Here is a 144,179-nt window from a genome sequence, read left to right on the forward strand (position 1 = left end):
ATATGGCCCTCCAGATACTTCATATTCTAGCCTCTACCTACCCCTACAAGTCATCCAGCATCTTGTTCTCTTTCAGGCACCATGCTTCAGCCCCATTTCTATCCACTGAACTACCTCCCAATGTAGAGCATTTGCATATGTTGTTCTCTCCACCTGAAAAGTTCTTCACTCAGTTAAGCCCCATTTCTCCTTCAAATACCAGCTGAAGATCTTTTCTCCAGGGGAGTTTTGCAAGACCTTGCTCAGTAGCTTGGTTCCCCCATTTGAGGCACTCAACGTTTATATGTCTTTCTTTTCTGACCTGTGTGTAGTTGCATATTTACATTGATTTATGTGCTGTATTACTCTTTGTCTCCCTCACCACTGGAAGCTACAATGTTAGACATTTAGTGACTAAACTCTTTTCATAACATATGAGAAAACTTAGATACATCAAGTAACAAGAACAAGGACACACAGCTTAATAAACAGTGAAGGGGAGGCTTAAATATAAGTTTTCCATCATTAACTGCTACATATTTTAACTCTAAAAGGATGGTTTTTTGTATTTGTTTAAGCCTGTAGATTTTTACTCAAAGTAAATCCTTTGTGGAAACAGTGCATAAAACAGATTAAAAGAGATTAAAGCAGATCACTGCTGTGATTAGAGACAGCTCAATTCAACCTCGTCTAAGAAGATCTTTTATGTCCCTACACAGACCCCTCCTTACCACTTGACATAAGGAACTTATTCTAAGGAACTTGCCACAGAATCACTTGGATTTGAAGGTCGAGGCTTAGGAACAGGTCTACTGCTTCATGTGTTGACTGGCTCTGGGGTCTTTTACCACCTCAGTATATGATGCACCCTTGGTGTTTGTGAATTTGAAGTTGAGAATACCAATATAGCAGAAGTTAGTGTCATCACTGGCTGAGATATTTGCTTCAACCACTTCATCAAATTATATATTTCCGTATGAAACAGAAAGGTGATTTTTTCATGTCATCAATCGAGTCCATGGACTATATTTAGCATTCCATCTTTGGTCAAAACAAAAATTTTCTGAACAGGAGTCACTACTTTTAGGCATCTTCATTTTCTCTTTATTTATCTTATTTTATTTTTGCTAATGCTAGGAGTTGGGTTAAATTGCTAAAACAAAAGCAGATGGATACTGTAACCATTTCTTAGCAATCACTTTACATGACAGCAGGAGAGGATACCAGAATGAACTAGGTGAGGACTCTGCATGTTCGCTAGCTAAGCTTAGAGTTCATACTCATGCCATGCACGTCTGCAATTGTGTTTCAACAGCATAAACATCACTACAGTTAGGAACCTTTGGGTTTTTTATAATAGTTGAAAGCACAAATGTTAAGGGCAATGCCCTGAAATAAAGGAAACTCCTTTTTCCCTGTTTTTCTCCTGTGAATGTTTTTAGTTCCAGTTTAGGTTCACAGTAATGAAGATAGTATGCATCATATATTTGGGAGGTATTTGAAGATGAGATGATTAAATGCATACCACTATTGTCTAATTATACATTGATATATATATATATATATATATATATATATATTTGATTTGATAATATATATGTAAGTGGGTATGAAAATGAAAAAAACATAAGCATGCTAAGAGGTTCTTTCCAAAACCCTTGCCTTTTCATTCATATCATAGACATAGAAAATGTATCTACTCTAAGAAATGTTCTAGAGTTTTTAGCTGTTTCTCAAACTTATTCTTTCAGTGTATTTTAAAAGTAAAAAAAAGTGAAGAGCAATTCAGCACATCATTATTTGTATTGCTGCTGTTTAGAAAATATAACTTCAGGGGCACCTGGGTGACTCAGTCAGTTAAGCATCTGACATCAGCTCAGGTCATGATCTCGCGGTCTGGTCTGTTGAGTTCAAGCCCCTCATTGGGCTCTGTGCTGACAGCTCAGAACCTAGAGCCTGCTTCTGATTCTGTGTCTCCCACTCTCTCTGCCCCTCCCCAACCCACATTGTCTCATTCACTCTCAAAAAATGAATAAATGTTAAAATTTAAAAAGAAATATATAACTTCATATACAAAAATATAAAACGTATGAGTAGATATTGAGACAATTTTCAGTATATTACTTGATTTTTTAATATATATATATATATATATATATATATATATATACTTTTGCTTCTTGAGCTGTCTTAGATCATTTATTAGCTTTTTACCATTTTTATGCAAAATGGTCTGATTGACTTGGTTTTATATTATATTACTTAATCCATAAAATAAGGAACACTAGCTTCCTGTATTTGAAATACACTTTATCCTTTTTCCTTTGTGAAATGTTTCTCTCTTTGATGTTAAATTACTATCTCAAAGAAGTAATTTCACAATCTTTATGAATTGCCAAACTGTACTTACTATATGGTGGCTAAATGGGTTGGTAATTTGGGAGCTCTGTAATTACTAAGATTATCATTACAGGGTGAGCATGACATTAAAAAAAACTCATTTCCTTCTGTCTTAAGCATATAAAGTCAATATTTTGCTATTTTTTTTGAAGTCCCTCATGGACATTTCTCATGACTTAGAAAGTTGCATCTATTAACATATATTACATTGTATTGTGACCCTTATTTCCACTTTCTGTCTTTTATGAGAGAAAAAAAAAGCTACATGAAAGGAAAGCTAATTCAGAAGTGGAACTAGTGGCAGGAAAGTAAACTATGTGTCAGATATATGTTTGCAGTTCTTGGCTAAGTTATCAAAATTTTACCCGGAGCATATTAGAAAACATCACTCATAGGAACACCCCTCCTCTCTCATCATTGCCTTCTAAACCCCCTGAAAACCACATCTGTTTCCCACTGATAGCTTTTAACATGTATCCCTTTAATGTCTTCTAACAGGAAGTGGAAATTGAGAGAAGTTTATGTTCACCAAAATTTAAGAGTCACCCTGGGAGCCAGTCCGATGATTCTGTGAATGATTCAGACAAGAAAGGCGAGGAAACATCTTTTGACAAGATGTCACCTGAAAGCAGTCACAGCCACATCTTGGAAGGTTAGCACAATATTTTGATGTGATTACTTGGGATCATATATTGTACAACGTAAGTGTTAATAAGAATATATAAAAGCTTCGTTTTAAAAATTAATAAGAAAAAAATGACAGAATATAGCTCAAGAAACACAATTTAGGAAAAATGGTAGTATAATTAAATGCTTCTATCTCTATTTGCTTTAATTTTTAAAACTAAATAGATTTAATTGATTTTAAACCAGTACAAAAAGCATTTTCAGTATTAGGCTTTTTGAACAATGCATTTGACCATCATCTGACTTCTCCTTTTGTGAAAGAAAGGAAACATATTTGTGTCTCTGTCTGTGGGATAATAAAAGGATAAAATATAAGTTACTGTCAGTGGCAAAATTAAAGAAAAATAAAAATGCCTTCAGCATCTCTTTTTTCAGGCAATTAAACTAAATGTGCTTAATGAATTTGGAATACAAAGTGACATGAGAGTGTCATAATTTAGGAGAAAACCTCATAAATTTGATTAATGTTTTACAAATGTCATTAAAAAGTTAATAGCTCATATGTTAGAAATTGCACTATTAATATAATTTTCAACTATGACAGAAGTGCAAAGTATAAATAATTTATTGGAAAATACAGATACCATTTATCATTTCTGATTAGTAACATTCTGGATTTTTCCATTTTAGCCAAGTAATGCATATTATACTATTTGTGATATTTGTTAAAGATCATGATTAGTATAGCTTTTAGAATGTCATTTCACGTGTGTGTGTGTGTGTGTGTGTGTGTGTGTGCATACACATATGTATATACATAACTGTCAAATTTCCAGTCAACATCAGCAGTGTGGAATATAATAGGCAGTTCACAATTTGGGAAAGCCAATAATGCTCTCCTTTAAAACCTTGCTATTAGGATGCCTGGGTGGCAGTCAGTTAAGTGTCCTACTCTTGATTTTGGCTCAGGTCATGATCTCACTGTACGTGAGATTGAGCCCTAAGTCAGTCTCTGTGCTGACTATGCAGAGTCTGCTTGGGAATTTTTCTCTCTGTCTGCCCTTCCCCTGTGGTTGTGTGCTTTCTCTCTCTCTCTCTCTCTCCCTCCCTCCCTCTCTCTCTCTCTCTCTCTCTCTCTCTTTCAAAATAAATAAACTTAAAAAAAAACTTTGCTATTCAAAGTGTCCTCTGTGAATCAGAATATCAGCATCATCTGAAGGCATATTAGAAATGCAGAACTTTGGGCCCCACACCAGCCCTATCAAACAATAATCTGCATTTTAACAAGATCCTCAGATGATTCATGTGCACATTAAAATTTAAGGAACTTTAAGCTAGGCCCCTCTGGATAACTTACATATGATTCAGCCCATTCTGATCCCAATTGGTTAAGTATTGTAATTTGGAGTGGGAGGTGAGTGTGGGAAGAATAAAGGGGAGTTTGCTAATGATGAACTGGATGGACATGGATTTCTAAATACAGGTAATTTGGGATCTCAATTTCTAGTTTTCATTTGCAGTTCATTTTTGTATGCCCAGTCGATATCCTCATATGATTAGTATCAATCTTAAGGAATTTATTCCATGTATTTCAGGCTTGTGATTAAACTTTAGGAGCACTCGGCTGAATGCAAAAGAATTAGATTAGCAGAGGCCAGAAAAGGGAATTTTTAGGGATGATTTATGTTCGGATGATGTTGACCTGCCGAGATCTTGCCATAGGGAGGCAAATATGAGGTTGGCAAACTGACCGGTGTTACATGAGACAAAAACCTTCACTCAACCTGCCTCGCTTCTGTCCTGTGTTTTCTTAGGTTCTCATGCAGAGATTTTCAAAGCCTCTTTATTTTACACACTTAAAAAGATATTCTGGAAGGTAATCATTATTGAGTATCAAGATATGACTTAAATTTAAGAGTGACCTCAGATTTAAATTTCCCAGTATGTTGAAAGTATCAAGAGCTAACCTGAAAAACACAGGTTGTGAGTACTGTACTAGGGATGAACACAGCCGCTAACTTTACTTTTATCTGTACAAGGCACAAGAACTATATTTCTATGTGTCACTACTTGTAAAAGAAAGAAATTTCTTTCATTATGGGACCCTGTTAATTCTTCCATGGTGCCCAAAATTTCTACCTTAGATGGGACGATTATGAACCCTTTGAATGCAGACAGTTAGCTTCAGCAGGCTTTATAATAAGCTTGACAAAACCTACACAACTAAAAAGTGTATCGATGTTGCTCTTCTATTGCAAAGAGAATTTATTCCAAGAAGACAAACTTGTGCATCTGAATAAAATGTGGTAACAAATATGTCAGAGTATGTGATTATACGAGTAATTGTGATGGCCTCAAATACTAAACATCTTAAGGAGCCTCAAGAGTTTCATACTTGAAGGCAATATTTATTTAGAGCTCTTTCATAAACAGTAGAATCTTAAAATGAAACTTAAAAAAATCATTACAGTGTAGCTACCTAATGTCCTGCCTTCCTAGAGTTTAGTAAAATCCACATAAATTGATCAAAGGATGCATCTCGGGACTCAAGAATAGCAATGGCTGTGGATTAGTTCCTGCCCCTTATCCTCAGCTGCAGGTCCTGGGTATCTGCACAGAAAGGCACTGGGATTCCCCCAGATTTCTTTCTACACTTTCCTTACCAATATATTTGTGTCAAATAAATCATAGTGCTTCATGTGCATGTTGGTTCATTCCATTCACATTTTCTCTGGGATGTATTCTCATTGTTAGCTGTTCCAATGATGCTAGGAAGACTTGGCTCATTTGAAATTAAATGTCAAGCATGAAAAATCCAGAATTTGACAAATCTGGGTGATGTAATAGATACAAGAGAAAAAATAAATTAATATAAATGGTTTTGATTAATGCTACCACAGTGATATAAAATGTCTGTGAAATTTCCTTTAGATATCTAAAAACCAGTTAAACTGAAAAGTGATTATTGGGAGTCTTCGATACTGATTTACATGGTTTGATCTACTTAGGTTTGATCCACCTGTATGTAAAGTAAAAATTTATTTTTTCTGCAGAAAACTTCTGAAACAAAGGATGCTTCACATAGAACAGGTGATTGGTTAATGTTCATCAAGTCTAAATGTTTTAATGGGACAATTACCTACTTTTCACTTTTATTCCCTAAATCATAAGTTTAGTATTAATCTTCTTAGCCATCAACATGTAAAATGCTGACAGATAAAATATACATTAAAGTCATTCTTTCAAGGCTTTTGTAATAAACTATAGAAATTACCTGCTATTTTCTCTTTTTATTCTATTCCACTAAAGCAGATTCATTCTTTATTCTTGTAATGGCCATTCATCTTCCTTGGTAGATTTTACATATCAAACTGAGGGTCCTGTTTTGTTTTGTTTTGTTTTAATTTTCTACTACTCTCTGAGTAGTGGGATCTTTTCAGCTATTAATGTTTCTGAAATACTGATGGATGTGCAGTATATGTATTTGTGTGTCAACTATTGTTGTTTATATACCTTATTTTCTTCATTTAAAATCAGACATTTTAGAGAAATATTTTCTGTATTATAAAAGTGTTCCATATGCCCAATGTGCTGAGCACTAGCCACTAACCACTGCTGGCTATTAAGCACTTGAAAAATAGCCAGTGCAACTAAGCAACTTGTTAATTTTATTGAATCCTAATTAATTTAAATGTAAATAGTCACCATTTTGGACAGCCCAAATTTAGCAGATGTCATTTCTCCAAATAATTTATCTACCCTTTTCATAGGAAGAAGTTCAGATGCTGGTTGTTCATTTTAAGTTAACCTTTCTCTGCAAATTTATCGTAATTAAAATGTATGTGGGGGCGCCTGGGTGGCGCAGTCGGTTAAGCGTCCGACTTCAGCCAGGTCACGATCTCGCGGTCTGTGAGTTCGAGCCCCGCGTCAGGCTCTGGGCTGATGGCTCAGAGCCTGGAGCCTGTTTCAGATTCTGTGTCTCCCTCTCTCTCTGCCCCTCCCCCGTTCATGCTCTGTCTCTCTCTGTCCCAAAAATAAATAAACGTTGAAAAAAAAATTAAAAAAAAAAATAAAATGTATGTGAGTTGGTGTAAAGATAATCCATGTTTGTAAAATAAACAAATCAGTAGCAATAATCCACATATTAAAAAGATTGCCTTCAAGAGGTGGTGCTAGTCTCCTTTCTATGGTATTTCCTAGTGATAAAGAAAAAAATAGTTTCGCCTGTGTTCCCTTTTCAGCATATTGAAAAACAATGCTACTATCATAGGAACAGATATATCTATGCATTTTTCTATAACATCTTTTTTTAAAAAATGTTTATTTATTTTTGACAGAGAGAGACAGAACATGAGCAGGGAGGGGCAGAGAGAGAGGGAGACACAGAATCTGAAGCAGGCTCCAGGCTCTGAACTGTCAGCACAGAGCCCCATGCGGGACTCAAACTCCCAAGCCATGAGATCATGACCTGAGACGAAGTCGGTTGCTCAACTGACTGGGCCACCCAGGCGCCCCTCCATAACATCTTTTGTAGGGCTTAATTTTCTTGGGAATATGAATCCTTACAGGTGAGGAAGCACACCATTTTCTTAATACCTAAGTCAACACAGTTAAATGAAATGCAGTAAGTGGATACTTTAAAATTAACAGAACTGTTCCTTTAATAAAAAGCGGCTTTGTTTGAAAACCTGTAAATAAATCAGACATTTAGTCACAAAGCCACCCTGGTGAAGGCCATCAGCACCACTTGTTCAGCTCTGACTGATTGTTCTTTCTAATGAGACTCAGACAACAGGCTTTGGACTTAGTCTCTGGACAAACACCACCATGGACCCAAGACTCCCAACCCAGTCTTCTGCTTCCAGACTTGCTTCCTTACCCATCCATACCTTCCTTCATGCCCCAGACAATCTCCTGTAAAAACAAGCCATGTTATTTTCATTCACATAGGAGACTTTTCATTAGTAGAAATGTTGTCAGTGAAGTAGAGTTTAAAATAATTCTGAGGAAATGCCCTTTACAAAGTGAAGAATCCTTTTGTCATACTGTATGATATGATTGATATGATATGATATGATATGATATGTTTCATCTGTTTACTCAGTTTGGGGGTGTTTCTCTCTCTTAAAGTGGGTTTTACCTGCAGTTTACAATGACTCCCACATGTTCCTGTTAGTTGCTTTTATAGTCAGTGAGTCAAAACAAATTCCAGAGTTAAATCATGGGTTCCACTGGAAGGGGTTTGCTATTCTGAGGAAATTGTAGTGAAAGGTCTATTCATGAGGTCTTTCACATGGAAGCTATAAATCAGCACCTTGGAATGCTGGAAAATTTCTGTTGATTAATAATAAAAATCCCAGGAACTCATTTTGAGCTTATGTATGGTCATACCTAATTTTAAAGCACGATGCCATCAAAGAAAGAGAGCAACAAATATAAATGTCCCTCTTGAAACTCATTCATTCATTTTCCTTCCTTGCAACTGGAAAGAACTGTTATTTTTTAAATATTCTGATTATAGAATCAGAATGTATATCTATTCGTAGAGAATATTTTTGTTTAATTTTTTTTCAACGTTTGTTTATTTTTGGGACAGAGAGAGACAGAGCATGAACGGGGGAGGGGCAGAGAGAGAGGGAGACACAGAATCGGAAACAGGCTCCAGGCTCTGAGCCATCAGCCCAGAGCCTGATGCGGGGCTCGAACTCACGGACCGTGAGATCGTGACCTGGCTGAAGTCGGACGCCTAACCGACTGCGCCACCCAGGCGCCCCCGTAGAGAATATTTTTGATGTGGTATTTTTATTTGTCCATTTATTCATTCAGTAAATATTTATCGAGTGCCTAAGTCTTCCAGGTACTAGTCTAAGTGCTTGGGGACATCAAAGAATAAAACAGACAAAAAAAAAAAAAGAGAAAAAATAAGAAAAGCTCTGCTCTTGTGTAGCTTGTACTATAACAGACAGAAACACACCATGAACAATAAAAATAGTTCAGAAGTAAATTACTTACCAGAAAGTAATAAGTACCATAGAAACTACAGACTGTGATAGGGTGGGGCATGGTGGAGGTTTGCATTTTCAATTAGAATAGCCATGATCAGACACAACAAAAATGTGACATTTAAACTAAGACTTACATAAAGTATTTTCCCTTTTCCTTCATTCCTAAAAGCACACAGAGCCATATTTTTGATGTGCTCAAGACAAATATATTTGGGAAAATTGGGGGCAGAATCCTCCCTAGGTGATCTTCTTCCTCATAATTGGAACAACTGTATTGTTAGTTTCTATGCAGTTCCTTGAAGCAGAGGAAGGATATACATCAATAAACCCCTGATACCTTACCACTGTCTCCAATGCCAAGTTATGAAACTATTCCTCCTTTTGTTCCTCAATATGTGCCTTGCACATTTGGGGCATATTTATTGCTCTATTCTGTCTCCAGAGGACAGACCCAGACAGGAGGCAAGGAGTTCAGGGAGAATGACAGGGCTGGCTGAAGAGCTGGGAGTCTATACATGGGAGCCAAACAAGGAATTGGTTATTCTAGGGCAAGGGACTTGAGAATTACCTAATAGGTTTGAAATTAGAATGTTAGTACAAAGGTGAAACACAAGAACCCTGCATCTTAAACTGAGTTTATGATTCAATGTGTTTATCCAGGTTGGCACAGCTCATATGACCATCAGTGTTCCAAAATAAAGACAACGTTACAGGTTCACGAATGCAGTAGGTCCATACTGGACAAGTTTAATGACAGGTGTTGGTGATGCAATCCTAGCTGAGTTTAAGGATAAAACACCCTGTCACTAAGGATTAGCACGTGACTAAGAGAACACATTACTTTGAGGCAATGATTTTGATGGAAAGGGAAGAAGGAAATAAGGAAGCAAGAGTGAGAGAGAGAGAGAGAGAGAGGAAGAGAGAAGGAGGAAGGAAGTGAAAGGGACAGAGAGAGACAGAAACAGGAATGGAGGAAGAAATGCAAGAAGAGAATGAAAAAAAGAATAAAGCAGTTCTATGAAGATTTTGAGAGGTAGCTAGAATATGAAAGAGCTGTTTTTTTTTGGTGTCAGAAACAAACACAGAGTAGAAGCAGTAACAACATCCATAAATTCAGCAAATATTTACTGAGAAGGAAGGGTGAAAATTCCAGGTAGATCTAACAAAATCATGAGGAGGCATTGAAAGGAAGGAATCTGGGGTGGGGTAAGGGGAATAGGAGTGCTTTCATATGTTTGATGCTTAGCAATTCAATAAATGTCAATAAATTCAATAAAAAATTGAATAAATTCAATTCAATATCTCCATGAGATGGGATAAGAGAAAGTACTAGATTCTAAACTGGGAGTAAAACAATTCAGATTAATTACACTCAGCTGCCAGATTAAGAAAGATGTCAGGTTTATATGAAAAGGGAACACTTGAGTTTTATTCTTTCAGAGTTGATTAAAATGTTCATTGACATGTTGTAACAATGTTTACAAAACTGAAGGAATGAAATATTTGGCTATTTTTCACCAGGATAGAAAATTAACATTCTAGGGGCAATCCTCTGCTCTAGATATCCCCAGATATGGGAAGAGGGGGAAATACCACTAAGTGTATTGTCTAATTAACAATTTTTGTAAATCCAATTTTCAAGGTAGATGAAATTTGTAATGTTTTTGTATTTTTAGGTTTTGAGCCAAATACCTTTATTAAAAATGTGTATTTTCTCTGTATAATTTTTATGGATATTTAATATTAAAAATACCTGTTTACTTGAAATCAAAATTAAGTATACTTAACTTATAATCATAACTTCTTAATCCTGATTAATGCAGCTCCACATGCCCTTTAAAATATATAGTGTCCATGATGAATTGTAAGAATAACAACCTATTAATAATAAATGTGAAACACAAATAATAATAGCACATGAAACGTCCTCTTTGTGAAGAGCTACATGTTTCTATATTTGACTTTTTATCCACATCTATAAATATGGGGATGGGGCTAAAATAATATTCTATGAATAAATTCTGCATGTCACAGTTAGGATTCTTTATTTGCAACTTCCAAATTGATGAAATACTATACGACGCCTCAATTAGAAGAGTACACAAAGTCCTAGCCAGAGGGTCTCAGGAATCTTAAAGACTACCAAAACGTTGTATTGCCTAAGACAAAGGACCAGTTGTAAAAAAAAAAATCCATTCTTACCAAACTCATTCTGTTTAATAGTTTATTTGTTATAATATTTCAGCACTTAACATTCTAGATACTTCCAGATTATTAGTGTATATATAATCATTCTCTGGGGACTTGGTTAGAACATTACTTTTCATATACATCAGAGAAGAATTCAATACAGCACCTCCAACTATTTTATACCATCAGGTCACAATACTTTTGACTCACTGATTAAATTTCTTTATTCTCCCTTCCTAATGCTGACATACTGCACTGTGGGAGATGGTATCAGAACATTTGGTTCATTACTTTTATTTATATTACAGATATTAACATTTAATGTTAATTTATAGTGGATCCAAGTTGGTAAATGACTAGTAGAAGCAAAATATAAATCCTCTCTGGAGGCATATAACTTCAACTGGGGCCTCAATAAAATCCCAAAGAGAAAGTTCCAGTGAACATGAGCTTACAATCAAAATCACAAATAGATAAGAAATAAGGTTACATAAGAGCCAGCAAGTATAATAAAGCAGGACTATACTTACATAGATATCAGGTATGAATTGGAGATTCCAGAAAGGGAAATCTGTAACCTATGGAATTTAGTTTGTAAAACATATAGCATTTAAGTTAGTTGAAAATGTATAGACTAGGGGCACCTGGGTGATTCAGTCTGGTAAGCATCTGACTTCTGCTCAGGTCATGGTCTCATGATTTGTGAGCTTGAGCCTCATTTCAGGATTCTTTCTCTCTCCCTTTCTCTTTGCCCCTTGTGGGATTCTCCGTCTCTCTCTCGCTCTCTCTCTCTCTCTCTCTCTCCCTCTCTCTCTCTCTCTGCCCCTTGCTCACTCATGCTCTCTCTCTCAAAGAAAGAAAGAAAGAAAGAAAGAAAAATTTATAGTCAGTAAACTAGTACTTGGATAATAGTCTGTCAAAATAAATAAATAAATAAATCCTGTGTTTCATTATACACAAAATCTTTTCCAGATTTTATAAAGTGCCAAACATAAAACTCAAAATTCTAGGAAAATTATAGAAGTATATATTTATACTTTCAGAGAGAGAAAGGAATTCATAAGGAACACTAAAAACAGAAACCAACAAGAGAAAATATGAGATCAATATCATAAAAATACTTCTGTTCTATGAACAATATATTAGAAAATACTTTAGCATATATAACCAACAAAACATTAATTCCAGGATAGGAAGCATCTACCAAAGAAGAGACAACTAAATTTCAAATTGGGCAAAGCGTGTGAACGAAAGCAAAACTATAAATGGATAATAATCATTTGAAAATGTGAAGAGCACTACAAATAAGAAAATAAAATTAACATAATAATTAAGGATCCTATTTTTCATCAAAATGAAGAAAAAAAGTTGTGTAACAATTTGCATTTTATGATATATAAAGAAATAGACCCTCTCACGGCGCCTGGGTGGCTTAGTTGATTGGGCTTCTAGCTCTTGATTTCAGATCAGGTCATGATCTCAGGTTTCGTGAGATAAAGCCCAAGTCCGGCTCTGCACTGACAGCAAGGAGCCTGCTTGGGATTCTCTCTCTCCCACTCTCTACCCATACCCCCTATGTACTTGCATATGTGTTCAGGCATGCTCTGTCTCTCAAAATAAATAAATGAACATTAAAAAAGAAAGAAATAGACCCTCTCATATGTTGTTGGTGATAGTACAGAAATGGTATCATCTCTTGGAGAGACAATTTAATGGTGTTAATTAAAATTCAAAATGTCAACCAAAAAATTCTATGTCAACTTTTATCTATTTATGTAAAAGAAACACTGAGTATGACTATAACGATCAATGATGGAGGAAATTTATTGAAGTACTGATTTTATAAGAGAAAAATTGGGAGTGCCTGGGTGGCTCAGTTGGCTAAGCACCTGACTCTTGATTTCAGCTGAAGTCATGGTCTCACAAATTCAAGCCCCGTGCCAGGCTCTGCACTGGCAGCACAGGAGCCTGCTTGAGATTCTCTGTCTCCTCTTTCTCTGCCCCTCCCCCACTCATGCTCTCTCTGTCTCTTTCTCAAAATAATAAATAAACTTAATTAAAAATTTTTTTAATTAAAAAAGAGAGAAAATAGATACAACTTACATGTCTATCAATAGGGGAATGATTAAATAAATTATGGTTTACCCATACCACAAAATATTACACAGAATTGATAAAAATGGGATAGTTCAGTTGGTACCACATAAAAAGCTTTGTAAGATGTAATTAGATTGTTGTGCTATTATGATGTTTTACAGCAAGAAAACATTGTTCATGTATTCTAAAATAGTTTTTTAAGTTTATTTTTGAGAGAGAGAGAGAGAGAGAAAGCGTGCGCACGAGTGGGGGAGGGGCAGAGACAGAGGTGGGGGAGAGAGAGAATTCCATGCAGGCTCCACACTGTCAGCACTGAGCCTGATGTGGGGCTTGGACCCATGAAGCTGGGAGTTTATGACCTGAGCCAAAACCAAGAGTTAGTGGGGTGCCCCACTAACATAATTTTTTTAAAAAGAAAAATCCTTAAGAGTGTGGCAACTTTCTGATGAAGAAAATTAAGATATTAAAATTTCTATAGTACTATGATACTAAAATTTTTATAGTCTACATACATATGTGCTTAAGAACTATAAAAACCTGTAAAAAAGTTAAGTTTATATTTTATAATGGCAACATAAACAAAAACTATTATATTAAAATATGTTCATTTGGGCAGTGAAACTGGCTTTTGTTGTTTTATTCCACATATTTTTATTTTTAGTTTTGAGAGAGAGAAAGGGCATGAATGAGTGAGGAGCAGAGAGAGAGGAAGAGAGAGAGAATCCCACACAGGCAGGGCTCGAGCTCACCCAAACAGGGCTCCAACTCACGAACCATGACATCATGACCTGAGCCAAAGTCGGATGCTTAACTAACTCAGACACCCAGGCACCCCTCCACTTATTTTTAGAGACCACCGTTGTTTCAATTTCTGTTCAGTTTTGTGGCAGATTTTTAGAGATTTCTCATTTTAAAATAATAGTGAATAAAGTATTTTAGGAGAGGTAATAAAAAATCATATAGCTTGAAATAAAATTTATTTTTGAACACAACTCAATTTATGACTTTGAGTAATCTGAAGGACAAAATCTAGATTCTTTATTTATTTGTAAATGAGTGGATTCAGTGTTTATTCATTTACCACTAAGCAACTTGGATTGGGTCCCAGTGGCTATAGGACTTTGTCTAATTTTTTTGTGTTTCAACTGGCTTCTTAATAAGCAATTCAGATATATTAAGTGATATTGGAAGTTGCTAATGGCATAAAGAAGACTCTTATTAAATATAAGCCAATAGACTGAATTTCTATTGAGGCCAAGCCAAAGCATAGGATAAGAAACACTAGAAAATGAATTCTGAGGCAGAAAAAGTTTAACAAAAGAAAATATGTCACCAAAAACAGATTCTCTAGGGAGCATAGACATCTATATTTTGAGGGAGAATGTAAACACCAATTATGTGTCAGGCATAGGTACTGACAATGCAAGGATGCATAAAACATCGTCTTTGAACTCTTAGGTCTTATGATCTGGTCCAGAGTTTCTCAAATCACCCTTCTAGCAGGATTACTAAAATTCAGATTTCTCTGTGCAACCTACAGTATAAAGCAAAAATGTAGCTTACTCTCATTGATTTACACTGTCTGCATATCAGTGCATTTTAATAAACTTTCCAAGTGCTTTCTTTGCACTCTGATCTAGTCTGGTAAACAGTATCATCTTGGATTTTTGTTTGCTAAGGGAAATGCCACTGAATTCTAGCATCTCATCTGTACCAAGATCTATCCTGTTTTTGGAGAGAGGCTGGAGTTGGGCTGGAGTGGGATCAAAGTTTCAAGTTTTGGATACAGGCCAGTCAACATGGAAATAACTAACAATATAAGGCACATAAACATGAAAAAGTAATGTAAAAATTCAAATGAACAAAAAATTTCTTTAGACAGAAATAGGAAAAACTATTCTCAAGTAAGTCCTGGGATCCTCCCTCTTTCTCCATTATAGTCATTCGAGGACACTCCCATTTTATGCTGGAGTGTTTGTGTCAGTGAAACAATGTTGCAGCATCTGGGTGGAATTAATTCACTTAGCACTAAATAGTTGAATATCACTTTTTTCCCCAAATTTTTATTTAAATTCTAGTTCTATTGAAATTCTATTCTATACATATAGTATAATATTTGTTTCAAGAGTAGAATTTAATGATTAATCACTTACATATAACACCCAGAGCTCATGACAAGTGCCGTCCTTTTTTTTTAAATTTTTTTTAATGTTTATTTTTGAGAGAGACAGTGTGAGTGGGGGAGGGGCAGAGACAGAGGGAGACGCAGAATGTGAAACAGGCTTCTGGCTCTGAGCTGTGACGCGGGGCCCAAACTCATGAACCATGAGATCATGACCTGAGCCGAAGTCAGATGCCCAACCAACTGAGCCACCCAGGCGCCCTTGACAAGTGCCCTCCTTAATGCCCAACCCATTTAGCCCATTCCCCCCACCCAACTCCCTCCATCAAACCTCAGTTTGTTCTCTATAGTTAAGAGTCCCTTACAGTTTGCCTCCCTCTCTGGTTTTTTTTTCTCTTCCTCTATGTTCATCTGTTTTGTTTCTTAAATTACAGCTGTGAGTGAAATCATATGGTATTTGGCTTTCTCTGACTGACTTATTTCACTTAGCATAATACACTCTAGTTCCATCCATATCGTTACAAATTTCAATTATACATTCCTTTTTTCTTCTTTCTTTTTTTTTCTCTCTCTCTTTGTTTTATTTAGACCGAGAGAGAGAGCTAGGGAGAGGGGCAGAGGAGGGGAGAGAGAGAGAATCTTAAGCAGACTCCGCGCTTGGCACAGAGCCTGACACAGGGTTCGATCCCATGATCCTGGGATCATGACCTGAGCCAAATTCAAGAGCCAGATGATCAACCGACTAAGCCACCCAGGTGCCCCAAGTATTCATGATTATGTGTATGTGTATGTGTATGTATGTGTATATATATATATATATATATATATATATATATATATATTTCATCAAATATATATCAAAATAGAGTAGTTCTATTTTTAACTTTTGAGGAATTTTTGAGAAATCTCCATACTGTTTTCCAGAGTGGTTGCACCAGTTTCCATTCCCACCAGCAGTGTAAGAGGGTTCCCCTTTCTCCACATTCTCACCAACATCTGTTGTTTCCTGTGTTGTTAATTTTAGCCAGTCTGAAACATGAGAGGTGATATCTTATTGTAGTTTTGATTTGTACTTCCCTGATGATAAGTGATATTAAGCATCTTTTCATGTGTCTGTTGGGCCATCTGGATGTCTTCTCTGGAAAAGTGTCTATTCATGTCTTCTGCCCATTTCTTCACTGGATTTTTTGTTTTTTGGGTGTTAAATTTGATAAGTTCTGTATAGATTTTGGATACTCACCCTGTATCCGATATGTCATTTGCACATATCTTCTCCCATCCCATAGGCTGCCTTTTAGTTTTGTTGATTGTTTCCTTAGTTGTGCAGCTTTTTGGTTGAGTATCTCTTTAGATTAGACTCAGAAGACACAAATACAAGATTATAATCTTGCTTTCGAGGAGCTCCTCTTTAGGAGAAGAGAGATATGTATACAAAAATATTGACATAAATGCTAATAGAGCTACAAAATCACTATTCATTTATTCAAGCAACCAATTCATGTAATAACTACTGGGTACCAGGCATCAGCTACACCATGGTGAACAAAAACATGGTTCTTGCCCATATGGGATTTCCATTCTGGTGGAGAAGCCAGACAGTAAATACGTAATCCCATAACAAATAGGCAATTGTAAACTGTGGGAGTAAAGGAAGAAAATTGGGTGCCTGGGTGGCTCTGGGATTACTAGGGACAAAAGAATCATTTAAATATAGTATTAAAATTCAATTTTGAACTGGATTTCAATAGGATTAGCTCTTGAATCTGGCAAGATATTTTCTGTATTGTTTATGTGTTAGTAAGCTGTCAGATGATTGTAGAGATGATATGAACTCTCTTTTTCTGCTGTCATATTTGTAAATCAATTTACAGCAATTCCTGAAGGAAGCTCCTATGCTGACACTTCTTGCTGTGAGAGGAATGTTTCGACCATGTACTGTCATTTCATTCAGCTCAAGCTTGCTTTTTTAGATCAGCTGGGTATTATTGCTTATGGTTTTTATACCACTAATTTATATATTTATAATTGTTTACTTCCTCACAGCAATAGATTTGATATGTCTTCTATGCCCAACATATATACTCTGGACATGAATAATAAGAAGACAAGTCAAGCTATAGTTAATCAGGACTGGATAGACAGTATAATAGAAACCTCAGCTCTCGATATGTGAACAGCTATTTCAATAAGAGAAAGTAGTCAGTGGAAAATTGTTCACCTCTTTGATGTCCCCCTATGTAATCACTTTATGAAGTACAGGATTCTACAAAATAGAAAATGCTGAATGGCTTAAAGGAAGATTGGTGTTCTGAGCCACTGGCATTTGAGTGACAGATAAAATGATCCCAGAATGTCTTCTTCTGATGTTCCCTCAAATGCAACCCCTCCCTCAAATGTACAACCTCTACTTAATCTATATGATGATTCTGACATGTTATACACAGTGTTATGATTTGTCTTTTCACAATTATGTATCAATATGTGCCCTATACGTGGAGGATATATTCAAAATACTTATTGAATGAATATATTACTTAATTTTGAAATACTTAGAATCATCAAACACAGCTGTAATTTGTGCACATAGGAGAGTATGCTTTTTCACATGCAGACTCATGTGATAAAATTGTTGAAAATGTAATTTGGTGATGGGCAAATTAAGCACAAGTTAAATCATGTATTTGGCACATTAAAAATTGTGCAACCTTAAGAAGGTTACTTAACTACTATAGCCTTTAGTTTTCTACTTTTTAATACAATAAAGGTAATAATAGTATTTCTTGGTCATGTTGTGGGTATTACCTGGAATATTACATGAAAAGGATGCTGCATAGCACTCAAAATGGCACTAGTTTCAATGGGAAATTTAGAACACAGATTTTTTTTGCCAGCTAGGGAACATGCCTTCTATAAAGCTTCCATAAGATATGTTTATAATTGGAGTGAACTATTTTAAAGCAGCTCTGTAAGACGTTGGTTTCCATGTTCTTTGAATCAATAAACAACTGTAAGTTAATCAAGTGCAGGGCAAGTTGTGTTTGCCTACTCAGTGCCTAGTAGACGCACAAGGAATGTTGTTTGTGTAAGTACATGATTTCCCACTTTGGGGCAAGGTAATCAGCTATGGACTGTGCTTCTGAAACATAAACTTAGATGATAAGCTCAGAAAAAATTTTGTGTCAAATAGCCACAATATCCCATATTTCTCCAACCTATACAATACTATAAAATAGTAGAATAAAATTTTTGGGTTTTGGGGAGAGGGGATTAATAAATCTATTAAAAAAACTGAGTTGTTTCTTATGTATATAGACAACAGAAAAATAAGACATAAAAATATCTGGCCACAAAAGTTCATATACTTGTAAATATGTATTGTCTGATGGCAAATGACAGCATGTATTTGAAAAAATTTAAAGAGGGTTTATTGCTTTATTCTTGTTATAAATCCAGTATTTGATTTTTAGGAGACAGAGAAAGTTAAAAAAAAAAATGACTGATATTCCTACTTAGAGTGAAACGGGGGTACTTCCTCCTAGTTTTTTTCTCTATGCGTGTACATGCATATACGCATATAGAAATATTCATTTTTAAAAACGTGCTCTACTAAATGTGTTGTGGTATTCTATATTCTAGATGCGTTGTGGTATTTGATTATGCTTCTATAGTTACAGTAATTTTTTTAGTTTTTCAAATGTATAGTCTTGTGATCTGTGAATGATGATAGTTGTATTTCTTCCTTTCTGATCATTATGTCTCATGTTTATTTTTATTGTCCTATTACACTGGTAAGACTCTCCAGTATGATGCCAAAATAAAAGAGGAGACACCTTTGGGTTTTTTTTGTTTGTTTGTTTGAGTAAGCTCTGCACCCAGTGTGGGAATTGAACTCATGACCCTGCCATCAAGAGTACATGCTCTACCAGCTGAGCCAGCCAGGTGCCCCCGTATCATTCCTAATACAGACAGAGCAATCGCTTTTTTGTCATTAAATGTGCTATTACCTATAGGTTTATCTGTATGTGCTATTTGTGAAATTTAAAAAATTTCCCTTTATTTATTTTTTTTGTACACAAATGTTCTTAGCTACTTTATTCAGAATAGCCAGCCCACACTGGAAATAACCCAAATGTTCCTCAACAGCTTAATGGATAAGCAAATGGTAGCACATTCATGCAATGGAATACTACCTAGATAGAAAAGAATAAACTGCTTTTCTTAAAATGAATTAGAGACTTTTACAAATCAAACTTTTGTACTTGGTAGTTGGACAACAAGTTACCTCAAACATAGCAGCTTAAAACAATACCCATTTATTAACTCAGAGTTCTGTAGGTCATGAATGGGTATTGACTAGTGTTAAGTATGTTTCTTCAGTTATTGAAATGATAAATAACTTTAATTTTTTTAATTTTTAATTATGGTGAATGACTTTATTTGCTTTGGTTATGGAAATAGATTTGCATCTTAAGTAAAAAAACAAAACAAAACAAATGTGGATATTGGGTATATAATACTCCTATTTGTATAAAAATGAAAAGCATATCATTTTATATATAGCTTGTATTTATGCATATTATAAACACATATGTATGCTTTTATATACAGAGAACATTTCAGAATACATGAAAATTTTAACAGTAGTCTATTGTGTGTATGAAAAAGCATTGTGTGTCTGAGCTAGGAGAAAGGGTTTATTTTATGCTTAATCTTATGCTGTGTGAAATGTTGACTATATATAACCTTGAAAAAATACCTACTTCTATTTCTTGTTGTTATTTATTGCATTTACACTTAAGTGTTTTATTGGTTTGGAATATATTTTGAGTTAGAAGGTGAGACTTTGAAATAATTTTTTCCCCAATTATTTAGTTGAGTTTCCAAATTCTGTTCAGGAAATATCTTCCTTTTTGTTACACTTACTGAGCTATGTTGTTTGATTCAGAATGGTTATTTTTATTCTAATAAAAGGGATGTTGATTTTAATGCTAATTTTACTGCACTTATTAATATATCTTTGTAAATTGTAATTTTTGTTGGAGCTAGTATGCCATATTCATTTATCAAGGTTTTTTTTTCACCTCATTCTTTTGTTTTTCTATTTGTATTTATTCTTCTGATGAAATTTAAAACTTGGTCAACACCTTAAGGTGCTTACCCTGACCACTCAAATTAAAGTGTTTACTTTTCTTTTTCATACCACTGATTTCTTCTCCTTCATAAACATATCCTACTTTATATGTATTTGTATATTTACTTTGTCCCATGGATGTTTTTTTTATCTTATTAACACTATATCTAGCACAGAACTTGACATACAAGTGCTCCATAAATATTTGATGACTTATTCACTCAACAAATGAATGCATGAATGTTTAAGTTCCTCAAACTCAAAAAAAAATTCAACTCAATTTTATTTCCCTTGCTTCTCTTCACTTTCTTTTTTTTAATTTTTTTTAACGTTTATTTATTTTTGAGAGACAGAGACAGCGCAAAAGCAGGGGAGGAGCAGAGAGAGGGGGAGACACAGAATCTGAAGCAGGCTCCAGGCTCTGAGCTGTCAGCACAGAGCCTGTTGCAGGACTTGAACTCACAAACAGTGAGATCATGACCTAAGCCAAAGTTGGCCACTTAACCAACTGAGCCACCCAGGTGCCCCTTCACTTTCGACATTTACAGAATCTATTTTAATCTGTGCTTAGAACCCTGAATTATTACATTCTTAAGATAAATGTCACAAATATAAAAATATATTCTTTATACATTTTTTCAAAGATTTTTTTTGCAATTATATTCAGTTTTGTAACTGCATTTACAATATTTGTTTGGTTTTAATTCAAATAATAAGTACTTTTATACAATAAATTTTCTATTCTTCTATTCTTAACTTTGAATCATCTTTGGAGGCTTGCAGATATGTCTTAGTTTCTTCCCCAGTGAGGATAATATTAAGTATTTCCTTTATCTCAGAATTTTTTTATAATTTGGAAAATATCTCTATTTCCCTCATACATAAATAACAGAATCTTGTCTATGAGGAGAACTCTTCATTCAGATTTATGTCCATAATAAAAACAAAAGCAAAACACCTTATACACAATTATCTACTCTATCACAGTATGTAATGTCTTGGTGAAGAACTTTGAGACTAGCTTGTCTTTTTCTCAATTGTTATTTTTATCTTTAAAATTCAAAAATTTATAAGGGCATATCCAGGTGTCTTCATGAGCCTTTGGTTTTTGTCCTCTCAGATCCTTCTTCAGCTTGAAAACTTTTTAGGTTTAATTGTATATGTCCTTGCTATTTTTCCCCTTCTTCCTTTGAAACAGTTATGTTCCTTTGATCATGTCTCTGTCCTTCATATCCATCATTATCTAGGTCATCATTTTTCATCTTTTGATTTTGCTCCTGAATACAGGAATATTTCTCAAGTCTTTCTCCACTTCAGTGATTGAACTTATTTTTTTCATAAGTGCTCTTTATTCTCTCAAATGCTATTTTAACTTTTCTCTTAAATTTTGCATTTTTTGCAACCTATTTTAGCCTTCATTTTTTCCCCATTCTTTTGTTTAATCCTATTCTTTCTTTAATAACACCCTGTAACAGCTTTGTAGAAGCTTCTCCTCCTGAATCTTTTTGAGCACATCAAGAATATAACACATAAATTCTTCAGCCATTTCAAAAATGAACTAATTTTAAAAGCTGTGTTATCAGTTTACCTCATCAGGTCAGTGCCCCTTATTATCCCCCAGCAGGGCCTCTTTATGATATCTTGACCTACTAATTTTACTTGCATTGTGTTAAGATTGATTCAAGCTTGGTATTTCTTTCAGATAGATCAGGCAACATTTTTCTACCATCACTGAACACTTGGCCCTTATAATTTCTTCCTTTTTTTTAAACTTTTTTTCTTCTGAACTGTGTCTGAACTCTTTAATTTTTGGTCCTATCCAAACTTGCTGAGTAGTGGTTGAAATTTCTACCCCGTTCCTTACAAGACTAACAGGTTGTCAGATAACAATGTGTAAACTTTCTTCTGTATAGCAAAAAGTGTGAAAAATAATACAAAGTTCCACCATGTACTTTCTAAAGTGCTTCCTTAAGAACCTGAGGACCCACTTCATCTTCTCCCTTCTATTCAGAGACACGTGGTACATGTCTAGATACATACCGAGAAGGGTAAGAGTGGAAATGAGTTAGGACTATAGCTTGGGTTGGTCCAGAAGATCTCTCACATGGTACTGAGGGAAGAACTCATAGTTTTGGTCAGAGCAACATGAGTCAAAGTCATTCTCTGTTATTTGGGAAATCTATGTGTCCTTCTGATTCAGAGGGGGCTCTATGCAATGTGTCATCTAAAACTGAGAGTCATGTTCATTCTCAATGATAACCAATATTAAAAATTCTGTAAAAACTTCAGCATATTATCCCCCCTCCCTTTCTCCTCCTTTTCCTTCCTTCCTCTTCATCATTTTCTTTTTGTGTTCATCTTCTGTCTTACACAAACACAAAAACTTACAAATACTCTCTCTCATTATTAGCAATTCATACTATTTTGTGCTTTTTCTTTTTTACTATTTTAATTAAAATTTAATAAGAAGTCTATCAGAAATATCTGGTATCCTATCATTTTTTAACCAGGTAGTTCCCTAATTATAACATCCTTTTTTTTCTGAATCAAATTTTATAGATTCCCTGGAGTTCTGTAATTCATTCCAGTCTCTGTTTAATTTAAATTATATTTAAAACATAACAGTGATCCACATGCCAAAATACCTAGGAAAGAACTTTTTTCCCTTTTATGCTGAAAGCCAGGTCACTAGAAATCTCCCTGCATGTGTACTCCAGTGGTGAGTCAAGAGAGCCCACATATGGCTTATTGTTGGGTGATTCCATGTCTGTGTTTTCCTTGAACTGTCCCAGATTGTGCTGTTGTGCTAGCATGATTATTAATAGTGCTCCACTCTCAAAAGCACCCTGGTTTGCATGATAAATCATATGATCACCCTACATAAGACTATGAGATATGATTTAAATATGAGTCATACATGCCGAAAGGCCTTATTCATGGGTCCTTAATGACGTAATTTTAAGAGGATTAAAATTGAACAGGTGAAAATTACAGTTAATTAAATTCAGCTACAATTCAGTTACTAATACCCTAATTCCGTTTTCATGACAACTGAATGGGGCATGTCACCAACGGTATCCAAAGAAAATTGCTCAACCCTAACTGATGGTCTTAGATAATAATGCACAATTTGAAATATATATATATATATTTCTTTAACTCTAAAAACTCCAGTATTTTTGTTCTTCAATTCTAAAAATCTTAGATTGATCCCCCCCCATTTATCCGGGGATTACATCTCAGATTACTGAAGTAGAGTTGTCCCAACTTTAAAGCCTTCACTCACCCATTCTTCTGGTCTCTAGAGTGTCCACTCATAGTTCACTTTGCTACCATGCACAGTGAAGGCCTTGCCAGAGCCTACCCTAGGTCCACTGCAGACCTACCCTATGCCTAATCACAGTATTTATTAGTATGTGAAAGAGGTGATTTAAAGTATATCATCCAACATACATAATAGTGATTGGATAGAACTTTTAGATTAAGGTCAGGATAAATAACATATCCCAAATAATCCAGATATTTAGAATCAACAGAATTGAGTCCAGTCCCCACTTTTGCTGATCTTTAACTTTAATCTTTGGAGGAGTTACCAAACTTCACTCATCCTCAATTTCCTTATGTGAAATGGAGATAACACCAATATCTTGGGGTTGCTGTGACCATAAAAGAAAATAAATGTAAATCACCTACTTAAGTTCCTGGCAGAATTCCTTTATTAAATGTAGATGTTATTGTTAAGGGAGAATTAAAGGAAAAAGAAAGATTCACAAGCTTTCCTTGGAAAACTTTAATATTAATGAACAAGAAAAGAAAGTGAACTGAATGAATTCCTAGATGATGTCTTTTTTTTTTATGTCAAAGAGAATAGGCTTTCAGCCACAGATGGTAGTACCAGCAAAAGTAGAAAGGGGAACAAATTCAACATGAGTGATGAGCACATAGAATTTTGAAATCCCTTAACCAGATATATCTTATTTCAGGGTATCAAGAATACCTGAAAATGCAGAAATATAAGTCGACCTAAACTCACATATGAGTTTCCCCTGAGAGGAAGGTCTTTAGTAGTAGTATGACTTTATATATTAGTGGCTCTGTTCTGTTCAATATCCTTTATCATAGACTAAGATAAGACATATATTGCAACTATAAAGAGACAACTGTACTGGATGACAGAAGCAAGCAGAGATAAGAGAGTGGTACTATTGCCATCCACTTAGGCATAAACTAAAAAATACAAGAAACTGTAGATGTGGCTTATCACTAACATATGCAAAAAAGAAAAAAAGATTTTAAGGGACTGTAGCTGTATGACTCAACAATCTCATATTGCTGTAGAAAATCTAGTAAGCACTTTTTGTTTTCAATATAAAATATACAGACCAAAGCTTTCTATTCCTTACCCATCTGTCTTTTACATTACTAATCTTGTCATTTGCTGCCTCCAATCTGTTAAACTTTCCACTGAGTTATTAATTTCTCTTAATTGTATTTTTAAATTCCAGAATGGCCATTTCTATATTATTTTGTAATTTAAATCTTATTATAAAATTTTCCACCTCTTCATATACTTTGTATGTTATTTCCTATAGTTTCTGAAATATGTCTGTCATTATTATTTTAAAGTTCTTATCTGCTAACTCAAGTAGCTACAACATCTTTTCCCTGGTTTGTTCTCTCGGGTACTGGTGGCAATGTTCTGTCTTTTCACATGCCTAGTATTTTTTTTAATTGAAAATCAGTCATTGTGTTTTCAAAAACAAAGATGAAAAAGTTCCAGATGATATTATTTTCATCTGAGAGGTTCCGCCTTTCCTCTGCTAGGTAGACAGAGTGGAGGAGGAAAAGAGGCTGACTACCTTAATTTAGGATTTCATTGAGAATCTGTCACATCCTATATTTGTTCTACTTTTCAAAAGTCTTCAGCCTGGATATTTAGCCTCACACCCTGTGAAGCTTCAAAATTTGATAAATGTCTTGAGGGGGAGACTGGCAGTGTTTGAGTGTAGTCAAGCCACCAATTTTATCACCCGAAGCCTGATCAGGTTCCAAAATCTTTTCTGTTTCATCTGTCTCCTGTCTTCTAGGGTGGAAACAGGATCCTCATTCCATCTCTAGCTAAGTCCATGCTATTAAGCACTTTCAGGGACAAAGAAGTTATTGCAGATTATTTAGAGTCATTTCTTCTTTCCTTTGAGGACTTTCAACTGTCTTGTTCTAGAAAATCTTGTTTCCAAAGTATCATGAAAATGTAGCCTATTCCACTTTACTTCTCTGTATTTGGGCTTATGATGGTAACTTCTATCTTGTAAAATGTTGGAACTTAGCAAATGTCTTGGGGAGAAAACTGAATTTGAGGTCCCACTACTCTCCAGTTTTGTCATTCCAGTCCGGTGTGACTGCCAAAAGTTGTGTTTTCCTGCCCCCCAGCAGCAGTGCTTTTCCTGGGCTGAGCATGGATTCTGAGCCTCTAGCTGCATCCAGAATCAACAAATAACCTCCAGGGGTAGCCTCCTACCCTCAGCTCACATTTGAAAGGTTCTTGCCTTTCTTGAATTGTACTCCCTCGGGTTCTTATTGTTTGGCTGATTCCTGATGCCTTACACATATACATATTTTTTTTTGTAATTGATCCAGCTTTTTAAATCGTTCTCAGTGGGGGCACTGGTCTTATGCTAATTACTCCATCTCACTAGGAGCAACATTCTTATGTAGGTTTCAGTTAAGTACAACACAGGTTTTAATAGGTATAGGTATCTAGGCAGTGTGAAGATAATTTAAAGTGTGTTTGTGTATTGCAGAGGCAGGAAAATTTTCCACTTCAACTTTTTAAGATTTATGAGACAAGGAATCACCTTATGAATCTTTCTACCTGTCTATCTACATCTCATCTATCTACCTATATATCTATCTCATCATCCCTGTTTGTCCCCATTTGTTCATCTGTCTACCCACATGTTCATCCATCTTACTTTCATAGTAATTTCATAATAATTGATTAGATTGCTATCAAAGAATTAAAATCGGTGTCTGAAACAACTAAAATAATAAATAGTAAGAATCTAAGTGCTTAGGGGTACCTGGGTGGCTCAGTTGGTTGGGTGTCCAACTTGGGCTCAGGTCATTATCTTGTGGTTCACGAGTTCGAGCCCCACATTGGGCTCTGTGCTGACAGCTCAGAGCCTGAAGCCTGCTTTGGCTTCTGTGTCTCCCTCTCTCTCTGACCCTCCCCCTGTTCATGCTCTCTCTCTGTCTCAAAAATAAATAAACATTAAAAACATTAAAAAAAAAGAATCTAAGTGCTTATATTTTCATTGTCTTCATGACTAAAATGAATAAACCAAATTGCATGATAGCTACTTAGTTCTGTAACTGCAAATTTTTGCTTGATCTTAGGTTAATTAGTTTATGCATGCTACTATAGATCTTTTTTTCAATTTATTTATTTTGAGGAAGAGAGAGAGACCACACATGCAAGCAGGGGAGGGGCAGAGAGAGAGAGAGAGAGAGAGAGAGAATCCCAAGGAGGCTCAGAGCTGTCAGCACAGAGCCTGATGTGGGGTTTGATCCCATAACCCATGAGATCATGACCAGAGCCAAGATCAAGAGTTGGACGATGAACTTACTGAGCCACCCAGGCACCCCCAGATCTGACATTTATTGCTCTTATCCCATTACCAACTATTTTATGATGTTCCACCAAGTTTTCTTTTCTTATCCATTATTTTTTTTTCTTTTAACAATGTATAATCATTGTGTTTTGGGATGATTATAAGCATTAGAAAATTATAATGAGAAAAATATGAAAAAATAATTTTATTTATGTGCATGCATTTAAATCAAATATATTCCTTTGCTGAAAGGATTAAAAGAGGAAATTTGAAGAAAGGTTATCTTAAGTGAAATATAAAGAACAATTGAAAAAAATACATCACTCAGTGGAATGAGAAAGCAGGTACTTTGGAATAAGCAGGGAAAATGAAGAAGCTATAAGTCACATCTTTGCAGAATTAACAGCATTTGGAAAGAATAAAACCACCATAAGCATCACTAGCATCTATATGCAAATATAAGAGTAAAGTTGACTGTATACACATTGGAGGATCCATCTCCTCATCACTTAAGTCGAACTATTGTGATTTTAGATCTAGTGCCGTTTTAAGTATATAGTGAGATAAAGTAATAAGAATCACTTTAAAATAAATATTTTGTCCTAGATTTAGACTGAGGTAAATATTTTATATATGTTATTTAATCTCCACAGCAACCATTTAAAGTAAATAAACTTAGTCATGTTTAATCACAGATAAGTGAAGTGAAGCTTACACAACATAGGAAACTTGCCAGGTCAAGAGTTTGGTGAACACCAAAGCTGTGTTGAAATCCTCTGTTCTAAAAATTTTTTTTTAACGTTTATTTATTTTTGAGACAGAGAGAGACAGAGCATGAACAGGGGAGGATCAGAAAGAGGGAGACACAGAATCTGAAACAGGCTCCAGGCTCTGAGCTGTCAGCACAGAGCCCGGCGCGGGGCTCGAACTCACAGACCGTGAGATCATGACCTGAGCCGAAGTCGGACGCTTAACCAACTGAGCCACCCAGGCACCCCTGAAATCCTGTGTTCTAAATCAGCATTGTCTGTAGGATTTTCTGTAATAATGGAAATGTGCTGTATCTGTACTAATGCATAGTCACTAACCACATGTGGCAACTGAGTACTTAAAATGTGGCTAGTGCGAGGGTGCTTGGGTGGCTCAGACAGCTCAGCGTCGGACTCTTGATTTGATTTCGGCTCAGGTCGTGATCTTGCCATTTGTGGGTTCAGGCTCTGCATCGGGCTCTGCATTGACAGTGCTGAGCCTGCTTAGGATTCTCTCTCTCTCCCTCTCTCTCTGCCCCTCCCCTGCACTCTCTCTCTCTCAAAATAAATAAATAAACATTTTAAAAATGCCACAATGAGAAACTGAATTTTAGATTTTATTTAATTTTAATCAGTTAAAATTTAAATGGCCACATGCGCCTAATGGCCACTGTACTGGACAGCACAACTCTAAAATAATTGGACTATACTGGCTCCTGGCCCTGAAGGATCTTGTGGAGCATACAGGGATACCATTTTAGAAGGCTTTTCTTAGAGTTAATTAGCTGGGATATCACTCCTTGACTTTTAATAGAAATCAATATTGCACATGGAAAAATGTATATACTGGTTTTTCTTAGTAAATAATATGAGAAATAGCTCACTTGTAAACATTTTGTACAAAATAAACAGCATATAACTGTTTTCCTTAAGTCAAAGGGAAACATCCTCTCTTTTTGGGTTTGCTGTGATGCCATTAATATCCCACTTAACACTGCACTAGGAAAATAATAGAAGAGAGATAGGGGAAGCTGGTTATTTTATATTTACTTAGGAAGTATTAGGTATTGGCATTATGGAACCAAATAGCAATGCTTGGTGACTTCTACTTTCTTCCAGGTCAGGTCATGCTGAGTAAGTAAGGCGGCAGCAAAGGACATTCAATATTATTATCTCAGGAGCATGTGAGGTGACTCCTTCCCCTGACTGTTCTTCCTCATGCCAAGTGATTGTAAGCTAGAATGTCTTCTTACCCCTTCTTTCCTCACTTTTTTAACCAAGAGAGCACTTTCTTTATTTATACAAACACTACAATATCGTTTTGCCTTGCATATGAGACCTCAAAAGGCAAACACTTTCCATATCGAAAAACATTTTCTAAATAAAAGTAATGCTTCCTCTTCCCGAGGACACTAATTCCACCAGAATACACTGGAACTTTTTCTACATGGTTTATTTTCATATTCTTGCCTCTTGAAAGATTAAAATTATTTAAACCAATGGGAGTAATTCAAGGCCTTTAGTCCCTCCTTTTCCTCATTGGTGCTGATTATTGTTTAGGCTTTGTTTCAAAGTTGAGAATTGGCTTGATGGCCTTGGCTGCGGAAGCGGGTTTGATTGACTGCACATGTGTTAAAACCATGCATACATTACCGAGGACACTGCGAGCCAGAGTGCCCTCAGAGACACACTTCTGAAAAGAGTAGTTGACTCAGGCCCCACCTAGACAGAGCTCAGTTCCTAAAAATAGGCGCCAAGTTGCATCCTTTAGACACGGGGCTAAAATAAATTCAGCCGTCCCATCTACTTGCTTGATAGACCCTTCAGTGGAGCCGGCCTCCACTCCACCGACCGCTTTCAGGGGACTGGGAAATTTGCTGTATGTGAAACAAGGGAGGAAACTCATCTGTGAAGATACATTACATTTTCACGAACTCGGGGTTAAGTCTATTACCAAAGGTATGTGCAATATAGTTGTTGATACATACCCACTTCCTGGGTTGGAATATGTTACAGATCAGTGAAGACCACAGGTCAAATTGAACTTGTTATAAAAGAAAATATTCAGTTGTATTTTGTTTTTATGACAATATTTAACATTACTTTATATTGTTAAATTTAAGGCTTCATATATTACTCTCTGCCAGAGAGTTAGCATGTTTCATATGTAGTGTTGAGGAATAATGAGCCAAACTTGAAACTAAAAAGTCATGAGTGAAAACTATAATTTATAGCTAAAAAAGAAAACTGAAAAATTAGTGTATCTTCTATGACTGTAAATTAGTAAAATACACAATGAATATACCAAAAAATATAAACTGTATTTCTTGGAATTTGGTGAGGGGAAGGGAGAATTTAAAATATCTTCGACTGTTGCAGCTTGCTCAGAGGAATGGGTTGAAAATTATTCTTTCTCCAGCATTAGTTTGATTTTGTACTTCATGCCCCAGCTAGTCTCATCTCCTTTGGGAGCATTACTAGGAGTAAGGATTAAAGAATCAGGTTCTTCGATGTTTTGCAGAATTAAGGAAAGCACTGCCAGTTGGATCTGCCAGCCCTAATTATAGTAACTACAAACTTAAAGAGAGAAGACTGAGATTTTACTTTAAAGGCATCATGGCCTATATACTGTTTCAGATGGATTTTTTCTGTCTTCGATTGCCTGTGAACACTTTAATTTGGTCCTGTTGCGCCTTAAGTGTTTAGATGTTAGAGATTGAAGTGATTTGGGACAGGCATTATAACAGAATATCTTAAGACACCAACTACAAGCAAGGACACTTTAAGATTACATAATACAGGGTTTAAATATAGCCAGCTGGTGCTGAACTGAAAGATATTTATTTTTACCAGAGCTCCATTTGGTCACTGACAAGCTGTAGGTTGTTTAAATTATTGGAAAATTTCATGTGCAGAATGCCAAAGGAGTAAAATATTTACCTCAGCTACATTCAAAGCCATGATTTTTAATATGAAAGAGCACCTGTTTTGAGTGTTTTTTTTTTTTAATGTTTATTTTTGAGAGAGAGAGGTTGCAGGCTGGAGAGGGGCAGAGAGAGGGGAACAGAGGCTCTGAAGCAGGTTCTGTGCTAACAGCAAAGAGCCCAATGTGGGACTCGAACTCACAAACTGTGAGATCATGACCTGAGCCGAATCGGACACTTACCACCTGAGCCACCCAGGAACTCCCTGGAGTTTTAAAGATATCACCATTGAGTAGCAAAAATATTGGATCAGAAATAAGGAAGTCTTGAGTTCTATGCTTAAATATTCCTCTACTTCTCTGCCTCATCTCTGAGTATTTGGCCTTCTTAGTATTAACATGTAAATGAACAACAAGTCCCATTTTTGAGAGTCAGCATTTTGGATGTCTGCAAATTTGGCAGAGTGCCAGCCATTTGGGAAAACTGTAGTCCGGAGTTTGGAGTAAATGTTTCTGCTTTCATCTGATGTTGGGCATCTTTAAGATACAGCCTCCTTCACCAATCTGAAAATTAAAACTAGGCATTCATTCTCCAGTGAACAGAGAGAGGTTTGCTTCAAAAGATGTTCATGCAAAAATGTCATCCCAGGCCTCAAGTCTTCTATAATTACAGAGGAAGAAAGGGTCGGTTGCCTTTCCTCTGGTTTATTTTTGGTAAAAAGCCCACAAATTTCATAGGTCATTTACAGTTGTCTACTACTGATAGCTGTCACTATTCAGTCAGCTTCCCTGCTCTGTCTCTCATATTTACCACAATCGAACAATTTATGCACATCAGTATTCTTTTTACTTGTTTGGTAAAATATAACTTATGATGAGATGATTTGGGGTTAGACTCTCCTAGTAAGCTTGGTACTGGGAACGATTTCCTCTCCTCTCTCTCTCTCTCTTTCTCTCTGTCTTTCCCTCATACAGATACACAACTCTGGGCACTAAGAGACCATTTTGTAAGACCTGTTTCCTAGCTGGGAGTCATGTCTAGATTCAGTAATTTATAGAGCAGGGCAGACACTTAATAAGTTCCTGGCATTGTAATGCCAAAATTTTGATTGAACAATCTGTGGGGGACAGAACTTAATTGACATGACATGGTCCTTTTTATTTGCTTCCCACCTCCTATCTGAAAGCATTCAAAAGTTACACTTTGAAACTTAATTAAGTTGTAATTTGTTTATTGTTTGTTTTGCTTCTGAAACAGACACTTCCTCATTCAAATTACAGGCTCATCCCTTGCAGAGTGGTGGGTAACTTCAGCTTGTTCTGATTCAGAAACGACTTTTGCAGAACACTGATTTATTCCATATAGATGCATGGTCTTTATAGGACTGTGTAGATATTGTACTGGTTTTTTTCCTGACAACAAATATGTGGTGTTTTCTGACACCAACCAATTCTCCAATTCTCTAAAACCAACTCAGTATACAATTTAAATCAGTTTTCATACTAACTTGCAGAGTTAGAGCAGACCCCAGATTGCCCCTCACTTTTTCCACTAACCCAGGAACAGCCAAATAGAAGCGATGCATAGGGCAAAGTGGGGCAGCAGACAGTGGCATAGAGCACCACACTCTCTCTGGGCTCCATACCTGTCAACACATTCACACACTTGGAAGCTCACCAAACCCTGTTGTTTAGGGATTTTATTAAGATGTCATTGTGTAGGATGATTAACTAAATAATTGGCTATTGGTTATTAAATTCGATTTCTAGCCCTTCTCCCCTTCTCAAAGGTGGGAAGTGGGGTTGAATGTTCCAACTCTCTGATCACTAGGTTGTTTTTCTGGCAATCAGCTCCTATCCAGAACTCATTTCTTTTTTTTTTTTTTTTAATTTTTTTTTTTCAACGTTTATTTATTTTTGGGACAGAGAGAGACAGAGCATGAATGGGGGAGGGGCAGAGAGAGAGGGAGACACAGAATCGGAAACAGGCTCCAGGCTCTGAGCCATCAGCCCAGAGCCTGACGCGGGGCTCGAACTCACGGACCGCGAGATCGTGACCTGGCTGAAGTCGGACGCTTAACCGACTGCGCCACCCAGGCGCCCCCAGAACTCATTTCTACTTTCCCCCAACCCCCACAGAAGACCCAGAATCATCTCATTAGCATACCAAAGACACTGCCAACCAAGAGATTCCAAGAGTTGTAGGATCTGTGTGCTAGAAGCCAGGGACAAAGACTAAACATTTATTTTTTATTATGTCACATATGTCTACAAAATCTCTTCTCCTTTGAAATGCTACTTATGAACTCCAGAGTAAAACTTTTATCCTATATACTTTCCTAATCATTGGAATCCATCACTTGTAAATTTAACTAACCTGAGTATTTTTTATTTGTACAGTATAATCAGTAAAAGCACAAAGGACAACAATTAGACAAGGAAAAAAGCAAAGATTTTATTTTCTTGAAAACATTGAAAGTCAGCAAATGCAATGATTACTTGTATCTCTTTAGATAAAACAGATGATGATGTAGCTATATTTAATGACTCTTTATGAGCCTAAATGATGGCATAAAAATAATCTGCCAGTGAGCAGTACAGTAGATAATCCAAATTCCTGGTAGAGTAGCTGTACTTCTTAAAATATTGTCAAGAATAAAATGAATTTATTACACAGAGGACACAAAGAACCTCAGTGACTATTGGTTTAACACTTTTAAGTTCTAGATAAGAAAACTGAGGCAAAGGAACATTAATTAGTAAACTCTTCTTAAGCACAGAGAACTAGAAACCAACTCTTTTGACTTTTATTTCATGCTGTATGTCATTCCACAAAGCTTTATGCCATTAACATCAACCCAATCCCACTCCACGCCCATGACGTGGGATATCTTTCCAGGTATACCTCGATAAAGTCCTTTTTTTTCCAACAGTACGTTTTTGTTGCTTTTTATTTTGCATTTCCAATTCTCAGAAAATTATAAAAAATTGTGTAAAAGGAGACCTGGTCCACATATTTAGTTAAAATTCAAAATATGATGATGGCTTTATTTTTTAATTTTACTAAGCATTTAAGTTTGCTCATCCTCTGTGTTAGAAGAACTCTTCCCCCACCCCCACTGTCTTGCCATTGGCACATGATTTTTCACTGCTCTTTTTGGCAGACCTTCAAGTAGATCTGTCTTCTACATTCTTATAATTGTATGCAGGATATATCCTGCTGCCTGGTGAATTGAACACTTTAGATATATCTGACGGTTCAAAAGTAAGTAATTGCCAAATTGCTCTAGACATACACATGATTTAAGATAAATGTAATATTAAAAGAATTTATTTTGGGAAATATCTCTGTTTGTACAAAATCCAATAGCATCTTCCTAAAGAATCTGAATAGATCAGCATGTATTTCTAAATGTGTCAACGTGGTAGTTACCAACATTGAAGAGCTAAAAAAAAAAAAAATTCATATCACCATTAATTTTACAAGCAAAATCCAGCATTATAAATGATTTCCAAACATGTTCTCAGTGTTCTTCATTGAAAGTTCAATGAATGTGACTTAACGTAAACTAATGTTTGATTATCATTTAATGTAATTTTTAATTCATAGGAAGTTAATTGCATTGAAATAAAACGTAGGTAGAATTCACATTATAAAGTGGCTGGGTTTTTTTAGCTATGTATGTTACATTTTGATAAGTAGAGTCCCATTTCCCGATGAATTACATTATAACCTCCTAGGTGCTTTATCACTGTCTATGTTGTTTATGGTAATTTTGTTTGTTTGTTTTTAGTCAGTACTGTCATAATAAGAACTCAGCTTTACCTTATCTAGCCAGGAAGACTTTTTGTCAAATAATTCGAGGTTCATAGGGAATGGTAAATAAGAGCTTGAAGGAGACAATGAAAAAACTTTTTGTAAAGCTAAGGGTCACCTTTTAATGTATCTGTATTTTAAGTTAGAATTTTTGACTCTCCACACAAGGGTTGTACTGCTAAGTTGGAATATTTCTGGGAAGGGACAAGAATAAAGTGAGTTTTTTCACGTGATTAAAGGTTGTCAATTACAGCTACAAGCTCTTTATAAAATTCACTGCCTCTGCTTCTGTTGGATCCCAAGATATTTCCCTGCTACAGGGAGGAAGTCTGCTGGTTTGCTATGAGGGTAAAGCCCAGCAGCAGTTTTCAGGTAGAATACAGGGGCTAGAGGTAGGGATGCTAAAGGAACAAGTGACAGCCATCAGCAGCCAGCTTAGTTCCTTCTGTCCTATGAACCCTTCCAGATGTTCAGAGTGGGAACAGAACCTCATTACAGCCCCACCTTCTTCAGGAGAAACTATGCTAGCCCTCTGAGTCCCAGAGCACTCAAAATCATATATTTTTAGGAATGTAACTGTATTAGTGCATTCCTGCTTCAGTCACTGACTCATTCTGGAGTGGGAATAATTTCAGGATGCATCATCATCCATCTGTCATCCAGAACTGGACAACAGCCCCAGCTTTGACTCTGTAAAATATCAGAGAAATGAAATATGAAAGGAAGGCATGTATTTGTATTTAAGTTACATTTTTTTCCTGAAAAGATCTAGTCCGGCTATTGCAGTTATCAACCCCAAACTACTATTTATACTTTCTAATAGTCCACCCTTTAAATAGAAGCAATAAATTACCTCAGGCTTCAGTGTTCACCTCGTTTCATTTACCTCACCATTTCAACCCAACTGGCCCCAGTTTCTTGACTGTGTCATTATAGTACGTTATTACCATTTCTTTCCATTATGTTCCATTATGCTCATTATTTATCTCTATATATTATTTTTTATGAAGTGTGGTGTTACTGGTGTCTCCATATTTGTCTTCCATTTCTTTCATATTCTTGAAGTGCATTTGGATGTTCAAATAAAGAAGAGTAGTCTTCAGACAAGAACCAATAACCACAATATCATCCAAAATGACATTTCTTTTTAGTCTTTGCATAACATTGAACCTGACACAAAATTTTGTAAACATTTGTATCAAGAAAGTGTCAAACATCCTTACGACAACAACAACAACAATAATAATAATAAACATAAACGTTTTCTACAGGATTCTTCTCCCCTGGATAGATTTATGTTAAAAGTTCCAGGAGCTGATATGTGAAACTTCATTTTTGATATCATCTTTACATTTTAATCAATCTGAATAGTTCTTGAAATCAGAAAGATTTCTCAAGTGAAGCAATATCTTCTCTCTCTTTGCCTTTCCTCTTCCTTCTTTTTTAATCTCATTTCCATTAAAGACCTCTGGAATATATTCCTTAGTATATTATCCTTAAGATGTATGCAGTGCCCTCAGTTTACCAGAATCACAAAAACACCATCTCTGAGGGCCAAAAGAGGTTCCAAATTAACCCCAGATAACACTTTATTGGGAAATCAGAAAATGCTGTCAGGTGAACCCTAATTAGTTGAACACAGACCTTGGAACCAGACTGCCTGGGTTTGAATTCTGGCTCTTATACTTACCACCTGGATGGCTTTGGGCAAATTATTTAATATCTTTGTGCTTATTTCCTCATCTGAAAATAGAGACACTATTAATATCTATTTCATAGGGTTGTTTTAAGGATTAAATAAATTAATATTTGTAAAATGACTACAATAGTGCCTGGTACATGGTAAGTGTTGTATAAGCCTTTGCTGTTACTGTTGTTTTTGTTATTATTATTATTATTATTATTATTATTATTATTATTGTTATTATTTAATATATGAGGCTAGTATAACATAACCATTATCTCTTTCCCAGAGAGCAAGATAAGAAAATAAGGTACCAAGTTTTCCTAGATGCTGAACATTCAGAAAAACACCACACTAAAAACTGTTTCAGAGAGAAAATCATCTACCTGATTTAATAGGTTGTTCTGTTGTTAAAGTCATCCTTACCTTTCAGAGATGCACTTTTCAGCTCAAATTAAATTTCTGTCTTCTCTGGAGTTGTAGAAAGCTATTAAGTGCCCTCTTTCTATTATAATAATTCCAACACTTGAAACTAATAACCTTCCTATTGTTCTTGATGTCAACATCACATTACTTCAAGAAATCGAACTCTTCAACTACCTCAACCCTAATGACTCTGTCTCCTTTCTGACATAGCTGCTCACAGCCACTTACTGGACCTTTTCATTACTTTGACTTAGTTCTTGGACTCTCAAAGTATTCTCTTAGACCACAGTTTTCTCTGTTTTCAACTAAAACTGATCTTGGCCCTCAGCATAATCTTCCTGTCTTCAACACATCCTGCCCCTCAGCTTCTCTACTTTTCTTTGCCTCATCTCTCTATAACTTGGATCCACTTGCAGTGTCTGAGTAAAGATGGAAGGAGAACACTCATTGAGGGAGAAGGCACTGAAAGATGGGGCTGTAGGGACCAGACTGTTTACAAAGGGAATCTGAAGCAGCAAAGGCCAACAAGAATCCAATAGCTGAAAAGAAAGCAAAAGATCATGAGCCAATGAAAGGTGCAATGCATCAGATTTGAGGAATGTAGCTAAGCTATAAATAGGAAAAGAAATGGCAAGGTCAGAAGTAAGGAGGACTAGAAACAAGGTGGGATTGGAGCCTGTGATGGACATCATGCCTGCATTTCAAACTAAGGCCTGGAACAACTCAGGAGTGTTGGATACCTGGAATTAAGGGCTCCTGAATCCAGGCTTCAGGGATAGGTCTAAGAGCTTAAAGAAACATGCTTTAGACCTGATGCCTACTCAACTGGGGCCCCATTGTCAGCTGCAACAGTAGAGTTTTCATTGACCCCTCTCTGTTTCATTTGTCCCCACATTCTTGAGCTAAATTTATCTCACCAGAAACCAATTCAACATTTTCCCCTGATGTATTATTTGTACTCCCATTCCCAGGATGCCTCTCTCATTATATAATATATAATACATAATATATAATATATAAATATTGACTCCTTATCACATTTACCATTATTCCCGAGAACCCCAGATGTTCTCTATTCTAATATACATCTGGAAAATTTGAGAATAGAAACAGGTTTGTGAGTAGTGCTTTTTAGAAAAGGGCTATGTTGAATTTTAAAATGTTTAACAACATAAAATTAGGGCTTAGATAGTCACCAGAGATATGCCCTGGGTGTAACAGAGATGAAGCCGAGAGCTGATGGAGTGTGTGTGGTGAGACAAAAACAGAAGACTGGGGATGGAGCCCAGGAAACTAGATATGGTTGGGTGTCGGGAATTTTTCAGGAGACTGAAAATGATAGAGCAGATGCGTCTGGTCTAAGCTACTCACCAACTCCATGCTCAGTTTATAAAGAATAAGGCAGAGCGTGCTGCAAAGCATCAACATTTTTAATTCTTCCTTCTGAGATACTTTCTGTAATGGCAAGTGTCAGGCTTGGTGAGGTTTATGACGTTTTCCTCAGGCCCTGCACTGCTGGTGAATGGGATGTAGGGCTTTCTGTCACATCTGCTTTTCTTGGCAACCTTCCATCTCAGAAGTGCACTGGGACACCCTGAATACCTACTGAGGTCCTTCTCCTAGATCTCAGAAAGCAAATAGGATACCACTTGTGATTAGATGTTCCTCCAAGGAAAAATGTGAGTGTGCATCAGTGTCTGCGTGTTCTGTCTGTAATCCTGCTCTTAGCCCTCTGGCCTGAGAAGGCTAGTTCTTTTCTTCTGGACTGAACTGCAATGGAGACATAAATATATCTGGAATTTTTTAGCTATAAAATTTTTCTAATTGCTTTCTGCAGATATGTAATAACAGAAGAATTCCTGGCAGAAATTGAATTTGGCAGAAAGCCCAAAGTTGACTGGTTTTACTTTCCAAGCAAACATTCTTGTGCAGTTCTAATTTTCACTTGCTCATGCGGTGTCCTGTGGAGCAGTTTTGGTGATGAGCTGGATTTCATTGTGGGAGACTCACGGGTTCACAGGCAAGAAGTTTATTTTTGCTCCCTCCTGGAAGCTGTAATCCCAACTTTCACATCTCCAGGCTGCTTAAATATCTTCTGTTGCAGAATTGGGAACTTGTTTTCTACTCTTTAAAAAGAAGTAAAAGAGAGAAAGTAACAAAATCTGTCAACAGGAACTATCGAAAGATGGGCACTTGATCTTGCACTATTATTTCAAGACAAATTCATTTGATAAATGCTTAATGGTCATCCACTGTGTATACGTTGTGATGTCAAACGTTAAAACAAACAGCTGTTTTCATTTCGACTGTCCATTTATGTCTTGGGAATCTAGGAATTTTAGTTCCGAATAATAATAAAAATGCAATAACCACTTCTGCAAGAATGTTAGGAAAGGCTGTGCCACTCATCGTTACGGAAAGCACGAGCAGATCATTCTTAGAAATGCTTTAGACTCCTCCTACTCCCAAATAGGGCACATAAAGAGCATTTCTGGCCACTTTGTGATGGCCATTTTGTAAACTGATGAAGCTAAGAGAGACTTTGACTGAAATCATGGTAGATACGGTTATGCAGGCAAACAAAAGACTTAAGAGATGGAAACCGGTGCTGAGCTCCTGGCCATCGTTGATGGCCTACAGTTGTGGTTACATGTCTAAAATTTTTAAAATAGTAATTGCTGACAAACAAGGAGTTGCTTAAGTTTACAGTCTGAGTTCTTCCCTATCAGGTGAGGTGTCCTAATACAGTGGCAGGTCACACTAAGCTGAAATGACTTGTCCATCTGCCCAAGACTTTTGGTGTCTAAAAGAAATAGTCTGGGGAACTTAATCCAATTTAAAGCTTCATATGGAATTTTACAATGAGGCCCAATATATAATTTTAAAATTGCTTCTTACAATTCACTCCCCCCAACTTCCCACCTCTCACCTTCTCTTACACTTGATCTAAAATACCATTGGCCTAGGAAATCTTTTGTTTGCAAGTTTTAATTAAATTCTTTGTTGTTCACAGATGTTACTGTCTTTTTTTTTTTTTTGTTACTGTTTTAATGTGCATAGAAAAGAGCAAGTTTTAATCTGGATAACATTTAAAGAGTGATTTTTACACTTCACCCTTTAAAAACAAGAGTGAAATAAGCAGCATAAACTAAGTTACTCCACGTATGGTGCACTTAGAGGATTAGGTTTTGACTCTAAGGGAAAAGAAACAAATGCCAATGCCAAATTTTTAAAGATAAATAAGTATAAATAAATTAAGGGATGATGAGACTGACTAACTATGTACTTCATGTGTATCTTAAGCAGGGCAGACTATTAAATTACTTCCCCTCTTTGGACTGTCCCTAGTACCTGCATATCATTAGGAAACTGACATCATCTTTTTCTTTTGAAGTTACAGTCCACATTTATATGCAAAGGGCATGTAGGGCACGTTAATTGTTGGTGACAGAATAACCCAGGACCCGACTGATTCAAAGTTTTGATACATTAAAATTATTACACTTTATAAACATCCCTGTTCTGTATTTAAAAGACTGTTCAAAATATATGTATGTCCCCTACAATTATAGGGACAGTAATGAGAAAGTAGTTGTTACGATACAAACATTTGAACAAGATGCAAATTACCTTTCAATTTAGAGCACATTAGTAGAACCTATAGCTTTTGTAAGAAAAACATGGATTCATAACATTTCTTTTTTTTTTTAATGTTTATTTTTGAGAGAGAGAGAGAGACAGAGCACAAGTGGGGGATGGGCAGAGAGAGACAGAGACACAGAATCCAAAGCAGGCTCCAGGCTCTGAGCTGTCATCACAGAGCCTGATGTGAGTCTCGAACTCAAGTTGTGAGATGATGACCTGAGCCGAAGTTGCACACTTAACCTACTGAGCCACCCAGGTGCCCCAGATTCATAACATTTCTGCTGAACATTAGCATTTTTGTCATCTTACCCAAGGTTAAATGATTAAAGCCCACATCGTTTTGAAAGTATTCATTTTCTTAGAAAGTGGAATTTTTCTAAGAACATCACTGCTCTGAAAGACAGAATTTATTTCCAGAGGAGTCAGTTATTCACCAAGCAGTATGTTACATTATTGAAGCATTTTCTCTTTTCCCTCGACTGCTTAGCTTTTCCAAATAATGTTCAGTAAAGAAAGTACGTAGAATTAGTGTGGTTTCCCTTTTTTGATCAAGCCTATCGGCCATTAGTTTTAAAAGAAAAAATAACATATCAAAGGATACTGTAGTTTGTAGACTTAGGCAGAGAAAGCACTTTTAAACAAACACTTCCTTAAGGTCATTGAAAAGAGTTGGTATAAATTTGGAGACTAAATTTCTCTAAGACAAAGGCTTAAATATATTTTATTACTCAAAGGAAAAGGGTGATTAGTAGGAGAAAAGCTGCCACAGCATCAGTTGTCTAAATTGGTGAGAGTCAGAATTTGATGATTTGGGCTTTCTTTTAATATCCTTTGTCACATGCTAACCTTAGAAGAGAGGTGAGAGTTAGAAAGAGGGCGAAGTATCGGGGAATTCCTAAAAACAGATCCAGAAACCTCTGGCTGTTCCAGAATGCAACTAGCACAGAAATGATTTAAAGTCATAGTCGGGAAGTAATTAACTTCCCTACCTCTGCCTCCTACAAACAAACCACTTAAAGATGGGCACACCACGGGATGTTTCTCAAAGCTGCAAATTAGTAAAGGTTCAGCATCTCCATTATATTACTGTGGCTCATTTTTTGACCTGTTGAGTGCCCTCAGCATACTTGGAACTCAACAAAACAGTTCAGTATACATGAACTAGCTTCATATGGATTTTTACAAAACCAATGAGAGAAAAAAGTGGACCATTTTAGGGAAGACAGATTCTAAGCTAGTATGCATGACTCATCTCCATCTACCAACAAATTGCTCTGACCTCAGAATGAAGTCACTTTGTGTAATCTGGAGGTCCTGACAGTTTTAGAGGTGCTGATGGACATGTTAACTAGTCTGTTCCTGCACTGCCTTTCAGAGGCACACACATTTGCTGCTAATCACAGACTGACTTTGATGACTATCTCTCTGTGGTTAAGAAGTGATTACATTTGCTTGCCATTTTTCAAGTTCTAGCCTAACTAAAAGAAACAAACAAACCAACAAACAAAAAACAACCAGAAAGAAGATGGAAGATATTCTCTTCACAAAGGTACTGCCCACTAGTAAACGAGCCACACGTAAAGGAGATTTGGAGATGGGCAATCACAGGGAGTTTGTGAAAAGGGGAAGCAGTAATGAAGCAGTGGGAATAAAAAAGGAGTACTTTAGAAAATAGTGAGGAAAAGTTGTATCAAAAAGGTAGCAACTCAAGCAGACATGGAATAATGTAGAATGACATGAAATTTGGGGATTTTCTGCAATAGAGACTTTCGGAAGAAAAGGATGGAATTCAATTTAAATAAAAGGAATACTCAAGTAGGAAGAATACCTACATTCAGATTAAATGAATATAGCAACACCTCTATTTAGGGATTATTTAACACCTAAATAAAGGTACTTAGTAGAGACATTTAGTAGAGGTACATAGCAAGGCAAAGTTACCTAGCAGAGCAACAGTGTAATGGATCACAGGTGAGAAAAATCCAAGACCCTTCTCCTTGCCTGTAGCAGGCAGCCACAGGGCAGCAGGGACTGAGGGAGTGGCTGCATCCTCACCACCTGGCTGGTCCAGACCATGGCTCACTGCACCATGCAAACCGTTCAGAAGTTGCATAGGGAAATGGAAAATGTTAAATAACTGACTGATGGTTTCATGACTTTACCTAAATTACGTAGAAGAGGGGAAAATGTGGGGAATGTTTTTTTGGGAGGAAACAGTTGATCTGTACACAAGGGTGGTTTTCATGAGCTTTATGTTTTCGGAGGACTGCCTTGTTGCTTGCTGGTGACCCAGTTCATGAGCTAGTGTCAAGATACAGTTTGAATATCATATTCATTGAGTTAGTAATTTCTTCTCCTTTACATATTTTCTCCATGCCTGTGGCCATATGAGTAGGGCTATGCCATCTTCTTTGCTTGAATCTCATCGTGTAGTTCCATTCCTTCATGATTTACTGTGCTCTCTTTGTTTCAGGAAACGTGGTAGATACCAGGTTTATAAAGAGGAATGGAATATCCTTACAGAAGGCTTTAGATTTAGGTGGATCAAAGTCCTATCCTTTCTCCTTATAGCTTTGATCCTTGGGAAATTTCATAACTTTTATTATTCTTAGACTTGTATCAGCTCAGATTACCTGCATAATTACATGCAGGAGATATAATAACACCTAGGGTGACTGGCAGCTAGTGACCATTTATTATTTACTGTGTGCAAGATATTATGTAAACTGCTTTATAAGATCTCCTTCAGTCCTCACAGGCAATCACTAGGTTCTGTTATCATTCCCATGATAGAGGGAAGAAGAAAGAGGCTTAGAAAAGTTAAGCAATTTGCTTAAAGTCAAAAGTGAATGTCAGAGATAGAATAATATTGGGCCTTCTGGGTCCAGAGTGGATGGTTGATCTGCGTGTGGGTCTGCCTCCTGATGGATAAGAGCCCAAGACAGAACCTGGAGTAAAACAGGTTTACAAAATTAACTTAGCTCTGTCCTGTGCTGGGGGAACTTGCATGTTGGGGGAAGGTGACAGAAGCCCAGTGGGAGGTGGGAGGGTGGGCGGGGATATGGCAGGCGGAGGAACTTCAAAGATACACTAAAATGTAATGTCATGCAAATCGAAGTGTAATTTTTAAGTGGTGGGAGAGCACAGTGGAGGGAGCTACTCACTGCCCAGGTTAAGTGGGGGAAATCTAAAGGGAAATTGAGCCTGTGGTGGGCTACAAGTGGCTCTTTAACCCCATCAAATCGGATTGAGCTTGATCCATCTTATGTCATCTCCATATAAACAAATATGGTTTTGGGGGTGGGGTGTGGAGTGTGTGCCACCAAGTTCCTCAAGATTCCCCACCTAAAGAGAACTACATTTGGTGTGTCTTCAGTCAAGCCAGCTTCCTTAGCAGGCTGAGCCATCTGGGAGCTGGTTTTATTCAGAAGTCAGCATGTTGAAATGATGCAACCTGTTGTATTGCTGTTTTTAGAGATAAGGCCAAATCAACACTTCTTAGAATACTGTATTTCCTGAGAAGCTCTCTGGTTTTTTTCTTTTCTTCTCTCTTCAAGTAGAGCAGGACTGAATATAATGGTGATTAGGTCATGCCCAGCCTTGAGCACTGTGCTTGGCTCATGGTAGATGGGTGGTAGATGTTTACTAAATGCATGACTAAAGCCTTAGGAAGAGAGTTGATCAGATACTTTTATTGTATACTTGGGATGCAGATTCAAACAAGAGGACACTGTGGTGGAAGCAGGACACCACCTGCCATGCCCTGGAGCAGAATTGATCTAGAGAAAATTAGAGCAGTGGCCCTTGCTTTGCATTTCTCTTCCCTTGTAGTCAAGTCTGTCATTTCCCTGTTTGCGTGGATCGATACCTAACCCCATCTCAAGTTTGATCTCTGTACTGACCAAAGAAATATAATTGAGGAATTCACTTCGATTTCTAATTCTAAACTCAAGCTTATAAGGATGAAAAAAGAACCAATTAGAGTCATAGAAATTCAACTTTATTGGTTTCCCCTTGACTTATCCCTACATGCACTAAAATAAATGTTTAGAAAGGATTTGTGTATAGATGTTTAGGAAGCAGAAAGGATTCATAGCCTTAATTAAAATGTATTTTATAATAAAATGTTATATTTTAATTAAAAATATTTACATGAGAGACTGTGTAGAGTTGAACAGGTAGTTCAGAAATACTTGAACTCAATTCCAGGCTCAGCCACTTACTAGATGATTTCATCTTTTAAATGTTACTTTCTTCATCAGTTGAATGGAAATAATACCACCGATCAGATATGGTCGCTGTAAGAATTAGATGTAAAATGTAGGTGTATAAGAATACGTGCAAAATGCTTAACACATAATCAATACTCACTAACAGGCAGTTATCATTGTTATAAGGCAATATACGTTTGATTATGCTAGGGAAATGTCTAACATGAGACATAAGTTGTAAAACTATGCACCATTGATAGGCATTTAATGGTTCTAATTTATTTGACCATTTCAAAGAAATTTAAGTCATTTTATTCAATTATTGATTTTTTAACTGGGCAATTCTTTAACTACACTAAGCAATTAATTTGAAATATTTAATAGCAATATGATTAAATGTCCAAATATACCCCAAACTGGCAATATTACTGTACTAATAATTATCTAATTTCTGACTAAATTCTATTTGTTCTTAACTGCTTTAGTACCAGAAGTACTTCTTGTGAGACACTAGGAGCTGCACAAAACAGGACAAGTCTATATGGTAATACATTACTACAATTAGAAAGGGCAGTTCTTTTACTCAGAGAGATTAAAATCTAAATGGACATTTAAACTTAGTCTTATCTATAAGTAGATGGGCATTTCTTCTTTGGGGCATGAAGAATAACTTCAAAGATGTTTCTATCACAAGGTGGTTTGTGTATATAAATCTGTGTGATTTGGGGGACCTGGAACTAATATATGACTTAAAAAGGATCTACTGGAGTGCCTGGGTGGCTCAGTTGGTTGAGCATCTGACTCTTGATTTAGCTCAGGTCATGATGCCAGGGGTGTGGGATTGAGCCCTGCGTTGGGCTCCACACTGAACGTGGAGCCTGCTTGGGATTCTCCCTCTCCCTCTGCACTCTCCCCCATTCATGTGCACTCGCTCTCTCTCTCTCTCTCTCTCTCTCTCTCTCTCTCTCAAATTAAAAAAATAAATAAATAAATAAAGATGTTTAGAAAGAATCTACCATGTAGTAAATTCTGACATGGACAGGTGTGTGTACGGGTAGAGTGGATGCTTGCATTAGCTTCCTATTGCTGCTGTAACAAATTACCACAAAAGTAGTAATTTACAATGGCACAAATTTGTTATATTATTGTTCTGGAGCTCCAAAATCCAAAATGGGTTTCACTGGGCCAAAGTGAAGGTGTTGGCTGGGGCAAGCTCCTCCCAAAAGGTCCAGGGGGGTGGAGGGATCTGTTTTCTTGCCTTTTCCAGCCTCTAGAAGCTGCCGACATTCATTAACGCATGTCCTCTGCTTTCAAAGCCAGTAATGTACAATCTGCACTGCCCCCCTCACCCCCTCTCTCTCAACCCTACCTCTGCTTCTGTCATCACCTTTCCTTTCTGACTGACTTTGTTGTGTCTCTCTTTAACTTATGAGAACCCTTGGGACTATGTGGAACCCATCTGGATAATCCAGGATAATCTCCCCATCTCAAAACTCTTAACTTAATCACATCTACAAAGTCCCCTTTGCCATGTAGAATAACACATTCACAGATTCTGGGGATTAGTATGTGAACATTGTTGGAGGACCAATATTTTGCTTTACAACATTGCTGAATCTTGTCTTCTTCCTCTCACAGGCAACTGGATGTACAGGATCTCTTCCAGTATCTGGTGAACTGGGAGAGTACTGGTTAGGGAAGGGTGGAAGGGTTAGTAAGGAGGCAAAAACTAATTCTTTTTCTTACCCTGAGAGATTATCTGTTTTTGTTAATGTATAAAGCATGGTAATCAAATGAACTCGAATGAATGAAAAACTTGGGGGAAGGTGACAAGTGTATACACAACAACACAGTGCATTTGGAGGGAATAGGACCATACGGAGGCTAGTTTTAAAAATGGAATCTGGTTCACTCTGCTCATATACTGGATGGATGCCACAGTACAGTTTTTGTGCTGTCATGGCACACACTTTCACTCGTTTTACTCCTTGCCCTTCCTCTCCATGTATTTTTTTAAGAACTATAAATTAATGCAAGATTGTGCTGTACATTTGCTCTTTCATTTTATTCTCCATCTACTTCTTGGTTTTATAATATTCAAATGAGGGTAAAATATATAAAACTCAAATTGATTACAAATTTGACTTGGCAGCAGCAATATGAATGTTTAAAAGAGATGAATTTTATTATTAGCTGAGGGATATGCAAATATTGAGAATTACAGAAAACTTATTCATGCTAATGGCTGTGAGCCTGTGCTGTGTCCATCAGTATGATATCCTGTACACGAGTCTGAGCTGGATTATAGATCATATGTTTAGATTTGATAGAAGTTAGTTCATCACTCTCCCAATTTAGTTCTAAATCAATTTTCCAAGTACTAAACAGTTGACTTCTTTATAACGCATCCAAAATACAGCAGGAAGGCTATTGATGCATCACTGAAAGTGTGTTTGCCTTATTGAAGCTGATATCTGTGTTTGCACCAGCTTTGTGGGCTTTTTTGTGGCCCACCAGCTCACTTTCTTCCTGGCTCTTAGTTTGGACTAAATAAAGATTTATTGGATTGACTTTAGACAATTGCAAAGAAAAAAAAAATTAACTTCTTGTTTATTTGCTTAAGAGTTCAAATTACTATTAAAACTTGGAATTTCTTCTGAGTCATAATTATATACTGGGTTAGCTCTCTGGGACTAGTTTCTATATGTTTTTATTATATTCGCAATAGGAGTCAGTTCATGACAGAACAGTCTCCTTGTTGTTTGAAGTTCGCTTCATCTGTTTACTGGGAAGGTGAGTGTTTGGGTTTGGTTTTGGTTTTTGGACACATGTATTCCTTGAGAAGTAGCACAGATTGTAAAGTCACAGAACCTAGAGCCAGACTGCCTGGCTTCCCCTTCCAGCTCTGAAATTCACCAGCCACCTATCTTGAGCAAGTTTTGCAAGCTTCCTGTGTCTCTGTTTCCTTATCTGTAAAACGGAGATAAAAAATAAAAATAGTCTCTACCTCATAGGGTGGTTGAGAGCACTAAATGGATTAATGTCTGACACGTAGAAACCATTTCATACATATTTGCTATCATTTTTTATTTGTGAATCATTCTTTTGAGGCCTTTATTTTCAGTCATGTCTACAATTTTGTTTCTGACTTGTCAGTGTACTTTATTGAAAAAGCAACACTTTTAGCTTATTTATTACAATTGCCCCTCCACTTTTCCTTTTGTCTTATAATTATTTTTGTTTAAAAGATTTTTTTTGTTTATTTATTTATTTTGAGAGAGAAAGAGCGTGTGGAAGCCAGGGAGGGTCAGAGAGAGAGGGAGAGAATCCCAAGCAGGCTTCACGTTGTCAGTGCAGAGCCCCATGGGGACTTGATCCCACAAACCATGAGTTGGTGACCTGAGCTAAATCAAGAGTCAGATGCCTAACCGACTGAGCCACTAAAAGATGTTTTACTTTAAATTTTTTATGCTTAGAAAGTCCAACTGAAATCATTTGCTACTTCTCTAAAGATTTTTTATCATTTTAAAAACCATCTAACTCTTAACTCCATCTAATACTCTGTAACATGCTGTGACATGAGGAACTGTTTGATGCTTTCCACAAAATCATTACCCAGTTTCCCCAACATGATTCATTGGTAATGCTGCTGTCTCCTCCCTTTTGTTCTTCCACATAGTCACATGGCCAGCTCCTTCATGTTTCAGGGCAGATGTCCCCCTTCTGAGGATGCTTGCCCTGACACCTGCTTATTGATACACCCGAGTGGATTATGTCCTCTCCCGTAGGCTCCCAACTTAGCTGGTACAAACCTATTAACTCTTGGGTTATAATTCCCTGCCTTTCTTTCCAACTAGATTGAAAGGTGCATTGTGAATGTATCGTATGCTTACTGTAGATAACCGATAGTTGTTTAATGATAATGAGTAAATATATTAAAATAAGCCTTCCTAATTATATAATGCAAATCATTTCCTTTTGAAATTTCATATGGCAAAGATGGGGGGAGATATGTGAATGTCACCCACAGCAATTAGATTCCCATAAAGCTCTCCTTTTTCTTATTACTGATGGTGTTTATATGTTGTTGTACTATGCTAGTCAGCATGTAGAGGCCTACAGGGTTACAGCTTCACAGTGGGATTAGTATCTTCTATCTGTTGAATGGCCCTCTATCTCATTTAGTACACTTTGTCTTTAATGTTATTTTGCACGAAAGGAATATAGCCATGATGACTGTTCTTCATTTTATATTTGCCTGTTACATTTTTGCGCAATATTTTCTTTTTAAATGTTGTGTCTTGTTTTAGGTTTATTTCCTGTGAGCGGCATATGGTTGGATTTATTTGTTTGTCTTTTGGTATGGCGTTTGACCTGTGTTTATTTTCATGACTGTTATATCTGATCTTATTTCTACCTTCTTGTTTAGGTATTATATGGTAAAACCCTTTCTTTCTGACTGACTTTTGTCACATGGACTGTGTTTGACTATGTGTTGATGCCTCACATGAGTACCAAAGTGGATTCATATAGACTTGAGCTCACAGAACTAAAATTTCAGTAACCAGTATCCAATTTTCTAACTGATTTTAGTGTTTAGTGTTATAAAGGGGGCATCTAAGGATGTCTGAATTTTGTTTTTTCATCACAGAAACTCTTCACATGTCTAGATAATTGTAGAACTTTTCTCTCTCCTTGTAAAACATTCAAGTTTTACAAGGATTTATTGTTATATTGGTGTTTTAAACTTAATTTTATTTCTGGATTATGGTAAATAATTTAAATCTATGCCCAAATTTTTATTTTCAGCAATTTTTCCTCAAATATATATGATATGTTCTGCTTACTCCACCAGCCTCTCACTGCAATGCTGTAATTGTAAGGTTTGGATTTTGCTCTCTGTTCTCTGGCATCTCCTTTCACATTGCTATAGCATATATTATTCTATTTACTGCCTTCAGTGTGTGTTTTAATTCTTCTAAACACTTTAATACCTCTGGTTCTTTTCTCATCTCTGACAGCTTTCTTTTCTTTTGATTTTACCTCAGCCAGGTGCCTCCTTTAAATCAGACACAGCTAATATGAGTTTCATAACACCAGCAACTGGTCTGTCAGTGAAATACAGAGGTCAAAGTATCTTAAACTTTATTCTACAGACTTCCACGTAACCCATATTGGGTAGGCAAAAGGGAAAAGAAATAAGGTGACTCACAAAAATTTAAACGGTATTTGTGCAAGCCAGTTTTGAAGCATCTGGTGTTTATATCTATCTTTTATCCAATTATATCCATTGTAGTATCATAACATGGTCATCCTTTCCATAAAACTTGATCCACCGCTACAGTTTAGGAATGTACCTCTCATATTTTGACAGGAAGAAGAAACATTACATTTAGAAAATGTGCTGAGATGGAATCTTGCTTTAGAAATAAGATCATGACAAAGCACTTGGCTTTGCGAACTGTGCCACATTGGGTATTTCTGAATAGACATTTTTCTGACTTTGACCATATTTTTGAGCAACACACTGATCCCAGCACTATGTTTCAAACCATTGACCTTTATCTCCAAGTTCTTACTCTTTGAAGATTTTAGGTTTATATATATAACTTGTTACTTCAGATTTTAGACAATTATTTGTTTAATGGGAAATGAAGAAAGATTTGTTATTTGTTAATGTTGTAAGAGCAAGCATATCCTTTTATAAACCACAGAATTCCAAATTTAAAATTTCCTGAACAGCTGGTTAGAAGAATGGTTTATAATAAGTGTAACAATGGCCCTTTTGAAATGTCTGTTAATACTAGCCTGTGCATATTTCTAAGAATTCTTTCACTAATAATAGAAGCTGTGAAATTAGAAGAAAATCCAAGATTGTATTAATTACATTGACTATTTCTCATTGTTTTCTACATCTGACTTCTTAAAGCTATTATTTTACTCCAAGGAAACACAGGATGCATAGGATGCCAAGGATGCATAGTCATCCTTCTGTGACTGACTACAGGCGTGTGAATAATTGGTCAAGAAAAGAAGAGCATTCTATCTTATATTGTACTACTTTGCTTTTTTTTTAGTGCTTTAAACACGGACTTACCATATAAAGTAGAATTCAAGAAGACATAACACGTTCTGTAACTGGGCAAATTTTATTGGTTGATTGATTTAGTCACTTTGTTTTTAAAAACTGCAGAGGAAAAGTGCATGTTTGGAGAGCGAGAAAATAGATCTGTAGCCACATGATTTAAGTCTCATGACTTAAGAAAATAGAAAGTGGATCTATCTGTAGTATATTACAAAAAATAATAACATAAGTATTTTTCCTAAGAACCTCAGAATTCTTATAAAAGACATTCTTATCCTTGGTGTGTTATAGTTTTCATGGTAACACCTCATAATTTTTTGTGTTTTGTTTTCTTCCAAAGTGCTTACTTATTATATGTTCTTTCTGCTTTATAGGATTTATTCTATTATGCAAAGAATGAATATTTGGGGTAGATTAGCAATTATTTTCTCATCAGCAAACAAAAGAAAACATTCAATATTTAGGGTGCAATGGAGTCTATGTCCAGCTATGCCATTAACTCTGGAGATTTGGGAGAATTCACTGAACTTCTTTGGATTTTCATACTCATCTGCACAATGAATTACCACTAAGCCCCAGAGACAAGTCACTTCTAGTACAATGATTTTGTGATCTTAATATTTATAATGCCTTCTAACAGAAATAGTCATTTGAAAAGTTTGTTTTTTCCCTTCCTTTTTCACAGACCACTTTAGCCTTATGGCATGTTCTTACATAGTCTGATTTACATACTTACAGGTGTGCAAATTTCCCCCTATATTTCCATAGGTGTTTTGTGACAAGAGCATCTTTATTTGTTCTTCTTTGTCACCTCTCTCTTTAAAGGTTCCCTAAACTCATTTTACACTGTTCTCCAATCTCAATTGCATTCAAGCCTTCTGAAATAGCACAGTAGGAGATCAGGGGACAAATGTCCCTGTTTTTTTCCTCACTTATCCCTAGGAAAGAAGCTGTCTTTTCAACCTTAAAAAGTTACATCCACTGTCATCAGTTTCAAGATAGGAGCAGACGGAAACACTGCCTTATAGTACACTGGGCAGGAAGCATCACCTTGTTTTTCAGATGAAGAAATTGATAGGTATTAACTTAGAAGGTTAGGAAACAATATGGACACGGTTTGTTAACTCAAGTAAGTTTTCTACTCCATGACTACCTGTGTGGGCAAAGTTACAGATAGGAAGGAGAAATGGAGAGATTAAAATGTAGTGTCTTGTCTGTGATCAAAATGAAAGGCCATAAGGCAATGGAATACAAATTTCTTAATAATCAGGTCACTGATTTCCTGACCATTAGTCTTGGGCATTTCGCAGTAGGATGAAAAATGATAAAACTCAAATATTTGAAAAGTAAATACCATCTGTAAATTTTAGCAAAAATAAACTGTGACTTTCTGTTAAGATAAATAAAAGAATGACATCTTTTATGAATAATACACAAAATGAAATTTGGGTGTTAATGTGGAAAAACTTTAGGGAGTCATGTTGAATAAAATCTATATAGTAATCATTCACAACAAAGTAATAGTACAGTTGAATATAAACTGAATTCGTCTGTGCAGATAGATAATCCACAGGGGAAAATAGAGATGTATTTTCTTTATCATGTGAAAGACTTTCAGTGGTATGGGAGAATGTCTTATCGGAATCAACTGAAGGAATATACTTTTGTATGAATGTGAGGTTTTGAATGACAGGTGAATTTCAAAAATAACTGACATTTGTTATGAACAAATCAGTGTTGTACAATCATAGCATTCATAATCACAACTTTGTATTCCTGTATATTTTGTATTTTTGAAAGCATTTTAAGTAAAACATATTTATAATTTTAACTGAAATATATGAAAATGTTTATTTGAGTAAGAAGTCTCTGTGGAAAACCAGATACTCAGGGAGCCAAAACACAAATGATTTTTAATTTTTTCTGATCACATAGGTTGCTCTCAACTGCTATTGTATACATAAACCTTAACCAAAAGGATTCTATAAGATGGTTCAATGTGGGAGCTGGGGGAGGAGGTATGAAGAATAGAAAAGAAACAGCTTGGTTATCTGTTACCTGGGATTGTTTGGGCCATGGTTTACAGTGATGAAATCAAACCAATCCAAATAAAGTATACCAATGAGCCCTGTTCTACGAGCTCCAGAAAATACCAGCCCTAAGATGAAAGGCAGGGGGTGCATGAATGAGTAATGAATATATATGCATCCATGCATATGCATGTGTATATATGTGTACGTATATATACACTGATTGGTCCCAGAAAAAACCCTTGCAATGATTTTGGAATTAGAGTTCTTTAGCAGTGAATAGTAAACCATCAAACAAAGGACAGTAGATTAAATACGAAAATCTAGTTTTGAGACCAGCTCTGGCACATATAACTAAAAAACTGTGGAGAATCACATAACCACGGAGAGCCCTTGTCTTCCTTTCACATAAGGAAACATTTAGACATGTTTTCCTATGCCAAAAAGGAGCTTGTTAGATTAGGTAAGACTATATGATATTTAGGACCTTTCTGTTTCTGACAACTGTTATTCTGTGATCATGCAATCAGTCTTTTGCTCTGTTTCCAAATATGTAATTCCTGTTACCCTGTATTTTTGTCAAGTAGATGGCTTAAATGGGGAAATATCAGGCCATCTGAAATGGGTGACTGACAAAGCTTTTTCTAACAGTACTATTATTTCTTTCTCATGTATTACAGGTCTCTATGAATAAAGGAAATAAATCCACAGTCTATAATTCTCATGGCAATTGCTTATTTTGGCTAGATCCATCTCCTGAGTGTTAGGGGTGGGGAGACAAGCAAAGAGCAATTTTTAGACATTCTAAAGATTTGGTCCACCCATCACATCTGCCTCTAAGTAATTGTGTGATCATGGGAAAGTTTTTTAACCACTGTGACTCTCCATTTTCTTATCTATAAATTTTAGAAACTAATAGCACCTACCTCATGAGGTTGTTAAGCAAGAGAAGCAAATGAGAAAATGCTCTTACTGCATTTAACCTAAATTCAACCCACGGTGCCTCAGGAATGTTCATTATTAACATCATGAAGCTCTTAATAAATCACTGTCTTTCATCAGAATAATCACAGGAGTAGGAGGAGAGACAATATTTTTGTTTGATGTTCTCATAAGCATATGCTTCTGTAGAGGCATTTTGTAGCTTTGCTTGAAAGCCTGAAGAAAAGAGGGAGACTGTGGAACATTGCAAATACAGTGTTGTGAAATGATGCAGTCTGTTTTATGAGAGCAGATATTTTAAATGCCTTTACTGTTCATAAGGTGATGGTATTTTCTTTTCAAAGCCTGAAACACATATCTGAGCGTGCTACATTTGTTTGCAGTGACCGTTGGCCCTAATAAGCCTGCCAGTGGGTTTGTAGAAGACAGTGCTGCACAGAGCGAGGGTGTGTCAGACCTCCAGGAGGTGGTGTCCTTGAAGGAGCGGATGGCGAGGTACCAGGCTGCTGTTTCCAGGGGTGACTGCCGCAGCTTCTCTGCCAATGTAAGCTGCTCCTGGTGGTTTTGCATTAGGCAATGTGCTTTTTGTCTGCCCTTCGCACACGCTCCTTACACTGTAATGCAAGAATACCACTGGGTGGTGGGATAAAGCAGAGAAAGCACATAGTGTGAATCAAAGGCAAGGATGTGAATTGAAGCTTCAGTGCTGCTACTTACTAGTTGTGTGAATTTGGGCTACTATCTTAACCCCTCCCTGAGCTTCAGTTTCCTTAACTGAAAAATGGGAATAGCCATCTACCACAGAGGATCTTAGAGAGAAGTCAAAGAGATAATTTACGTGTAAGCCATAAGGCAGAGTATAAATGTGTTATTATTGCCATCATTATCATTTAACCTATAGCTATTCTCCTCAGGAAGGTTGGGAATTAATTTCAAATTTTAATAATGTGGGTCTGCATGCCGCCCTCCTTGGTCTCATGTATAGTTCATTTAAATTCACTGGCAGTATAAATTTTTTTTTGCTTTTCTCATTTCTCTGTATGCACTAAATCCATTAGGAGTAGCTTAATCAACATAGAAATGAGGGAGATTAGCAATGTAGGCACTCTGCTAAACCAATTATGATTATAGGAAACAGCAGGATTCAGTAGGACCACCAATTTTAGAGCCAAAGCATAATAAAGTCATATTCAAAAGAATTTGTTGGGTTCTATCATCTGTGGCCTTCAATCCACAGGGTTTGATGAGTCATTTTATTAGTAGCAGCTTTATAGCTTAATGGAATATAAGGTTACTCTTTTATAATTATAATCTCCAAATTAGCAAAGTTGTTCATTTAACCAAAAGAGAAAGAGAGAGAAAGAATAGCCAAGAAGGGTGGCGTTCTAAAATAGCTACTCTTAACATTCTTCTTTACAAATTATTTAGAGACAAGGCTGACTGTGCCAAACTCATTAACAATATTGTAATTCTAAATGACATTTAAGTTTTTACATAGTCATTAAAATCCATTTTAGATGCAGCACGGATTTTGAATGAATGCACAGAAATCACAGAAGTAGCTAGATCTCTTCCAAAATAAATAGTATCACTCCAGTGCCTCCTGCCAGTCCTCTTAGATAGCACCCCCTGCTGGATCATTAGGGAAATTTACTACAAATTAGTGTTCTAAATTGGAGAAAAGATTCTTGGGGAAACAGACTGATTTTGAAAGTACCTAGTGAGAGAGGGGTTATTTAGTGAACAATTTTTTTTTATTTTGGAAGACTTTTATCTTACAGGCACTGGGAGAATACACCATAAGACAAATTTGTATTTATACTGTCCTAAAAAACAGAATATTTAAATCGGGCACTAAGAAAACTAAATTATCCCACTATTTAATACAAACACACAAAAAAATGTTAATGCTATTATGAAGGTAGCCTACATATAAAGAATTTAATAACGCTTCTCTGCTTGTTTTGGCTCAGGTCATGATCAGGGTTGTGAGATTGAGCCCTGCATTGGGCTCTGCACTGGGCATGGAGCCTGCTTAAAATTCTCTCTCTCCCTCTTCTTTGCCCCTCCCCCTGCTCTCTGTCCAAAAAAAAAAAAAAAATCATGGAAACTGCCATTAACATTTCTGTCTACACAAAAAAACCCATTAGTTTATGTGCATAATCTGGAAGTCTCTGATTCAGCCCCAAACTGAATCCATTATATTTCAGTCACGTTGAGATCAGTTTTTGATGATCCTAGCCTCAGCCAGATGGCATTTGGTTGAACCTAAATAAAAGTCATGCCCATGGAAAGGCAATGGTGTGCAGAAGCACCCTAGAAGAGAAGGGAGAGGTAACATTTGCTAAGCAATGAATTAAAATGCCAGATTCTGTGCTATGCAGTTTTACTTCCTTTATCTTTTTTAGCACTCACAAGAAATATGTGGAAAATACATTGTTTTCCCAGTTTATAAGAAATAAAACCGAGGTTCACAAATTCTGGTCTAAGATTTTAAGTGTCAGAACCAGGATTAGAATTACTATTTGTCCAATTCCCCAATTATGTTATTTCTACTATACCCTAGAACCCAAGGCCAGTTCTTCGCAAAGAAAATAGATGATTGTGTAATGTATTCACCTAGGTAAGTGTTAGGTAGCTAAACTACTTTATTATTAAAATAACTTAATTAGGTTCTGTGTTAGGTATTTAAATCAGTTTGTCAATAAAATGGCTTAATTATTATGAGCATACCCATTAGATTCCAAATCTTATTTCTGAGTCTGAGATTAAGAAACATTGAATAAGGATCAACATAAAAATGTTTAATACAGGGGCGCCTGGGTGGCGCAGTCGGTTAAGCGTCCGACTTCACCCAGGTCACGATCTCGCGGTCCGTGAGTTCGAGCCCTGCGTCGGGCTCTGGGCTGATGGCTCAGAGCCTGGAGCCTGTTTCCGATTCTGTGTCTCCTCTCTCTCTGCCCCTCCCCCGTTCATGCTCTGTCTCTCTCTGTCCCAAAAATAAATAAATGTTGAAAAAAAATGTTTAATACAAACAATCTAAGTTATGTGGTCATTGACAATAACACGGGTTAGTTGAAATGTACAGTGCATGGGGCCAAACAAGGCAAAGGCACAGGGATGCTCTCTCCACCTGAGCAAGGAAACATCACTCTAGCTCGTGACCACAGACCGCTCCTTGAGCAGGTCCTGCCATCTCACATATGTAAACCTTCATTTACAAGCTGACCTGAATAAAGAAACCATATCACCACCACTGAACTACAGCTCAATGGACTTCCTCACTTAGGTGGGTGAGTGGCAACAACAGTGTATAATAGTTGTACTCCTGGCAAAAATAACCAACTGTATGCACTTTTGCACATGTAACATGGTCTGATTCCAAAGCGCAATGCTAAAGGAAAGGAATGGGTATATTTGGGGTTTTATAATCCATTTGGTAGATGAGAAGCAACATGTTCAGTATCAGAACTGATATTTTTGTTGAAAATGCACTTACTAGGAAAGTATTCAGTCATTAACATAATTACTGAGGCTTATTAGATTAATTTGCACATGATTTGGACATTGTTTATAGTTGTTGGAAAGAGTGGGTTTTTTCTTAACAATAATTGCCTTAATTTCCATATTTTAATGCTCTTATATTATCTATGTCTGATCAATCAAGGAAGGCCACTTATGTACATTAGATGGCAACGGGGAAAGGTACAAGAAATATCATGGCCTTAAATCACCCTTTCCCTTCTTTATCTTAAATTTCAAAATAGATGCTATACTTTCTCATGACCTTAACATGTATCAAATGGCTGTAACTGGCCGGGATTTATATTTGAAGTTTGTTGCAGAATTTGATAGAATATATATCTAAAACATATAAATATACATTTTTATCCCTTCTTTCCATACAGCAAATATGCATATTCTTAAATATTGGATAGTTCACAGAATGAGGGCAAGGTTATGAACTTGCTAAAGCAACCACTTGAAATTGCTAGTAATTCAGATAATCCTGAGTACTAACTCACTCTCCAATATTTTGGAATTTAGGAAAACCCACGATAATAGTTGTATTTTTAGTATCAGTTTGAGAAACTACATATTTGGGTAGAGATTCCAGGATCCCTGGAGTCCACAGTCCATGTTATGGGAGCCTCAGCTCACAGGTATCCAGTTACTTTCAGGTCTCAAGGCTTCAAGGTTATGTCAGGACTGGGCCAGTCCTCAGGAGACCTCCCTGTAGTTTGAAGGGTTGCTGAATCTCTTCCCAGTTTTAAGCAGCCCTCCAAGCTTCCTAGAGGAGGGCTGGTTGGCATGGGGCCTGTTTGCTTGAGAGTTATCATCCCATCTGGGTTAGAGTGCCTGCTAGGCTGAGGAGTGTGTTGAATCATCAAAACCAAAGCCCTTAAGTTTCTACACTTCCCACAGGGGCATGAGATCTGACAAGGCTCCTCAGTGTTTTTCAAGTTGTTCCAAATGATGCCTGTTGAATTAGGCTTTCTATTCTGCAAAATGTCAATGATAGCCTAGAATTTTTCTGATGTTAAACCTTCTGATTCTCACACAATACTAAAAGCTGAGTCCTGGGGTATGCCAGTCCTGGAGGAGTTGTTTTTCTGCCTGCCCTTTAGTACTAGTGATTAAGACAAACAGCAGTCATTAAAACAGACAGATAGGGCTTCAGATTTCAGCTCCTACACACACCCCAGCTATGAGAACTTAACAAGTTGTCTTACTTCCCCAAATATCAATTTCCTCATCTTAAAATGAAGCTAAATGCCCGTATCTCACAGGAGTTGGAGAAACATCAAATGACAAGATATATGCAAACACATAGAAATCACTCAGCACTAATATTAAGTAGTTGTTATTATTACTGATATTGACATTTTTGCATAAGAGAAAATCATTTTGTTCGTGTTTAGTGATTTAAATACATTTTGGAATGAGTCAAATGTTTTAAATATTCTGAATAATGTGTTGCCTATGTAGATGTTTAGGATTTTAATGACAACCTTACTGTGGGTTAAAATTGAATCCATTATTCTAATTTCTACTAGTCTGAGTATTATTAGAGAAATACATTCTACAGGTTTAATCTCCAGATATCAAAATCTATCTGAGATGAGGAGAATTAACTCAATATTTTTAAGTTCCCTCTGACTTTATCAAAAGACTGATAAATGAGAAAACAACACGGAGAGATTATTTTTATTAAAGTTTTCCATAAGGGCCTACTGAAATAACTGTGTATTGTTATATTTTTTAATATACCACCCATCAATAATTGTCAGCTATAAAAAATAATAGCTTGCAAATCCCATCTTGAGCAGATCTAAAACTGAATCTTCTCTTTTCTTAAATCATCTTAGATGATGGAGGAATCCGGAATGTGCACAGTGCCTGGTGGTTTGGCCAGAGTGAAGAAACAATTTGAGAAGGACAAAATTGCTTCTTCTTGTAATACCTTGTCTCAGTACCAATACCAGCACCAGAAAAGATCTGAGCAGGTAATACTACTACAGGTAACGGATAAATCACATAGGGTTGAAGTCCTCTCTTCCAGGGCCAATGTAGAAAGCCCCCTCTTTAGTGGCACATTTATTTTCATTACTCATTAACAAATATTGTAATTTTAAAATGCTTCAGAAAATCATCTTTAAAGCATACCACTGTACTGATTTCCTTACTTGGAGCATTTTTCTAGGGAACCATGCTGGAATATTTTTCTTCTCAGCCTCTAATGTTTCCTGGGTTAGTCAACAGGTAAATAGAAATGTTGAGAGCAAATGTTTATATTGAGCCTCTGCTTCTAGGTTATAATTCATGATAAACTATCTGCTGGTTGTTTGGACAGATTAAATTTGAAGCATTATTTAGCTGATTATTGTGATGAGTTTTCTGTTTTCCTTAAAATCATCAAGAATTGAGTAGTAGAACCCAGATGTTATATAAAACTGCATAATGCAACTTCTACATTTTATCTGATATAAAAGATTTTTTTTCCCATTTCATTCCTCCATTATCATATATCACCAAATATTGTCATGGGTTATGATGATTTTTGAATGGGAGAATCCCAGTAATAAAACCCATTAGACTTAGCTCAGCACTTTGAAAAACAGTAATTGCACTGTGAACAGCCGTATTTAGGCCCATGTTTTCCACGAGGAAGAGAGTAACTGGGGTACTTCTAAAATTTTGTGGTGGAAGATAAAAGGTTGTTTTTTGTTTGTCTATCTGTTTGTGTGTTTGTTTGTTTGAAGAAAAATCCCTAGGATATTTGGAGTTACCTAAGTTTTCAAAATGAAGGCAATTGTGTGTGTATCATATGTGTGTGGGGGAGGGTGGAAGAGGTAGGGGGGAATATAACAATAGAATGATTACAAATCTGATATGTAAAATAGTATTTGTTTTCTTTTTCTGGCTCTGTCTGAAAAGTAAAAAAAAAAAATGTGCAGTCTAAATAGCTCAATAAATTTATGGTACGATTTATTTTAACTTTGCCTAATAGAAACAAAATGTAAATAAGAAATTAAGATTGGATATACTTGTGGTCCAGTATGTAGGCATTGCAACATAGGAGTCTTTAAGTGAGTCAATTGTGTGTTTACCTGAAACTGATCAACGATACAAGGTGTAGTTATAATTAACAACTTAAGTAACAAATTCCAGATAGAAATGAATTATGTACAGATCCTTTATTTTGCAGGGAAATATTGTGATTGAGTGTAAGGGCTATGGGACTTAAAGATCTCAGTTTAGAGGCCGCCAGACCAGCTAAGTGACACAGACCTACAGCCACCTTCATGGTGCATGGCCGTAGGTGATTACTCACGGCCCCATTCTCAGAAGGCCCCTGCACTTAGCTTAACATTCTGCTGTCATCATCTTGAAATTCTTAATAATTTTTGAACAAGGGACCCAATTCTGGCATTCTCATTTTGCACCAGTTCTGGCAAATTATGTAGTCCATGCTACACAAATGAAATTCATCACCTCGCCATTCTCAGTTTCTGATCAATTAAGATGGGACAACTGATGAGTGATTTGTCCATCTCATGAGGTTACTGTGGAGGTCTCATATGACAAAGAGCAGCTTCCATGAAAGTATTTCAGTATCCGTGAAACTTGAAATCAGATAGGACTCCTTCATACTGCAAGAGACACAAAGCCCAACCCAAAGTGTCATACACCAAAAGGAACATCACAGATTCACAAAAATGCAGTCTTGTGGAAGGGAGATTTGGTGTCAGCTCCGGTAGCTTACTAGAGCAGCTGGCTTGCACCAACTCTCTGGTTATTAAATTTTTAGGAATGTTGCAAACCAGATGATATCACGTAAATAGCTTCAAATCAGCCATAGTGAGAATACTTATACTAGAGAAATTGGCAAATGCAACAAATTAGGGGTATACAGTCTTTCATTCTCTCTTCCTTCTTTTCTCTCTTTTTTTTCTTGAGAACCCATTGTTAAGTATGTATTTCCTTACCATTAATGTAAGGGCCCAACATATGTCCATAGCATGGTAGCTAAGAGTGGGTCCAAATCCTTACTCCTTCATCTATTAGTTGCATAACATTAGGCAAGTTCCTTGATTATAATGTCAAGATTATAAATGTACCTACCTCATAAGAGGATTAAATGAATTATATTTGTAAAGTGTTTAAGACTGTGCCTGGCCCACTGTAAGCACTACACAGTGTATCACCTTGATTATATTTCTTTTTTTTTTTTTTAACCTCACCTCCTCTGAGTTAGCCTCATTCTCACCCAGGTTTCCCTCAGATAATAGTAAAAAAGATGCAGAGAAAAAGTAAGATCCTTTTCCCAGAAGTTTCAGGAACAAATCTTACTGCATCTAATTGGCTCTAAATGAACACTCATGCTTTTCCTAGAACTAATTGCTGTAGCCAGGGGATGGTGATTGGTGGAAGCCTCTGTACCTGTTTACCTAAATGGAAGTTCTCAGCATTCAGTTATCAAGGGAGAATACGTGGATACTGAGTAAAAGCAAAACCAAACAGCAGCAACATATAAATGTTTTATGGATATATAGATACACACACACACACACACACACACACACACACATACACAAGCTCCTTGCAAATGTAATCTATTATTATAAACTGTAGTCTGGGCTCTGGCACATGAAATATTAATGCATGTGAGTCTAATAAAAAATATACACTAAAAGGCTGAATATCTGCAGGACTCTGGGCCTATCGTGACCTCTCTGAACTTCAGTTTCATTATCTACTTTGAGACACGCTAATTATCCCCAATAATTCCATGAGGAATGACTACACCTAGGTCATAATGCGACGTAATATAAATAGCATAAAGGAAACATGTTAGAATAAATGAGTAAATGTCTTTTATTGTAATGTATGCAAGTCTGTAGGAGGATGAAAGAAAAAAGTCATCTGTACCTCAGAAAATGAAATAATTTATAATCCTTATTATGTGGATCCTGAGAAACTTAACAGAAGACCATGGGGGAGGGGAAGGGGAAAAAAAGTTAGAGAGGGAGGGAGCCAAACCATAAGAGACTCTTAAAAACTGAGAATACACTGAGGGTTGATGGGGGGGGGGAGGGCGGGGAAAGTGGGTGATGGGCATTGAGGAGGGCACCTGTTGGGATGAACACTGGGTGTTGTATGGAAACCAATTTGACAATAAATTTCATATTAAAAAAAAGAAATTTGAGATACATGTCAATTTTGATTAGAGAGAGGAAAATGTAGAAAAATCATGTATTAGATACTCACTTAAACTTTTAAAGCCATCAAATGCATTCTAAAACCTGCTTCTCTTATCAGCAGGGATAGAGGACATTCACAGGGAGAGGCAGATTGTTGATTCGGTTTTACCTAAGCTGTTGTCCACCCAGATGTTTTCAGTCTTTGCTTGTTGAAAGTACTTGACATTTATCTCTCTGCAAAATCTGTTCCTGGCCAAAAAAAAAAAAATATTTTTAGCATGTAAAAATTAATATTAATTTGAAAATTAAGTTTGATTAGAGTTAAAAGAAAGAACATTTGTTTTGGATTTCTGACAGTAGTCAGGGTCACAATTAGTAATCCTATAAGGTGTAATAATTAAGTTCAATCTGCCTTTTTCCTTTCTAATGTACTGAAGTCAGATGTTTCAGGGTAATTAGCTATTTGGTAACCGTGTGTCTGAGAAATCAGCAAAGGGGCTAAACAAGTTTAGAAAATTAAAGTGTCTCTCCAATTAAAGATCCCTTCTGTCTGCTGATTGATCAGACTATTTTATCAACCACCCTTTATTCAAAAGGGGTTCTGGAGGCACCTGGGTGGCTCCGTTGGTTGAGTGTCCAACTTTGGCTCAGGTCAGAATTTCATGGTTCATGGGTTCGAGCCCCACACAGGGCTCTGTGCTGACAGTTCAGAGCCTGGAGCCTGCTTCAGATTCTGTGTCTCCTCTCTCTCTGCCCCTCCCCTGCTCATTCTCTCTCTCTCTCTCTCACTCTCTCTCTCCCTCCCTCTGTCAAAAATAAATAAATTTAAAAAATTTAAATGGGGTTCTGAAATAGAAAAAAAGGAGGTATAAAATATAGGAACATTCATTTCTGCCAGACATTTAAAATTTGAGATAATGTCATATTTAGATATGCTAGATTTGTCATGCTTTATGGTTCTACCTGTTTAAGTTAGCAGCATCACTGCTAGCCTATGGAGTATCCTTATGTAAATTAGAAAAGGGAGCCACTCTGGACAATCAGACCCGCTGAGTGAGGGAAGCATGGGACAAGGGTTCAGCTTCTCAAAAGAATGTGTTGGGGAAACTTTGTGTAATCCATTCCCATATTCTTAAAAGGGTGCCTTGAAATATGCTGGAGAAGGTATTAGAATACATGTGTTATTGGAATGAAACTGCCATCATCTCTTTCTGAGTTCATTTTCACTTGCCCATTCTGTGGTTTCTGTCTTTTCAGGACTTTCTTTTTCTTCTTTTTTTCCCCTTTTTTAACAGCTTTATTGAAATACAGTTTGCATACCATAAAATTCACCCACTTTGTGTGTACAATTCAATGGCTATTTAGTATATTTACAAAGCTATGCATTATCACCGCAGTCTAATTTTACAACATTCCCGTCTGCCCCCCAAATAAACCTTGGGCCTATTAGCAGTCTAAGACATCCCCTTTTGTGACATATTTTCACACTCAAGGTTTGACCTTCATCTTCTCATATGAATTTCTTCTTTGTTTTCTGTCCCCTATACTTATGCAGTACTGAGTAACTCTGTGCTTATTAATTTTGAAATCCTGGAAGCCTTTACTTTTCTGGGGTTGCTTGGTTTGCTTCAGTTTTGTTTTCTAAGTGGCTTAAGTAGGAAAGAGCAGATGGAGCTCCAAAAATTTTGGAAGTAATCGGTGTAATACAGTGCTTAGGTAATTGCTTTTATGTGAAAATGGCTGCACTAAAATCCATGTCAAGAGTGTGAAGTATTCCTGACCTTTGCTCTCTATGGCCAAGTCTCATGTGGACAGGAGGAAGCTGCAACACAGTGTGTGTCTTTCTACATATATCTGCTGTTTCAAATATCCTAACAAACATTAGCACTCGGTAAAATTATGTGGATTTGGAACAATCCCTAGACAGTTTTAGGCTAACAGAAAACATTTTTGACAGCTTGTGACAGATATAATCTGACATCTGTGTGTTTTAGACTCTTTAAAGGTGACCCATAATTATTTTCTAGCAGACTAAACATATTTTTTATCAGCAAAATGTCCACATTGCAAAGCATTTCTCATATAAGTGCTTTAAAACTACCTTTAGCTTTCTGCCACGTAATAATTTTTCAAGGTCATGGATTTCTATCATCAGTACCAACCTAACCTAGATCTCTATCAACACATAAGGTTGTGATCAAAAGCATGTCTTATATTGTCTTTTAATTGGGTATGCTATTTTTTAAATAACCATTACAACTTAAAGTAATCTCACTTAAACTGAGAAAGCTTGAGTAATGCTTCAGCCTGCTGGTTCTAGAGCCAGACAGCCCACGTTATCATCCTCAGAGTTAGACATCTGATCTCTTCTATAAAATGAGGATGAAGTAACAGGTGTGTTTTAAGAATAAAATAAGTTGGTCCTTGTAAAATTCTTCCTAAAATGTCTGGCATATATGAATCGTTCAATAAACATCAGCTATTATCATCAGCAATATTGCCACTAAAGCCCAGAAAGCATAATCAAGTGGTAATTATTCTCAAAGGAGAATATGATTCGTAAACATTTTATGTGCATGTAAAGAGACAAAGGAGAATGACATTGTTCTTTGCCTCACACCTCACACGCCTCAGCTTTTTTTTTGTTTTTTCTTCAGTTATTTGGCCCTTGGAGACAGAATCATTTCCCAGGAGCTCATTAATAGTAATTAAAGATTAGTTTAAAATTAACATCCCTCTGAATGCTTTGGGCATATGTTGCTCTGGAGTAGTCAGTAACTTTAGTGCATATTTTAAAAATTGTAATAGCAGGTCTCCTTTTGAGGAAAAGTGCTCAACCCCCACTATAGGAAACGACAAGAGGAGGGGATGTCCTGGAGAGCGAGGAGAGGAGTGTGTGTAGAGCGTATGTTGCACAGGTCCGCTGCAGCCTGGGTTGCCATTATGAATAAAGCCTGTGTTTCAAATGGGAACAAATGAAGAACATAACATTTGCTTTGGAAGACTGCTTTATTCGCAGTATTGTGACACGATGTACTGAGAGGAAAATATAATTAATATACGAATTGAATCGGAAAAAACAAACAAAAAGACTATCCTGCTTGAATAAATGAGGAAAGAGTGGGGGCCGTGTTGAGTTGTTCTGCTTCCACGAGGGCTGTGATTTCTCAGCTTGTTCTAGCTAATGTGTGGAAGGGAGAGGGAAATATTTGGAAGGGGTGGAGCCTACTGTGTGACATTTTCTGGTTTGTGCACTTGAAACACTCCTCCAATTGTCTGAATGAAGGAAGTATAGCAAGTATTTTTTTTTTTTTTTCACGATACAGTGCTAAGATCTACAAATACTAAGAAATAAGGGCTCCTATTTGCCAGAAAACTGTTTCTTTCCCTTTGACACCAGCCAGGGAATCATCCTGACCTTTCTCCAAATAGGCCAACCAATACACATAAATTTCCCACAGGCAAACCATTTAAACTATCTTCTACAACTCTTTCTCAGGGCCTAGTGCTGAGTGAGCTTTGATAATGAAAAGAACACAATGAGATTAATTTTTGAATGCTGACTCAGAATCAGAAGACTAAGTGTTTGCTAAATAAAGCAAACAATAAAATAATGGCCTCAACCAAGTGAGGTCTGTAACCCACTAGCAGCCAGACCTGCAGAAGCTGGTTTATGCAGAATTCAGTTCACTGGAGTACTTTATTAACCAAAACATTCCAATTCCTGACACCATACAGCAAACCAGCTTTGCTCTACACTAATTACTCAGTTTCCTTTTCAATTCAGCAAGAAGTAGAAATTCAATCTCTGATCCACTTGTGGGTTTGGAATGCATACTTCATAAATGGATTTTTTTTACCTCTTCTTTTGCATTCAAAACCCTCTCTGTTATGCTCAAGATTGCCCGTTTTATTACTGCTTTTCGCACCTGTGCCCTGGCCTCTGCTGCCTTGCCACCTTGCCACTGGTGGCCTTCCCATTAACTCCGTCTCCATCTGCGTCTCTTCTCTTCCTATCCATGTCTTGGGGGAATCCCATTGTTTTTTTCCTCAGAAATTGAAGAAAAAAGAATTATATTTTGTAAAAAAAATTCCTTGCTCAAGTTGCAAAGTAAATTAACTGCAGTGAGTACTGCTTGCACCAACTCTAATGAAAACAAAAGCAAAAACACAAACTAAACTCCAGAAGAATTTGTATTTCTCAGGATGAAAGAAAGAAAGGCTTTCCTACAGGCTCCAACCAACCCTGCTTCCATAAGGCCTACATGAGTGTGACTTGTCCAGAAGTGCATCCCACACTCCTTATGAAGCTGCTACTATCCCCGGCTTCCCTCTTTGGGGAAACAGGGATGTAGTGGTGGTGGGTTTCAATGAGTCCTCTGTCTACTGCTTTCTACATTACCCAGAACCAGAAGCAGGGCATCTTTTCAGAGCCCTTGACTTGTTTCCTCCTACCTCTTCTCTGACTAGATAAGGATTTAGAATCACATCATTCTCGCTATTAGGCTGGGCCATGGAACCTCTGAGGGAACTCAGGTTACCTAAGTCACCTCAGTAAGGTTAGTACACTGGAACTCCCCAGGCAGCCCAGGTAATTCTGATTAAATTGTTCTGGTGTGTGGTCAGGGATCAGGGAATGGTATAGTTCTAAAAGTGATTCTTTCCTTTTTTTTTTTAATTTTATTTATTTTGAAAGAGAGAGAGAGAGAGCACGGAAGGGGCAGAGAGAAAGACGAGAGAGAGAATCCCAATCAGGCTCCGCACTGTCAGCACAGAGCCTGATGTGGAGCTCAAACTCATGAACCATGAGATCATCACCTGAGCTGAAACCAAGAGTCAAATGCTTAATTAACTGAGCCACCCAGGCACACCCACCCACCGTGGGTGAATCTGATGTGCAGCAAAGAACATGGTAGTACAAACCTGGGCCAGGATTTGTTATCCCAGAGATGACTACTCCCCTCTTTGTTTCTCATCGGAGGCTTCTTCTCTGCCCACCTCACTCTTCTGCAATCTGATAGCAGGACCCTCCTATTTATATTGACATTTCTCTTGAGATGCCTACATCTCAAGTCAAAGAACAGAGCAGGGACTGTGGAGAACAGAGAAAGCAAGGGCTGAAGGAAATCATGGTGAATATAATAAATGTCAGCCAAACAACCAATTTACTCATACCGCCAAGTCCCATTAGCTCCTTCGTTAATGGCAGACAATATTGAAATGCCATTATTTGTGTATATACAAAGATATATTTGAATATTTAAAATAACCTAAATAATTTAATGATATAAATGAACTATGGAAAGATATATCAAAACTTTTAAAATAAAATGAATGAATTTATTAGCTTAGACCACATTAACGTACCAATAATTAAAACTGAGACTTAACTCATTACTGTCATCTTTTATCAGAAAATTTTAATTTTATAGGATTATACGCAATCTGTACACCTAATATCTCTTCAGTTTGTGCCTTTGCTATTTCTATACAAATATTATTTTCTGAAAGACACAGGATTTAATTATAAAGTGATAAACTGTGTTAAATAATGCAGTGAACCTACTCATAGTCAGTTTGGCTCCTTACAAAACTAAACCAATGTGTGTTCTTTCCTGAAGACACAAGGAGTGCCCATAAAGTACAATAAGACTATTGTTTGTGATCTACTGACATGAATTGCATTACTTTGGAGCCATACACTATAACTCTCAACCTCTGCTGTCCCTAAATGAAGTTGATGGCAATTGCTAACTGTGCTGAGGCATGACCATAAAGTCTTAGTCATGGTCCCTTTGCACTTCCAATTTCAGCCTCTTTCTGCAGAATCTGTTGGTCTATGAGTTCTCCTTGTAGCACAGAGAGGGATTCACTTCTCCCTCCCCTGTGGCAGAATTGCAGGACACGGAAGTGCATCATTATAAAGGGAAGCTCATTCTAATCCCACACTGTGAAGACATTGGCAAAATGTTTGCCTGGGTCCTTTGTAGAAACTGTCTTCTTGGTGAAATAGTGCATCTGTCCAGTGTGTGCATTCAGCCTGGGATCCTTTATTACACTGTTAAATAACTAAATGAGCTAATCCCCCTGGCGACGTGGAGGGGTTTAGCAATTTTATCATACGGAGGGGTCCCTGGCACTACTTCTTGGGCTGTCAGAGCCTCAGTGGTGAGTAAAAAAACCCATAAGTAAGACTGAGTTGCAAGCACAGATTCAAGTGCTTTAAAAAAATCCTGACTTGGTTGCTTTTCTTTCTACGATTCATCTTACTCATTCTCCAAAATAGAATTTGTAGGAGCAGTGTTTACCCCTATTATTGGAGTACCATTTCCACAGCTCCTCTTCTTCTTAATGGTTCTGTGGGTTTTCTGTTGCTGTAAAGCTATTTGTTCTTATAGAACCCATTTTCAATTTCATTTGCAGAAGACAAGTGCACTTACAGATACACCCTTCACTCCTTTCAAATAAAATGAATTGGGATTGCTTTAGGGAAAAGGAGTGGTATTGTTCTTATCTCCGGGCCCAGGGTTGTTGAGGGAGTGTCACCTGGCCCCTTGTCCACAAAACACAAAATCACAGCCCAGAGTTTCATGTTCCCAGTGATCCCCAAAAGTATGTGATGTTGATGAAGATGTAAAACACAGACATGTTGACACAGAGGAATTTTATGTTGTCTTGTATGGGAGGTGGTGGACAAGGAGGGAAAGCTGGAAGAAGGAATGCAGTTATGTGGCCCCTCCTTCAATTTGAAGTCTCATATTAGTTTAAAGATAGAAATGTACTCTTTGTATAATTACACTTAACAGAATTCTCAAATATAGAAACAATATATTATACTAGTTAAATTTGCTTTATTTTTAAATTGTTAGAATGGCAAGCTACAGAATTTTAAGTTCATAGATTTTGCTATTTTTTGAGGAGCAAGGAAAATTATAACAAAAGAAACCTTTAACATTATAGAACCATCATGCTTGTAGAACTTTGTAGAAGCTGCAAAATGTTTTTTCCACATAGTCACTTGTATGAAAATGGGTGCTTTCTGTAAGTACTTGGCATAAGGTATTATTAGCTCTTTCTACTTCTGGGTCTAATATTTCTCAAAATAAACCCATCCTCATGAATCTTTGAAAGTGATTAGATTGAGTCAAGCTTGTCTATTCTTTTGCATGTTCATTTATTAGTTTGAAAATTACAAATTATCATAACCCCCACCGAAAAAAAAAACCTGGGAAAATACAAGCCTGAGAAAAGGAAGAGACATTAAAACATTCTGTTCTGAGTACCATGCTCTTGCAGAGGTACTATCTGGGATATTGCTTGGGAAATTTATTTTTTCTAGCTTCCATGCAGATCTCAAGATCACAGCACATGGAGTAAGATTACATCTTATTCTTACAGCCTTTTTGTGTGTGCTTATTCTTTATCCCTCTCTGTCCATAGTCATCTACCATGGATTCATCTCTTTAGGAATCAGCTGAGGCTACTTCATTTCTGACCCAACCAGGAGGAAAGGGCGCATTATATACCAGCCACCAGATTGATACCAACAGGGGGAGCCAAGCGCTCAATCTATCTTCTTTACCCTGGTGGAAATACCAGGAGTGCTAAAGACATTATCCTGCTACGGCTTTTGAAATTCATTGTCTTCAGAGTACAAATAGGAAAAATTGAATACTAAAATTCATCATATCACACGATGTTTAGAAATACTTGGGGGAGATTTGGAGGAACTTCGATGAAGTCAGTACTTTAGGCTGGGGTTCAGTTTGTGGGACTTTATCATAAATATTTTGTGCTATTATTCTAAAAATAACAACAGTCCCCCCAAATTATATTGTCTTTGTTTTTTTCTTTTGGAGGATCAAACACAGGAATTTTCCCTTTTTTCCCCTCAACTCCTTTTCCTCCAATGTCCTTATTTTTCTGGGCCTTTTTCATTACTGTGGAGGGAAAGATGGATATTGACAAAGTATACCATCTGAGTAGAGAAAATAGACAAAGAAAAGTAGCAATAATTTGTGGGGAGGAGGGAGTATAAAAAAGTTATCCATGAGAAACTTATAGACACACACAAAACTACTTTTTCTATATTAGAACCAAATGTAAGTATGTAGATTTGTTCCTCTAAAAAGAGTGGTGAGACAGACAATATCATTTCTCACAAAATGCTCGTTAAATCATTTAATAATCACGGCTCTGTGTTTGGCACTTACACTCAGTATAATCTCTCTTCTTATAATCTTGAGATATGTGGTCAAGTATTTATCTTCCAGTATTTCATAGACCACTATACTTGAAATGTTTTAAAGACCTGTCATTCGTTTTTATCAATGAATGTTTGCATCTCATATGCCCTGATCCATCCTTACAGAACAAACCTAATCTGCAGTTATGAGCCTCCAGCAAGTGGATAGGTTTTCTGTCCTTTGCAGTGCACTGGTATTGATAAGTTTAATTGGGAGGAAATCCATTACAGATCAAAGAGTATGTCCTTAAATTTCATTTCATCCGATTTTTTTTCTATAAATCTATAGGAGTTAAGTGGCTCAATTTTTATTAGTTGTTGATATTTTTTATGTAAAATGAAACTACTTAAGCATATACTTAAAGCAAATAGTCTGTGGTCCTTTTTAATAAGAACCTCTTTTCAATTTTGAGACCCCTCAAACTTCTGGCATTGATTTTTTTATTTGTTGAGTCTTGGCACTTGATGACCAATATTATACTAATAGAAAAGATAGTTCACTGAATCACCAACCCTAAAAGAAAGGAAAATGTGTAGTTACCTGCTATAGTAGCGAAAAGGAAGTATATTTTTGTGAAAGACCCAGTGGTTTTTTTTTAAGAATTAATGCACAATACAAATTACTGCAGTTGATTATTAATTTTTGGATTCTTTGAAGACATCTCAGAATTGTGCAGTTCTTCAGCATAGTTAACTGGTTGAAGATAATGCCTCTCCTTTCTTCTTATCCCTACTTCAAACGCACTCTAAGCACATAATATAAGCGAGTTGAATACATCACTTACTGCTTTTAGGTGTTAAAAACATTGGTTCAAAATAGCTGGCTGATGAAATTCTTACAAAAACACTATATTCATGGTATATGTTTATTGTCTTTAAAATTTTGCATAGCGTTCTTCCTTCAATCTCTTTTATTACGTTCATGTGTAATCATCATGTAGAATTAGGAATGGTAGAATTTTAAATGACTTAGACATTATACAAGTGTGAAGAGCCTTGCACATTTCCTTTGTGTACAACACTCAATCAATGGTAGCCCTTCATATCTGTCTCCTTCCATGGTTCCCCACTCTCTGTCCAAGCAGACTACAAATGAGGCTTCTAAGTGAGTCTGAAATTAGTTGTGACTTATTTACCTGATTTGTCACTTGAACTGATGACAAACACCAGCCATAATGTAATATTCCTATCTGCCATTTCAATCTCTTTCCATTCCCCATATTGCTAGTAGATATATTTACCAGTAAAGTTGCAACTAGTTATCCTTTTATTTTTCCCCATTTTTCCTTATTTTGAAGAAAACCCAAATGATCAGAATAATTCATTTGTAACCATAATTAATAATTAACCGACTTTGGGGCACCTGGGTAGCTCCGTTAGTTAGTGTCCAACTCTGGATTTTGTCTTGAAAGTGAAGCCCCATGTCAGGCAGAGCCTGCTTAGGATTCTCTCTTTCTCTCTCTCTCTCTCTCTCTCTCTCTCTCTCTCTCTGCCCCTCCCCCACTTTTGCTCTCTCTCTCTCTCACTCTCTCTCAAAATAAATAAACATTTAAAAAAATAAGAATTACACTGCTTTGTTTGCACAGAAATGCAAACAGAAATGCTTGCATCAGAGCCAAATCTGTTTTATTGGGCTTCTTCCTTTTATTTGGAATTTATATAAAAATTTGAAATGTCATTACTCCCAATGAACAAGACTGATGGCCATAGAGACTCAGAGAGATAGTAAAAGAAGGAGGCAGGTTTGTATACCATGAACTCTTTATGACCTCTTAGCAGGCAAATTGTACTGTCTCAAAGTCATCCTACATGTACTTGTAATGTCATATGGAACATACATTGCCAAGAAACAGGCCCAGTTCTATTCCATTATAAGACATAGTGTTTTCTGTGTTATCTGTTGTCAAAAGTAAATACCTATACTTGTGTTTTTAACTGGTTTCCATTTGGTTAAGAAGACCTCAGTATTCATAAATAATACTTTTTTTAGCAGAGGTAATGGGCACTTTTCATTCTTTTTGACATCTGAAATTGCTTCTATACTTGGGAACTCCTCTACCCAGTGAGGCAGAAGTGGCCTCCACTAGAGAAGCTGCAAATACCATACACTTATTCTCCTAGACTGGCCAGATTCTGGGACCTATGAACTAGACTGCACCAATCAGATACTCCAACTGAGACTTTGCATAAAGAAGTAATGAAATGACATCAGAAGCAGGGACTGTGTTGGAATTAATTTTAATTATGGCTGGTGGCAGGAGATTAGCTACATCCAATTTCAAGAAATAACTATTCTAGAAGCAGCATCCATTATATAGTATTGATAGCTTTGGCAATGAACGTGCCTGGTGTTCAGTGTCAGCAGCATGGGTGCATTCACCAGACGGTTCTGCAGCATTACTCAGCTCTGTTACCATCTATAAAATCTCCAAGTCTTATTTTTGGATATCTTGGAAATTCTATAAATTCCACTCCCCACTTCTGCCACCCAATGTCTCTTTACCAAATTACCTTTCCTGTTTCAATCAGTCAGACTCTGATGGTTGAAACTGAGAGTTGTGATGAGATAAAAAGATATGTAATCTACAAATATTAACTTTTCTTAATTTATTGTCTACATGAGAGTCATACAACAGGACTTTTAGGAAAGAGTTAAGTGTAGTAAGAAATGAGTAATTGTAGATGAAATCACTATGAACTGACTGTTCACTGGGTATCAGTTCATGAAGATGAACCATAGAAAAACTGAATAGGTGATCACAAAGGCAGTCTCTGGCCATGTCTCTGTAGAGTATTTCCATGTCCTAGCAGCCAGAATGATTTGGCAGAGTCATAATATGCACAGGCACTTTTTGCTTATCTCTCTTTTAATAAACCATCCAAATCCACTATTTCTCTGGTGGGGAAAAAAAAAACAAACGTATGTGTTAGAACCTGTTTCTTCTTTAGTTTCTGGGCTTTGTTCTGTAATGAAAAATTCATGGTGAAGTTCGATGGTAAAATTCACAGAAAAGCCATAGACAACCTACTTTCATCCCGTACTTTTTTTTTTTTTTTTTGCCTTGTTTACTGTGTAAATAGCTGACACAAAGTAAGTGTTCAATGAATGTCTGTTAGGTAAATATAGCACACACTAATGTAGCACTCATGAGCCAGGTGTTCACATATATTAACTTACTTCCTCCTCACAATAACCTTCTGAGACAGGCACTGTTATTATTCCCTTATTAGTCCTTTGTATTTGGGGGTAGGGGGAAGAGAACAAGAAATGGACACACTGAAGATCTAACTAACTTGCCCAAAGAAAGTGAGCAAACATGGTCCTAACTCAAGAAGAATGACTCTGGAGTCTGTGCTGTGTGTGTGTGTGTGTGTGTGTGTGTGTGTGTGTGTGTGTGTTTGTATGTTTTATTCAGCTCATAGTCATTAAGCACCCACCATATGTCAGGCACAAAAATTCAATGATGAGTATATTATTTTGCCCTCAAGGAGCTCACTATATCAGAGAAATAGACATATAACAAAAATTAAAGTACAATTATTCTGTGATAGAAAATATAAATGAGGTTTGTTGGGACACAAGGAGGTGACAGAAATTACTCTGAATGAAAGATGGTCAAGGAGGACATGTGAGAACAAAGAATGCTCCTTCTGAGATTTGAAATAATTTTTTCATGAATATAGAATTGCATTCTAGGCAAAAGGAAGATCTTACACAAAAGGTAAAAAGAGTATGATATATTTGTGAATACAGTGAGGCATAACTGAGGCGTGAAGTTGGAGATGCAGGCGAAGCCCAGATAATAAAGAAATTCTAAGTTATGTTAAAGAACTGTTACATTTTTCTAAGACAATCAAGAGCCATTGAAGAAACTTAAATAGGAGAGTAAAATGAATAGATATGCACTGATGAAACATGTTTCTGGCTAACTAAGACTGAAATAAAGGGGGTCAAGTATAGATGGAAGAAGAAAAGTTGGGAGACTACTGAAATAGATTAAATATAAGGAACTTAAATGGGTCAAAAGCTTAGGCTAAAGAGGGCATGGACTCAAGAGATCATTAAACATAGAATTGGCAGGGCTTATAAATCTCTTGGATATTGTTGAGGGAGGGTTGGTAGTGAAGAGGTAGAATTCTTCTGTTTCTTTATTTTGGTTTGCATTAATTAACAGATACATGTAACCTCCGGTTTTCTTTTTTCTTTAAAATATTTTCATTCTTTTTGCAAGTTTTTTTATTTATAATTTCACTGTTCCTTGAGACTCTAAGATTTAGCCTCTTTTATCATACTTTTGTGTTTATTTATATCCTAGTGCTTCTTTGGTTTTAAGATGCTTTATGTCTATGTTGATCTGAAATATTGTATACGTACATATATCTTTAACATACATCTACATAAAACTTCTAGAGGGCATCCTTTACAGTAAATTGAATGTTTATATGTATCCTGCTTTTTGAGTTTGTCAAATAAATACTGTTATTTATATAACTAATATGTTTGATGGCCCAGTTGAGAGTGTATCTTTTATATTTTCTTTTTATGAATCTTCAGCATTTTTGGAAACAGGAATATGGCTCTATAAATAATATTTTTGGAAAGAAGAGGCAGTCAGAGTTCTTGCAGTTAAAGCTGGCATTGCTTATTCAGAAACTTCTTTTTGAAGTCAAATATTTCTACTTTTAAGTGTTTTTTTATTTAAAAAGTTAGGTTTTGCTCTTGGTAGCTAAATAAGACAAAAGCATAATTATTTTCAGTGAAAAAAAGGTGAAATTAATTGAATGATAATACTTCTCCCAGATATTTGTGTAATAAAACTACATAATTCATGCACCTGTATATATTACAAACCTTGCCTCAAGAGAATTTCAAGCTGAGACTTTTTACTCTAATATATGAATATATTTTTATATATTGTACAGATACAGCGATAGATGGATAGATGATTGATAGACATTTAAGTACACTGAGATATAATTATAGAAACTTTTATTAAAACAATGCTGACAATGCCTAGCACACTGTGATGGAGATCATTGGTACTCAAGGGCTGTTGGTTGAATAAATGCATAGGTGAAGCTATATAAAATCAAACATGCTTAGGGATGCAATGATCTCCAAGGAGAAAGTCACTACCTTATCTTAAAAGATTTTTTTTAGTATTTTGCATTAGGATAAAGTATTGTCTTTCATTGATCATAAATATCTCAGCTTGCTTTCTTCATGTCATAGCAATTCTGCTCAATGTATTCTGTTTCTAGATGATGCCTGACAACACTTCAATTTCATCAACTCAGTGAATACTAATTCACTAAAAATAAATACATCCGTCCATCCATCCATCCATCCATCCATCCATCCATACATACAAACTAGTCTATTTAGCACCATGAAGATCATTTTATAAAAAGGCTATCTGAGAATATATTTTTCTGTTTTGAAAGGTTCTTTCCCTTTCTGTATGTTTGTTGCCTTTGTGCATTCTTTGTTTTCTTGGTACAGGCTTCTCCTCCTAAGATGCCAAATACTCCTTATGGCATCACAGCACTGCCATGTTCATCCATAAATGTTCTGATCACTTGCAGTGTTACCAAGGGGCCTCTTTCTGAGAACACTTTGTAAAGTGATTGACACGTTATTGTTATACACATCAGCTTCAGTAATTCTACCAATTATGAAATGTTCAGTATCAAAGACTGTCAGCCAAAATACTAAAAAATAAAATCAGAGGATTATGTGGAAAAAGCTTAGAATCTCAATTTTTAAACTAGATTTAAAATTATAAAATTTTCACACTCTTGGGAAAAAATGTGACTATTTGCCTATGCACTTACTCCTTGATATTTCAGGGCAAGGGGGGAGGGATCATCTACTGTCTGCCAGATGCTAAACATTGAGATTTGAGGATACAGGAGTTTAGTTAAAGGAGAGATTCATATTATAAAATAATGGCTATAAAATGTGATAGGCAGGTAATAAAGATATCTACAGAGAGGATGGAAATACAACAAAAAAAAAGAAGCAGGAATACGTAACTCTCTATAGAAGTTTTCGAACAGAAAATAATTTTTGAGTCGTGATTTCAAAACTGTATAGTGAATGTGGAAAAGCCTTAACCTGAAGCTCAAACCCTAGGGAAATCAAATTTTATATTGTAAATTTTTAAAGCAAATTTTTATTAAAAAAAAAGAAAAACTCATGGCAGAAGAAACACATCTGAATTTGAATATATCCAAATCTAGAGAAACAAAATATATCAATAGAAATTGTTATGCTCATCACTTAAAAGGAAGAACTGATTATTCTTTCAAACCTTGAATCCATTGACATTTTTGCTAACATAAATAGCACATTTTTGGTATTATGTCTGACAAAGATACAAACAGCATTAAAACATCATAACTATTTCTAGATTTATTAAAAATGAGATTAGTGGTGGGTAAAATAGCTAAATTATTGGCATTGAGCATGAACTTTTTTTCCCACCATAGTGAGGCAGTTACTATGCACTATTTTGCCAAACTTTCATCACATTTTGTTTTATTGGGTATACTCCTAAAAGTCAAAATAATAATGAGTCACCATAAAAAAGTTGGTCCTACTCTTTCTTTACTCATTGCACTAGAATGAGTTTGAATTTTTAAATTTTTTTTAATGTGTATTTATTTTTGAGAGAGGGAACGCAAGCAGGGGAGGGGCAGAGAGACAGGGAGACAGAACCTGAAGCAGGCTCTAGGCTCTGAGCTGTCAGCACAGAGCCCAACATGCAACTCAAACCCATGAGCCATAAGATCATGACCTGAGCCGAAGTCAGAGGCTTAACTGCCTGAGCCACCCAGGCTCCTGAGTTTGAATTTTTATTGGTACAAATGTACGACGTTTTTTCCGATAATGATAGTAAGTTGGGTAGGCAGGATGTGATGTCTTTCCTGTGCTGGAGAAATCTCCTTAGAAGAAGTATATATATATCAAGGGTAGCTTTTTGTAAGATACTTGTCTAATATGTGAGCCAACATCAGATTGGTATGAGCTATGCAAACATCATATTATTTTGTGGTTGTGCCACATTCTCTTCTTTAAATTCCAGTATTAGAAGATATCATTCCTTTTTCTATAAATGGAGGGATGAAATGAAAAAAAAAATTAAGTATAATTTAGTGACTTACCCAATATTATGACATACCCAGTAGAGGAGGGAGTTAGTACAAAGTCCCCATTTCTGATTCCTGGTTAATCCATCTGTGAACAACTGCATTTTTGTCTCTTGCAGCCTGAGCTATATTTGAATTTAATATTCAGGAACAAATTTTATTAATTGTTTTGTGTGAATTTATGTATGGTGTTCTTGCCAGAATTCTTTATTACACTTTATTTGTGTAATTTGATTTCTCCTGAGCATCATGATGACCCATCATTTTACCTAACCCTGTATTTTGTAGACACGGCAACTGAGAAGAATGGAAGGCATATTTAAAATCCAAACTTAACTAGCTGCAAAATATGAAGCACAGTAATGATAGAAATAAAATCTTGGCATATTTTAAGATAGATTGGATATGAATTATAGCAACCTGGGGGCAGTAAAATTGATATATGGACAGTAACATACCAAACTAATGTAGCAATTACAGTTCTATTTAGTAATAGCACATAAGTAGAAACTTCCAGCTCTAAACAAAATTTATGTACCCTTGTACTCTTTATGTTGTGTCATCTCCTACAAGAAAACATACTTAGATATGATAGGCATGGATTGTTTTTACTCAAGTAGATACACATTAAGTATAAAGTGCCCAGAAAATGGTAACTTTCAAAATATTTCAAAATTACATCTATTTACTGTTTTTTACTCCCAGTGCTTGCATTTGTCTTAACACACAGATTCAAATCACCAACTCTACTCATTCAACCTGATGATTAGCAGCAAGTATAAGAAGCTAACATTTCTATAGGTTCCAGGCAGGGTTGTCGTTGTTGTTGTTGTTGTTGTTGTTGTTGTTGTTGTTTTAATGTCAACTTGGTGTCACCTATTAGTGAATAATGTGAACAGTGACCAACTCAAAAGTGCATGTCCCAACTAAAAAGGTTGACCACTACTTACTTTGTTCCAGCAAGTAACTCCCATGTTGAAATGTGAACCCAGTGTTGCTGGATCTTCAAAGTTTTCAAAAGCAGGCAGAAATTTTGATTTTTGTAGGGATTAACTAATTCCAATTTTAAAACACCAATAAGCATGTCTGTGGTCCATAGCTTCTCACCTGGAACTAAGTAGAGACATGATTCTATAATAATGGATCGTGGTGCCCTTCAGTAAGGATCTTGGTACTGTTCACGTTCCCACTGTCCTTTGCTTTTTCATTGTCTGTTTAATCTGTATCATAAGAAAGCCATAGAATATTTCCTTTAGGGGCACCTGGATGGCTCAGTTGGCTAAGTGTCCAACTTCAGCTCAGGTCATAATCTTGCGGTTTGTGAGTTCAAGCCCCACATTGGGCTCTGCATTGACAGTGAAGTGCATGCTTGGGATTCTCTATCTCCCCCTATCCTGCTTCCTCTCTCTCTCCCTTCCTTTCTCAAAATAAATCAATAAACTTAAAAAAAGAATATTTCCATTATATCTTCATAGATGGAAACGCTTGTCACAGTTGTAAACAATGATCATGAAAAGACCATGCATTTTTTCTCTTTGCAGCGTTCAATGATTGTTATTGTTCCCTGCAGCCCAGTGTTATTGATCTCCTTAAATAAAACTTAATTATGCAGAGCTTCCTATTAAATCAAATTTTGATTATTTGAACTTAAAGGAAAGGATATGGATTATTTATTTTCTATACTCCCTCTTGAGAAAGTAAAGTACATGATTTGTTTGTTGTTCCATCTCATTTCTAGGACATTCTCTGGCAAATAGAGTGTTGAATGAAATCAATTTGTTAATAGAATTTTGTGATTTTAGTCATTCATTCATTAAGTAAACTTTTCCTTAAGAATATCCAAACTTTTTTTCTTAATTCTCCTTCCTAGAAAAGTAAAATAAGATTGGATCATGCTATATATCTCTAGGCAGATGTCTGATTGCTGCTTGGTTAATCAGAACGTTTACCCTGTATACCAAATACCCTTAGAGGGAAAAAGTCCACTAGCAAAAAAACAAAACCAAAAGAAACAAGTTAAGTTCTCATTAATTAATTATAAACTTATTTTTAGTCTAAAGGATTAGAATTTGACTGCTCAAAACTATTTAACTTTGTGTAAAAAAAATTAGTGCTCATATTTGATGAAAAATAATGGACCTTGGCTCACCTGACTATTTTCTACAAAGACAAATTTTTAAAAATTAGACCTCAAAAACAGTATTTGATGGTCATGTAGATATCAAGATAAAAGTGAACTTCCAATTTCAAACAAGTTCAAATTCATGTGTTCTTAGAATCTCTTCAAATCCTTATTTTTTGAAGTTAAGATTTTTAGCAATATGCCAAATGACTCATCATATCAATCAATCAATCATATACTTATGTCAGATCACATTCTATAGTAACAACAGGGCTGGATCACCAAAATTAATAGGAGCATCAAAGTATCCGATTCAGCCAGGGTCGCCTGTCATAACTTAACCAAAATCAAAAGTTGCCCCATGCATGGAGAGAGACATACATACTAGCATAATATGGTCTGTTTATGTTGGTTACATTTAATGGTTATATTCTTCATTTGAACTCTGGATGTGTCATCAAACTAGATGGCAAACTTGGAGACTAGAATGTCTTTCTGTAAAAAGTTTGGCTGAAAAGTCTTTCTGAAAAGTTGGCTGATAAACAACAAAATACATTTGTTTTCCATAAGGATTTGCATTTTCGTTTTGAGATTCATCTTTCTCATATTATAGCTTACTAAGGGTAGTAAGCAGAATAATGGCTCTTGAAGATACCCATGTCCTAATCTGCAGAATCTGTGAATATATTAAGTTACATGGCAAAGGAGAATTAAGATTGCAAATAAAATTACAGCTGCTAATCAGCTGACCTTTTGACAGGGAGAGAGTCCTGGATTACCCAAATTGGCCCAATGTAATCACAAGGTGGAACAGGGGCTTGGAAGAGAGAATCAGGAATGGAAGTGTGAGAAACCTGAGCAGGAACAGGGCCGTGAGCCAAGGAAAATAAGCACGCTATCTAAAACTGCAAAAGCCAGGGGAATAGATTCTCCCCTAGAGTCTGCAGAAAGGAATGCATACCTTCTAACACCTGTCACCACCCCCAGTGATATCCATTCAGGGATTCTGACCTATAGAACTGTAAAATATATTAAGTTTGTGCAGTTATAAACCAATCACTAAGTTTGTAATAATTTGTAACAGTAGCCAAGAAAACTAATACACTGAGGAACTTTATTTTTTTTCAGAAGACTGTCACTAAAATTGCATTAATAAAAAAAAAAAGTTAACATTTTCAAACTTTTATTTAAACATGGTGTATTTCTTCATTCATTTCCTTTCAGGAGATAATCCACAGCAGCCAAGTGGACATTTCAAGAAGCAGCCAGGAAATGGAAAGAAATGAACAAGCAGCCTCCAAAGCACACAAAAGTGACGTTCTTGAAACAGAAATGGTAACTACTTAGAAACACAATACTTTCCCATTTCCAAAACTGTGTGGAAATTCTAACCTCATTGTAAACGATTGCTTTTAATGTCCTTTATGTATTTAATACCAATATACATCAGCATCTATTTCCCCATTTTGGCACTGATGTTCTTTGAAAAATAAAATCATGCTAAAATTTTAAGTGCACTTTAGTTGTTAATTTATATATGTTCTGTTATACCATGAGCCCATGCATTAAAACAAGGGATAGAGGGGAACCTGGGTAGTTCAGTTGGTTAAGCATCTGACTCTTGATTTTGGCTCAAGATTTGACTCTTGATTTTGGCTCCCAGGATCATGGGGTCACGCTGAATGTGACCCTGCTTAAGATATTCTCAATCTCGGGGCGCCTGGGTGGCGCAGTTGGTTAAGCGTCCGACTTCAGCCAGGTCACGATCTCGCGGTCCATGAGTTTGAGCCCCGCGTCAGGCTCTGGGCTGATGGCTCAGAGCCTGGAGCCTGTTTCCGATTCTGTGTCTCCCTCTCTCTCTGCCCCTCCCCCGTTCATGCTCTGTCTCTCTCTGTCCCCAAAGTAAATAAACGTTGAAAAAAAAAATTAAAAAAAAAAAAAAAAAGATATTCTCAATCTCTCTCTCTCTCTCTCTCTCTCTCTCTCCTCTGTCCCTCCCCCCTGCTTGTTCTCTCTCCCTCTCTCTCAAATTAAAAATTAATTAATTAAGGGATAGAAGTTTAGTTAGCATCTCTCAAAGTGCACCGACGTCTTGAATGAAAATCACTGTGAAATGAAGAATACATATGCAGTACTAAAATAACTAACTTCTTAAAAACATTTATTTATTTAAAATTATCTTTAAACACAGGCCTCTCATCTTGAAAAGCACACTGAGGAAATAAACCAAGCTTCTCAGTTCCATCAATGTGTTCAAGAAACAGGTGAGAATCTGGTATTATTTGACCCCAGTATGCCTTTCTCCTACTCATGTGTCTGGGTTTGAATGGAGGACTTCCAAAGCATAATCCCTCCCACTAAGTACATTTAATAACTATGACTCACAGTCCCAAAGGAGACAAAGTAGTATTTCTATACATAATTAGGTTCTGCCTATGGTAACAGATGCAATAAGCTTCTAAAATAGTTCACTGCCCATCAGTCTTATGAATTCATTCTAAAAGCCTAGAAGGTGATACGCCAGTCATCTCTGAATTGCTTTTTGCCTCGGGCACCTACAGTAAAACTTAATGTTTATCAAGTTCCCTAAGAACAGAAATGTTATCTAGATTGTATTACTTTCAATAACAGATTTTCACACTTCTAAATTCTGTTTTCAATCTACATACATGAAATTAAACTATAGACAAATCTGTACGAGTTTGCATAAGACAGGTACAGGCTGTCTTGCCCATAAAAGGGGAATGAGAAGTTTTGTTGCCTTGAAGACCTAAAAGGGAAGATTTAAGCCAATTGTGATCCAATCATTACTTGAGTCTGTCTGTATTTTGGCTTTATTTTGGTTTTGCAAAGGAAGCAGGTATTCCTTTTCTGTCCTTCTGTGTGCTTTTCTTGTTTTATAACTTATATTATTTTTTCCTAAGCATGAAAGTAAAACATGCTTGTAGAAAACTTGAAAAATATGTACAATTAAAATAACAGTTCCTTCAATTACGACTTCTCATGTAGAGATAACCACCACCATTGCTCTCCCTATATTTCTTGACACTAACTTACATAATGAAATGGTGCCATATGCATATATTTGTACCTTGAACCTTTTCATTTAACATATATTGTGAGAAGCTTCCTTCTCAAACATCATGTTTATTAGTTACATAACATCCCTGGTATTCTTTTCTGTTTGCAGTCATTGATACACCTGAGGATGAAGAGATTCCAAAGGTTTCAACAAAGTTTTTAAAAGAGCAATTTGAAAAGTCTGCCCAGGAAAAGGTCCTTTATTCTGAGAAAGAGATGACCCCAGCCAAGCAGATTAAGGTAAACAATATCTCTATATGGAAACATATTAAGTGTAAAACCAGATGTAAATGCATAGCATTTTCAAATTATTGAATGTTTTATGTGGTTTTTCAACTAAATCTGGAGCCATTAATTTTTTCCCCCATAAGGAGAATATTATTCTACATGAGAAAAGCAGTAGAGTTAAAACTTTTCTCACTAAAAAAAAATAGGGAAGAAAAAATTATATATGCTCTAAAGTTTAATAACTAGCATTAGATAAAATAATAAAGTCAATTTTAAATGTCAGATACTCTGCTTAAAATTCCAAGGAAAACAAAATAATTCTCAAAAGTACTTTAAGACTTTTACTGTTATCCCTCTAGATTACTCAACACAGTATATTAAGTAAAGGAGGAAGAAAAATCAAGATTATGTGTAAATGTTAAAATACTGACTTGTTGATGTATTGAATGGGGAATAGAACCCTAAAAGCGCAAATGAATTATAGGAAAGATAGTAACAAAACTGAATATTGCTTCTAAGTAGGTCTTTAAAAGGAGTATGTCTTCTGCTGTTTCCAAAGGAGATATCATAGCAGGTGGACAGGTAAGGGACAGTGCCTAGGAAATATTCACCACTACACCCATTTTTATAAGATTTGACTTTCTTTCCCTTCAAGATTGAAAGTGAATATGAAGAGAGTTTAAAACCATCATCAGTTGTGGGTCCCTCTTCTACTTCTTGCACTTCGACCAGCCAGAGGAAGGAAACATCAACCACAAAACATAGCACCCACAGTGCCACTTCCTCAACTCTAGCACAAGTTAATGCCACCTCTACGGGAAAGACAGAAGAATTTCCTCCTCCCCCACCTGAAATATTTCAAGCTCCAATAGATGGGACAGCATTTTCCCAGTCCCCTGAATTCCCCAACCCTCCTAGAACACCACCAGTACCCAAAGAATTATATTCTAAGCAAAGAAATTTGTACGAATTAAACCGTTTATATAAACACATCCATCCTGAGTTAAGAAAAAACTTAGAAAAACATTATATCAGTGAGGTTTCTGAAATTGTCTCTAGTCAAGTGAACCCAGGGAGCTCAGTTTTAGCAGATGTGCAACAAGCCCGGTATGTTTTTGAAAATACAAATGACAGTTCTCAAAAGGCTCTGAACTCAGAAAGAGAACACTTGGAGTGGGATGAAATTCTGAAGGGGGAGGTGCAGTCCATGAGATGGATCTTTGAGAATCAGCCATTAGATTCCATCAACAACGGCTCTCCAGATGAAGATAACATCAACGGGGGCATTGCTGATCAAGAAATCATTGCTGGTGGCGATGTGAAATATACAACATGGATGTTTGAAACCCAACCCATAGATGCACTGGGTGATCATTCTTCTGGCATGGAAGAAAATGCTGAGAAAATTCCTGAACTAGCCAGAGGAGATGTCCGCACAGCCCGGTGGATGTTTGAAACAAAGCCATTAGACTCAATGAATAAAATGCACCAAGGTCAAGAAGAATCAGTGGTAACCACCATAAAGGACATCACCGGTGGGGATGTCAAGACTGTGAGGTATATGTTTGAAACTCAACATCTGGATCAGCTTGGACAGCTTCATTCAGTGGATGAAGTTCACCTTCTGCAACTCAGGTCTGAACTCAAAGAAATTAAAGGAAATGTGAAGAGAAGTATAAAATGTTTTGAAACTCAACCATTATATGTTATTAGGGATGGTTTAGGTCAAATGCTAGAAATTAAAACTGTTCACAGAGAAGATGTTGAAAAGGGAGATGTGAGAACAGCACGTTGGATGTTTGAAACACAGCCCTTGGACACAATTAACAAGGATATCACAGAAATTAAAGTTGTCCGAGGAATATCCATGGAAGAAAATGTCAAAGGTGGGGTGAGTAGGGCAAAGTGGTTATTTGAAACTCAACCTTTGGAGAAAATCAAAGAAGAATCAGAAGAGGTCATCATTGAAAAGGAAACAATAATAGGTACAGATGTCTCCAGAAAGTGTTGGATGTTTGAAACACAGCCATTAGACATTCTAAAAGAAGTTTCCGATGCAGATCCTCTAAGATCTGAAAAGATAATAGGGGGTGATGTACAAACTACTAAGCATCTATTTGAAACACTTCCAATAGAGGCTTTAAAAGATAGCCCTGATGTAGGAAAACTTCAAAAAATTACTGCTTCTGAAGAAGAAAAGGGGGATGTTAGACACCAAAAATGGGTTTTCGAAACCCACCCTCTGGAAGACATTAGAGAAGATAAAAAAGAGTACATACGAACAGTGAAACTTGAAGAAGTTGACAGAGGTGATGTAAAGAATTACACACATATCTTTGAATCAAACAATTTAATTAAATTTGATGCATCACATAAAATACAGGTGGAAGGAGTCACGAGAGGTGCTGTAGAGTTAAATAAATCACTCTTTGAAACAACACCACTATATGCCATTCAAGATCACCTTGGAAAATATCATCAAGTAAAGACAGTCCAACAAGAAGAAATCCTAAGAGGTGATGTACGGAGTTGTAGGTGGCTGTTTGAAACAAGGCCCATTGACCAGTTTGATGAAAGCATTCATAAATTCCAGATAATTAGAGGAATATCTGCTCAAGAAATACAGACTGGAAATGTGAAGTCTGCTAAGTGGCTATTTGAAACTCAACCTCTTGATTCAATTAAATATTTTAGTAATATGGAAGAAGTAGAAAGTAAAACTGAACAAGCTACAGATATTGTTAAAGGGGATGTCAAAACTTGTAGATGGCTTTTTGAAACCCAACCAATGGAGTCTCTTTATGAAAAAGTTTCATTAATGAGTGACTGTGAAGAAATTCGTAAAGGAGATGTCAAAGCCTGCACTTGGCTCTTTGAAACTAAGCCTCTTGATACCATAAAAGATGACTCTGAAGCAACAGTCAAGTTGCAAACTGTAAAACAGGAGGAGATCCAAGGTGGGGATGTTCGTACAGCATGTTTTCTTTTTGAGACAGAAAATTTGGACAGCATACAAGGAGAAGAAGGAAAAGAAATCAAGGCCATGGAAATGGATATCCAAGCCGGAGATGTCTCCAGCATGAGGCATAAGTTTGAAAATCAGTCCTTAGATTCTATAAGTTCCAGTTCAGAGGAAGTTTTGAAAAAGATCAAAGCCCTAAAGACTGAAGATATTCAGAAAGGCAATGTTTTAAATTGTAGGTGGCTTTTTGAAAACCAGCCAATTGATATGATAAAAGAGAGCCAAGAAGGTGATGAATTAGTTAAGACAGTGACAGACATACAAGGTGGGGATGTAAGGAAGGGGTGTTTTATTTTTGAGACTTTTTCTTTAGATGAGATTAAAGAAGAATCTGACTGTGTCAGTACCAAGAAAACAATTGCTGAAGAAGTAATGAAGGGTGACGTAAAAAGCTATAGAATGCTCTTTGAAACCCAGCCACTCTATGCAATTCAAGACCGAGAAGGGTATTATCATGAAGTGACAACAGTTAAAAAGGAAGAGGTGATTCATGGAGATGTACGAGGAACGAGGTGGCTTTTTGAAACAAAACCATTAGACTCAATTAATCAGTCAGAGACTGTGTATGTTATTAAATCTGTCACACAAGAAGACATTCAGAAGGGAGATGTTAGTTCTGTCAGATACAGATTTGAAACCCAACCATTGGATCAGATTTCAGAAGAATCACGTGATACCGTGTCCACTGTAGACTATATTCAAGGTGGAGATGTAAAAACAAGTAAACAACTTTTTGAATCTGAAAATTTTGATAAGAATACATATATAAGAACAGTAAGTGTCAATGAAATACAAAAGGGCAATGTTAAAACATCTACTTGGCTGTTTGAAACGCACACTATAGATGAACTGAGAGGAGAAGGGTCAGAATATGAAAATATCAAAACCGTCACCCAGGAAGATATACAGAAAGGTGATGTTAAGCAGGCAGTATGGCTTTTTGAAAATCAAACTTTGGACTCTATTAAGGAAGCAGATGAAAGCACCACAAAAATCATCAAGGAAGAAATCCCTCCTTCTGATGTCAAAACAACTACATGGCTCTTTGAAACTACACCCCTTCATGAATTTAATGAAAGTAGGGTAGAGAAGGTAGAAATTATTGGCAAGAGCATTAAGGAAACGTTGGAAGAACTCTATTCTCAAAAAGTTATTGAGGCTCCTGGAATTATCATTGAAGCTGATGAAGTTGGGGATGTTCGAATGGCAAAATACAAGCTAATGAATCAAGCCTCTCCTGAGATACAGAAAGAAGAAATTATTAGGGTTGATCTCAAAAATATAATGGTGAACCTACTCTCCAAACGAGACTGTACAAAAAGGGAGATTTTGGTTAGTGAAGAAGAGAAGGGAAATGTTAATTTGACCAAAACTCAATTATTAAACAGATCAACAGAATTTCATGCTGAAAAAGAAGAAATAGTGAGTGGTGATGTACAACAAGCAATAAAAAACCTGTTCTCTGAGGAAAGATCTGTAAAGAAAGGCATTTTAATTCAAGAAGATGAAAAAGGAGATATTAACATGACTATCTATTGTCTTCTTCATGAAAACACTGGTGACACAATTGAGCGTGAAGAAGTAATAGGGGGTGATGTGAAACGTACCATTCATAGTTTGCTATCTTCCATATCAAACAATAAAATATCTGAAAGGGCTAAAATCGATGCCTCTGAGAGGGGAAATGTTCAGTTTTTCACAACATGCATAGAAATTGGAGCTTTGGATTATCTTAAGCAACTCCAGACAGGGTCAAATGAAACACTAACAGCTGGGAAACAAGAAAGAGAGGAAGAAATAATTGGTGGTGATGTGGAGGGCACAAAACTGTTACTGAAGAAAAGGCAATCTCGGGTTGAACGTACTGTTAACGAAACTGACATCATCCCAGGAGATGTGCAGAATACAGTTAAGGTTTTTATGACAGAGCCTCAGACTACATTTTGCAAGACACCCAAAGAAGAAATTATAAAAGGTGATTTGAAATCAACCCTAAATTCCCTCAACCAGGCCATAAGTCAGAAAACAGTAGCTAAAACAGAAGAAATTATAAAAAGTGACATGCTGGCCACATTCAAGTCACTTAAGGAATCAAGCCACCAATGGAAAGAATCTAAACAACCCAATGCCATCCCTGATGATATTGAGAAAGCTATTGAATGCCTTGAAAAGACTGCAAACACAAGGACAGAAATCCTGAAAAAGGAGCTTATCCGAGATGACCTTGAAATGTCACTAAGGAATCTGAAAAAAGCACAGAGAGCTTTTAAAGAGGTGGATAAGAAAAGTGTAATGAAAGAAGATGTGAAGGCGGTGATGGTAGGTTCTTCAGAAGAGCAGAAAACAAAGATTCATCAGATGGCTGAACAGAGGGACAAAAAAAGTGTTCTTCAGCCAAGACCAGGACCTTTTGAACCAGCAGCCAGGTGGCAAGGGGGAACAGATACTCCCAATCAAACTACAGGCAAATCTTGTCATGGGAATTTAATAGAAGAAAGAACTGAACTTAATCTTCCAAAAGCCCCAAAAGGCACCGTAAAGATTGTCATAGATCGTGAACAAAACAACGACGCTCTTGAGAAAAACCTTAGAAGGCTATCTAATTCACACCACAAAGCTAGTAAAAATGTGTTGGAATCAGGGGACAAAATGGGTGTCTGGATGGATACCACAGCAGAGCAGCATTTTGGTGATGAACATATGAGCAGACAATTGACTTCAACTGTGTCAGCTAAGGAAAATCTAAAAACTAAGGAATCAGAGACAGTGAGAGAACAGAAGAAGGATGCGGTCTTTAACTCTACCCAATCTGTTGATAAAACAATTGGAAGGCAACAGACTCAAACTTGCGAACTGAGAAATGACCACCAGAAGATTGAGTCTTTCTCTGTAAAGAGTCCAAAAAATACCAAACAGACTAAAATATCAACAGATAAACAAAGCCCTAAGCCCAGTCCAACCCAGAGTCTAGTCAACAAGACAGTTGTGGAAACTTGCGAAGTTTCGGAGGACTTTCAGAAGCAAACTTCATTAAAGCAAGAAATACAATGTTCTAGTAAAGGTATAAGGAAGAACATGAACCCTCAGCCAATTTTGCCTATAGATCAAGATATATCAAATACAACAGAAGTAAAAGTCTCCCCAAAAAGCCACAGTAAATTTAAGGCAAGTGACAAAAAGCAGGCTGATGTTCATCTGAAGAGTCAGGACTTTCTAATGAGGACAAATACTTCCACAGACTTAAAAAGGGCAATGGAAATGTCCTTTAATTCAATCAGTTTTAACCCTGAAAATAATTTAAAAGAAAGTGAGTGTTCTCTTCCACCTCCATCTCCACCTCCTGCTCCACCTTCCAATGCGTCGTCTGAAATTGAATTTCCTCTTCCTCCTCCACCTCCTTTAATGATGTTGCCTGAAAAAAACGTTTTTCCTCCCTCACTGTCCACAGAGATGATAAAGGCTGAAATTGAAAGTTTCCCAGGCCTCCCTCTTCCTCCACCACCAGAAGATGAGAAATCTGAATGTCTGTCAATGTTTCCGCCACCTCCCCCTCCTCCAACCCCATCTCTTAAACCATCGCATCTCCTTCCCTCCTCTGTTCAAGAAAAGCGAAGTGGAGCAATCATACAATATTCCCAAGAAGAAGCCTCAAGTTCGCAGCAAACTCATTCTCAGGCTAAAGTCCTAACAGGAAAATCGGGAGTAATTTTGCCACCTCCCACATTCCCCAAACCCAAATTTTTCAAACAGATGGAAGATAAAAAGAATCATGGTTCCCCAAGAGGTGAATTGGAAAATTCCCCACCAGATATGGAATGTAAAGCCACTCCCTCGAAGGATCAGAAAAAAGTAATAATGGTGACTAGCAGTGAACACACAGAGATGAAGCAGAACTTATCTAGAAATCTTGATGAAAGCAAACAATTTTCTATGGATTCTAAAAGATCTCTCTCACAGACAGTTCCAGAAACTTCACAACCCAAGGAAAACACAATAGCACCTCTGGTAAAATCGCATTCATTCTCAGCAGGCTCAGGACAACAAAGTCCAAAACCTTATATGAGAAAATTTAAGACACCTTTAATGATTGCTGAAGAAAAGTATAGACAACAAAGAGAAGAGCTTGAAAAACAGAAACATGAGAGTTCTTGCTACAAGATAGTCAAAACAGAAAGCCCAAATCAAAATATGTCAGAGTTGAAAAAGGAAGTGCTGTTACAAAAAACAAATGAGGTGGTTCCCCTACCCGGAATGGACTCTCGAAGTCATTCTCAAGTACTAGGAGTGGGCGCGGATAACCCGCCTTCCACAACACCAGCGGTGACGGTTGCTGCCGAGGGGCGCCAACGTACTCTACCAGCCTCAGAAGACAAAGATACCATGGAAAAGGAGGTTTTACAGAGCTCGAGGGACACGCTACAATCTATATCAGCTTGTGAAATTAAACAGAGTCACCAGGAATGTAAGACACAACAAGCACAACAGAAGTATGTGGAGGAGCAGTTGCACTTGCCCCAAAGAAAACCAGTTTCCCCAAGTTTCACAGTTAAGAGTACCAAGCTTCCAACTGCAGATCACAAATTAAATGAAACAGACCACATCTATGAAAGCCATAAAAAGCAATCTGAAGTCGATGTTCAAACCATTAGCAAACAACAGTACCAGAAAACTGAGAAAACTGAAGCAAGCACTGAATATAGTAATAAGCAATCTGTAGCTGAAAAATATTGTCAATTACCTAAGAAGGAGAAAAGAGTAACAATCAAATTGCCTACAGAACCCACAGGGAAAAGCCATGAAAATAAACTCAATATAGTTCATGAGAAGCAAAGGGAATATAGAGAATCTGAGAGCGGGAAACTTCCAGGAAACGAAAGAACAAATCAGGAAGCATCAATGGCGGGTCCAAAGGAAGAGAGACTAACAGTGGAAAGAAAACAAGAACATTTGAATAAATCGGCACAGAAGGTAGTCAAGCAAAAGGTTACTGATGTACATCTTGATTCACAGACACAGAATTTTCAGCAAACACAAATACAGACTTCTGAAAGTCAAGTTGAACATAAAAAATTGCCCGAGCCGTATAATAAGCTGCAGGAAGAAAAATGTCTTGGAGTCAAGGGCATACAACAGAAACAAGTCTTTTCTAATACTAAAGATTCAAAGCAAGAGATTACACAGAACAAATCTTTATTTTCCTCTGTGAAAGAATCCCAGCAGGATGATGGAAAATGTGCTGTAAATATATTGGAATTCTTGAGAAAACGTGAAGAACTACAACAGATTTTGTCTAGGGTAAAACAGTTTGAAGCAGAGCCAGATAAAAATGGCCTTAAAACATTTCAGACACTGTTAAATATTATTCCAGTATGGCTATTAAGTGAAGAAAAAAGACAATATGGAGTTTGCATTGCTATGGAAAATAACATAGAAAAAATCAAAGAAGAAATAACGCATATTAAAACTCAAGCAGAGGAAATGCTTATGTCCTGTGAGGATATAATTCAAACAGCCATGATATCCTCCAAAGCAGGAAAGCAGAGGCATAAACCCACCAGCCTTAACGAAACGTTACCTAAAATGCCTAATGTTAGCGAACAGCAAGAAAATACGATTGTAGAAAAAACAGAACACTGCCAAGTAGCAACTCACCATGAAGCAACTGCCCACAATCATGTGAAAACCCATCAGGAAATTAAATTAGATAATAGCAAGATCTCTCCTCCCTCCTTAAAAACACGCCCACCGTCACCAACTTTTATAACAATCGAGTCTACTGCCCGGCGAACAGAAACCTCTACTAAGGATGAGCTCTCTCAGTCCCCTAAAAAGGACAGTTTTGCTGAACCATCGCCAAGAACTCCCATGGCACAAACATCTAGAGTTGGCAGAGCAGATGCGTCCCCTCCTCCGCCCAGGAGTCGCTCTGAGCAGCTTGTCAAACTCAAAGACACCACTGCAAAGCTGTCCAGAGGGGGCGTCCCGTGCACATCAGGAACCCCGGTTCCGATTGTGGAGAAAAGGTCTGAGATCATCGCGTCTCCTGCAACACTTCGTCGTCAAATTAAGATAGAAACCCGTGGTAGGGACTCTCCACCCACAATCACAATACCTATAAGTGTAAACCATGTAGATAGTGGTTCCTTCAGAGGATCCATGGAAGCTCAAGAGGAAGTTAGGCAAGTGGAGAAAAGGGCGACTTACTTTCACAAAGACGCTGGGAATTCCGCGCAGCGCCTCCTGCCGGACACTGAAAGTTTTGACGCGGTGGAAATCATCCGCAAGGTCGAAGGGCCCCGCCGCTCAGAGCACACGCAGAGGTTTGAAGCCGCCAACCAAACTGTCCAAATGGCTGAAAATTTCGTGAGTGACCATGAAGATGAAATAAACAGATGGTTCAGGGAATTTGAAGATGGCCCAGCTTTTGAAGCAGAGTCAAATAGAAGAGTTTATACCAATGGAGAAACAAACCATAATATTAAACAAGAAAGTCATTCGTTTTGTAAGGAGGAATTTGGATTAACATCTCTAGAAAATACGAGTTTTACGGGCTTTTCTTGCAACCGTCCTAGAGAGCTACAAGAAAAAATCTCTGTCAAGCAGCCCAGCGTCCGCTCTGAAACAAGGACGCTAAGTGAACATTTCTCAGGTGTGGATGCATTTGAGGGCCAAGTTGTTGGGTCGAGGATGACGGTCTCTTCATCACATAGCTCAGAAGCTGGCAAATCTGGCTTTGACTTCAAGCATGCCCCGCCAACCTATGAAGATGTCATCGCTGGCCATATTTTGGATATTTCTGATTCACCTAAAGAACTCAGGAGGAATTTTCAGAAGGCATGGCAGGAGAGTGAAAGCGTTTTCAAAAGCCTGGGTTGTGCAACCTCAGATGCTTCTGCCACTGAGATGAGAACCACCTTCCACGAGGACTCTGCATTTATCAGTGGTAAATGAGAGTGTGCAGAGTGTGAAGATTAACCCGCTTAAAGGCACATGTTCCATAGCTAGGATGGCTTGCAGTTAGAAGGGTGCTTGGCAATAACCAAAAACTAACAGCTTTCCCTGGTGGAGGATCTCCTTCTCTTTACAATGCTCACTCGCTCTTACTGCTTTCTTTTCACAAAAGCATCTAACACAGGATTCATCTGCACTGTGTGAGAATAACAACATAGATTGATTGAGACCTGTATTTGTCAAGGTAGATAAGACGAGGTAGAGCAGCAGATACAATCATTGTTGCTGTGATAGCATTGACAATTATATGTAACAGTGTATTTATTAATAACGGTACACACATAGCACATTATTTATATTTTTATTAAAAGTTAATATTTTATCCACTTGTTTAAGACAATATGAGGTAATATGTATTGGCCTACTATTGACATATTTTTAACTGCCAGACTTGAGTGGTGTTGTGTTTGAATTCGACACAGCCTGCTAATAACCCAAGAAACAATTTATACCCTTCATGTGTGCTTTCATGATTTGTATTGATTGATATCTTTGATGAAAATATACATATGGAATTAGACCTTTTGTATATAGAATTATTGTTATTAAATTGGATGCGTTACTGTTTTCTAATGGCACTATTTTTATTCTATAACTAATTTCATTTCACCTTTCTTAAACTCCAAATGATAGTTCACTTGGCCTCATTCACACATGAACATGGACAATACATTTTAAAAATTTGACTATATTTAGAAGGAGGGAAATTCAAAACACATGGAGTTAGTACATATTTTTTAACATCAGAAAACACTTTATTTCTTTTTATTTCTCTACATTTTACAATTAATGAGGCTTTACAATAAAAAGATTTGACATAATTAATGTGCACCATTAACGTAGTCCATTCTTTTAAACAGATTGAAAGGAATAGGAAGTTTAAAAATAAAAACTGCTGAAACCAATAATTATCCCTCTATCATATTTGCAACATATGTGTCTAGTTTATCAGATTAATATGACTTCTTAATGTGCTTGCTTCTGGCATAATCAAGCAAAGCTGTCCAATTAATTTCAAATGCTCAGTTTCTGTTAAGATAGCTAAAAGCATGTAGAAAAGACAAAAAAGGAAAAAAAAAAACCCCACCCGGTGTTAAATATAGAAATATGTGTCCTACCAAATAAACAGAGGAGATCTCTTACTAGCTCAAATTGAGCATTGAGGCTCTAAAATACACACTTATTTGGAAAAGGAACCCTGAGCATATATGACTTTATATATAACTTATATGAAAGCTTAGTTCGTCTCATGGGATTGTAGGGAGGATCAAAACAGTACTGAGGTGAAAGTTCTATGTCAGTTTTGAACCACTGTCTAAGCACTACTGTGATTCACAGGAGCTGGCATCCACCTGAGCACCGCAGCAGGGGGCCACAGGGATGATATAGCCAGGGAAGAGGTAGGGAACATGTAAAAGGCAAACGTGAGAATCCCAAAAGCCCTACAATCTAAAGCCATTTAGATTGAGGAGAAATGGCCCTGAACGTCTCAACATATTCAGGAGTCTTGCTGTATTAAAGTTAGGAAAAGGTGTCACAGAGCCAACACGAAGTCATCAAGGAAATTATTTAAACAAATACAATATCCTCAGCTTTAAGAGCTATGTAGGCACTCTGGAGAACTCTCTTCAGGATGTTTTAAAATGTGAAAATGTTGGGCATTGATGTTCCAGAACCTCACACCTGATGGTAGGATAGTTTCCACAGAAGCGCTGTTAGGACAGGAGTCTTAAGAGCTTTTACTTTAACTGCATGGCTAGTCAATATACTGTTTATTTGTTTTGGTTTTGCAGTGTGATTAAAGACAGCATCATATAACCTTTGGTAAATTTTTATTTTTAGAAGCTGCTGCTCCAAGACAAGGCAATATGTACACTTTGTCAAAAGACTGTTTATCCAATGGAGTGCCTAGTAGCAGACAAGCAGAGTTTTCATAAATCCTGCTTCCGATGCCGCCACTGCAACAGTAAACTGAGGTAAAATGTTTTGAGGTCTGTGGCACAAATGCTGGAGGAGCCTACAATATACTTATAACATCATGTCTCTAGAAGATACAACATTTTCTAGATCTTGCTGTCATCAGTTAACACAACTACAAGAGGGGGTGTTGTTGGGTCTTTTTTCTCAGGATGGCGGTGACCTTTTCCCTTTTGAAATATTGCTTTCCTAATCAAATCCAGAAAGGTTCCTTTTGTCTAAACCTGGAGATCACACAGATGAGAAAAATCAAGAAATTCTGTACAAATAGGCATTTTTGAGTTACCACTTGAGTCGGAAGTCTGGATTCTACTTTCAATCTTATTATATTTTATTTGAAAATATATTTATTAAAAATGTTTTTAAGTTTATTTTTTTTGAAAGAGAGAGAACACAAGCAGGGGAAGGGCAGAGAGAGAGAGAGAGAGAGAGAGAGAGAGAGAGAATACCAACCAGGCTCTGCATTGTCAGCACAGAGCCCAGTGCAGGGCTCGAACCCACAAACCTGTGAGATTGTGACCTAAGCCAAAACCAAGAGTCAGTCGCTTAACCAACTGGGCCACCCAGGTGCCTCATTAAAAAAAAAACAAAATTAATGTTTATTTATTTTTGAGAGAGAGAGAGAGAGAGAGAGGGAAAGCGGAGGATGAGCAAAGAGAAATAGAGATAGAGGACCCAAAGAGAGTTTCTACACTGACAGCAAAGAGCACAACAACGCAGGGCTTGAACCCACAAACTGTGAGTTCATGACCTGAGCCAAAGTCAGATGCTTAACTGACTGAACCACCCAGGCGCCCCTTATTTATCTATTTTTGAGACAGATAAAGTGCGAAGGGGCACGGTGCGGGGCGGCAGAGAGGGAGAGAGAATCCCAACAAGGCTCTGTGCAGCACAGAGTCCAACGTGGGGGCTCAATCTCACAAACTATGAGATCATGACATGAGCCAAATTAAGAGTTGGACACATAACCAACTGAAGCACCCAGGAACCCCCAACCTTATTTTAAGTAAGCTCTGTGCCCCACATGGGACTTGAACTCAAGACCCTGAGATCAAGAATTGCATCTTCTACAGACTGAACCATCCTGGCACCCCTTAAGTCTAGATTCAAGATCATGAGTCAGAAAACTTGTTCTGTAAAGGGCCAGATAGTAAATATTTTCAATTTTATAGGCCATACTATTTCTGTCACTACTCAACTTTCCAGTTGAGTGGAAAAGCATCCACAGATAACTAAATGAACAAGTGTGGCTGTAAACTAATTGGCCCAGTTGTATTCCAGTAAAACTTCATATACAAAATTAGGTGATGGGCTAGAGTATACCTATGTCTGGGTATTGTGTCTAAATAAAAGAAGAAAAAATAAGAATGTAGAGTATTGTCAGTGTCAGGTAAGATATGCTAGGTCTTTTTTGTCTTTTGTTTTTTGTTTTGTTTGTTCCTGTCTGTTGCAACAGAAGCACTGTATCAATACAGTAACAAATGCATTTTAATGAATGTGGCATTTGGTGTGGCTATAGTCTGAGATGCTGAAATTGTAATTATTTTGCCAAATCCAGTGTGTATCAGGCTATATCTTCCCTGACTTAAACTGACAATGTCAAACACCCTTTACTGCAATGTTCTTTTCTTTGGTTTCCGTGACGCCAGAGTATAATAGTTTCATCCTACCTTCTGGGTGTTCCTTCTCAGACTCCTATGTGGGTGACTCTTTTCTGTCCATTACTGAAATGTTAGAGTTCCTTAGGATTCTGTTATGGCCATTTATTCTTCTGTTTACATTCTTTGTATATATAGTTTACTGCATCCACTTCCATGACTTTAATCATCATCCATGTAGAATAACTCTGAAATCTGTACAGTAGCCCAGTTCTCTTCTCTATCAGATGCTTATATCTCAATGACTAGCATTCATCTCCAATTATATTTCTCACTTGTACACCAAATTCAATATGCCCCATTATTTTTTCTGTCTTCTGAAATTCCTTCCTTGACTTCTGGTCTGTATGCTAGTCTTTCTATAAATGACATTAACACTAACTCAATGACTGAAACATGAAGTTACCTTTCAGTCCTTCCTCTTCTTCATTCCCTATGCCCAAGCAATGACCAAGTCCTATAACTGGTATCCCATAAATGCCTCTTGAGCTGTACATTTTCCTCCATCCCCACAGCCCAGGCATCTTCCAAGCAAGTGTCGTCTCTCACCTGTACTAATGCAACAGTCTTTCTAGCAAATTAGCCTCCCTGCCCCCATTATCTCTTACCTCCATTACCACCAACAACTTGCCCCAGTACATGCTCCATGATGTAGTGAAAATGATCTTTCTAAAATGCAAATCTGTTTAAAACATATGATGGTTACCTCTGTCAAGGTGAAATTAGCATCTTACTATGAATTAACAGGCAATTCAGAGTCTTACCCTAGCTCCTTTCCCAACACCCCTTCCTCCCATTGCATGTTACTTTTCATGAAATCTGAATTTCAGTTCCTCAAAATCATTATCTTTCACTCTCATATCTAGTTGGTCCCAAATGTTATTTCCACTCCTTGTGGGAGTTTTCCCATGCCCCCTTTCCAGCTCTTCACCAGGCTAATATCCACTCATTCTTCAGACCTCAACTGAGACTTTATGTCTTTGAAAAAGCCTGCTTTGATCCCCACATATGGATTCAAGTGTCCCTCCTATGTGCTCCCGGAGCATCCCAGTGCTTGCCCCATTCTTAACACAATCTCATGTAACTGCTTTCCAGCTGTAGGAAATGTGTTAATGTTTGACTCTCACACCTAGTAAAGCCCTGACATTTAATAAGGACTGAAAAATATTTGATGACTGATATTTTAAAATTTTTTTTAGTGTTTATTTATTTATTTTTTTTTTTGAGAGAGAGAGAGAGAGACAGAGCGTGAGTGTGGGGTGGGGCAGAGAGAGAGAGAGGGAGACACAGAATCTGAAGCAGGCTCCAGGCTCTGAGCTGTCAGCATAGAGCCTGACACAAGACTCAAACTTACAAACCATGAGATTATGACATGAGCCAAAGTCGGATGCTTAACAGACTAAGCCACCCAGGTGCCCCCAGTGACTAATATTTTTTAAAAGTCATTATACCAAAAGCCACAAATATAGAAAAAAACAAATCAAATGTATGATTTAATAAATTATTATAAAGTGAACGCTTTCTAACTAGTACCAAGGTCAGTAAATAAACATTGCCAATGGTTCCAGAAGCTCCTTCCATGTGCCTCACCCAAACACAACCAGTTCTCTCTCTCTGAGTAAATAGTATTCTTTTTAATAGTTTCATCCTTGCATTTTTATAGTTTTTTTTTATCCAAATATGCTTTCTTGGATATTATACTTTAGTTGTATTCATTTTTTAAAACTTTGATATGTCTTTTACATCTTTTAAATCTATAGGGTTTTCTATCCATTTCTTTAATTCCTTACAATTTATTTGTGAAGAACCTGGAATATTTGACCTGTAGAATTATCCAGTCTGGATTTGCTGATGGCTCACTTATCATGTAGTTCACATACTCCTTTCTCCCCTGTGTTTCTGAAAAACTGTCAGCTGAATCTAGATCCTCATTTAAACTAAGATTTGATACCTTTTTCAAGAACATAGGGAGTGTTGGCAAGAATATAGTAAGCACATAGTGTCTGCTCGTGTCTGGTTTTGCAATCATGGCAAAAATGAAATCTTAATACCTATATGCATTAATTGATATTTACAAAATGTTCATATTCTCATTTTGTTCTTTCTTTTTCATTATTAGTTTGACTACTTTTACAGGTGATTCTTCCCCTCATCTACTGTGTGGTCACTTGGTGGTACAGTTGGTGAAGGAAAGGCAGAATAAATACATAACTTTTTCCCTTTGTTTACCTGTTTTGCCAATGTATCAGTTACTTATTTAACAATGTAATGAAATGGTTCCTTATCTCCTAAGAGGTAACGAATTTTAAAATATTCATGATATATTTATAAACTCATAGACTTACATATGTTTGCTTGGTTTTAATCAGATGCAGTTATTATCATTTCTGAAGCTCAAATCATTCCATCCCTGACCTCTTCAGGTTCTCTCTTCAGTCCTTTTGACAAGACCTAAGTACTCTCTGATAGTTTTCTCATTATCTGGTAGGACTAGATATTCCATACTCCTTTGATACACTTACTTCCTCCAGACCCAGGATCAGTCATTTCCTTTTTACTTTTTTTTATTTGTGAGAAATGGCATTTTAAGATTATAATCTCAATGCTTTTTCTACTGGGTTGGTTACTATTTTGAAGCTTTCTTAGTGTTAAGAGCTAGTAAATGTTTATATATAAAAAAATATATCATGAATTTGTAGGAATATCTCAAACTGAATTCAAAACTGCATTGCTTTTGCTGTAGCCTCTTTTCTATTCCACGTCTGCCTCCTCACTTTCACTTCAAGACTTCCGGTTCTCAAAGACCAAGGAGAGGAAAGAATTAGAACATCCCATATTCAGGGGCACGTGGATGGTTCAGTCGGTTAAGCAGCCAACACTTGATTTCGGCTTAGGTCATGATCTCATAGTTTGAGAGTTCGAGGCGGCATCAGGCTCACTGCTGTCAACACAGAGCCCACTTGGGGTCCTCTGTCCCCTCTCTCTCAGCCCCTGCCCCGCTCATGGTCTCTCAAAAATAAATAAAACATTAAAAAAAAAGAGTATCCCATATTCACTTGAACAACAGTTTTGGAATAGCAAAACTATCAGCACCCCTAATTTGATTATGAAAACTTAAATGGCATTTGCTCCCCATTCATCCACATTCCATTCTTTTTTCATTGGGTTATGTCTTCAGTGTCATATTAAGCAGCCATTACATATCGCACCACCTCCCTCATTGCCATCGTTTCATCTTTAGTTTATAGGTTTTATATTTATATGTATATGTATATAATGCTTGCAACAGATGTTTATGTTGATACTTCTGTAGCTATTCTAGTTATGCAAGCTTATTTTCTAGTAGATTCCTCAGAAAGGCTGTTCTGTGATCTTGATAATGGAAAGTCAGTCTTGCTGAAAGAAAAATCATTGACTTACACTTTCTTTCACTGAATATTTTGAATGCATTATTCCATTTTCTTTTGGCGTAAAGTGTTGGAAATGACTGATAATAATCTAATTTTTTCTCTTATAAATCATATGCTTTTCTTTTTAGATAAACACGAAGGATTTTTTTTCTTTTTATTTCAAGTCCAGTGATTTTGCTAGGATATTTCTTGATGTTGGTCATTCTGGGTCAAATAGTCTCAGTTGCCTAGTGTGCCTCTTTCAATACATAGTTTCATACCTTTTTATATGAGGAAAGTTTCCTTAAACTATAGCTTTTTCGCATTTAACCTATCACATTACTTTATTTTCTTCTTCAGGAACTTCTGTTATACCTACATGGATATTTTGTGCCTGTCTTTATTAATTGTTCTTCTCTCAAATCATCTTTTTTAAATTTCTGGTTGTAAGTTTTCATCCTCTTATTCTCCTATTTCTCTTCTTAAAATATTTTCTATGGTGTTTATATGCTCTTAATTTCTTTTAGTTTAGTTTCTATTACTGATTTTTTCTTTTATTTCTGATTTTTCCCCTGATTTCTCACACCTCATTTATGACATTTTTCTAATTACAATTCATGCTAAACTTTCAAGCCTTTTTATAATGTTTTAATGTCTTTTCGCTCATTTTTAAAATTTTGATGTTGAGAACATGTTTTTCTAGCATGTTTTCATTGTCTGTAGTGATATGAAAAATTCTCTGTACTCTTTCATTTCTTATAATAAATCTGTATGATATTTGGCCTTAATACTTTTCTGTGGCTCATTTTCACATGGCATTAGTTTTCCCAAATCTTAGAAGGAGGCAATGTTTAGGATGCTTTTCCCAATTTCATAGTACTACGAATTCCAGTTTTCATACACTGTCCAAAAAACCACAATGACTTGAATTCTGGGATTTCCTGCCTTGATTCATCTCCCCCATGTTAGTCAGGACCTTCTCTTTCATTTCTGTCATCATTATCCAATTACGTTTTGATTCAATTCCCATATTTTTGTTTTCAGTATAAAGTGTTATCCTAAAAGGGGATCTCAGTTGGTCAATTTTGACAGTTTTAACTTCTCTGGCAGACTTCCCTACTACAGGGCCCTTGCACTCACTGGCCAATGAAGAAGATAAAACCCCGCCCAGTTTCAGCTGCTATTCTCTGATTGGCATGTGATACTTTCCAGAAAATACTGGCTATTTTGTGGTTTTATATTTTCTGTTTTTTTAGACACCTTCCTTGCTTCTTCTGCTGTCACTCATACAGATGCGACTCTCAGGCTAGTCTTAGAGTTTTTGGTTTGTTTTTACCTCCTTATATTTTGCGTTTGGTGAGGATACCTTGTCACTTACTTTTGTTGCTGTTTTTTTAATGTTTATTTATTTGTTTATTTTGAGAAAGAGAGAGCATGAGTGGGGAGGAGCAGGGAGAGAGGGAGAGGGAGAGGATCCCAAGCAGACTCCATGTTTGGCATGGAGCCCAATGCGGGGTTTGATCTCACAACCATGAGATCACAACCTGAGCTAACATCAACAGTCAGACACTTAACTGACTGACCCACCAGAGCACCTATCACTTAGTTTTGTTATAAACTTTATCCATGGGCTTTAAGTTTTGGTATCTAGTTCGTGTATCTGTATTTATGTGGAGACTCAGTGATAACTAAAAAAAAATGATGCCTCTGACTAAATTTGATTTTAACTTTAACAGGCACTCTATTTGTTGATCTCCCCAAAGAGGCCAAATAAACAATTGCATAGGCAACCTTTCCAATACATTCAAAATCTAGTTAACAAGGAAATTTAAATGGTTGATTTGTGTGTGTGTGTGTACTCTTCAGGATTTATTGAAAAATGCAGCCCCCGCATAAACCACTGAATTAACAAAGGTTTAGTCTTATCATTTTACACCATCTATATCCATATATGTATTATACTATAATAGCTATTATACCAGTACTTGACATACAACATGAAATTCTAAATACTAAACATGAAATTCTAAATAAGACATGTATCATGTTGAATGTTAGCAGTAACCATTATCTAACAAGAACGTTCAATTAATAAGTACATTCCTATTGCCAGTAAATTAATTGTACTGAATCTCTGACTCATTCTTGAAATAATTAATTTCCTAATTCCCTATGAATTTACAGTATATATGGAATGTTAAACATTTTTTTCTTTTTTTTTTCTTTTTGGCAGTTTGGGAAATTATGCATCACTTCATGGACAAATATATTGTAAACCTCACTTTAACCAGCTTTTCAAATCTAAAGGAAATTATGATGAAGGTTTTGGACACAAACAGCATAAAGATCGATGGAATTACAAAAATCAAAGCAGCTCAGTGGATTTTATTCCTAATGAAGCCACAAATATGTGTAAAAGTAGTGTGGAAAACACTGCCTTACTTGGAGATCTTAATAAACAGTTAGATGATAGTAACAGTAGAGGACAAAGAGATGATTTGAAAAAATTCAGGGAGAGGGGAAAATTAAAAATCATTTGGCCCCCTTCCAGGGAGATGCCTAAGAAGACCTTCCCCCTTGAGGAAGAGTTCAAAATGAGTAAACCTAAATGGCCACCAGAAATGACAGTCTCTACATCCTCTGAATTTAAAAGTGAATCACTAATAGAACCCATTAAAACTCTGGAAAATAAAGGGCAGGAGCAAGATAATGTTTCTTTCCTGCAGCCATATATGCAGTCCATCCATATGTGTCAAAAAGAGGATGTTATAGGAATCAAAGATATGGACATGTATGAAGCAAGAAAAGATGAGAAGAAGGAAGGAAATAAGAATGTGCAAGATAAGCTGAATGAGGCTGAAGATACAAAGAATAAGAGGAAAAGTGAAATGGATCTTAATGACAACAATAATGTGGTTGTGCAGAGTGCTCAGAAGGGGAAAAATGAAGAAACTAATGAACCTGATGGTGCAGAAGTTTTACAGGTTGCTAACACTGATGATGAGGTGGTGCCAGAAAATTGTAAAGAGAATTTGAATAAGAATAATAATAACAATTATGTAGCAGTCTCGTGTCTGAGTAATTGCAGGCAGAAGACATCTATTTTAGAATTTCCTAATCTATTACCATTGTCAAGGGAAGCAAACTATACCGCAAGTGAATTTCAAATTGAAAACTTAGAAAATGCATCCAGAATCTCAGAGTTACTTGGTATATTTGAATCTGAGAAGGCGTACTCGAGGAATATTCTAGCCATGGCTCTTGGGAAACAGGCTGACAGAGCTACTGCTGGCAGTCCCGTGCAGTCTGCCCCCAAACTGGGTCTCAGTGGCAGGTTAATAGTAAAGGAGGAAAGATCCTTAGCCTCTTCTGATACAAATATCTTAAACACCAAAGGAAACCATGCAAATAACAAAAATCTACACTTCCTTTTTTCTAACCCTGTGAAGATCGCTGCTTTTTCCAAAAAGAATGAGAACATTTTCAAACGTGACTTAATGGAATCTGTAGATCAAATTAAAAATATGCCATGCTTGTATTTAAGAGAATTTGGGAAGGGCATCAAACGTGGGCATGGTGAAGCAATAGTAACAGCCCACGTTAATGGGAATACAGGTTGTGATGCTCCAAGCAGTGCATGTGCAGCTAAGCCTTCATTTCCCAGAGTGGAGGTCCAGTCTGAACAACTCACCGTGGAAGAGCAAATTAAAAGGAATAGGTGCTACAGTGACACTGAGTAAAACATCTCTGCCCACTTGCAGTGCACACTCAAGTCTGAGACACACTGATGTCTGAAATAGACTTCGATAACCTTCTGTTGAACTTGTAAATTTGATGTTCAGAAATTTCATGTCTATCACAATGGAATTTTCCTTGCATTAAGCTATACAGTGTTTTCCATAATGGGTTTGAATCTACTTTTATTCTGAATGTAATGAAAAGATGAAACAATATGGCTCTGTGTTCCTGTCAAATGGCACTTAAGTATATCTCTGTTTTCAACATGCCAGATAACATCACTGGCGAGATTCTGTGCTGCTGGTATTTATTATAATTCTTATACCTTCTCTATGATTTCTGCTGAAATAAAATTAAATCACCTGAGATGCGAACCAAAATACTTGCGTAACTTTTTTCCAAATATATTGAGATTTTAAGTATATATGTTTTCCATAATTTGGAAACTGTCTTTTCAGGGGCAGGAGGTATTTAACACACACACACACACACACACACACACACACACACACAATCCTGGAAAAAATAAAATACTAAATCAAAGCCACAGTATTATCAGAAAATATAAAATTTCATTCTCTTGTTTGCTCTGTATTTTTAAAGATATAATGATTATGTTTTTTTTTAAATAATTGCCTATATTAAACTATCATGGAATGTCTATAAACATTTAATGAAAAATATCAATTTTTCTTCAAAATAATGTGGAGTCCATTCTTAGAAATCAACTGAATGACAAAGATTTTAGAAGTTACTTAAATAAATTATGCACATTGCATTTTTATTGCTTACCATATGTAATCAATAAATATACAAATCATATTACTACTACATTTTGTCAGGGTTTTTTTTTATCCTATTGGATGGATATTAAGTTTTTCCATTGTAAAAACAAACTTTGAAAAATTTGTCTTCTGAATTTTCTGCTGATTTTGCCTTTTTGCAAATACATTTAGTGATGCTTAGAGGAAAAAATAACATGAATGTAAATAACTGGCTTCACATTAATTTGGAGTGTTCATATGCAAAAACAGGTCTTATCCCCTATTCTCCATAAACACAAACCACTGACTTTCTATTAAGTATGAAAACAATGTAATTTTGAAAACTACTTTTTCTTAGAAAGTATAACAAATATTGCTAGTATGTTGTCAACAGATATCAAAGACTTACTATTTTTTTTAGGGCTGCCATAACAAAATACACACATTGAGTGGCTTAAGCAAAATAAAGTTGTCTTCTCATAATTCAGGAAGTCCAAGATCAAGTTGGCAAGTCAGTTTCTTCTGAAGCCTATCTACTTGACTTTCAGATGGCCATCTTCTCTCTGCACATGGTCTTCCCTTTGTATGGGTCTGAGTCCAAAGTTCTTCCTCTTATAAGGACACTAGTCATTTAGATTAGGGTTCACCTTAGTGACCTCATTTTATTTTAGTTACTTCTTTAAAGACTATCTCCAAGTATAGTCCTATTCTGAGATTCTAGGGGTTAGTACTTAAACATATTGATTCTAGGAGGGCACAATTCAGCCCATAACAGCAAGAAACCACATTATATTTTTAGGATTCTTTTTTTAAACATATGCCTATTAATATATGAAACAACTTCTCAATTATTTTTCACTTGGGATTATATTGCAGAACTATGTCATATCTATATATATGCTATAAAAATAATATTTCCAGGAAGATAGTTCTTTTCCAAAGGAGTGAAGATAGGCCCATGATGGACCAAATGCTTTACCAGAGGAGGCTATGTAATGGCAGAGCTTGGCATGTAAGGGGCTTTGCAATATTTATTTGAGCCTGGGCCTTCCAATGAATCTTGTAAAAATGTTTTATCCCCCAGAAAATTGTGCTGAATTGTCTTTTGCAGCTTCCACACAATCAATCCTTGTGACAGATATGGGGCTTTGGGCAGCACATTTTTTGGATTAGAACAATGGTTTTCCCACAGTGCAGTAAAACTACAGAATGCACCTATTCCCAAATGTGCAACCAACATGTACATCTGGCAATTTTCTATGAACATCTCTAGAGTAATTTCTAAAGGCACATTAATTTTTTAAGGACCTGAAAGACAGAAAAAAGAATACTTTCTCTGCTCTCTTCTGATAGTTACTGACTACTGGTGACTATCCAATTGAGGAGGAGAAAATTTTCCCATTGCCAAGAAAATGAACTTAGAGAAAGATTATCACAGATGTTGAAGTGAAAGAGAAGTGAAATGCTTTTTTTTCTCTCTATCTGGAAATGCTATTGGGAACCAAGGGTGATTTCCAAATCTAATGTAAAAGTTTAGAAATCTGCAGGTATTAACAGTAATGTGAAATCTTATTTTATAAAAATCGAATTTACATGGAGATCAGAAATAGGCCATGGACATAATACTCAGATTCAAAATAAGAGCTTTGAGAGCATATGAGAGGTGCTGATCAGTACAGAGCCTCAATTCCCTGGAAATTAACTCTAATAGAAAACAAAAAATTTTTTTAGATAATCTAAAAGTAATTTAATCTCAGCTTTTATAGAGTCCTTTGGAAAGGCTAATTTAATCTATTTAACAAGGTCCATTTACTGTGGATGTTTTCTCCTAAAGTACTGTGAGAAATTTTTAAGCTTTAGGTATTTATATGCAAATTAAGTGGTAGAGGAAAATTAATAGTAGTAGAATATCTACAGTATGGTCATCATCTTTTGCTATACTACCTTTTTGTAGAAAGTAAATTAATGGATAGAAAGCCTGACAAACACTGTGGTATCATCCAGTCAACAACAACTCAACAAATATGGAGCCCTTGGTATTAGTTGGCAGAGTGATTTAAAAAAAAAAGGATAAATAATGGCATCTCCCATATCGTCTCCCAGACTATAAAAGGGGCATTCAAAAAAATTAATCACAGTTGATACTTATGGATGCAGAAGGGTATCAATACAGGAAATATATAGCCACAAAGAGTTCTCTTAAATTGGAAGATTTCAAAATAATAGTAAATAGGTGAAAAATTTCCGGTTTAAAAGCTAAATTGTCTTCATTTTGCCATAGTCACAATTTACTTAGATGTGATTATGTGTTTGTAAATTCTATGATGCACAGTCAAGATCCTCCTTCAGGAACAAAGGAGTTACTTCCCCAGATACCAGAAGCGCTGCCCACAGAAAACCCTCAACTTTCAGCCCCCTACCAGGATTACTTTAGCTAAAGATACCACTTACCCCACATGAACTGTGCTCAATAAGTGATAAGTGAAAGAAAACTTAGAACTCTGAAGGGTCACACCAGTGTCAAATATCCCTGTAGGGTTGGCTGAGGCCTCCACGGAGACGCCATCACCATCAACTTCTCTTATATCCAACCCTGCTTTGTTCGTATCCCTTCCTTTCCTTTGATACCAAGAGCACACCCTGAAAAAACTCCTTCACATTAATCTCTGTCTCAGAATCTACATCTTTGAGAACACAACCTGGACAAGCTGGACTCTTGGGAGTGGCCTAAGAAAGCAGATACTGGTATATTTTAGAACTGAACTATTTGCTACCTGGCTGACAATGGGCATAAGATGGCTGTGCAGTTGTTAAAATTCTCAGCTGTCATAAACTAGGATGCCTACATTGAAGCAAATGCATAGCTGGTGCCGTGTGTCAAATATTTGAGACATGTAGAAGAAATAGCAATTACAATGAAAATTGAATTGAGGGGCGCCTGGGTGCCTCAGTCGGTTGAGCGTCCGACCTCAGCTCAGGTCATGATCTCACGGTCCGTAAGTTCGAGCCCCGCGTCAGGCTCTGGGCTGATGGCCCAGAGCCTGGAGCCTGCTTCCGATTCTGTGTCTCCCTCTCTCTCTGCCCCTCCCCCGTTCATGCTCTGTCTCTCTCTGTCTCAAAAATAAACAAATGTTAAAAAAAAATTAAAAAAAAAAAAGAAAATTGAATTGAGTACCAATTGCTAACCCCTATCACTCTGGGGGGAAAATTAACAAAAATCTGGAAGTGTTAATCAACAATTAAAGCCTAAATATAATTTAATTGTAAAAGTTGTTTAGCTCCATAGAAGGATAAAATCCCTTGTACGAGATCAAGCCCCACATGGGGCACTGATCTGACAGTGTGGAGCCTGCTTGGGATTCTCTCTCTCCCTCTCTCTCTGCTCCTTTCCAGCTCATGCTCTCTGACTCTCTCAAAATAAGTAAATAAACATTTTTTTTAAAAATCCAGCCCCTTCTAATGTGTTGGTCCTCCAAGCCTGGTGGATCCACTCCACAGGCAATGTAGAAATTTTGGCTGTGGGCACCCTACTTCATGATGCAAATGGACCCCAACCCTGACCTCGTGGAGTCTAAAGTACAGAAAGCCTGTGGAAGGCCCAAGAGCCATTTATGCACTTTAGCCAAGGAGTTACAGGAAAAGTTTACATTTGCCAGATACAGAGGGAACAGGGATGTATGTACCGGTTTTGCTCTGAGCTCTTTGCATGCAACGTGGTTTGTGAGGTTGCCAGCATGTCCTTACCAAGCACAGGTTCTTTTCAGGAACAAAGGGAAGGTGTCCAGCTGTGCTTGGATCCATCCATCTCATTATCATTTTAACTTAACATTGTTTTTGATAAACGATGATTTAAAACATTCAAAGATGCTGTAATTGGTAATGACCACTACTGTGTCCACCCTCTAATTTACTGCATGTTTTATAAGATGGTGGCAGATGTTTATTTATTAATTATCATGATGTTCCTTTCATCCCCATTAAACCATTCCCTCTAGGAGAAAGACTGATTAAAGGATATTTCTGTTGAACACATCTTTCCATCATCTTTATTTGCCCATATAGAAATTTTATCAAACAAATTGATTAGAAGTGAATTTCAAATTAATTTACTATTTCCTGAACTCTATCCAACCAAAAATATTTATTGTTCAATAAAAATTTCAACGATTTAGTAACAGAGATGATATATAAAACACAATGCCATCAATATCTGAGAACAAATAATGAAAAAACTGTATTAAATGTTATGCCCTAGTTCATTAATTGATTTCTTTTAAGTTTTAATTTCTACATTTCATACTCTAAGTTTCTATGTTTGTATGTGTGAACGTTAGTGTGTATGTGTTTAATAGTTAATGTTCAAATTATGAAAACACCAATATCAGCAATTTTCAATGCTGTTCAGGCTGTTTTTAGAAAGCCAACATGTTCAATTTTAATGCCATCAAAATCATCAACTCTGAATACATATTTGTCATAAGTTAATAACAACATTAGTTGGATAAATATTTATTATCAAATGGATAGCATTTATGTTATAAGTTGTAATGTTCAGATTATGCATTTTATTCCTCTGAATTTTGTTAATACCTGCATTGATCTGTGGTTGTTGATATAGTGCTTATGAACAAATGCACATCCATTTACATAATTTCCTATAACCATTTACAGTTTCTCAAAAAATGTTTGCTAATCTCTTTTATTTCTTCATCTATACTATTCCTAGTAATTTTATACACGCCCAAGGCTTCAATTATCTTCATAATACCAATGACTCCCAAATGTATATCTAGCTCTCCTCTGAAGCTAGAATCATACAGACAACTACCTGATAGTTTCTCTTGGACATTTAAATGGTACCTTAAATCCAACACCTCCAAATCAGAGCATTACTCACTCCTCATTTCCAACCTCAAACTTGGCACTCTTCTAGCAATTCATATCTCAGACACCATTATCCATCCAGCTACTAAAACCAGAAAACTAAGAGTATATTTTATATCCTTATTTCTTTCACCCATTCCCAATTAAAATCTTTCCCCAAATCCTGTTGACCTTTACTACTTAAATATTTCTCTCATCTTTTGTTCCTTACACATATCACATTTGCAATTGTACGTGTTTTTGTTATCTGATTAGTGCCCATGGCACTCTATCCCACATCACCCCCCATACTGACTGGAAGCTTTACAAAGACAGGCACTGGGTCTGATTTTACTCCCCATGTTTTCCCAATTTGCAGCAAGAAGTTTGACATATGGTAGGCATTTGGTAAATTTTGTTGAAAGAGCCAATCACCATATAAATCTAAAATTTGAGCCACTGTACATGGAGTAACATATAAAAATTGATAAGGGGGGCGCCTGGGTGGCTCAGTTGGTTAAGTGTCTGACTTCGGCTCAGGTCATGATCCCCCAGTCCGTGGGTTCAAGCCCCGCGTCGGGCTCTGTGCTGACAGCTCAGAGCCCGGAGCCTGTTTCAGATTCTGTGTCTCCCTCTCTCTCTGACCCTCCCCCATTCAAGCTCTGTCTCTCTCTGTCTCAAAAATAAATAAATGTTAAAAAAAATATTGATAAGGATATCTTCTGGAGTGATTTTTGGATTATATGCAAAGTATCCACCACAGACCATGTTTATATAACATGTAAAAACAATACTTTCAAGAGACTGCAGTTGTGCTCCCAAATTGCATATCTAGATGCCAATGACACCCTTGGGTATATGTCTAGAAAAATGGCTGAATGGGTAGCTTTCATTATTACAAATAGGGTTCAGCAGATATTACAGGAAAACATATTTATTAAAGATTGACAAAATTAATCCAGTACCTAAGGACAGACAAATTCGTTCATATAAGTACACACGTACAAATACATAGACAAGAATCTCTATTGGCCTTAAAATGTACATTTTCCCAAACATTAGAAGTTAAACTTTTCTGCACAAGAATTTGTGTAGGACATTAAGGTTGGATAGTTAAAACCAAGATGTGTAGACATTGAGTTGCCCAAGATCACATGTTTAAGTACTGTGACCCAAAGACATAATAAAGAAGTCGCATACCCTTGCCTCCACCCAAGTAGTCTTTGTGAAAGTATTGTGATTGTGCTATCATGCATTTAATTTTTATTTTCTGGTTTACTTTTATGCTTTTTCATTTATCATTGTATATGATTATACTGTTTATATATATGCATATATCTTACTTCTACATATATGTACACTTATGTGTGTGCATACACATGTATATGTTCTAGAACCAAATGAAACATCCATTGCTTAATTAAGGTCCTACTCATGATTTGGATGAAAAAAAAATAAAATTTATTAATTTTTGCACATGAAACATAATTTCAGTATATTTAGAAATGTAATATATTGATCATTTTACAAATTTAGATAATCTGTAGAGTTCATTGGCTTGGGAAGGTTTTTAACAAGAATTAACAACAACAAGAAAAAAAAGAGCTCTGGATTAGGCATTATTTAACCAGAAATTACAGATAAGCAGGGAACCAATTGCCATTAATTAGAGAATGGCTACACATGTCTGTACAAAAACAATACAAACTAATGGCAGGTAACGTTCATCTTTTGCTGTGTTCCAAGATCACCGCAAGGGTGAACACCGTGGCCCTTGATCTCATTTAACAGTCCCAAATACCCCATGGGTACAATATGAGATATGGTTTTATTATCCCAGGTGAAGAATCTGTGGATTAGGGAGTTAAGTTACTTGACTGAGTTTACCAAGTTACCCAGCTTTTAAGTACTGAGACAGGGACTGAAATGAGTCCTAACTGACCAAATAGCTCATTAGATATGGTTTTCCACATCTTTCTGGCTTCCCAACACTTCATTGTGTGTGTAAAAATATATACATAAAATGTTCACATATATACATATAAATATAAGTATGAGTAAGTAATGCACCTATGACTGTATTATACTGAAGATGCATGGTCATAATGTATACACACATATTTTTTCTGTGTGAGTGTATGTGTATACATATACATATCTATGTGTATATGTATGTTTGCACACAGTCACACACACGTGCTTGCATGTATATTATACCATGAGTACGACCAGGTACCTGTGCCCATACATTCCAAAGACATTTATAATGCAAAGTAGGAAACAAAAAAATAAGATTATTTATTGAAAATGTCATCAACCGCAGCGAATGGAAGTGAAAGAAATACATCAATCCTCCTGCCTACCTTAAAGGCAAGCAGAAAGCAGAACTGCTCTTTTTAAATCAATGAAATTAACAAAAGCAGTTGAATGTGGCAGAGAGGAGATGTCAGGTAGGAATGAGCACATGTGGGACCTGAAGACTGTGAATAACTTAGAGAAAGACATCAATGCCTCTGCTGCTAGTGATTACCTCACTCTCCGTGTGGCTGTAAAACATGGCAGCACTTGTCCCGGTGCCAGAAAATGTCAGGACATTAAAGGTTCAGCCCTAGTTATGTGAAACAGGACAGGGAGTATTTGCCCTAAATACTAAGCCTTTTCATTTTCAAAGTTCTGAAATATTTAAGCTAGAAATACTTCCAACACTGGAAGATGTTTAAATGGCTACTTTATAAAGAATAAAGGAAGAGCATGTGCCTATTTTTTAATTCATAAGAAAAGTATTAAATCACTAGCATTTCAAAGAGCCCACTTTCAATTACCCATGAAGAGATTGCCTACAGAAAATATTAAATTCCAGGCTGGCGTCTCCAACCTACCCAGACCACTGCCTTGCTTCCACCTTTACCTGTGTCCTCAGGGAATAAGAACGAACTTCAATATCAGCAGAAGTAAAACATAATGGCCACATTTACCGAATAATTTCCACTGATATTTTTATTCCAAGGCAGGAGGAAGAGAGTTGTAGCACAAATGGCATACGGATTTCGTCTGCTTCGACTTTCAATGGCAATCTTCGACAAGATCCAGCTGAAGACTCCCCTGTAAGGTCCTCTCTTTCATCCTTTCACCTCTCTCCTGCCCTCAGGGTATGCAGCCACTTATACCCCCCCTCCCGCCCCCCACCAGTTTTTCCAGCTTTTTTTCATTAGTTAAGGCATCCTGTTTCTGTCTTCCTTACATTAGCATAGGATGAGTACTCAATGAATACTTGATAAATGAAGGAATGAGTGAATGGCATAAGTTCCTGTAGGCAGCAAATGACAGCACTTTGCAGAAACATCTTCAGTCCCTCATCCCCAAACATAGCTAATAATAGAGAGTAAGGGGATAAGAAAAAAAGGAAGGAAAAAACTTATAAAGAATGCCTACATTTTGCCAAAGTTCAGGTTTTTCAAAATAAAGATCTGTTAACATCCATTTGAGACATTTTAAAACAGATGAAATACCTCTTAGTATCATGATTTTGTAATCGAGGTAACTGATGTTCATTTGGCTTGACAACACATTTCTGAGATGTCATCATCTCTAGGCAAAGAATTTATGCCTTGAAGAGGTTTAACTATTTTCCCAAGGTTACCCATTTAGAAAATGGCAGATTATAGCAAGTTGTGAGAGGCCATGGGGACACTGGCCAAAAATTAGTGTGCCTAAATTAATCTGGGAGATTTGAGAAGTAGAGATATATGGGGAGTAATAAGGGAGAAAATTATCCAGAGAAACATCTTAAAAGGATGTTTTGATTTTTGTGTTTGTTTCTGTTTTTGTTTTTTATTTTTTCATTTAAATGAAGGTGGTAATGAACAGATGCAGGAAAGTAAAGGGCATAGCAGCATAACTGGAACTCCGTCAATGAGGATAGGTAAACAGATTAGTTCAGATTCTAGCACTGAAACCTCAGAAGCAAAGAAAGTAGATGTAATGCATTGGTAGTAGTAACTCTAGGTGTAACAGATAACCCCTGAAATCTCAGTGGTTTAAGACAAGAAAATTTTAGTTCTTGCTATATCATAATCAACAGTGGGTTGGTGAGGACTCTCCTCCATAAAGTCCTTCAAAAATGAGGGTTCTGTCTTCCTCTGAGGCCCTGGAATCCCCTCAAATGATGGGCAGAGAGTGAGAAGAGAATGAGGTTCACCAGTGGGCCATACCTAGCAGTGAGGTACTTCACTTTTCCTATCTGTCATGGTCCAGAACTCAGTGGCATGGCCACACCTACCTGTAAGGAAGCCTGAGAAATAGAGCCAATCTCAGGCCCAGGAAGAAAATTAGAATATGCATGTAATTGAACCACTGCCACAATGGAAATCCAGACTTTCAGACACCTGACCACATCTGGTTTTAAATACCTTTTTACTGAATATTATTCTTCAAAATTTATACTTGTATGGTTTAAGCTTTTCATTTAGAAATCCCCCATAGATATTTTTATATGTGTTAATGAATCTAAGTTAAAACAAACATGTAGACAATATCTGGGAGGTTCAGCAATTTGTTCAAGGATATCTCAAAAGGCCAGCAGCACTCAGACTCAGGAGTTAGCATCAGGCAGAGACCAAGTAGGGAGGCACTTCACAGCACAGAACTTAAGGGTAAGAATGCAGGCTGGGAAGTTTCAATCAAACGTGAGTCCTTGGAAGACCTGAGAGTTCAAAGCAGCCCCCAACCATAGAAGGGTCAGGAGGCTGCCCAGGTGGGAGACACGTGGTAGGAGAGAGTCTATAATAGTGACTCAGCTCTGAGAACTTAGAACAAGCCAAGATAGCCCCAGTGAGAGCCCTGGGAATAAGACTGACTTGGTTACTATTCTGAGTCATTTGCAGGAGATTTGCAAGATGCCATGCTGGAGACTGGAGAATTGCTGCTAAACCTACAAGAATGCGGAAAGCAGAAAAATGGAGACAATAGAGAATGGTTGGCAAAGAGATAGCTCTAGCTCCAGATTCTGAGGGAAAAGGGGACAATTTCCAAAAGTCGATCATTAGCATTTTTAGATAAATGTGCTGGGCAAAAAGCCTTCTAAATCCAAACACAAATGGTTTGGCATTGGCAGTATCTACTGCTTTGCATTAGCTGTGACCTCTGCCTTTTTGCTGGAGTAGATTATGAGAAATTCCACATTTTTGGAGGCAGGCAATGTTGTATGACACACCCATGCATCACACAACATGTTACCGCAGTTACCACCAACTGGCTCTGTCCCTTCCTCCTTCAAGGATGGATACTTCTTGGCCATCTAAGACAACTGAATTTAGCCCTATAGTTTTCTCTGTATGTTTTGTGTGTTCCCCCCGTATTTTTCTTGCAATTATTCAAATTTGGTGCCTCTATAAGCTTATGGATACAAAAATCTGGGAATACTTTGGCAGGTATGGCCTTTACCTTCCATGCTGGGCTTCTTGTGTGTCAAAAGATGATTCATATTCTGTTCTTGTTAAGAGAACGAGAAAGCGGTCTCTTAGAGCCTGGGTGCATGGAGCAGAATATAGATAATGTTAACATATAAATGGATAAATTATTTTTTTCTTTCAAGTATTGAAATGCAATTATATTTATAGAGAAACCTGGCTTAGATGCCTAATCAGACACAGGTGTTTGCTAAAGCCTACTTGAATTCTAATTGTTGAAATACACCTTGAACATATTAACTAACAAGTTAATTCAATTCTGTTGGATATGAAATTACTAGCACCTACTCTGAGTAATAGATTGAAAGAATTTAGGGAACACAAAGGAACAAATTCTTCCTATTAAAGAGGAGTTGTTTATTTTTCCCCATCAAATAAGCCAGTGACTTATGATGCACTAAATAGGATATATAATTAATAGACTCAGGTGTCACCTTATTATAGAGTTGACTTTTTCAAAGCTGATTTTAAAAATAAACTGTTGATCTGTCATACCAAATGAGCTTAGACTTTTGAAAAACGTGTTGCTCTGTATCTATAGGTGTAAAATGTGTTGTGTATAAACTTCTCTAAATGCTGCAACAAGTCTCTCATACTACACTTTAAATGTTACTTAATTTCATCATTATTATGGACAATATACAGGAAATGCAAGTTTCTCTTTTTCTTCTTTCCCCAATATCAAAAATCTCAGAAGCTAAGTTATTGTTGAACTTTTTTCCTTTCTTCTGGATTTCAATCCTCCTGCCTCTTCAGGGATCTTGCTCCATCAATTATACTTCCTGTTTCCCAGGACTTCTATCTGTCCATTTTCCCATGTTCTGATCACTTCTATCTTAAAGGAAAACCACACTTTCTAATGATGCATCCTCCATTACCTACATTGTGTCTCCTCTTTTTCATAATGGAGCTTCCTGAAAGCGTATTTTTTTAGTTGCAGTTTTTTCCCCTTATTTTTCATACAGAGCTCTGCCAACTATAAACTGGAATCACGCGACTCTCACTAGTGACATCCTCATAATGGAGCCTAAAGACCACTTTCAATCTGTCTTTGGTTCTTGAAGCTTCGATACTGCTCTGTTTCCAGGTCCTATGAGTTCTTTTCTTTGTCCTCCTGGCTCAATAACTGTATTTTCATACCTTTTATTGACCTTCCTGGATGTGGTGATGTTTTTCATTCTTCCCTTGACATTTGGAACCTTGGTGCCTTTCCTGGTATTTGGCTTTACCTCCTCTTTAATGTTGGAGATTTTTCCTTCATGTAGGGTTCACTGACTTCGTCCCCCATCTGTGGACCCTGAAATTCTTCCCAAAGCTGGTTATTTCAAAGTAGCACTGAAATAGCCTGGATCAATTCACTTCATTTTGCTGCAGTATCTGACACTGTTTACTATACCCCCTTGAAGCCATCTTTGACCTTAGCTTTGCTGATACACATCTCTCCTGGTTCTCTTAAACTCTCTAGTGGTTCATTTTCTGCCTTTTCCATGTGCAGCTTCACGTCTGTCTCCGGAATTTAGACTTTTCTTTTTAGCCCTCTTGCCTTCTGTCATTATACATTCTGCATGTTCACCTTGTATGGATAATCCCAGCGCTATATCCCTAGCTCTAGAGGCTGGACCTTCCTCTTGAGCTCTGGCTCTTTGTTTTTAATTGTTTGCTCTTCCACAGAGACATAAAATACAGCAGGTTGAAGTTCTCCACAAGCATTCCCCTTTTGTGTATGTTTGTATATCCACCTATTGTAATGTGTTAATTGAGTGGGATGGCCCCAGACTAAATTCAACAAACTCGTGATCATCTTTAATTTCCTTCTCTATTTCTTTATCTCTATGTCTTCTCTCTCTCTCTCTCTGTTCTCCTTTTGCTGTCTCTGGGACTCTGGGTTAACTCACATCTCTTATGTGTCTCTTAAGATCAATTCAAGCATCATATCATTTTGAAAGCATTCTTCTCACCACCTTGACTGACTAAGGTGCCTGTCCTCTACACTTCTTATTGCCTTCATGCATGGAAATACAGCAAATTGTCAAATATCTTGAAGCTGGGGAAATGTGTCTTTATCATGTCTGTATTCTCAATTATAAGAATATAAGCAGGTAAAAGCTAGACCAGAGGCACTGACTTGGGATTCATCTACACAAAATGGATATGGATATGGATGAAATTGCCTAAGCAGAATATATAAGGACTGATGAATTGAAAATATCAGGATTGTGCATGAGCATGAAAATATGTTTAGTTTTCAAAATAAATGATTGAATTTTGTACATAGTACCTATGAGCCCAGGATTTAAGATGCTTGATGCTAACAAATTAATAAACAGCCAAAACCAAATAAAACAGAAGCATGAAAATAAATGCTCAACAAGTAACATAAGTCAAAAAGAATAAGTACAACCCAAAGGCTTTCCGAGATTTCTGCTCTGTTTTCACTCTCACAAAATAAGAAACAATATTTGAGGGAAATATTTAAATACAAGAAGAGGAGAGTTAGATAAGATATTGGAGAGGGGGAATAATGACAGGAATATGATGTTGATTATGAAAATTGGAATAGGATAATCAGATAAAGAATAACTGTGCTGAGGTAAAGGTGCCCAAGGCATGTAGGACCAGGATTAAGACAAGAGTAATCAAATTTCCAAATAATACAGGAAATACGATATTGCTTGTGGCATGTTTCCCTTTCATTTTTATGTGTAGACCATGAATGTTATGAAGTTGTATTAGTTTTCCATTGCTGCTCTAACAAATAACCACAAGCTTAGTGGCTTATAACAACACAAATTTATAATTTTACATTGCTAGAGGTCAGAAGTCCCTAGATGGAGGTATTCACAGGACAGAGTGGCACTACTGACACTAGGATAGAATCTCCTTTCTTGCCTTTTCCAGCTTCTAGAAGCCTCATACAATCTTTGACTCATGTGTGTCAGCATAGTAACAATACAAGATAATCACACCATCTCAATATCTTACATGTGCAAAGTCCTATTGCCTATGCAACATAGTTAGGGGGGCTGAGGATAATGTGTTTGTCTTTGGGGAGGACATTATTCTGGCCAACTCAGATAGTCAAAAGGCAATAAAAGTTAGCTAAATGCCTGAATTTCATTCATTCATTAACATTTGAGAGTCTATTTTTCATTAAAATAATCCCTTACATTAAGAGCTTCATGTTTTTTAAGGCATTTTCACATTCATAATCATACCTGAACCTTCATAACTCTGTGAAAGATAGGGGAGCTATTATATTCATTTTATAGATAAGTGTATGCATGTGTTCATAAGAGTTTAGTGGGTTGCCCCAAGACACACAGCTAGTGAATACCACTTGCTTTTTTTCTAACTATAAACCTAGTGTTCTTTCCATTACTCTGTAAGTTTTCCTTGTGAATAAAAAAAATAAATACGGAAAAATTCCTGGATTCACCAGACATTTTATATTTGACACACAAAAAATAAATAAATAAAAGGTAATTTAGATGTTGATCCATCATTCCCTTTTTCCTAAGTATATTCCTCATTTTGAATGAAACTGCATAAGTTGAACGCATTTCTGCTCCTTCCAAATTTTGGATTTAGGACTGAAGCACAGAGTGACCTAGGAGGCACAGGAAATAGCCACTGGTGTAGACTTGGTACTCTGCTTGTCTCTCTCCTATAGGTCTAAAAATGCACATAAAGGGGTAGCAAACACAAATGCCCATGAAATCAAGCAGGACTTCTATATATGATCAGAACTGATTTCAGAATGGAAGCTCAGTCATAAGTAGTAACTGACACTCACCTTCCATGACAAGGGAAGAAAGGGATCCTGTAGCAGACTGGAGTGTGCCTCATTTATCAGAAGGGGCAACTTCTTCTCTGTATAAGACTACTATTGTTTTGGAGAATGTGGACACAGTATTGACAGATAGTCCTCTTTAAAAAAAACAGATAAGCCAGAAATTTGAATTTTTATATTAAATCTCCCAAATATTGGGGTTAGCATTTTAAATTGTTTTAAAACACTGAATGACCAGAGAAAACATGTATGAAAACCAGAGAAGGTCCACAGTGGGTTTCTAGCTTGACTTTTAGCCTGAGGATGTTGATAGTACTAGACTTATCTGCTCAAAAAGTGTTTGGAAATGAAAGAATGAGAAGGTGCTTAGTGCTCGTCAGGAGACACAGAAAATGGAATATTGTACAGATTGCCTTTTGCACTTTTGAAAAACTGGTATCTGCTCCTTCATATCTCCTTTTCTAAATTTTCTTGATGGAAACGCCAATGGTAGTATTCATAATGATTTCAAAACAAAACAAATACAAGAAAAAGGATGCAGGTGCAGCAATAAGGCAATATTTTTTCTTGATAGTTTTCTAAAAAAGCACTCATAAAAAATGGCAGAATTACCTAAAAAGGTTTCAGTCTTAACGATGTGCTGAACAATTCTGAAACTTCAAATCCTTCACTAGAGTAGCTGTGTATTCTAATGTTCCAACCCAAACACCCGCATCATTTTTAAGAGATAAGAGCAACATAAAAGAGAAATCAAATGAATTCTATACACTAAGCTAAGAGGACATTTAGAATTGAGTGAGGATCCTCCCTGCCAGAACTGCTGGGCAGTCCGGGTGGATCAGAGCAGGGAGGCACCCAGCAGCTCAGGTGCCAAGGAAAACGTGGATGACCTTGGCAACAGCCGTTTGCTGCTATGCAGCAAAAGCAAGCTAGAAGCCTCGTAAGAATTTACTTGGTAGATAAGCGACAATGGCTTCAGGTGGCAAGAGCTGGCAACTTGTAGGAAGAGGACCATTTCCTGGTTTGTAATTTTTGAAGCTGTAGACAGAAATGAGCGAGGTGTGCAGTACTTCCAGCTGTGGAAGCTAACTTTGAGTGTGTTGGTCTTGGTGAGCAAGATGTTCAAGGTGCCATACTTCAGTAACAGTGGGTTTGGGAGAAGTCTCCACAACCCAGAATTTTGAGTAGTAGATGTTGTATAAATCAAGAAATGCCTCACACAAGATTTAGAATTGTATAATGGTGCCCATCCCCCCCCCCATTTTGATATAATTAAAATAACTTTCTTTAAAAAGTCAATGCAATTTCATAATCAAGAGATAATATTTGCTATTTCCAGGTGTAGAGTTCTATAACTTTCATCTCAGGATTCATCATCCCCCCTAAATGATTTCTTTTTAGTTTCATATCCTAAGGTTTGCTCTTTCTGCTATAAAGTTCTATGAGTTTTTATAGAGAACAAACTGATGGTTGCCAGAGGGGAGATGGGTGGGAGGATGGGTTAAATAGGTGATGAGGATAGAAGTGCACTTGTTGTGATGAGCACCAGGTGTTGTATGGAAGTGTCGAATCACTCTATTGTACACCTGAAACTAATATTATATTTCATGTTAACTAACTGGAATTTAATAAAAACTTTAAAAAAGCTTTATGAGTTTAAAAGCATTTTGCCACACATCCACCATTGCACTGTTAAAAAAATAGTTTAACCAACCTAAAATGTTCCCTGTACTTCACCTATTCTGCACCCCTCACCTTGAACCTCCAGCAACCCCTTACCTATCTGCTTAATATCTCTATCATTTGTTCTTTTCTCAAATATCATACAAATGGAATAACACAGTATGTAACCTTGGCAGACTGACTTCTTTCACTTGGCACTATGTATTTAAGATTCATCCATGTCTTTGTTTATCTTGATAGCTCAAATATTTTTACTTTTCCTCACTGAATAATATTCCATTATATGGATTACTACAGTCTGCTTATTCACTTACCTAGTATTCACATACTACCAACATTTGTATGTGGGCATACACATTTTGTGTGAGCATGACTTTTCAAATCAGTTGGGTAGATTCCTAGGAGCCTGTTGATGGTGTGGTTTACCATACCACCTAACAAAGCATAGCGATGTTTACCCTTGTAAGAAACTTGCCAAACTGTCTTCCAAAGTGGTTGAATCATTCCATGTTCCCACCAGGAATGAATGAGAACCACGTTCTTACCAGCTATTTTTGGATTTTAGCCATTGTAATATACGGGCTTTCACAAAGCCTACAGGAAAGTGTTCTTCATTGCCATGGACTAGTGTCTTTGCAGTATCTCCCATTATTCTCATTTCTAAGAAGGTAGTTTTTAAGTGTGCCATTGTTCACTGGATTTGAGGGCGGTAGATAACTAGTTAATGAGAACATGCAGCACACATGTATCTTGGTTTTGAGGCAGATGCACTATCTGGTTGGGAATTAGTTTATCTTCCCGACCATAGTGAGGGTTGAGTAAAACTAAATAAGGGAAACCTGTGGGAGAAACTGGTGAGCTGTATACTAAAAGCATTTCTTTTTCCTCTGGGTGCCCAGTTGGACTGCCATTCCCAGACTCTCTTGCAATTGGTGTTGCAATGTCATTGAGTTTTGGCCAATAAAATGTCAATGGGAATGACACATGATACACCTGAATAGTCCTTCTTGTCTCATATTCCATCTTTCATCTGTATGTTGATTCCCAGAATCATACATAGCTTTTGAAAATTCTGTGTTAAAGATGAAAGACACTGAATGACTTTCTGGAGCAAATCCCTTTGTTTCTCTGCTTCCCTATACCAACAGGACAAGAATGAGTGAGAAATAAATTTCTGTTATAGTAAGCCATTGATATATTGGAATTTATCTGTTGCAGTATAGCTACCCTAACAAATACCTTACTGAAGACTTCCCAGAGGAAAAAAAAGAAAGAAATTGAAATGGTTCCTGAAATTCACTTGCAATGAGGTAACATATCTGCTTTAGTAGGAAAAGTATGAGCAAAAACTGTAGGACTAGGTCAGTCTTTGAAAGAATGGATGGAAGTTGAGGCAAGTCAACCATCTCAATTTTGTGATAATTTTATGATAATACTGCTTTGTTGGGGATTTAATTAATAATAGTGATAATTATCTATATAACTAATAAATATTGAGCCATTATTTTCCAGATACTAAACTAAACACTTAGAATCTATTATCCCATTTAAATTTCAAAGTCCCTCTAAAAACTAGATATTACTATTATCTCTATTTTACACAAGTGTGGAAACTAAGGCACAGAGATATAAGTAACTTGCCTAGGTCACACACCTCATAAGAGTAGACCTGGAATTTCAACTCACTGTTAAAAAATAGTTGTTGTGTCCCTAAAATCCCCATTCTTAATTACTTCATTCTATTTCTTAGAAAGTAAAACACTTTAGACTTCCCTGCCATTACCCATTTGACATAAATTAAAACATGTGTGGAATGGTTGAGGTTTTGTGGTTGAGTTTTCCAAAATGATCCAAACCATCCTTTTGTTAAACACACCTTCCATTGATCACCCAAACTAGTACACGTCTCGTAGTACTACTATTACTTAATGTCCAGAAAACCCCATAAAATCTCTTACTTGTGTTTATGTCTTTATATACTAGCCACTCCTTTCCAGTGAATATAGACATACAGATTAATGACTTTGTGGCTAATTTTCATTAGTTTCTCATTAAAAGTCAAACAAAAAAAGATACATGCACATATTTTGGTCTTTCTTTTCTTCTTTTAGCTGATCTAAAACTGTGCTTCATGCAATTATCCTATTACTCTTGAGAAAATCATGATGTGCTTCCCCCAGAAGTTAAAGCCCAACAAAGAGGATCTATGGTCTAGTGCCAATACCAGCTGTTGGAAATTATCTTCCAGCTCAGATTCGATCTGTTGCTTTTAGATTACAGGGTCTCCTGTTTAATTCTCAGAAATAACATTTTTTTTTCAAAGACTAAAAAGACACTAATTCGTTACATTACAGTACTTGATTTAATGTTCTGTTAAGGGATTTCAAAGTTGTTACAACTGCTTGAAACTTTATGTAACATCTAATAGGTTGTCCTGTTACAATATCTTGGTATACTTGACCAGAGGATGTAACCCTGTGGTGCTGTTAGAGAGGATTAAGATTGCATGTGGTTTAGCACTGGATTTATTCAAGGAGATTAACACTACAAACTTAAAAATCACAGGTCAGTGGCTTTATGAGACTTGCCCACCCAGAATGCAGTGGGGGAGATAGTTAAATACAAGCAAAATAAAATATGTTGTCATCTATCTTTCTTATATATATTAACATTAATTCTAATTTAACATTTCTAGAGTACCTAAAGGCTGATAGAGATGTTACAAATGTATCATGTTGGGAATCTGACTTATCTTACCCTGTACAGCCATGTTTTGCAATGTCCTTGTTATAAATATTTATAATTAATGTCTCAATTAGAAAGTCCTTGATAATAATGAGAATTGCTTCTCTAAGAATGAAGTCCTCAAGTCAAGTACTGTATACGTCTAACTGGTGAGTATAATGAAGGGAAAAATGAATATAGGGCATACACATAAAATCTCAAAGTACTGAAGGATACAAAAATAGAAGCCACTATTATTATAAGTTTTTTAAATTAAATGGATTTTTTATTCATAGACACATAAACTGTTAACAATTCATATTTTGGGGGTGAGACAAATTGTCTATAGAAGAATAGAGCTATAAGTATTTTAGAAAGGACTGCGACATAAAAATCTAGACTATAAGATTTCTAATATTCTAGTTTATGTAAGCTAATTTTAAGAAAATTTTGAAACGTGAAACCGGAGTTCTACTTATGATTAAATTAATGCTAATAAGGAAATTCGGGTTTTCAATCATTAAAATTTACTTCCACTTTCTCTCTCCAATCACATGTAGAAGTCCCTTCTGCTAGAAGCTAAAGGCAAATGGGTAGTACTGAGCCCACATGCAAAGGAATTTACATTCTGTGGCGTTAAGCTCATAAACACATGCTCTCAACCCCTTGATTCATATTAAAGCTTCAAAAATTCTTGACATAGCAAGGGCAAAAAGTATTTTCTTGGGTATTTTTATATAAGGCTTTTGACACTGAAATGGGCAAGTCTATTATATCATTCCCTGTGAATGTAAAAGTGTTCCATTGTGCTCACTGGTCTCCGTGTAATCAACATGCAATAAAACAGAAGTAGCAATGGCTTGCATGCTTTCCTTACCAACTAAACAACACAGCCCACCTGCCCCAGAATCGCCAGGTAAGCCAGTATACTAGCAGATTGCAAAGAAAATATTGAAATATGCTTGTGACTCAGTGTTGTGGACAGACATTCAGAGGAGTGGATTTAAAGTATCAATCCTGTTATGAGATATTATCCCACTGTTAAACACACACCAAAGGTTACTGAATATAAAGTATGCATGCAGCCAACTTCCGTAGTCATGAAACATCGAGAGAAAAAAAAAAAAAAAGGATAGCTAAAGGAAAAACACTTTCAGTTTATCTTGCACTATAGGTACAAAGACTAAGGCAGGCTTTCAGAACAAAGAATCATTTTTTTAAGAAAGAAAAAAAAAGCTTTACAAACTTAATTTCTCGAAAGTAATTATCAAGCTGCATGGTAGCATAAAGTCCTATTGATCCAAATTTCTCTTTCTGTATGAACTTCACAGACTTGCATGACTTGGCATCAGTAAAAGCTAATGATGATTCATGCTATTAGCTTCAGCAGCCACAGTCCCTAGGAACTGGGCTTTGACCTTTTATTAACACTTTTCTCCCAGCCAGATAGGAACCTTCTCCAGACACACTTCCTAATCACCTTAAAACACCTGGAGAATTCGTTAAAAGCCTGACTGGGTGAGGGGTCTGGATGCTAAGGGAAAATGGAAATTCAGTGTAAGGAGAGGACACATTCTATTGTGTAATCTGACCAGAAGCCCTGGGAACCCTGGAAAATAAAATTACATGTTAAACTTAAAAATAGTCACAGTTACTAGAAGGATGTTAAACGTTACCAGTGGGTTTCAGCTGTTAGCAGCAACCCCCGCCCGCTTCTCCCCCCAAAATCCCCATGCAACGTTTATACATTTTTTTCTTTTTTTAACGTTTATTTTTGAGACAGAGAGAGACAGAGCATGAATGGGGGAGGGTCAGAGACAGAGGGAGACACAGAATCTGAAACAGGCTCCAGGCTCTGAGCTGTCAGCACAGAGCCTGACGCGGGGCTCGAACTCACGGACTGTGAGATCATGACCTGAGCTGAAATCGGACGCTTAACCGACTGAGCCACCCAGGCACCCCCATTTTTTTTTCTTGAGCAAACATTTATTCAGCTCCTAGCACTATGCTAGGCATCTAAATAGCATTTTGTTGTGGTAATGTAGAAGTAATTAATTTTTTAAGATTAATTTTTTTAGTGTCCTCTGCTTTAAGTGGATTCTGAAAGAAGCATTGATTAATGAAACCATGGAGAACTGCCACACAAATGACTTGAAAACTCTACTCCTCTCCTTATTTTTCCCAGCTCCTACTGCTCCTACCACACAGCCCCCACGTGCTTACACACACGCACATGTTTCCTTTCCATTTTTCTACTGCACAATGGACCAATATAATATACAGCTGCTCTTTAGTGATTAAGGTTAACAGGGAAAAAAGAAACTCTTTATTAAAAGAGGTTGGATTCTCTTATTCAAGCAAATAGCCTACTTCAAAATCATAATAATTGAAAAAGATGGAATCTATAGGGTATTTAAATAAATATCTTTTCTTCAATTTTGATAATGGCTTGATTTCTACAACATACATACTCATTAAAGGATTGCATATCTGCAGATGATTTTGTTTTAATAATAATAATAATAATAATAATAATTTAAGACTTTGTCCACTGCAGTTCTTTATGTAGCCTTCTGCATAAATCGACTCTACTTCTATTTCAAAATACTGAACTTAAAATAGCATAACTTTTTCCTAAAATATAAAAATACACCCACTGGACTACTCTTTCTGTGTGGAACCAACGGTTTTCATCCTAATGCCCCTATCATAACTGTCCTTTCAAAAGAAACCAGGATCTCAATTAATCCATGATCTCTTGTCAATACTTATAGTTAAGTTGATATAATTCAACTTTCAGTCTTTAAACAAACGTATCTTTCCTTGGATTCTACAATACAAATTACTTTTTATTGTCTTCCTAGATTTCAGATTAAATTTTGCCACCATCCCTCCCCCCTCCCCACCCCCCAAAATCCTTACTTTCTCTTAATTATTAATGGTCTCCTAGGCTTGTTGATCTGTCTACATTTTATCATTGAATATCTTTTACATTCTCTCAGTTTCAGTGACACCCTCTATATTGACATCTCCCAAATCTCAGGAGAAAGGTATCCTATGGTGGGAAAAGTATTGGGTTAGGAATCTGAACATTTGTTTGGTTTGGAGTCTCTGTTCCCTATAAAATTTTGATGAATGACCTTAGTCTATTTATGTGTGTGTGTGCGTGTGTGAGAGAGAGAGAGAGAGAGAGAGGGAGAGAAAACTGGTCCTAGTATAAAGTATATTTATATTTTTAAAAACTGTACTAGTTGTGATGAACTAAATAGAATCCAATCCATTCTGGGGATTTTGAATCTTGATTTTGTTTTAGTCTTTTAACACAAAATATTTAAATAGTCATCTTTTAACATAAGTATGGGCAATATCCATTGCTATAGATGGTTTAGAATTTTAAATATGAAAAGAGACTTTATGTGGTTTAAAAGTTCTCTAATTATATTATTTTGGGAAATAGCTTTATCCCAGGCTCAGTTGACATCCAATATTAAATGATGGGTCGTCCTTCATTTAAATTAAGGTACCAGCCTTTAAACTTGCACATTTCAACCATATTGGAAGTGGCATAGTGAAGGAACCATGGGAAAAACATTCCTCTTGGACAACATCAACAAATAAATGAATGTACCTGATAGTCAATTTATCACAAAATTGGTAAAATAACCTTTTTGGAACTTAATATGTTTCTCTGTAGAAATAGGTATCACATATCCATGATGAATAGGCCATCGTGAGAATTAAAGTAAGCTCCATTGGAGAGAGGGTAATTACATCATTAAAGTTCAGTGCTCTACCTTTTGGGAAGGGCTTTTCTGAAGCAAGCCACATTGTGGCTTGAAGTTTCAATTATAAATCAATCCTCACATCTGGGAAAGGCAGCTATACATTTGATTTTGTTGTTAATCTCTATTCTACAGATATGGAATTCTGGGAAAGTTTCAGTGACCGACCTGCAATCACCTAGTCATAACCAGATCTGAAACTAGGCCGATTTCTTTCCTTTTTATCCAGTTTTCTGCCTGCTAGATTTAGCTTTTGTCAGAACTACTCCAGTGAAGTATTCAGTTTCTATTTTTTTGATATAGATTTTTGCATGAATTAATATGAAATTATTTTATGTACATCAAGAATAGGTAAGTGGTTATTGATTTACGGAGTGCCCAAATTTCTTCCTCCACTAACAAGATGAGTGAGTTCTCTCACTGCATGAGGAGAAAAACAGACATACATAAGTAGGCAAAAAAAAAAAAAAAGTAAATATAATTTATTTAATTCAACATAATTAGATAATAAAATGGTCATATAATTAAATAACATTAGACTTTCTATCCAACACATCTCCTGAAATTCATAGTAATGCATAAACCAGCATCAGCAGGGATTCTTTTAGCTACTTTAAATTTTTTTCTTAATTTTTCTTCTGTACAGATTTGAAATATTTCATGTTTTTCACTGTTAGTAGGTTGTTAAGTGTGCAGGTTTGTTTTGCTGAGAGCTGCTTATTCATCGCACTATATTCATAGCAATGAATATTGCTATTATTCATAGCATTATGAGATAGTACCTTTATGTCTGTATGCATGTTACTGATTTTAACTTTTTTGCTTCTGTAATATAGTCATTTGATGACCTTAATCACTAAAGAATATGGAATGCAGGGCCTGTATATTTTTAGGATTAACACTGCACAATAACACTGCACAATACCAGATAACATGAAAAAATAATATACTTGAAAAATAGTATATGTGTCAGGGTACAGAGAAGTGGTTACAAAAGTTATGTAAATATTTGTATATGCACATCTCAGGGTTTCTAAGTAGCACACAATGTTCTAAAGTTTGGTAACATCTTAATATTTAACATTCTTTGGTCAAGACTAGTCTTTTGATTGAACATAATTCTAAACTTACCTTCTATCAAAGATATTTCTTAACTGCCATTACAATTTTCTGATTTTAATATTTAAGTTTTAATATTTCTGCATTTTGCAAATACCAACTCTCTTTTCCACATGAAGTTTGAACAAAACATTTATTTTTTTTTTCTTTTTCTACCAGACTTCAACTCCATTGTGTTATTGACTACCTCATGTGGTTGATGGGGGTGTTGAGTTTTAGTTACACAATAATAATAACAAAAATAAATGATAACAAATAATTATTTAAAAAAACTAAACAATAACAACTAAAAACATTCTCCAGATTAAAAATTCACTGTGATGTAGTACATATTTCTTGGTTTAGCCTAAAAAATAAACATCAATACCTGTTTTAGCACAGTTGGTTCCTTAAGAAGAAATGGTCTAGCTCCCAGATTAGACTGGCTTAATGACTGATGGTGGAGCAGCTGAGCGGGGGGAAGGCGCACAAGAAAACTGGGAAAAATAGTTCTGATATGCATACATTTTCAGTATACTAAAAGATGGCAATACATAACTCTGCAATCAAATTTTCCTTCTCATAAAAATTTAGGCAGGGTTTATTTTGGGAATCACAGGATGCATGGAGTTATCTTAAAAGGAAGGTAAATGAAGAAGGAGTGATTATTGCAAAAAAAAAAAATCACTTAAAATATAATTAGAAACAACAGCAGCGTAGCTAATACATACTGATTCCAACTATTTGTCAGACAGTCATGTAGCTGATTCATGCACTTGGTTTTTGACCTTCATGACAACCTTGTAAGAGAGGAGTAAGAAAAGTTCACTTGAGGAAAGACCCACACCTATTCAAGTCTTCATGTAGAACTTACTTCCTTTTTTGTTTTGTTTTGGTTTTTTTACTGCAACATGGACCCTTCCGATGTATTTGCACAGAAGGGACTTAAACACTCCGCAAAGAAAGACCACTACAGTTTTTGTGAAAGAGTGGTGAGAAAAAAGATTTTGCCACCTCCGTTTTCTTTTTCTTGCCTTGCTAAACCTAAATGACATCATTTATCTGGTGTTTGTGTCACTCACACACACATGCATATTGTATCATTCGTGTGTGATTCTCCAAAGAAAAAGGAAAAAAAAAAAAAAAGGCAAACCAACTAGGTTGCCTTTTTAAACTCTTTTTTGCATTGCTTCTCGAGGTGTTTTGTTGAATGGTGGGAAGGTGGGAGAGTTTATTTGGAGGGAAGATCGGGAAGGTCCACTCTACCTACAACTTTGAGAACATTTCTCCCTGCGCCTCTTGCATAGCTCAGGCACACTTCTGGGCTGATCACTATTTGGAGCGGTTCGGAGGCTCACGAGTACCACTCTTCTGCTACCAAAGCTGCCAAAGGGAGAAGGACGGGGGCGCTGTCTGGTGACTGTTCGCGTGATTCCTTCAAGGCGGCGACCACCTCCAGGGATCCGTTCTCCCGCAACGCGGGTCGTACTTGGGTCCCACGACCGCTACACGGGGCTGCCAAGACGCTGTACGTCCGGGCCGAGGCTCTGGGGACAGAGTCACCCCGGGGCGCCCTTTGCGGCCAAATCACGGGCTCACGGCAGTCCGAAAACGCCCCAGGCCCACCTGGGCGGGCCCGGCCGTCTCGCAGCACCTAGGGCTCCCAAGCCAGGAGTCCCCCACCCCGCGCCGCTCGCGCGCCTCCCCCATCCCAAACCCCAGCAGCGACGCCGCCGCTCCCGGAAACAAGCCTGCTGAGCAAAGGCGGAGGAAAACCTTGGGCCTTCCGCTCTGATTGGTCTCCCCCCGCCGCGCGGGGCGAGGCAGCGATTGGCTGCCGGGCGTTGTCAGTCGCCGAGGCCAGAGCCTTCGCCGGGGAAGCGCAGCCGGGCTCGGGTGCTCCGGCTGCCGCCGCGGCTGCTCGAGCTGGTGCAGCTGGGCGAGCTCGTGCGGGCGCCGCCGCCGCCGCCGCCGCCGCCGCCGCCGCCGCCGCCGCCGCCGCCGCCTCCGCTGCTGCCCACCCAGCCGCGCCGCCGGCGCTGCCGGTCCTGCAGGCGGCCGCCGGGGAGGGGCGGCCGAGAGAACACAGCACGAGGAGGCGGAGGCGGCGGAGAAGTGATGCTGGCACCGGGGATCCGGGCAGCGGCAGCGGAGCAGCAGCATCTCCGGGACCTCGGCTGCAGCGTCCCTGTGGCCCGCGGGCCAGCCAAGCGGCGGGAGACCTCGCGCCCCTCGGGTAAGATCCGGCCCGGCGGCGCCCGCGCGCCCCCGGGACCGCCGGTGTTGTCTTTGGGGCTTGCGAGGCTCGTGGTGCCCGGGGCATCCTGGCAAGGGTGTTTGGGACCCGGACAGCGAGTCCGGACGCACGGCTAGGCTGAAGCCCGCGCGGGTGCCACTCCTGTTCGTGCGTTCTCCCCTCGGCGCGGACACACTTTGATAGCGCGGGGATGGCATTGTGTGTGTCCATGCGTGTGTGGGCGCGCGCCTTGGGGCACTTGGCAGGGAGCGCGGTGGGTGTCCCCTGACGTGAACCCGCGTCCTTCAGGGAATGAGGCTGGGATGGAGTGAATAGGTTTGCCTCCCTGCTCAGCGGGAGGGAGAGCACGCGGAACGCACGGGGAAGTCCACGATGGCTCGCAAAGAGCCGGGCAAATTGAACTTTACTGCCTTAATGAAAAGAGGGAGCTGTGTTCCGGCGCGCCAGGGGACAGGCGCATTCACCGAGGCTCCCCAAAGTCCCACTTTGCGCCGGGGACTTCAAAAGGGATCGGAGGGGAGGGGAAAGTAACCCTGAGTCCGCCTCGCTCAAGAAAAGGACCAAAGAAAAGGAGGGATGCAACTAGGCTTGGGGAGTGGCGGCTTTTTGTCTGGCGCTCCTTGTGGGAAGCTCGCTGCACTTTTCGGGAGCGCAGATTTGGGGGTGGAGAGAGTCCCGCTTTGAGGGGCCGTCAGAGGCTGCTTCTGGCCGGCGCCGGCTTGGGGTACGGGTGTCCGCGACCCCGCTGCGCCGCCGGAGCGGGGCGGGGCTCGAATGCGCGTCCAGGTGGAGCCATTGCCTCCCGGGGCTGTCTTGGCCCGGCTACCTTCCGGGGTCGGGACCCGGCGGCCTGCAGCACCCGGGGCAGCTGCGGACTGCGGGCGGCTCGGTTCTCCGAGAAAGTTCCGGCCGGCTGCGATCTGGGCAACCCGACCTAGAGCACGTTGACCACGAAGTGTAACTAGGTTTACGTACCCAGCTTCCTCCAGTGCCGACGCTGCTTTTGTTTTATATTAAATTATTTTTATTTATTTTTTGTAAAGCCATTGGGAGTTGGACCCTCGCTGCGAACCTTTCTGTAAAAGGCGGATTTTATGCGCTGCTGTAAATGTTTGGTGCTGCTGGGCTAAGTCCGAATCTCCGTAGCTCGGTGTAGTGGTTTCTCCATCCCTCTTCAGGACGCACAAACTTAGTCTTGGCGATTGTTTTGTATGTGGCCTGTGTCTCGGTAGGAGTCTCTGCTAGGGAAAGTTCCTGAAATATCTCGGCACTAAGGAACTGTCCCCACGCTGACGCAGATGGAGAGAGGCTGTGGTCCTTTACAGAGGCGATGGGGTTGCAGCGAGAGATGGAAGTGGAGAGGGCAGCTCCCAGCTTGCCAGCTAGAATCTTTGGAAACACATAAATTGGCTCAATACAGGGAGCCGGATCTTGAACTGAGAACAGCACTTTCCCTGTTATGTAGCTCCTTAATCTCTTTCACTGGCAGAATCTGTCGCCCCCAAACACAACACAACAACACAACAAAAATAAAACCCCAACTCAAACAGCAGAAACCACTTTGGTCGGGCTCATTTCTGATTTGGTAAAGCAGAGAAAACTAAAGTAAGATGCCTAATTAGAAATACCGTACACAAATCAGGAGGGAGCTGTCCAAAATGTCAGCACTCTTCACGTTTTTAATTGTAAAGATTCCATTTTCATCCAATTTCGTAATGTAAATTATTGTGTAGAGGGTGAATGACTTACTGGTGAACTAACCGTGATGTTAGTTTTGTGTCCGAAGATGGTTCCACATTTTTCATCACTTAATTCCTGAACTGCAAATGGAATTTTTAATACCTGTAGTTGAACACACTTATACATTACATTTGGGTTAGTAGAAAATTGGTAGTAAATATTTTCTCCTTAGTAGTCATCACATGTGGTTTAAAAGACGAGTTTTCTGACATAATTCAAGAGTGTATAGCTTGTGGTTTTGTGTTTCAACACAAATCTACCTGCTGCCAGGTGATTATTTCAAAGTTGCAATATTTTAGTTGTTGTAACTCTCAGGACTTTATTAAGATTCTTCAGCACATTAAGGAGTTGGTTTTAGCTTTGTGTTTCATTTATGCAATACTATGAGGTGGTAGAACTGTTTTCCCCTGTGGGTTGATATGGGGGAGAGAGGATTAAAATGCATTATGAATTATTAATAATTTTAAAATAAGATAAATCAAAGCCAAGTTACCAGTAATAAAAGTAGAACTTTTAAGGAAAATTTTAACTACTTAGCTGAGAAGGTGGTTTTTCACATTGCTGTCAAGTAACATTTTGTAAATTCACTGCATTATGTATTGGGGTAAGCCACAGTCTTTAAACAGAAACAGAGCTTTTGTACTCATTTTTAAGGAGTGCATGTGTGTTTTTAACCGGGGCACTTTTATTTGGGGACATTCCCCCCCCCAAATAATTAAATACATTTTTTAAACCATGAGGGGAAAATGTAATCCAATGCCGAGAAATATATCAAAGAACATAAATATTAGGATGAAGCAGTAGGGTCTGTGTTTGACTGAAAGCAGAAATGATGTGAGATGCTTGTGTGGTGGGGGAGAGGCTTACAGGAGGTAATAGTGCTGGCCACTTAGTTTATACAAGCGATTCAGGTTCTGCCACTTCTGCAAATTCACTTCAGTTTTGACTTGTTTTGCTGCAGGGCAGCCCATGAGCTCAGACTGCCATCTTTTTCACACGGATTTTAGTAACTTAGGTAAATGTCAACTTGTCAAGACTCTAGGCCAGTAAATTCACTTTTTGACCTATGCCAGATTTTAATTTCAACACTGCATAACTTTTCTAAAAAGATCCCATTTACTATAAATAGCAATGCAAAAACACCATGATCTTATTAAATAAACATATTTGATTTGTCCAAAAGAGTCATGATTAGAGTTTCTACATTATTAGGTAAGATAGTGAGGTTTATTTAATTTTATTAATAATAATTTGTTTTCATTTCAGTAATGAAATTACTGTTTTCTATTGAAAACTAACATATTTAGGGGAATTAAATACCTCAGCCAATTAGTTTATCAGAAATTCATTGCATTATCTCTCTCTCTCTCTGTCTCTCTCACACACACACACACACACACACACACGCACACACACACACACACACACACACACACACATACACGTGTACTGGAACCACTCTCAGGAGGAATGTAACCACCTTGCATTAGAAACAAATTAACCAACTGAACCTGAATGATGAAAAAGGTACTTTATAAGACAAAAGTTCATCCTAATTATGATACTGGTTTATTCACTTAAAACTTAACAAATTGTACTGTGTTCCTACTAGGTGCAAGACACTGTTCTAGTTGCTTTGACTATATTAGAAAATAAATCAGACAAAGACCCTTGCCTTCATGAAGCTTGTATTTTACTGGAGTGAAATATATCATAAACAAAAAATACAATAAGTAAAAAAGCTTGAGGAATATTTCTCTCTCCTACTGATCTATTTTTTTCTAAATCTCCACCCCATGGTCCAGTCTCTTCACATCTTATTTTCTTTCCAATTAATACACACCTACCCCCACACCTACACAAATATACTTGAATTAATCTAAAACCTGGAAAGTAATAGTGGTGATAATCTAATACATGTTACTCCTGAGTTGATAGATCTGAACAATAACAGCAGTATATGAGGAAGGTTAAAGGTAACAGAGGGGTTCAAAGATGGTTAAGCAATGAAATGACAGAATTATCTGTCCTTTAAAAATTCTTTAAAATCAGATTATATTTTTCAGAGGAACTAAAATGGGAAACATTCTTTAACAAATTTATTTCAAATTAACAACATCTTAAAAGACATTTGTAAGTACCTAAGATCAAATCTACATAACCTCATTTAAAGGAGATGAGTGAATTAGAAGTAGTAAGGAAAGATCCCAAAGCATAATTTTAATGAGAAAACTTCTTCCAAATTGAGAGTGACATATTCATGTACCTCTGTGAAAGTTGATCAAAAATCCTAGCATCTGAGGTCAAAGTTTCCCTAATGTATTTGCATCAGAAAAAAGACTCATAATCTGATTCTCCAATAAGAAATGGCAAAATACTTCAAAAATTTCAAAATAAGTTTGTCTTTAATTCACAATCAATGTGGTTATCCAATCCAGTCCAATTATAGATGAAACTTTGTGATATTTTCCCAAGTTCTATTATGCATAAAACAGTGTGCAGCTATAATTCCGGTTTCACTTTTTGTGCTTTCCATGTAGTTATTTTCTTTAGAGCCTTGAGCTTACATCTCCAAAGACTTGTTATTTTTGCTTTGACCCTCATATATAGAAAGTCAAGAATCTAGCTTGACTTTCAAAAATTGGTTCATGAACAATTTTTTCATATCGGAGAAAGGCTGAAATTGTATGCCCAAGAAACCATACTATATACTGGACTAATGCCAACTTAGTCACAAGTTCTATTATGACAAGATATTAGCGCTGACACAGTACTAACAGTCATTTCTGAGTGGATTTTCATCATTTAAGAAAAATCTTCAAGATTGCTGTTAACAATCCAATTTTAGGAGATGGGAAAAAGTCTCCTGATAATACTATCTCAACATTTTATTTATCTAGATTTAAGAACGTATATATTACCAGCCTACACCTTTACCTTTTTTGCCTGGTTTTGTTCTGTTCTGCCCCAAATGCAAAACTCATTTTAAAAAGGCAAGGAAACCAACCAGCAGTTATCATACCTTGCACACAAGCCAGTTCTGGGTGATTATAAAAATGTTGGGTGAGAGCTAAGCAAGAATCAGATATTTAGACCTGGGGAGAATCCAGGTCATCAGTCTAACCTCCACTAGGTATAAGGAAGAACTGTGCTCCAGGAAGTTGATAATTGCCTAAAGTCAGTTGAAAGTAGAGCCAGATCTAGAAACACCCCTTGTCAACTACTAGGTGTGTAAGTTCATTCACTCCATGTCAGTTGCCCATTAAACAGCTCTGTATTTTGTAAAATAGTAATGTTAAGAAGAAATGACTGTACCTACCAATTTGTACATCTAAGTGTTTTAATATCTGACATAATACTGCATTATATTAATATGTTGGGATCAAGAAAATGATAAATTGGATTGCATTTAGAGATGTCATCTAAGATTTATAGGGCTAGAGGTAAGTTTGCATGTAAAATATTTGTACTTTATTCAGCTGTTGTGTCTATGGAATTCCTTTTAAATATTTATGTCTCTAGCATAGGATTTTTTTTTTTATTTCCAAAGGTCTGTGGGCCTCAAAGGGATCAATAGGTGAGCTTTAGGGACTCTAAGAAATGCCAAAATTGTTTGCAAGCTTTGTGCATTCTCGAATGTTCCATAGTAAGGAAAAAATGTTAAGAAAAGCTTAAGAGCTACTGCTCTAAGTTAGCTTAAAACAAAACAAAACAAAAAAATACAAACAAAAAAGCAGGCGGAAAGGGGAACTTGTATGGATAGGGAGAGGACTTAAAAGAATTAGTACTTTCCTCACTCAAGAAGAAAAAAAAAAACCCTCCTGCCAGACTCCATCGGAAAACAGCTTCCACAGTGGTGTGAAGAGACACTTCATTGTCCTAAAATGCAAATTTGCAACTGAAGAGATGGTATAAAATGGTACTTGGTTTTGAGTTAGTTATTGCACTTAGCATTTTGTTTGGTCTTTGAGTATGAAGTTTTTTTATGACATACATAGATTACATCAGGGCTTAATCAGTTCTTCACAGGACAATAAAATGTGTGGGTGATTTTCCCCAGGGCCCTTAGCACTTAGCAGTCAAAAACAATGGCCAGAAATAGTTTGGTTGTAAACAATTAGTTATAATGTAAATGCTATTAGACAAGAAAAATTACACTAAATGTACCCAATTCATTATGAATAGGGAACATGATCTAATAGACTCCACTCTACATTTGTCTGTGCCAGAGTGCTGGTGAGTTCCTACCATAGCCTAGCCCATCACTACTTTAGTTTCTGTGTCTGTAAAATGATAATAGTATTACATACATGTATACACATATATAGACATTCACATATCTAGATAATCCAAATTAAAAGCCAAAGAGATTATTGTAAGATTTAGAGATTCTAAAGTTCCTATGGAATAGCAAACGGAATAATGGAATGTGAAAAATATACACTCCCTATCTCACACCACATTCCAGAATAAGTGACAGATGAAGTGAAGGGTTACTATAAAGAAATTCTGAATCAAGTTAGAAGAAAATAAAGACTTCACAAACACAAATATAATGGGACAAATATAAAGATATGACCTTGTAAAATTTAACAGTTTCAAGTCAGAAGCCAAAAATAAACCAAGAAAATATTTTGAACACATATTGCTAATAACAGTTTCATATTCACTGTTATAAAAACCCTTCGGTGTTTTCTTCTGTTAGAGGACTTACCTCAAAATATTGTGATTCCTGGCTCATATCTATTCCCTTTATCACCTGAAAACTTCTTGAAAAGAGAGATTTATGTTCATCGTTTTCCCTAGTGCCTTGAATATATTTGGGGAGCAATAGGCATAGTTATTGGCTACTAAAAATTATAAGTATACCAGTAGAAAAAAGGACAAATCATAATTTATAAAACAGAAATATATAAGGTTAATAAGCATCTAAAATTTTAACTTCAAAAGTAAAGGAACAAATTTTTAAATGATAGTACTTTTTAGCTCATCAACGTAGCAAAGGTTACAAGTGAAGTTTGGCTCATTTAACAAAACCTGTTTCTCCTAAATTTCTGGTAAGGCTCTTCATTGGTGTTTACAGAATTCTTCTGTTGCATACTACAGAAATTAATTATGGCTAACTTAAATAAGATCCACCCCAAAGGAAGGTATTTGGTAGCTTACAGAATCAAAGGAGAGGAAACAGAGTAGCTACAGAAATCACAAGAGAAGGTGATGAAATCTTTGCCAGGTACCATCACTGGGATGAATGAGCATCAGTCCTTTTCTGTCAATGTATCAGTTTGCTCCAGAACCAGATTCCTGGAATGAGAAATATGACCTAGCTTAGGTTTTATGCCTACACTTTAGTCAGTGAATCACTAGACAGTCCTATCAAGAACACATTCAAAGGAAAATCAAGGCACTCTTACCAGCAGAAGGGAAAAAGGACTCTGGACAGGTAAAACTAAAAACAAAACAAAACAAACAGATTTCCACTGTGTGTATCAAAAGCCTTAAAAATGTTTCCTTTGTTTCAGTAATATCACTTCTAGGAATTAATTCCATGTAATTAATTAGAAATACACAGTTTCGTTAAAGTGTCATTTGTAGTAGTTTGATAGAAAAAAAGAATCTATTTGGCCAATAATAGAGTGATTCAATTATGGTATATAATCATGATATTGAAAGATTTTGAAAATAACTTTAGAAAATGTTGATGAAATAAGTGAAAAATACAGAATGTAATATTATGAAGGAAGAACTGACATTTGCATGTATAAAAAGGCTTAAATAAGATACGAACATTTGTTTTGGGGGAATACTGGGATTATGAGAATTTTACTTTTAAGTATAGAAAAATATTTTTTGCCAGGAGCAGGCACTGCTTTACTAATCACACAAAAATCTACACTAAAACAAACAAAAGAATAATTAGAGGAATGAGAGTGGCTTTGGGCGTCCATACAACTATGTTGGAAGCAAAACATTGGACTGGTATATTTAATTTTGAAAGGAAAGGAGCTAATTGTACAATATTCCTTTTTCCACATTGTTTGTTACTGTAAGTGAAATTTGGCTATGTTTCCTACTTTGATAGTCAGGAGTCATTTTGGACTTTGCTTCTCAAATCTTTATCTCTGTAATAGAATTGAAAATGTATTTGCATTTTACAGGTCAAATGAAAAATTCTTATTGGCATAGCAAGTTAACAACAGAATAAAAGTGATTACATGTATTGATATGTGTGTGTATCTCATCAGTTATTCTGCTAATCCTCATTAACTTGTGCTTAAATTGAGACAATATGAGCTATTATAGCTTAAGATAAATTATAGGCTGCTCCAGTTATTTATTAAGTACCATGAAAGATTCTGTTAAATATCATTACAATAAGACAGAAAACCATGCTTCCGTATATAAATCAGAAAGCAAATATAGCTGAATATTTTGATTTTTTTTTTCTTTTTGGTTCATACCTACAGCTCAGAAATAATAAGTGCTGAAGAACAAAGGGGTCTAGATATGGCAGTGGGTGGAATTTTCTTAAAAGCCTAAGTGCATTGTAATTATAATACATTTTGGAATAGTAGTTTACTTTGGCATTATTGGCTGAGCTCTGTACAGAATGACTTTGATGATCTCATGAATTATACTTGAACAAATAATGCAATTATTTGAAAAGAACAGAAGAGGAAGAAGAATTGGCTGATCATTTGTTCCCTGTAATAGTCACTGCCTTGTGGTTCATGGGAATGTGCAATCTGATAGCTAGTTCCATCCCGGCGTATAAGATAGGGCCAATTTTGTTGTTACGTTCTTTTGTTAAATGATATATCTAATTTTTGAATGGATAATATACACATGGTTCAAAAAATACACAGTAAAAATTCTCTCTCTGTCCTATCCTTGCCCTGTACACCCAGTCCTCATCACCCCAAATAGGTAACCACCCTCATTTGTTTCTTAGTATCTTTTCAGAGATTGCCAAGTGCGTGCAAACACTAAACTTTTCAACTTTTCTTTTTTTCTCAATTTTTATACAGATGGTAACATTTTATATACATGCTTTGCTTCCTACTTTTTAAACTCAATAATCTTGGAGGACTGTCGAAGTAGATACGTCGAGTTTCCTCATTCATTCTTTAAACTCTATGGTATTACATTTGTCGAAAGTACTATAATTTATTTATTATTTAACATTTCCCTCCTGATGGAAAAATTTTATTTTCTCAAATGTTTTGGCTAACACAACCATTGCTGTCATGAGTAACTTGTACACATTATTTCACGGGTATGAGAGTCTATAGGACCTAGAAGTGGAGTCACTGGTTTCAGACATGTGTGTGTTTGTTTACTTTGAAAAATGTATGTTTGTTTGTTTTCACATTTAATTATATTGCTTTTCTTGTCTTCAATTGCATGATTAATAATGCTGAATTAGCCTGAACCAAAGACATCAATTCATAACATTTCCCTAGACACTTCCACCCGGGTTTACACTTCTCTATCAGCATGCTCTGGAGGTATGCAGTTTATCGGGAGCTCATCTTGTTTGGTGATCTAGCATGTGCATAACTGTCTTGATCACAAAGAGAGCCCCCTAAAATGGGGGAGATTTTGTCAAATTGTTCCTTAATGTCAGGCATTCTCTTTTCCTATCTCTGGTCTTCTAGACTAATAAATTATATGAGCAATGTGAGCACTTCCTATTCATCTACTAAATGACAATATTAAAAATAATCATGTCCCATGTTGGCAAGGATGCAGTGAATCTGGTGCTTTCAGAAACTGTTCGTTGCAATTAAAATTGGCACAGCCCTTTTGAAAAGCAATTTGGCAGCCTATAGGGGGAAAAAAACTACAAAAATATTCATACTGTCTGATCCATTAATATTCCTTCTGGGATCCTATCCTAAGGAAATAGTACAAAATATGGAAAAGGTCTTATGTTTGAAGATGTTGATAGATATATTATGTAAAATATAAAATCAGAAGCAACACAAATGGCCAGTAATACACTTAAGCATGTACAATTGAGGGTAACATACAGCCATTAAAAGTAGAATTGAGGCTTATAATAAAATAAAAATACATATGCTATCATGTTTCTTGGGGAAAATGGTACAGAATTACGTATGAGTCCTATTATAGCTATATAAAACTTACACATATGGACACTGAAATTATAAATGTGTTATCAAATGGTGGGAAAATAGGTGATTCCTTCCCTATCTTTTCATCCCCAGTTTTCTAGAATATTTTACAACATTTTAAATTTAAAAAAATGAAAAACATAATTAGATTTTCCCTTTTGTCTTTGATATTTTGCACTGAATATGAATCAAAGCTTTTGACGGTTAACTTCTTTGCCACTATTCAGTGATGTGAGATTTTTCGTCTTTCTTATACAGGTGAGTTCATCCTAGAGTGTGCAATGCAATGCATGTTGTTTTTAGGAGTGTTCTCTTACTCCTTTCTGTACATCAAAAGACATCTTAATCACTAAACTTCCTTTCAGTCTCATTCCTTGTGATGGATATTTTTTTCTCTTTGGGAGAAAAATTCAAATGTTTTGAACAGTCCTGAACTTGCCTATTGCCTACTTCTTAGACTTAATCTCCTAACATTCTCCCCTCTGCTCACTAAGCTTCTATCATGCTGATCTTTCTCCTTTCAAACATGCTAAGCCAAGACAGACTATCTCCTAATTCTTTATTAAATTCTACATATTTCATTAAAATATACACAGGGAAAGTTAACAACATAGCAAATATATCTTGCATATAGGCATACCCCATGGAATAGATGGACACTAGATAAGATTGCCCATGACAGTTGTATATCTTTGAGAAAGAGCAAATCACTAAAATATAATGAGAAAAAATACCTTTTTTTTTAAACTTAGGAGTTAATTTAAGTTGAAATGAAGTAGGAAGGAAAAATGTGAAGTATGTTTCTCCCCCACTAGCTTTTTGGAAAATGAATGTGGCGGCATTATCTCTCTTTACTGAAGTGCATTTTATATCCTGGACTATCTTGTTATCTTTGCCCAGTTGATTATCACATTATCTTCAAAGTATTAAGCTCACAGTTGATTTCAAGGAGACTGCAAAGAGAAGAGTGTCATATCATGTTTGAAGCACTGTTTTACAGTTCTATCTACTTATATTTCCTGTCAAGTGAACTGATTTTGAATTTCTTCATAACAAAGACGTTATTTTCTGAGGTGGTGCACCAATGAGTAATGGGATCGTTTTGAAGTCACAGTGGAAAGAAGTGCTTTCTAAAGGACTTGCTTTGTACGATGCCCCATCCATGGCCAGCCAGGACTATCATCTGAGACTGGGTCAAATTTTAAAGAATCCGTTCTGTTTTGCTTCTAAGTTCTGGAACCTCCCTATACTGTACACTTCAGCCTTATCACTGCCAAGATCATCCGTTTCATTGTCTTTTCCTAGTCAAACTCAGAGATTTCACTCCCAGACAGCTTTAAGAAACAAAGGTTGGCTTTATGAAACATGGAGCCATAAAGCCCCTTGGAAATGTTGGCTTGATACCTTGCTTACAGAGTTCCCAGCAGCCTTCCCAGGTGAGTAAAGAAGGTCACTTCCTGGCATGTGCAGGAACCTCAGGATATCTTGGGGACCTCGTGAAGAGGAATTCACCCAATTCTACAGGTATTGCAGGTCTGTCTGATGGCAAGTATTTGGCTTGGCTTCGGGCCTGGGGAGACTACTAAAAGTTCATCCTGGAGATTCCTTATAAAAGGTTCTGGCAAAGCAAACTTTAAAAGATCCTCATGATCAATGGCTATTCTTGCTGAGCTTATATAAATAATTAGGCCAGGTTTGTTAAGACTGGACTTGTTCTACAAATGCACTGGTCTCAATTTGGATATCTCTGGAAAGGGGGGATTTTAGAGAGAAAAACTATGTTTCAACAATGCACTGTTATGGATGTTAAATTCTAGTTCTGATTGTCTTTAAATGTTTGTTTGCCTAAACTAGACAACTTGAGGTAAACTTCAGAAAAATTATCACAGTATTTCATGTATAGACAATCTTCTGTGCTTGTTATTCTGTGGGGATAGTAATAAGACCCCATGGGCATATGATTATTTAAACAACTGGAAAACGGGATGGATCTCTAAATATGCAAACCACATCCTCCCTAAACCTGATCTGACAATTACCAGAAACCCACCCCTTTCGAAGACTTGGAGGGGGACTTCACAGATATACAACCAAGCAAAGGATTCAGGTACCTCCTTGTAATAATCTGCACATATTCAGGATGGGTGGAAGCCTTCCTGACCAGGACAGAACAAAGTCGTGAGGTGGCCAAAGCTCTTCCATGGGAAATCGTGCCTCAGTTTGGTCTGCCCTTAACCATACACAGTGACAACAGACCTGCATTTGTGGTGGACATTATACAAACCCTAACCAGGTGCCTCAACATTACCTGGAAACTGCAACATGCATCTTAGCCTTCCGAGGGTACCAACCCCTAGAGCTAAAGGGTGATGCCTGCTAAAAAAGATTTTTAAAAAAAGGCATCAAGGGGGGAATGTTGGGAAAATAAGTAAAGTTATGCACCATAAGATGGCCGATGGGACTAACTTAAGCTCTAGTTCCTAGCTTAGAGACTTCTTCTGGGTTCATCTTCCTGCCCTGCTTGCCTTGCACGCTAAATTACTACTAATGTGTGATGCGGAAGTAAAAGGCAATAAATTGTCCCCCGTGCTTGTGCTCAGGACTCAGGTCTCTGGAAAAGGATCTCCTCTGAGCCCGCCCATGTAAAATAAAACTCCGATCCACCAAGATCTCTGAGTGCCACTTGGTTTCTCCACCAGCCATCCAGCTATTCCGTAACACCAGCTATTCCAAATTTCCCACCAATGTCCGTTGATAGCTTGAAGTTGTAAGTATCTTTATTAAAAAAGACCTTCAACCGCTTTTCAAGCTCTAAAAACATATTCATTTAAAGTTACATTTATAGATAAATGTCCAGCCCATAATTAGGAGGGAAGACAAGGTGCCTGGGTGGCTCAGTCAGTTAAGCATAGACTCTTGATTTCTGCTCAGGTCATGATCTTATGGTTTGTGAGTTAGAGACCCACATAGGGCTCTGCACTTCTCTCTACCTCTCTCTCAAAATAAATAAGTAAATAAATAAATAAATAAATAAGCAAGCAAGCTTTTTTTTTTTTTTTAAAGGAGTAGGGATGGCATAAGAAGGTTTGCAAATAAAGTTAAAATACCATTATAGTAAATAGGACAATAGTTCCTGTCTCGTTGAACTTTTTATTGAGAATAATAGTAACAGTAAATAAAAGGGGAGTGTTACTATGTGTTAGAGAATTGCTCATCATTTTACAGGCATCATATGAACTAATACTTAGTGAAACTAAGCCACACCTGGGTGGCTCAGTCAGTTAAGCCTCCAACTTCAGCTCAGGTCATGAGCTCACGGTTCGTGGGTCTGAGCCCCGTCTTGGGCTCTGTGCTGACAGCTCAGAGCCAGGACACTGCTTCTGATTCTGTGTCTCCCTCTCTCTCTGATCCTCCCCTGCTTGTGCTCTGTCTCTCTCTCTCTCTCAAAAATGAACATTAAATTTTTTTTTAAGAAAACTATTAAAAAAATACTTAGCAAAACTATTTAGGAGGCAGATGTCATTAACATTTCCATTTTATAAGTTGAAGCCGAGAAAAAGATATAACTTAGGTAATAAGTCTCAAAAATGAGTTTTTGATAGAGCTAAGAGTTCAACATCAGATCCTCAACAAAAAGTGTACGGTTTTTGTTTATTGGCTTTTAGTATAGATTGATTGAATTTTCATCTTTTCCCCCTCTGCTGAACAAACCCAGTAAAGGAAGTGAAATTTAAAATACACAGCTACCTGGGTGGTTCATTCAGCTACATCTGACTCTTGGTTTCGGCTCAGGTCATGATCTCATGGTTTCTGAGTTCAAGCCCCATGCATGGCTCTGCACTGACAGTGTGGAGCCTGCTTGGGATTCTC

At 36.9% G+C, this 144,179-nt stretch overlaps 1 protein-coding gene across 2 annotated transcripts; it reads left to right on the forward strand.

Moving 5' to 3' along the window:
• Nucleotides 1-29,692: 29,692 nt before the first annotated feature.
• On the forward strand, nucleotides 29,693-102,608 carry XIRP2 (xin actin binding repeat containing 2). 2 transcript variants are annotated; one of them, XM_045480083.1, is made up of 9 exons: nucleotides 29,693-29,870; nucleotides 54,058-54,218; nucleotides 59,044-59,181; nucleotides 81,123-81,233; nucleotides 82,090-82,162; nucleotides 83,089-83,219; nucleotides 83,863-93,172; nucleotides 95,083-95,216; nucleotides 102,498-102,608. In XM_045480083.1, the coding sequence occupies exons 2-8, from the start codon at nucleotides 54,162-54,164 to the stop codon at nucleotides 95,175-95,177; spliced, it is 9,915 nt and encodes a 3,304-aa protein (XP_045336039.1). In that variant the 5' UTR covers nucleotides 29,693-29,870; nucleotides 54,058-54,161; the 3' UTR covers nucleotides 95,178-95,216; nucleotides 102,498-102,608. The 2 variants fall into 2 exon arrangements, with proteins under 2 accessions (XP_045336039.1, XP_045336038.1); XM_045480082.1 differs by lacking the exon at nucleotides 29,693-29,870 and having other exon boundaries at nucleotides 54,056-54,169.
• The last annotated feature ends 41,571 nt before the right edge of the window (nucleotides 102,609-144,179 follow it).

This window comes from Leopardus geoffroyi, chromosome C1 (assembly GCF_018350155.1).
Source record: "Leopardus geoffroyi isolate Oge1 chromosome C1, O.geoffroyi_Oge1_pat1.0, whole genome shotgun sequence".
In the NCBI taxonomy this organism is placed as follows: Eukaryota; Metazoa; Chordata; class Mammalia; order Carnivora; family Felidae; genus Leopardus; species Leopardus geoffroyi.

Bases quoted from the DNA above. Each gene is read 5' to 3' on its own strand.
- XIRP2 (XM_045480083.1), top strand. From the start codon at position 54,162: ATGGCGAGGTACCAGGCTGCTGTTTCCAGGGGTGACTGCCGCAGCTTC. The intron at 83,220-83,862 runs GTAAACAATATC...TTTCCCTTCAAG, and splicing joins CCCCAGCCAAGCAGATTAAG to ATTGAAAGTGAATATGAAGA. The intron at 93,173-95,082 runs GTAAATGAGAGT...TTTTATTTTTAG, and splicing joins GGACTCTGCATTTATCAGTG to AAGCTGCTGCTCCAAGACAA.